The sequence below is a fragment of the Syngnathus scovelli genome, chromosome 13 (assembly GCF_024217435.2).
Source record: "Syngnathus scovelli strain Florida chromosome 13, RoL_Ssco_1.2, whole genome shotgun sequence".
Classification (NCBI taxonomy): domain Eukaryota; kingdom Metazoa; phylum Chordata; class Actinopteri; order Syngnathiformes; family Syngnathidae; genus Syngnathus; species Syngnathus scovelli.
Genome location: NC_090859.1, coordinates 7,044,910 through 7,186,771, shown reverse-complemented (window position 1 = coordinate 7,186,771; position 141,862 = coordinate 7,044,910). Strand labels below are relative to the sequence as shown.

General features: G+C 41.5%; 7 protein-coding genes across 33 annotated transcripts; 4 read left to right on the top strand and 3 right to left on the bottom strand.

The window, feature by feature from the left end:
* The first annotated feature begins 9,717 nt into the window (after positions 1-9,717).
* On the top strand, positions 9,718-23,152 carry LOC125979676 (protein starmaker-like). Its single transcript, XM_049738142.2, has 16 exons — positions 9,718-11,575; positions 11,799-11,955; positions 12,247-12,436; positions 12,566-12,670; positions 13,377-13,481; positions 14,180-14,284; positions 15,179-15,283; positions 16,176-16,280; positions 16,985-17,089; positions 17,798-17,902; positions 18,705-18,809; positions 19,611-19,715; positions 20,517-20,621; positions 21,237-21,386; positions 21,459-21,545; positions 22,621-23,152. The coding sequence occupies exons 3-14, from the start codon at positions 12,320-12,322 to the stop codon at positions 21,360-21,362; spliced, it is 1,293 nt and encodes a 430-aa protein (XP_049594099.1). The 5' UTR covers positions 9,718-11,575; positions 11,799-11,955; positions 12,247-12,319; the 3' UTR covers positions 21,363-21,386; positions 21,459-21,545; positions 22,621-23,152.
* A 7,914-nt stretch (positions 23,153-31,066) lies between these two features.
* pip5k1ba (phosphatidylinositol-4-phosphate 5-kinase, type I, beta a) lies at positions 31,067-41,175 on the top strand. 5 transcript variants are annotated; one of them, XM_049738424.2, is made up of 17 exons: positions 31,068-31,199; positions 31,381-31,547; positions 31,626-31,683; positions 33,609-33,803; positions 34,326-34,456; positions 34,541-34,658; positions 35,115-35,267; positions 35,547-35,843; positions 36,553-36,734; positions 37,096-37,176; positions 37,262-37,310; positions 37,390-37,474; positions 37,570-37,703; positions 37,890-37,990; positions 38,195-38,291; positions 38,476-38,760; positions 40,506-41,175. In XM_049738424.2, exons 4-17 carry the CDS (start codon positions 33,732-33,734, stop codon positions 40,506-40,508), a joined length of 1,788 nt encoding a protein of 595 aa, XP_049594381.1. In that variant the 5' UTR covers positions 31,068-31,199; positions 31,381-31,547; positions 31,626-31,683; positions 33,609-33,731; the 3' UTR covers positions 40,509-41,175. The 5 variants fall into 5 exon arrangements, with proteins under 5 accessions (XP_049594386.1, XP_049594381.1, XP_049594383.1 ...); XM_049738425.2 differs by having other exon boundaries at positions 31,071-31,181; XM_049738428.2 differs by having other exon boundaries at positions 31,069-31,547; positions 37,570-37,701; positions 37,906-37,990.
* Positions 41,176-41,957: 782 nt separating this feature from the next.
* tjp2a (tight junction protein 2a (zona occludens 2)) lies at positions 41,958-71,805 on the top strand. Of its 11 annotated transcripts, none has more exons than XM_049738416.2 (26): positions 41,958-41,978; positions 49,364-49,493; positions 54,279-54,332; positions 59,184-59,308; positions 59,794-59,896; positions 60,576-61,350; positions 61,466-61,569; positions 62,478-62,631; positions 63,758-63,869; positions 64,080-64,210; positions 64,291-64,369; positions 64,458-64,608; positions 64,819-64,927; positions 65,116-65,335; positions 65,506-65,693; positions 65,785-65,880; positions 65,997-66,076; positions 66,151-66,361; positions 66,501-66,601; positions 67,875-68,099; positions 68,199-68,303; positions 69,031-69,246; positions 69,439-69,453; positions 69,649-69,726; positions 70,227-70,312; positions 70,412-71,805. In XM_049738416.2, exons 2-26 carry the CDS (start codon positions 49,488-49,490, stop codon positions 70,566-70,568), a joined length of 3,681 nt encoding a protein of 1,226 aa, XP_049594373.1. In that variant the 5' UTR covers positions 41,958-41,978; positions 49,364-49,487; the 3' UTR covers positions 70,569-71,805. The 11 variants fall into 11 exon arrangements, with proteins under 11 accessions (XP_049594373.1, XP_049594372.1, XP_049594374.1 ...); XM_049738415.2 differs by lacking the exon at positions 41,958-41,978 and adding an exon at positions 42,168-42,361; XM_049738408.2 differs by lacking the exon at positions 41,958-41,978 and adding an exon at positions 46,625-47,086.
* Positions 71,806-71,983: 178 nt separating this feature from the next.
* On the bottom strand, positions 71,984-86,176 carry apba1b (amyloid beta (A4) precursor protein-binding, family A, member 1b). Of its 4 annotated transcripts, XM_049738421.2 has the most exons (14): positions 85,958-86,176; positions 85,437-85,481; positions 77,333-79,153; positions 76,210-76,443; positions 76,071-76,110; positions 75,836-75,981; positions 75,080-75,112; positions 74,718-74,804; positions 74,432-74,632; positions 74,024-74,203; positions 73,609-73,821; positions 73,409-73,528; positions 72,589-72,729; positions 71,984-72,463 (listed from the first exon to the last, which is right to left on the bottom strand). In XM_049738421.2, exons 3-14 carry the CDS (start codon positions 79,091-79,093, stop codon positions 72,392-72,394), a joined length of 3,228 nt encoding a protein of 1,075 aa, XP_049594378.1. In that variant the 5' UTR covers positions 79,094-79,153; positions 85,437-85,481; positions 85,958-86,176; the 3' UTR covers positions 71,984-72,391. The 4 variants fall into 4 exon arrangements, with proteins under 4 accessions (XP_049594378.1, XP_049594377.1, XP_068508790.1 ...); XM_049738420.2 differs by lacking the exon at positions 85,437-85,481 and having other exon boundaries at positions 85,958-86,175; XM_068652689.1 differs by lacking the exons at positions 85,437-85,481; positions 85,958-86,176 and adding an exon at positions 85,855-85,926.
* Positions 86,177-90,728: 4,552 nt separating this feature from the next.
* Positions 90,729-102,214, top strand: LOC125979789 (MAM domain-containing protein 2). Its single transcript, XM_049738398.2, has 15 exons — positions 90,729-90,915; positions 91,045-91,155; positions 91,838-92,103; positions 92,888-92,972; positions 93,343-93,495; positions 94,844-95,121; positions 95,456-95,549; positions 95,850-95,996; positions 99,450-99,569; positions 99,653-99,792; positions 100,026-100,122; positions 100,238-100,393; positions 100,636-100,889; positions 101,176-101,260; positions 101,906-102,214. Exons 1-15 carry the CDS (start codon positions 90,873-90,875, stop codon positions 101,950-101,952), a joined length of 2,076 nt encoding a protein of 691 aa, XP_049594355.1. The 5' UTR covers positions 90,729-90,872; the 3' UTR covers positions 101,953-102,214.
* Positions 102,215-102,370: 156 nt separating this feature from the next.
* Positions 102,371-112,064, bottom strand: slc30a5 (solute carrier family 30 member 5). Of its 2 annotated transcripts, XM_049738397.1 has the most exons (16): positions 111,581-112,062; positions 111,344-111,466; positions 110,847-110,913; positions 110,630-110,715; positions 110,451-110,538; positions 110,133-110,220; positions 109,858-109,934; positions 109,602-109,772; positions 108,920-109,208; positions 105,440-105,648; positions 104,933-105,090; positions 104,698-104,827; positions 103,871-104,105; positions 103,578-103,804; positions 102,774-102,902; positions 102,371-102,631 (listed from the first exon to the last, which is right to left on the bottom strand). In XM_049738397.1, exons 1-16 carry the CDS (start codon positions 111,649-111,651, stop codon positions 102,461-102,463), a joined length of 2,319 nt encoding a protein of 772 aa, XP_049594354.1. In that variant the 5' UTR covers positions 111,652-112,062; the 3' UTR covers positions 102,371-102,460. The 2 variants fall into 2 exon arrangements, with proteins under 2 accessions (XP_049594354.1, XP_049594353.1); XM_049738396.2 differs by having other exon boundaries at positions 103,578-104,105; positions 111,581-112,064.
* A 1,769-nt stretch (positions 112,065-113,833) lies between these two features.
* LOC125979786 (lymphocyte antigen 75) lies at positions 113,834-138,135 on the bottom strand. 9 transcript variants are annotated; one of them, XM_049738380.2, is made up of 68 exons: positions 137,935-138,135; positions 136,198-136,415; positions 135,447-135,559; positions 135,189-135,310; positions 135,056-135,118; positions 134,825-134,980; positions 134,662-134,744; positions 134,050-134,164; positions 133,926-133,970; positions 133,017-133,237; positions 129,922-130,034; positions 129,615-129,736; positions 129,480-129,542; positions 129,251-129,406; positions 129,053-129,141; positions 128,463-128,583; positions 128,354-128,389; positions 128,108-128,275; positions 127,762-127,881; positions 127,573-127,683; positions 127,471-127,503; positions 126,910-127,130; positions 126,687-126,799; positions 126,395-126,516; positions 126,267-126,329; positions 125,985-126,140; positions 125,822-125,904; positions 125,242-125,356; positions 125,112-125,162; positions 124,873-125,040; positions 124,506-124,616; positions 124,327-124,437; positions 124,007-124,215; positions 123,822-123,934; positions 123,526-123,650; positions 123,391-123,453; positions 123,154-123,309; positions 122,958-123,046; positions 122,699-122,819; positions 122,578-122,613; positions 122,332-122,499; positions 121,906-122,025; positions 121,718-121,828; positions 121,616-121,648; positions 120,073-120,293; positions 119,885-119,997; positions 119,648-119,769; positions 119,515-119,577; positions 119,280-119,435; positions 119,077-119,165; positions 118,450-118,570; positions 118,341-118,376; positions 118,095-118,262; positions 117,751-117,870; positions 117,563-117,673; positions 117,459-117,491; positions 117,240-117,392; positions 116,781-116,924; positions 116,511-116,645; positions 116,284-116,444; positions 116,079-116,202; positions 115,944-115,998; positions 115,805-115,865; positions 115,607-115,740; positions 115,493-115,536; positions 115,243-115,416; positions 114,995-115,149; positions 113,834-114,926 (listed from the first exon to the last, which is right to left on the bottom strand). In XM_049738380.2, the coding sequence occupies exons 1-68, from the start codon at positions 137,993-137,995 to the stop codon at positions 114,843-114,845; spliced, it is 7,764 nt and encodes a 2,587-aa protein (XP_049594337.1). In that variant the 5' UTR covers positions 137,996-138,135; the 3' UTR covers positions 113,834-114,842. The 9 variants fall into 9 exon arrangements, with proteins under 9 accessions (XP_049594337.1, XP_049594335.2, XP_049594333.2 ...); XM_049738378.2 differs by lacking the exon at positions 137,935-138,135 and adding an exon at positions 137,596-137,718 and having other exon boundaries at positions 115,817-115,865; XM_049738376.2 differs by lacking the exon at positions 137,935-138,135 and adding an exon at positions 137,596-137,717.
* Positions 138,136-141,862: the final 3,727 nt, after the last annotated feature.

Genomic DNA, 141,862 nt, shown 5'->3' with positions numbered 1-141,862 from the left:
CGTGCTATCTTGATTTTGGCCTCCAGCCTTCTCTTCCATGGTGGGCACTGTTGTGGTCGCATATGGTCATTCTTCTTGTAGCCAAGCATTTCTAGGATCACTGCTGCTGAGGTGTATATCAGCTCATTGGTTTCAGTGATGGTAGCCGTAGGAATTGTTGTCAATGCTGCATTCACATCTTCTAGGAGACTTTCTGAGGGTACTTCACTTAGCCTCTGCAGTGTGTATCTAGGTTCCCGAGCATTCATTCTCACCGTGATCTTGTTCTTCAGGTCAGTTGCTGCCTCGTTCAGCTTGATTGTGCTTATTGGGGTTTCGTACCCAACCTCTGGGCTTTTACATGGATTTAACTCGTCTCTGACCTGGTGCTCTGGTTGGCCTTCGCTATGGCATTTGTGTTGTATCTCATCAATCTCGAGGTGTGATAGCAGGTGCCGTTTATGGATATTGGAACATTGAGCTACTAGTTGCTTGGCCGATAGTGTTGACTGTGGGTATTAAAGTTGCCATTGTTCCCGCATTCTCCGCATGTAACCCCTCTCGCTCGGGTTGCTGGAGTAGTAGCATTCCAACAGATCCTTATTCTCGCATCTCGCCCATTTGTGTCTTGTTCCAGTAGCCCATTTTTCATCAGGGTGCTCTGGTTCCCCAGCACCTGACGCAGACCTTGTTTGTCCGGGCGACGTCTGAGCCGGCATGTCTTTGGTTTCTTGTACTCTCATTATCTCTGAGGTAGGCGGTATCGTTAAGGGTCTTGCCTAAGGACCCACACTGACTGTTGGTATCATTGCTCATATCGTGCCCCTGCCGGGAATCGAACCCGGGTCTTCCGTTTGTAAGTCATGTCACTTACTGATTGAGCTAGTCAGCTATATATATATATATATATATATATACATACCGTATTTGCCGGTGTATAGGTCGACTCGGTGTATAAGTCGACCCCCTAAAATTCGACGGAAATTTACGATTTTATGATATATCCTTTGTATAAGTCGAGCTCAATTGTCAAAGTCAAAGTCAAAGTATAAGTCGAGCTCAATTGTTGCATTATATTAAACTTCAAAATTCAATATGCGAAATTTATTGACGAAATGTGTTCAAATTCCGGGAGGCCGTGCGCATGCGGCTGTTTATAAGCACCGCGGAGGAGATCGCGGACCCTCATTCGACTTCCAGCGGCCGGCGAGCTCGCGCACCCGCCCGGCACATCCGGGAGGCCGTGCGCACGCGCCAAGTGGCCGAAAATAGCCCCCGCCGAGCGGATCGGCTGTTTATAAGCACCGCGGAGGAGATTGCGGAGCCTCATTCAACTTCCAGCGGCCGGCGAGCTCGCGCACCCGCCCGGCACATGCGGGAGGCCATGCGCATTCGCCAAGTGGCCGAAAATAGCCCCCGCCGAGCGGATCGGCTGTTTATAAGCACCGCGGAGGAGATCGCGGAGCCTCATTCGACTTCCAGCGGGCCACGCACTCGCGCACGCCGCCCGGTTCAAATTTTCTAAGTGCAACGCACAATGAGATGCATGAGAAACGGCCTTGGTTACCATCACATTTGAAGCGATGAATACGAAGTTAAATTTTATGACTCGGTGTATAAGTCGAGGTAGATTTTTTTCGGTCGATTTTTGATCGAAAAAGGTCGACCAATACACCGGCAAATACGGTATATATATATATCTGCTATTATTACATTACATATTTTATCAGATTGTATTAGGTTGTATCAGATTATATTATATATTCAGTTATGTTTGAAAAAGTCTTATTGCCTCTGTAGTTTATAAAGTTCCACATGTCATATCTGATAACATCCATGTTTTGCATGTCAAAGGAATTATTTATCCGTGAAAATGAAGACTGCGAAGCAGAGAACCAAACTGACATCTCCTGGGAGATGACATACTAGGAGGTGTCGAACCTCGCTCTGTTTTTGACACGGCTTCACACCTTGGATCATCAATTTGATATACTTATGAGACATGACTAAAGGAAAGGTTCAGTACAAGTAAATTCATATTTATGCAAGCAAACCGTGTGTGGGTGTCTGCAACGCTGACATGCAAATTATATAGCAACCTTACTAAATTGAATAGTCTATTAGAATGTAAAAATGTGTTTTACATTGTACATTGTATCACTCAATACTAGCGGTATATATTTTCTTATGGCTGGTATTTATGCTGTTCAAAGGAAATGTAATATAAGAAAGCGGTTACCCTGCCCTCATCGTTTTCATGGGCTGAAAATTTAAAATGAGTGCAGATTTGGAAATAAATAAATAAAAATACATCAATTTGAACATTCGATATATTGTCTTTGTAGTGTCTTCAACTGAATAAGTCATTTCATTATATTCTGTTTTTATCTTTACGTTTTACTTCAACACCTTAACTTTATTGGAATTGCAGTTCACAAATGTATACTATCCAGTTTGATTAGTTTTACCTTGAACTTCTCATCTCTACCTTCCAGACGCACTGTCAGAATGAAATCCAGTTTGAATACTGTGCAGAAAATGAATACTTTGAGCCTGGCGGTTTGACCTTCATCTCTCGTCTTTAGTGCTGACAAACCTTTATATTTAAAACATTTTTTTGCACATGCACAAAGATTTTCACACAAGCACAATACAATGACACAGGCTCTCCACAATCGAATAGAAAATTTACCCCGCTGTGTTGATACTGTTTGAGTAAATGGCAATGGATAGATAACAACCTACCTCATCTGTGTGATTTATGGTAATGCTCTTAGCCCTAATGAGGTCCACAGCATATTTATCTCCACACACTGTTATATTTTCAGTGAAAGATGATGATTCTGCACATTCCAAGCACACCAGCAACAATCAAATATTAATTCACACAAATAAACTTGCATTTTCACCGGCATTGATGAAATGATGTATAAATCAGTAATTCTGCCATTTTGATCTTGCCCGATGGCATTTATTCAGATTGGTCAATCCAGAGTCTAACTGTGGACCGATACCAAATTCGAGATCGAGCACTTTTACTGCTTTTAAAACTGGAGGTATACTGACAAATTCTGTATGTTCAGTCTTGTTTGAGAGTGAGGTCAAGTGAAATTTCACAGCCATCCTATTGAGGAATTGATTTAATAAGTTGCAAAATTGATTGCTCATGCAAACAGATATGGAAGCTGATCTATTTACCTGGCACATGCAGGATTGCGTCTGCCAAATAGGTAATATCGCCGTGTAATGTATTTTGCGCATTCATAGAGAAATGTATGGTAAGAAAATACATTTAATATGCACAATATAATAGATCAAATCTGAGACAAAGTGCGATTGCTGATTTTGCTTTTCTAAATAGCTAGCCCGCCTGCACTTGGAGCTAGTCACAAGAAGGAGTCATAAAATATCATCCATGACAAAACTCATTTGAACTCCGCATTTATTTGCATCAGCGTCATTTCAATGCATTCGTAACTGGTCTCTTCGGGAGCACTTTTCACCTAGTGCTGAGACAAGTCTTAAAGTCCATATTACTCTAGATGGGCAGATACATCCAGTTTATATGAAACTGAGGTGAGGTCAACTCGGATTTATTTTATTTTTTGCTGGCTTCACCCATTTCTAGTCAGCAAGAGATTTCTTTTTGTGACTCAGTATTGCGTTTGATGAAACCCATGAGTGCAAAATCCATGCTTGAATATGGTAGTCTCTACCACCTTTACCTGTGATTTTTGTTTCCATTGATCATCCAAAATGTTTTTGTACATACTCAACAAATTAGACCAGGGGTGTCAAACTATTTTTTTTTGCGGGTCGCATTGTAGTCATAGCTTCTTTGGGAGGGCCATTATGACTGTCAACCCGAATAAATGGATGAGCACCTCATATTATGTACAGTAAAAGCTACAAAACAAACTGACAAATAACTCGTTTTCAAATTAGACGAGTAAAAACTGGTCAAATATTAAAAAAACATATATTATTAAAAGTGAAGACAATTTGCAATTCTAGTAATGACACACGAATTTGATGCACAATTTGTCTTTGCGGGCCACATAAAATGATGTGGCGGGACGTATCTAGCCCCCAGGCCTTGAGTTTGACACATGTGAATTAGACTGTAATAATTTGTAACTATCCAGATCTTTAACTAGCTACTCCATTTGTATTCACTAAATACTGTGCACTGTAACGGACCACTTGTCACCCTTGTTTCTGCTTTCAAGTGAATAAGAAAAAAAAGTAATTTTATTTTCATCCTGATACAGAGACAATGGAATGAATAATCCCGCAAACCTTCGATGCTCATATGGAAACAGAAATGGAGCAGACTCAGGGTTCATAGTCGACCAGGTAGAGAACAAAGCTGGCCAAGACCAAAAGGATGTGGGAACTTGGTTTATGAGGTGTTGCTGGAACCCGACAACAGGCTCATGAGCTCATTCATTAGCCCACCCAAACATTCCGACCTCTCTCAGCAACGAGCGCTACAGGAGCTCTGCGGTCAAAAGTGTTTCTGAGTTTAGTCATTTCTTCAAAAGGACGTAAAACTAATTTCAGAAAGAATTTCCCTTGGAAGACAAGTGAAGTCACAGCTGTATGATTTTCTGATTTCTTTTACAGGTACGTATATTTTCTCAATATTACTGTGTTTAAACATGACTGCTCGTTTTGGTTAAAATTATTGAAAACGGTCTTGTGTTCTAAGTTGCTAAATAAGAAGATCAATGAGTCTAAAGTCAATTTTATTGCAATTTTATTTAGGAAATGTTATGAATTACTGTCTCCATATTCTGTGTTTTTTTCTTCCAAACGCTCTCCCACTGATATTACTATTGTATCATGTTGAATTACAACGGGAGTTGATAACTTGATAACACCGAATCTGTGCATTTGGGACTTCAGTTGAAATACTCCAAATTATGCTTGCCTGTAATGTTGCAAATATCTCACATTAAGAAAGTGTCTCCTCTGCTTGGTATCTCTGACAGTCGGTTTGAACCTCCTTGACCCCAGCTTGTGGTTTATGGGCACTCATCCAAACAACGTTAGAGGTCGAGTGGGACACATTAGAGGAATGTTAGATATGCAGCCGGCATCTGATGGGATGTAATGACCCTTTGACAATGCTTGGCTTCGCCCATGAGATGTTACACATTTTCAAAGACCCAGGCTGTGTAATGAGGGAAACATGGAGCCTAAGACCTCACACTGCATTTATGGGTATATCTGTCACATTAATGAGCAACACAACCATTAGTGGTGATAGCTGAAGACGGCGTAGCATCTCTAGCCTCATGGCAAAAGTCAGTGTCAGGTTACATCAGTGTTCAATTTAACAGAGGAGAGTGTTTGAAAGCATTGCCACATGCCAATTATCTCAAGTCCTGCTGGTCAGCTCCCGGTAATTTAAATTTATTTTGTCACCAATCAGGAAGAGCACACTGCTGTAAGACCCCTGAAGTGTAGTGAGTGTAGTACTTACAGTGCTTTGGCAAGCACCATAACATCCAATTCAACCCTCTCTTACTTTTTGATGGTTCATCTGGCTCTTTGTGATTGTAGGTGCAACACTTTGGAAAGTTTCTTCATATCTTAATTGACAGTCTTCCTACTTACAAATTACATCAACTACCTACCAAGTGCTTCCCTTGTTCCTCCTGTCTTGCTGCTCTCTTCATGTGGCCTTCAACTGTGGAAACCTGTGGTATTTGATTATCAAATAGGCCACAACTGTCCATCACTCCCATTAGAGATTTTTATTACGGTAAAAGATTAGCGTGTGACATTTCCGAGAATTCGTATTGTAAATGTGCGTGTAATAGTTATTTTCAATTCAAATTCCCTTGAAAAACATTATGCTCGGTGCACGCAAGTTATACATTTCCAAACAGCAGCTAGAAATGTACCAAATAGAGCAGGGGTGTCAAACTCATTTTTTTCGTGGGCCGCATTGTAGTCATAGCTTCTATCAATCCAAATAAATGTATGAGCACTTCATATTATATACAGTAAAAGCTACAAAACAAACTGACAAATAACTCGTTTTCAAATCAGACGAGTAAAAACTGGTCAAATATTTAAAAAAAAAGATATTATTAAAAGTGAAGACAATTTGCAATTTTAGTAATGACACACAAATTTAATGCACGATTTGTCTTCGCGGGCCACATAAAATGATGTAGCGGGCCGTATCAGGCCCTCGGGGCCTTGCGTTTGACACCTGTGAAATAGAGTAAACATTATTTTACTAGCTCCACACAACTAATACTATGGATACTTTACTAATGGCATGCAGAGATATTGTGTAAGTTTTGCAACTCGGGTTGAATAATTTGATCGCAGCAATACATTTCCCCTGTGAAAATATCTTTACGTATTTCCACAGCAAGGCCGAGAGATGCTATGACATTTCGGAGAGATTTCATTACAGGAAGCTGTGTTAAATGATAAGTTTATTTTTCAGAGGGCAACACTGCTGTGCTGGCCCCAAGGACTGAATGGTTTATTTCTTTCATAGACCAGTGGGAGGGCGGTTATGTATAGATGACATATTTTGGCTTTCATTGCTGCATTTGAGGGGATTCACACAGAGTTTGGGAGCCTTGAAAGCGGCAAGGAATACCTTCAGCGCTCTTTAGGTTTTTTTATTTGCTGCTCTGGTAAAAATGGTTTCATCGATTATTCTATTGTCTGGATGGTCCCAATGGCCAGTTCTTCTCTTTCGCCCCTTCCGCCTGCATGTGCATGCTTTCTGAGGGAAATTAACCCGATGCGATGACTGATGTGCCAACGGGACGTCACCGATAGCCGCCAGCTACCTGGCCACCAAACCAACTGCCGAGACAAGAGAGCAGCAGGCTTCCTTCCCAGCAGATAAACATACCAACATGAATGATTTTTATTATTATTATCCCATCTTCCTTCTTTTGACAAATATTCAGCAATCTTCCCCCAAGGGTTGCCAATAGAGGAGCCAAGGGCTGCAAATCTGTCTGTTTATATACATCACATCAAGAGCAAATATTAATGCTCAATTTCCTAGCAGTGGGCCATCCTATAATGCATTTATCTTCTGCAAATACCAATGTCACGCTAACTCTGGGGAAAGGCATCAGCTGAAATGTTATGAATAACTTGATCAAATTACACAGTCAAAGCAGGAGGGGAATAATAAGGCTGGTGCTGCAGTGCTTGGCAGCCACAAAGGGCCCCGCCAGGTTAAGGCACCCAGCCAGACACCATGCCTGGAACTAAATGAAGCCGTTAGGAAATGGTCCAGGTCATCAGTGGCATACGTGGTGCTCTTTCAGGGTCTGCTATCTCGAGTGAAACGAAAACGTAAATACATTGATGCAGTAATAGTGATTTTTATTTTGCCTGGTGTGAGTACATTCATGAATTATGTCAATCTTATTAAATGAATTTGATGGGTTTTATTCAAAAGTAAATGAGGAACTAATTTTCACCTTTGCTAACATTTATCAAAAATAAGAACTAATTTATATTTGTATTCGCAACTATGTTTTTAATGTCATCAACAAGGGCATGATCACCCAAAGCAAGTGTTTTTTTAGGAGGTTTGGTTGAGGAGGGGCATAATCTAGCTCTTTTTAAGAGACAGTTTAATAATTAACCACAGATGGCATCCACACGCACAGACATTTTTCTTAAATGAAAAACCAGTATCACTCAATGTGTTCGCAAAATAATTTCCTGAAACTTTCTCCTTCACACTAATTCAATTATAAATCCAATATCTTTTCTCCCTAAGCCAAATGTCAAACTGTGCTGGAGTTTTTGCTGACTTTGTGCAGAATCAGTTGGTTTTGGATGGCAAGATATAAACTGAGGCATGCTGCGATGCACCGGTCCAACTGTGTTTCTGCATGCAGGTTGATAAAGATATTAGTTTATCGCGTTCATCTGTCCTGAATCAAGGTCAGCAGCTTGGAAAAATAACACAAAGAGATAATTTATCATCATCATCTGTGTGTCTTTTTGCAGCCAACAACATCCAACACAGACTGAGACCATCACATTCCACAGGAAGTGTGTTTGCAATCACTCCCTTTTAATGGGTGCTGACAAATACAATATGTAATCAAATATAAAAAGATTCCAGCTGCTTTTAATACAGAATGGTCAATGATTTCAGTTGGCTAAGGTTAACTTAATTTCCTCAGTGGTAAGCAATTGAGAAGCAGAATTCATCACAACATACCATTATTCACAACAAATACGAGCAAGAAATCCACATACTATTCATTTGACATAGTGATAATGCGGTGTTTTGAAAATTGTTGACATGTGGTCTGCAATTGCCTGGTGACCCAGTTCAGGGTGTACCAGGCTTCTTGCCCAAAGTCATAGGCTGGGATAGGCTCTGTTGGGGAACTAATGGCACCTAATTTGCTTCAACAACTGTAATTGAACCCCTCAGCATCATGGGCATCATTATAGACTGTGGCCTGACGACCTTTACGTTCAGGCACCAATGTTCCCGTACTTTTAATTATACTGTATGTGTACATGTGTGAGGAGCCGAGAAGACAAATGACAGAGTCATATTAAGACTTCCTTCCCTTCCTCATTGTTTAAGACACCGTCACCCTGATTGTGTCTGCTCCTCATTGATATTCATGAGCTGTCGGCTGTGTGAGACGTTGCTTTATTGCTACTCTGCCATTCTGCCTGCAATGACTCGGTGATGAGTCTGTGTAGCCTGTAGTCAAGTTCAAAGAGTAATTTGCCTGAGTGTTATTTCAATAGCGGAAAATGGCTTCCCATTGCAGGTCCTTTCTCTCCCAATAAACCAGGCTGGCAAGTCATTCACTGGGCACATACATGCATATCTCACAGATTCATAATGAACTGGCTGTTAAATGTACATGGAGACCCCCACCCCCCCTCCCAATGGAAAATGAAGATCCGTGCTGTGTGACTTCAGCGCAAATGAGTCTTGATGGTTTTGTTGTTTCGTCAGTGAGGCCTGGCAGTGGACTTTTACATTAGTGACGTAGCACACATCGAAAATCATGAATACCAAATTTCTTATCATTAATGCCGATACCTTTTCAGAATGTTTGTAAATAATAGGTGCCATAGTAAAGCAATTGACTACTGCTGACCTGAACTGAAATGAAGACAAAATCTGAAGTCAATATCTACCTACCTAGCTACTACGTAGGTCTGTCCGTCCGTCCGTCCAACAACAAAGAACTTTATACTTCCATGTCATCTCTTTGTGTCTCCCTACTGATTGCATTTAATGTTCACACACAATCCGGCCAACAAACCCCCTGCTGTATTCATAATCTACGTCACAGTCTATCTGGCAGGGTTGAACTTGAACAGTTGAACCTCTCGGGCACCCACTCTCCTGAATGTCTAATAGTGTCTGACAGTGTCCAAATGGGATCCAATTCACTTGGACGAAGGTCATTTCCATCATTTAGTGCTTCTAATTGGATGAATAATGAATGAATTACTGGCCTGGTGGGAAGACGTGTTGATTGAGACAGGACGCTTTGTAGTTGGTTGAGAAGCAAGCAGGTGCTGTGTTTACCACACATGCTCACTCAGGAGCCTTTCTCCAGCTGTAACATTTTCCTGACATCCTCCAGAGTGAAGGTAATTTCATTACCCAGCATCCAAACTCTACATGCTTGACTGGTGGAGGGGGCAAAAGAAATCAATAGGTGCCATTACCACGGCTGAGGTGCCAGCGCGCGAGTGTGTGTGTGTGTGTGTGTGTGTGTGTGTGTGTGTGTGTGTGTGTGTGTGTGTGTGTGTACTTGTTTTTATTAGTATGGGGGGTCCGAAGACAGGGAGCCCACCAACAAAGTGGGGCCCTGTGTCGTTGTGGGGTCCAAAATCATGGACCCCACTCGGGAAACCACTCTAAAACAGCTTGAAATGCTCTAACAACATGCCTCACGAATTTTTTTCACTTACCCCTCATGGTCGCAATGTTGAGAATTGTGTGTGTGAAGTGTGTGTGCTCAGTAGCGGCCCCCCGACCATGGCAAGTGGTATTGCAAGTATACACACTACCGGAAGTGTGTGTGATTCAACCAATCAGGGCACCTCGTGATCCGAGTGTTGATTAAGAAAATAAAATGCTATTTCCTGTAGATTTAAACCAGGTAATTATTATTTTAGTAACCATAGCAGCTAAAATAATACTGTAAACATAAAATTCCTGCATTACAATTGCAATTTATCTACGTTATTTAATATTCATTACACTTGCTTTATAAAAATACGCTCATTCTATTAGGCTTATTTTAAAAACTGTCTCGTGCATTTTTCATGTTCTAAACATAAAAATAAAGGTATAAATAAATAGTAATTTATTCTTTACCATCAGTTTACATATTAGTTAAATCAGCATCTCGTGCATTTTTCATGTTCTAAACATAAAAATAAAGGTATAAATAAATAGTAATTTATTCTTTACCATCAGTTTACATATTAGTTAAATCAGCAGGTATTGCATGTGTTAGCTTCATGCGGCTAAAACCACCAGCTTAACGTCACTTCGCCACGTGTGACGCCGCCAGACTGAGACTGCTCCGCGACGAAGACACGCTGCTCATAACGAAACACAACATACACGGTGAGTAAATCAACTGCATGTAAATACTAAGTACAAGAAACTGATGTAGAAATGCTTTTTGTCCAGACCCCGAGGGGTTTATATGCAATGATTATGGCTTCGGATTCGGTATATTGTCACTCGGATGGCGTAACGTTTTCCCCTCAGACAGTCCGGCTTTTTAACTTGTTATTCATCTTAGCTTGCAGTGGTTTTAAAAACAATGGTGTAAAAGAGAACGACAGAATGTATAATTGCTCCGTGCTATATTCAGGATGATTTCGATGTGCTAATGTTTCATAATTGCTAAGCCCAGAACCGGACTCTGGCCGTAATTGCCGAAACCACTTCAAAACTCGTCAAACACGTGTGTGCTCAGTGTTATGATATATCTGCATGTCTTCTGTATTTCTCGGTGGTTTTCTATCATGTAAGAATGCTTTCTTTAAATAACACAAGCATTCTGACGCAAATAAAACTATCCGGAAACTAGCTTATTGGCTAATTAGCTACCGCTAATCAGGATGCTACGTTCACTTTTCAAACACAAACATAATAAAAACGAGTTGGTAGCTCCTGAAAAGTATAACGAGTTATACTGGTAAAACTATTGAAATAACTTTTCTTTGGATGCAGCACCTGGTTGGAACTGTGACTAGTTAAAAGTAACAAAGCTCAGCTTCAAACCGACAAACATTTTCATTAATATATCAGTATTTTCTGAAAAATATTCTTTCTTTAATCACTCTTGTTCTGTTAGTTCTCAGGCCAGGCTTATTCCTTCAGTCTTTATACAGTGGATGATTACAAATCTTTTAAAATTAATATAGAGTGCTTGTTAAAGTTCTCTCTGCCATGTTTTGAATTATTTTTTAGAGCCAGAAATGTCCAAAAGGAAAGCAAGAAAAAAGCCTGCTGATGAAACAGCCTTTTACATTTAATCCTCAAAGGACAAACCTGGACTAGTGGAAAGATTTATTGATGATCAAAAAGGTAATAAACTCATTTTTAGACCATTTATCCATTAAGTATATATTTATTTATTTTATAAAACAACACAAAAAACAATCAAATTCAGATTGGTTGTTGTATTTCTGTTTCTAAGCGAGAACTTAGTATTAAAATTGTAAGATAACACCACAATTATTTGGTTAAAGGTGTATCTTAAAGAAATATTTTCTCATAACCAATGGTTTTATATAAAATGTCCTTGCAGGAAGAGGCGTGTTTGCTACCCAGCACTTTGAACAAGGAGAGTTCATCTTAGAATACAGGGGTCAACTTCTGTCAGCAGAAAAATGCCAAACAAGCAAGTACTCTGAAAAGGAGAGTACATTTCTCTTTGACTTTGAATGACAGAATCATTACTGGTGGTATGTATATCCAAATATTTTCTATACAATAATTATGAACTCTAGAAAGAGACTGGAATAAAATACCCTAAATTAGTGAGTCACTCAGAAGCAATATTTCAATAACACATCAGGATTGTGGCATTAACAATTTTTTTTATTTAGTGCTATGACGTTCAAAAAGACATTGTTTCCCTCTCAACTTTTCTTTTGAAATGTTGCAAGTTTTTATTTCTGTAAGCCAACTTTTATTTTACTAAAAAAACTAGTTATATGATACAAAATGTTTGATTTCTGTTTTTTCTTTCCTAGTATTGATGCATCAACAGAGGATGGCTCTCTTGGAAGATTAGTGAATGACAACCACAAGTCTCCAAACTGCACCATGAAAAAAATAGTAAATGACGAGCCCCATTTGTGCCTTTTTGCCATCAAAAACATAGAAATGGGAACTGAAATCGATTACAACTATGGTGATTCTAAATGGCCATGGCGTGAAAAAGTAAGTCAGTAAGATCAAGTATGCAAGTTGGAATATTAATTTGTTATTAAAAAAAGGAAGATTTTTGTCTCTTTTATTTGAATTACTCTCAGTATGATGTTGGTAAGTTATTTGTGGTTTTGATTCCAGGTGACAGGCTCTCAGGCTCCTGTTGACGGTGCGCTGCCTGAACCAGACAGAACTTGGCAGGACTCTGGCCCTGATGATAACATCAAACAAGATGCCAGCCAACAGGTAACATTCAGTTAGACTTTGTTGTAAGAAATAAACTTTGTAGACCTTTTCTTGTTCTCTTAGTTTACAGCTTTTAGTTGGAAAGCTGTTCTTTAGTCAGAAGGTACCTTAAACAGCATTCAGCCAACCATTGGATCACACGGTTTTAGTGGTTCTCCTCATAGAGCCCAAACGAACCAGCGGCACACACACCTATAGAAGGATTGTTGAAACATGCGCCCATGGGTGTCCAACCAAGCCAATCATTCGCACACACATAACAGATTTCTGATGGCTACTTGTGGGGCCCTCCGTATGGATCTAAAGTTGTCTTGGTTATTCCAACCAAGCCAATCATTCACACACACACAATAACAGATTTCTGATGGCTACTTGTGGGGCCCTCCGTATGGATCGAAAGTTGTCTCATGTTTTTAGATCATATTTTGGTTATGGACATTATGGAGGCTGATTATATTACAGCTATAGTTCCACACATCCTCAACAGCAAAACGGCTAAAGTGTCATGCTGAAGGATGCTCCACTACATCCATAAAGATGCTGTTATAGGACCTGATTAGACATCAGGGCTGACTGGAACACTTTAGTTAGAAAAGCTTGTTTGGTTTTGGGGACTAACTTCACATGATTTAACTATACAGGTCTTGAGTCTGTCATTTGTGGTGTCTGTATGATGTTGGTAAGTTATTTGTGGTTTTAATTCCAGGTGACAGGCTCTCAGGCTCCTGTTGACGGTGCGCTGCCTGAACCAGCCAGAACTTGGCAGGACTCTGACCCTGATGATAACATCAAACAAGATGCCAGCCAACAGGTAACATTCAGTTAGACTTTGTTGTAAGAAATAAACTTTGTAGACCTTTTCTTGTTCTCTTAGTTTACAGCTTTTAGTTGGAAAGCTGTTCTTTAGTCAGAAGGTACCTTAAACAGCATTCAGCCAACCTTTGGATCACACGGTTTTAGTGGTTCTCCTCATAGAGCCCAAACGAACCAGCGGCACACACACCTATAGAAGGATTGTTGAAACATGCGCCCATGGGTGTCCAACCAAGCCAATCATTCGCACACACATAACAGATTTCTGATGGCTACTTGTGGGGCCCTCCGTATGGATCTAAAGTTGTCTTGGTTATTCCAACCAAGCCAATCATTCACACACACACAATAACAGATTTCTGATGGCTACTTGTGGGGCCCTCCGTATGGATCAAAGGTTGCCTCATGTTTTTAGATCATATTTTGGTTATGGACATTATGGAGGCTGATTATATTACAGCTATAGTTCCACACATCCTCAACGGCTAAAGTGTCATGCTGAAGGATGCTCCACTACATCCATAAAGATGCTGTTATAGGACCTGATTAGACATCAGGTCTGACTGGAACACTTTAGTTAGAAAAGCTTGTTTGGTTTTGGGGACTAACTTCACATGATTTAACTATACAGGTCTTGAGTCTGTCATTTGTGGTGTCTGTATGATGTTGGTAAGTTATTTGTGGTTTTAATTCCAGGTGACAGGCTCTCAGGCTCCTGTTGACGGTGCTCTGCCTGAACCAGCCAGAACTTGGCAGGACTCTGACCCTGATGATAACATCAAACAAGATGCCAGCCAACAGGTAACATTCAGTTAGACTTTGTTGTAAGAAATCAACTTTGTAGACCTTTTCTTGTTCTCTTAGTTTACAGCTTTTAGTTGGAAAGCTGTTCTTTAGTCAGAAGGTACCTTAAACAGCATTCAGCCAACCATTGGATCACATGGTTTTAGTGATTCTCCTCATAGAGCCCAAATGAACCAGTGGCACACACACCTATAGAAGGATTGTTGAAACATGCGCCCATGGGTGTCCAACCAAGCCAATCATTCACACACACATAACAGATTTCTGATGGCTACTTGTGGGGCCCTCCGTATGGATCTAAAGTTGTCTTGGTTATTCCAACCAAGCCAATCATTCACACACACACAATAACAGATTTCTGATGGCTACTTGTGGGGCCCTCCGTATGGATCGAAAGTTGTCTTGGTTATTCCAACCAAGCCAATCATTCACACACACATAATAACAGATTTCTCATGGCTACTTGTGGGGCCCTCCGTATGGATCGAAAGTTGTCTTGGTTGTTCCAACCAAGCCAATCATTCACACACACATAATAACAGATTTCTGACAGCTACTTGTGGGGCCCTCCGTATTGACCGAAGGTTGTCTCATGTTTTTAGATCATATTTTGGTTATGGACATTATGGAGGCTGATTATATTACAGCTATAGTTCCACACATCCTCAACAGCAAAACGGCTAAAGTGTCATGCTGAAGGATGCTCCACTACATCCATAAAGATGCTGTTATAGGACCTGATTAGACATCAGGGCTGACTGGAACACTTTAGTTAGAAAAGCTTGTTTGGTTTTGGGGACTAACTTCACATGATTTAACTATACAGGTCTTGAGTCTGTCATTTGTGGTGTCTGTATGATGTTGGTAAGTTATTTGTGGTTTTAATTCCAGGTGACAGGCTCTCAGGCTCCTGTTGACGGTGCGCTGCCTGAACCAGCCAGAACTTGGCAGGACTCTGACCCTGATGATAACATCAAACAAGATGCCAGCCAACAGGTAACATTCAGTTAGACTTTGTTGTAAGAAATAAACTTTGTAGACCTTTTCTTGTTCTCTTAGTTTACAGCTTTTAGTTGGAAAGCTGTTCTTTAGTCAGAAGGTACCTTAAACAGCATTCAGCCAACCATTGGATCACACGGTTTTAGTGGTTCTCCTCATAGAGCCCAAACGAACCAGTGGCACACACACCTATAGAAGGATTGTTAAAACATGCGCCCATGGGTGTCCAACCAAGCCAATCATTCACACACACAACAGATTTCTGATGGCTACTTGTGGGGCCCTCCGTATGGATCTAAAGTTGTCTTGGTTATTCCAACCAAGCCAATCATTCACACACACACAATAACAGATTTCTGATGGCTACTTGTGGGGCCCTCCGTATGGATCGAAAGTTGTCTTGGTTATTCCAACCAAGCCAATCATTCACACACACATAATAACAGATTTCTCATGGCTACTTGTGGGGCCCTCCGTATGGATCGAAAGTTGTCTTGGTTGTTCCAACCAAGCCAATCATTCACACACACATAATAACAGATTTCTGACAGCTACTTGTGGGGCCCTCCGTATTGACCGAAGGTTGTCTCATGTTTTTAGATCATATTTTGGTTATGGACATTATGGAGGCTGATTATATTACAGCTATAGTTCCACACATCCTCAACAGCAAAACGGCTAAAGTGTCATGCTGAAGGATGCTCCACTACATCCATAAAGATGCTGTTATAGGACCTGATTAGACATCAGGGCTGACTGGAACACTTTAGTTAGAAAAGCTTGTTTGGTTTTGGGGACTAACTTCACATGATTTAACTATACAGGTCTTGAGTCTGTCATTTGTGGTGTCTGTATGATGTTGGTAAGTTATTTGTGGTTTTAATTCCAGGTGACAGGCTCTCAGGCTCCTGTTGACGGTGCGCTGCCTGAACCAGCCAGAACTTGGCAGGACTCTGACCCTGATGATAACATCAAACAAGATGCCAGCCAACAGGTAACATTCAGTTAGACTTTGTTGTAAGAAATAAACTTTGTAGACCTTTTCTTGTTCTCTTAGTTTACAGCTTTTAGTTGGAAAGCTGTTCTTTAGTCAGAAGGTACCTTAAACAGCATTCAGCCAACCATTGGATCACACGGTTTTAGTGGTTCTCCTCATAGAGCCCAAACGAACCAGTGGCACACACACCTATAGAAGGATTGTTAAAACATGCGCCCATGGGTGTCCAACCAAGCCAATCATTCACACACACAACAGATTTCTGATGGCTACTTGTGGGGCCCTCCGTATGGATCTAAAGTTGTCTTGGTTATTCCAACCAAGCCAATCATTCACACACACACAATAACAGATTTCTGACGGCTACTTGTGGGGCCCTCCGTATGGATCGAAAGTTGTCTCATGTTTTTAGATCATATTTTGGTTATGGACATTATGGAGGCTGATTATAGTACAGCTATAGTTCCACACATCCTCAACAGCAAAACGGCTAAAGTGTCATGCTGAAGGATGCTCCACTACATCCATAAAGATGCTGTTATAGGACCTGATTAGACATCAGGTCTGACTGGAACACTTTAGTTAGAAAAGCTTGTTTGGTTTTGGGGACTAACTTCACATGATTTAACTATACAGGTCTTGAGTCTGTCATTTGTGGTGTCTGTATGATGTTGGTAAGTTATTTGTGGTTTTAATTCCAGGTGACAGGCTCTCAGGCTCCTGTTGACGGTGCGCTGCCTGAACCAGCCAGAACTTGGCAGGACTCTGACCCTGATGATAACATCAAACAAGATGCCAGCCAACAGGTAACATTCAGTTAGACTTTGTTGTAAGAAATAAACTTTGTAGACCTTTTCTTGTTCTCTTAGTTTACAGCTTTTAGTTGGAAAGCTGTTCTTTAGTCAGAAGGTACCTTAAACAGCATTCAGCCAACCATTGGATCACACGGTTTTAGTGGTTCTCCTCATAGAGCCCAAACGAACCAGTGGCACACACACCTATAGAAGGATTGTTGAAACATGCGCCCATGGGTGTCCAACCAAGCCAATCATTCACACACACACATAACAGATTTCTGATGGCTACTTGTGGGGCCCTCCGTATGGATCTAAAGTTGTCTTGGTTATTCCAACCAAGCCAATCATTCACACACACACAATAACAGATTTCTGATGGCTACTTGTGGGGCCCTCCGTATGGATCAAAGGTTGCCTCATGTTTTTAGATCATATTTTGGTTATGGACATTATGGAGGCTGATTATATTACAGCTATAGTTCCACACATCCTCAACAGCTAAACGGCTAAAGTGTCATGCTGAAGCATGCTCCACTACATCCATAAAGATGCTGTTATAGGACCTGATTAGACATCAGGTCTGACTGGAACACTTTAGTTAGAAAAGCTTGTTTGGTTTTGGGGACTAACTTCACATGATTTAACTATACAGGTCTTGAGTCTGTCATTTGTGGTGTCTGTATGATGTTGGTAAGTTATTTGTGGTTTTAATTCCAGGTGACAGGCTCTCAGGCTCCTGTTGACGGTGCTCTGCCTGAACCAGCCAGAACTTGGCAGGACTCTGACCCTGATGATAACATCAAACAAGATGCCAGCCAACAGGTAACATTCAGTTAGACTTTGTTGTAAGAAATAAACTTTGTAGACCTTTTCTTGTTCTCTTAGTTTACAGTTTTTAGTTGGAAAGCTGTTCTTTAGTCAGAAGGTACCTTAAACAGCATTCAGCCAACCATTGGATCACACGGTTTTAGTGGTTCTCCTCATAGAGCCCAAACGAACCAGTGGCACACACACCTATACATGGATATTTGAAACATGCGCCCATGGGTGTCCAACCAAGCCAATCATTCACACACACACATAACAGATTTCTGATGGCTACTTGTGGGGCCCTCCGTATGGATCGAAAGTTGTCTTGGTTATTCCAACCAAGCCAATCATTCACACGCACATAATAACAGATTTCTCATGGCTACTTGTGGGGCCCTCCGTATGGATCGAAAGTTGTCTTGGTTGTTCCAACCAAGCCAATCATTCACACACACATAATAACAGATTTCTGACGGCTACTTGTGGGGCCCTCCGTATTGACCGAAGGTTGTCTCATGTTTTTAGATCATATTTTGGTTATGGACATTATGGAGGCTGATTATATTACAGCTATAGTTCCACACATCCTCAACAGCAAAACGGCTAAAGTGTCATGCTGAAGGATGCTCCACTACATCCATAAAGATGCTGTTATAGGACCTGATTAGACATCAGGGCTGACTGGAACACTTTAGTTAGAAAAGCTTGTTTGGTTTTGGGGACTAACTTCACATGATTTAACTATACAGGTCTTGAGTCTGTCATTTGTGGTGTCTGTATGATGTTGGTAAGTTATTTGTGGTTTTAATTCCAGGTGACAGGCTCTCAGGCTCCTGTTGACGGTGCGCTGCCTGAACCAGCCAGAACTTGGCAGGACTCTGACCCTGATGATAACATCAAACAAGATGCCAGCCAACAGGTAACATTCAGTTAGACTTTGTTGTAAGAAATAAACTTTGTAGACCTTTTCTTGTTCTCTTAGTTTACAGCTTTTAGTTGGAAAGCTGTTCTTTAGTCAGAAGGTACCTTAAACAGCATTCAGCCAACCATTGGATCACACGGTTTTAGTGGTTCTCCTCATAGAGCCCAAACGAACCAGTGGCACACACACCTATACATGGATATTTGAAACATGCGCCCATGGGTGTCCAACCAAGCCAATCATTCACACACACATAACAGATTTCTGATGGCTACTTGTGGGGCCCTCCGTATGGATCGAAAGTTGTCTTGGTTATTCCAACCAAGCCAATCATTCACACACACATAATAACAGATTTCTCATGGCTACTTGTGGGGCCCTCCGTATGGATCGAAAGTTGTCTTGGTTATTCCAACCAAGCCAATCATTCACACACACATAATAACAGATTTCTGATAGCTACTTGTGGGGCCCTCCGTATTGATCGAAGGTTGTCTCATGTTTTTAGATCATATTTTGGTTATGGACATTATGGAGGCTGATTATATTACAGCTATAGTTCCACACATCCTCAACAGTTAAACGGCTAAAGTGTCATGCTCAAGGATGCTCCACTACATCCATAAAGATGCTGTTATAGGACCTGATTAGACATCCAGAACTGACTGTAACACTTTAGTTAGAAAAGCTTGTTTGGTTTCGGGGACTAACTTCACATGATTTAACTATACAGGTCTTGAGTCTGTTATTTGTGGTGTCTGTATGATGTTGGTAAGTTATTTGTGGTTTTAATTCCAGGTGACAGGCTCTCAGGCTCCCGTTGATGGTGCGCTGCCTGAACCAGCCAGAACTTGGCAGGACTCTGACCCTGATGATAACATCAAACAAGATGCCAGCCAACAGGTAACATTCAGTTAGACTTTGTTGTAAGAAATAAACTTTGTAGACCTTTTCTTGTTCTCTTAGTTTACAGCTTTTAGTTGGAAAGCTGTTCTTTAGTCAGAAGGTACCTTAAACAGCATTCAGCCAACCATTGGATCACACGGTTTTAGTGGTTCTCCTCATAGAGCCCAAACGAACCAGTGGCACACACACCTATAGATGGATATTTGAAACATGCGCCCATGGGTGTCCAACCAAGCCAATCATTCACACACACATAAAAGATTTCTGATGGCTACTTGTGGGGCCCTCCGCATGGATCGAAAGTTGTCTTGGTTATTCCAACCAAGCCAATCATTCACACACACATAATAACAGATTTCTGATGGCTACTTGTGGGGCCCTCCGTATGGATCTAAAGTTGTCTTGGTTATTCCAACCAAGCCAATCATTCACACACACATAATAACAGATTTCTGATAGCTACTTGTGGGGCCCTCCGTATGGATCGAAGGTTGTCTCATGTTTTTAGATCATATTTTGGTTATGGACATTATGGAGGCTGATTATATTACAGCTATAGTTCCACACATCCTCAACAGTTAAACGGCTAAAGTGTCATGCTCAAGGATGCTCCACTACATCCATAAAGATGCTGTTATAGGACCTGATTAGACATCCAGAACTGACTGGAACACTTTAGTTAGAAAAGCTTGTTTGGTTTTGGGGACTAACTTCACATGATTTAACTATACAGGTCTTGAGTCTGTCATTTGTGGTGTCTGTATGATGTTGGTAAGTTATTTGTGGTTTTAATTCCAGGTGACAGGCTCTCAGGCTCCTGTTGATGGTGCGCTGCCTGAATCAGCCAGAACTTGGCAGGACTCTGACCCTGATGATAACATCAAACAAGATGCCAGCCAACAGGTAACATTCAGTTAGACTTTGTTGTAAGAAATAAACTTTGTAGACCTTTTCTTGTTCTCTTAGTTTACAGCTTTTAGTTGGAAAGCTGTTCTTTAGTCAGAAGGTACCTTAAACAGCATTCAGCCAACCATTGGATCACACGGTTTTAGTGGTTCTCCTCATAGAGCCCAAACGAACCAGTGGCACACACACCTATAGATGGATTGTTGAAACATGCGCCCATGGGTGTCCAACCAAGCCAATCATTCACACACACATAACAGATTTGTGATGGCTACTTGTGGGGCCCTCCGTATGGATCTAAAATTGTCTTGGTTATTCCAACCAAGCCAATCATTCACACTCACATAATAACAGATTTCTGAAATATGGTTTCTTGTGGCTTCTTTGTTGTAAATTTTGGAGCCTTTTCCATGTTTTATATGTAAAATTTCCTGTGATATAAGGTTTTGGCATATTTCAGAGGATGTGTACAGCACCGGTCGTCTACCAGTTAAGATATTGGACAGAAATTTTAATTATTTTGAGCAAAGAAATTCTAGTCTTTATATTAATACAGCATATAAGAGTAGCTTGCAGAAACTAACAACACATTTCTTTTAATTCCCTCCATAGAGCTATCAATTATCAAAGGAGTTTCTCAAAGTGGACTACTCAGACAGTGATGATACTGACAATGATTCCCAAAAGGACTGCTCTGTACCTCTGCAAATCAATCTGCTCAAAACAAGAGTATATTAAATTTGACCAAGCATTCTTATACAGGTGCAGTTAATTTTTGTTTTAGAATATTGCTATACTGTGTTTTTTTTCTGTACTTAAAAATCATCATTTCAGATGGGCTGATCCCAGAAGTGATAGAAGTGACCTCTTGTACCTCCGCATCTCGTGGCCCAAGTAATGAAAAGTCTGCCAAAAAGGGAGGTGAGTTTAGAGTAATCCTTTTCAATATATAACTTTATCACAGTTGCTTTTAAATTGCCCAATTGTTACTACTGTATCAGTATCTAATTATCCTCACATATGCTGCTTACTAAGATTTAGATGACCCAAGCAAGATATATTAAACACCACTTGACTTTTTTTCTTAGACATGTAAGGTCTAAACTTTTGAATTTTGTCATAAAATGAAAATTGACCCATCCTTTCTCATGTGAGTTACAGGTCATTGCTAACCTTGATTATATGTGAGATGTTTGTTTACATCTATTTTTAAATAGAGGTAATGTATACATGACACATTTACCTCAAAAGAGAGAAAGAAAAATTGCTCTAGATTAACCTATTAGTGAATATGCAAATTCACACATTGTCACACCAAGGCAGATACCATTCTTATACAGCTTGCATTTAATTTTTTACACACTATATATTTCCAAATTTACTTTTATCATCTTTGTTTGTCCATGTGTAGCACGTTATCAAAGCAAATTCCCCATACATGTAAAACACTGTCTGAAAAAAGTTTTTCTCTGATTTTTATTTTTTATTTTCCCTGATTTTGCAACAACTTGTATCTGTTCTTAATGGTTTTGTCAGAGAAATGGTGCATCCCAATGTGCTGCCATGGTGGAGTTTGACTGCCTGTGCAACCTCTGTAGGGTCCAGGAATTGCTTCATCTACCAGCAGTGACATTCTGGTCAAATGCAAAACTGCTTAAAAGTAATCAAGAAAATGAGAGACCTCTTTCCCCCACCACCAAAACTGGGGGCATTCTAATGTTACCCTTTTGTGCATCTATTTTTAATTTTGTTAATATCAAAACAGCTGACACTGAAGACCACCTAGCAACTTAAATGACCCGATTAATATCTCAGATATTAACTGATTTACTTATGTCTATTGTAGGCTCATCACTGTTGACAAAGATAGTTGACGTTATAAAATATCTCATTTGAATTATATTGTCGGATAATTGTACATAAAGTGAATGTATTCTTTATGCAATTTTGTTCTAATTAAGTTGTAAACTAAAAAGTGCTCTTCCTATGCCCTTAGGTAACGGAAAAGTTGTGAAAAGAAGCTGGACCCCAGAGGAATGTGCTGCAGTAAATAAACATTCAAGGAAGTATATATTGACAAATCAGGTTCCTGGTAAGCTTGACTGCGAGAGATGCATTGCTGCAGAACCACAAGCACCGAGCTGTTAAGTACTTTGTCAAAAAGAGAATAACCACCATGAGGAGAAAATATGAGTGAAACAGCTTCCCTTAACAGAGATAGAAACACATGGCTGGTCCTGTTTCACCATTTGTTCACTATTTGTTTGTGATTTTTTTTATGCTCCACTTCTCCTGTTCGTAAATGTTAGATTAAATAAGTTCCTTTATTCATTGGCTACATTTGTAATGTGTCCATTTAAAATTTTGACTCGACAATTATTACTTGTAAATCCTGTGTACTTTATAGTTAGCTAAAATGCAGAATTTAAATATTTTAAAATGTACCAATATGACTGAACAAATTGAAGAATATTAAGACTGTGACCAAGGAAAATGGACCAGAATCTGAATAAAGACTTCAGAATGTATTTTAGAATGCACATTTCAATGTATATCTAGTATATTTAGCCAGATGAAAGTATTAATAACACTAACAAAATTTTTAGGTTTTCTCAAATGATTAAGTCCACACAAATGCATGTTTGGGTTAGATTAGGGTTGGGGTTGAACTTGATAGATCCTCTTTATAAAGGCAGACCTAACAAGTCTTAAATCTTAACAGCAAGCTCCATAACTGGCTAAAAAAATAATGTGTGTATAGGTAGACCTCTTAAGGTTGAAATATTAAAAGCGATCCCCATAACTGACTAAAAATCTCATGTGTGTAAAGGTGGACCCCGCAAAGCCGGAATGTTAGAAACAGGCCCCAGATATGACTGAAAAACTGACATGAAAAAAAAAGTTTCAAATTGTGTTTATTGAAAGTGATTTTTAGTAACAAGATTTTTTTTGGGAGTTGCCTGATTTTTTTCATAGTTCTTGGACCACTAGAAAGGGTGGACCCCAGAACTCGGTAAATTAAGTTGGGTCCTGCAGAGGGAGGTTAACAAGGATGTGTGTGTGTGTGTGTGTGTGCGCGTGTGTGTGTGTGTGTGTGTGTGTGTGTGTGTGTGTGTGTGTGTGTGTGTGTGTGTGCGCGTGTGCGCGTGTGCGCGTGTGCGCGTGCGTGCGTGCGTGCGTGCGTGCGTGCGTGCGTGCGTGCGTGCGTGCGTGCGTGCGTGCGTGCGTGCGTGCGTGCGTGCGTGCGTGTGTCTAATAGATGACATCAAGCTTAACCATATGACAGTGCATATGTTTGTATATGCTATAGCTCAAAACCTATCGACAAAACCTCATAAGTCCCAATTTGGTGAATTACTTTTTTTTTTATAATTAAAAATCTACACTTAATATTAGTCCATTCATGTTCATGTTACTTGAACAAATGATTGGCCAATTTTAAGTGTTATGTCTTGCTCTTTTTTCACGATGCAATGCCAATGAATGAACTTTTTTAGAGCGGCAAGGATTCCGTAGAACGCCAGTATTATGTAAACCCAGTATTAAGCAAATTATGTGGATAATGTAGCAAGCCAAGCTACAATAAAATGTCAAAAAGGGTTAGTGTTTCAAATTAGGATTAATGTTTCAAATTAGGTTTAGGGCTTGCAAGCAGGCTCAGGGTTTCATAGTAGGATTACAAAGTAGGGTTACGGTTTCAATCTAGGAATTTACAGTAGGGTCAGAATTTTTAACAGTGGTGATAATATTGGTCGTTATAACATTCCTAGTGTGTGACCTGACCTCATTATTTTCCTTATGTTTCGTCCCAGCACCCAAAAAAATCTTGATCATGGCTTTCTAATATAACCTTACCTTTCTCTGGGGAAACATTTTCTCAGTCTTTCCAAGACTTGCTTAAGCCAAGTTAAACCGGGCCAAACTTGGCCAAAAAATGATAATCAGTTCATACTTGCGTTGCGTGCATACTTGGGTTAATGCATGCGTGTGTGTGTGTGTGTGTGTGTGTGTGTGTGTGTGTGTGTGTGTGTGTGTGTGTGTGTGTGTGTGTGTGTGTGTGTGTGTGTGTGTGTGTGTGTGTGTGCGTGTGTGTGTGTGTGTGTGTGTGTGCGTGCGTGCGTGCGTGCGTGCGTGTGTGTGTGTGTGCGTGTGCGTGTGTGTGTGTGAGAGAGAGAGAGAGAGTGTGTTCGTGTGTGTGCGCGTGTATAAAACAAACCTCATTAACAGTTGACTAATGAAGATTTAAGAACCTACTGTTTGCCTTTTTTAGCAGCTGTCAGGGGTTGATTACATCTTCTCATCTAAGAGGAGTAATCTCTTAAGTGTAACGATAGTGTCTTACGTTTCACGCAAGTCTGATGAAAGATGAGGCCTGAGCAGGGCCCTGTGACCCAGCAGATTAATAGTGGGGTATACCCCTAGAGGAGGAGGAGGAGGAGGAGGAGGAGGAGGTGATGACGAGGGACGTTCCAGAGTCAGTCAGGTTCGAGGAGTGACACTCCCATCTGCTGAACAAACTGCTCCTATCTGCTTGCTAATTAAAATTAATTACCCCAAATTAACTGTGAGACTTTAGTTCTGTCACAGTCAACACACTCTGTGTAAAGACAGAAGGTGAGATCAGCAGATTACCGTTTCAACTGATGTGTTTTTTAAGACAACTCATACAAAGCCCTGCAGATGATAGACATCATATCTGCTCCCTCAGTTGTTAGCCATATAGCTCATCATGTCAAGCACGTTGTTGTTTTGTTTAACAGGCTTATGGGGCTCCCGCTAAGCCACTGACAATTTGTCTTTTAAATTTGTGACAGCAGCACTTTGCCTCTCTCATTTTAGACACAGTCGGCGTTCCTTCTCTCGGCGCTTGCAGCCATCATCATAGACGGCAAACATAAACATATGTACTCAATAAAAAAATGCTTTTTTTACAACCTTTAGGGGTGATAGCTATCAGACAGGCAAATCTCAAGTTTGAATAAATTATTTTCTCCTCAGCTTTTTAGGTGGATGCACACGTTCTACTTCTGGAATTGCAAATACTCTCTACTGATCCAATGACATCGCTGACTGGAAAGACACTTACCGTATTTTCCGCACTATAAGGCGCACCTAAAAACCTTTTCTCAAAAGCCGACAGTGCGTCTTATATATGGACCAATATGGATTCCTGGACGAGGACTAACTTATTAAAGTAGGCTTTATGTGTTTATTTTGTGTGTTGTGTGATATTAAAGTTTGAGCAACATTGAGTTATTGATATATTGTTATTGTTTTCACTATTTCAAGTGTTACTATATTGTGATTGGAGTAACGTTTGAGCAAGGTTGAGTTATTTATTCTACGCGCTTTATAATCCGGTGCACTTTATATATGGACAAAGTTTTAAAATGGGCCATTTATTGAAGGTGCGCCTTATAATCCGGTGCGCCTTATAGTGCGGGAAATACGGTACTTGTATATACTGTATTGTGTTTATTGGATTTTCTGTGTGTAACTAACTGAGTCTAACTTATCTTTTCATTCACTTGTCGTAACTTGAGTGTCTGTGTTTGCAGGTCATTCGGAATGATTTCTCTCATTCTGCAGAGTTTCAATTCTTTACCCTGAACCCTTTTCAACTTAAGACATTTGCTTGTTTGTAGAAGTTATGCTTCAACAGGTTTTCCAGACCAGTGTTTTTTGGCTTCCTTTAGACTTTGCAGAGTCTACTATATTTACATCCATCTCAATGACCATTCAGTCACACACTGATGGCACAGGCTACCATGCAAGATGCCAACTGCACCATCAGGAGCACGTAGCGGCTCATTGAGCTCAAGGACGCTCAACATGATCACTAGGGAAGTGCAAGATCTAACTGGTAACCCTCCAATTCAAAAAGGCCATTCTACCTCCTGAGACATCAGTGTTACAAAATTCTTTCTTTACTGTCGATAATTATCATGGTTCATCTACGGCTTACAGTATATCAGGAATATACAGGCACGTCCTTGAACACTGCCATCTTGTTTCCCCGCCAATCAAATGGCTCCTTTCATTATCACTTACTGCCGCTGATCATCCTTGACATGGAGTAAGAAGAAACTTATTTACCTGCAGCAGATCAAGCCTTCAAACTACCTTTAAGAAATACAAGAATAAATGCAAAACTCCAAAGAATGTGGGCGGTTGTTATATTTTCCGCCTCAAGGTGGTGCAACAGCTGAGAAAAAAAATCACTAATCAAAAAGGTTTAATATATATTATCATGCAGTTTCATGGGATTTTGTTATTTGCGTGATTGTGAGATTTTGTGGGTCCTTATGTCCAAGGTGCAACCTACTGTCATGTCACTCAACCATAATAACCAGGCAAGAGTAAATCACCGCCAAATTAATGCTTCAAAACTTAATGAAGACAACCTAATTCCCTCCTGAGATCTTCACTTGAGTCGGAAACAAATTTTATGATGCGTTTCGCTTTTTATGGAGGCAATTCGGCTGCATTATGTGACCTTATTTTTCCCCCTGCAATTTATTTGATTGATGATTTATTCTGATTGAAAGTAATAAAAACATAATAATTGATTACTGAATTGATATATTATTTTATGTCAAGTGTGGTGTGAATCAGATGGAGAATCTCTGTCTCTTTCTAAGCCTCTCTCAGAGCCGTTGACTGCCCAAGTGTATGACAGACCGTAACGTGTTATTTCCACATGGTTAAAAACTGTGTCCGGAACAATGAGATAAATTATAAAGAAGCGCAGTGAAAATGTCATTCTCTACCTCTCCGGTAATGTTAATCCTTTTTGAACGAGGCTTAAGAGAACAAATGAAATTGGATCTATTCATGATAATGGAGTATGCATAAGCAAATTTCAAGTGTCTGCAATTTGATTTTCATGCTGCAATCGATGGAAACCTAAGAATGTCGAGGAGGAAAGAAAATCCGTTCTGCAATATGCACCAGATGAATTGCTTATGAAAATATTTCTGCAATTTATACATATATTTACATGAAACACAAGCAACAAACATGTTTTGAAAATTGTGTTAATTTTCATTTGTCCTACTAGCAGGGAAAATTTGAATAATGCTGATTAAGACTTGCATTGAAAATGGGAAGCTGTTCCAAATACAAAAGGTTAGCATGACAGATGATTTTCTACAGCCTGAAAGTAAAAGTGTGCTGCTCCTCCATTAGGGGCCAGTCTTAATTGTTACCTTGGAGACAGCAAGTAAGCGCATGAGTTAAGGCCCTGACATCCACGTTCTCTTCATTACTACAGATCTTGGCTCAAATACAAAGTGTTAGTAGTTTTTTACCCATAACGTCAATCCATAGCCCAACCATTGACAGTAATGCTGTTCATCAAATGATATATCAAAATATTGTACTAAGAAAATATATGCAGTTATTGTGCTGCCATTACAATACTTTGCAGAGACTTACTGGCTCCATTCGTGGCAAAAGACGGAACTTTCAGGGACCAAATGAAGTACGGCAAATGAGAGACAATGTATTAGATGGCCAGGCATATGTAACTTACGTCCAGAATCAGGAAGAAAATGGTAATGTACTGTAGGTGAGGGCAATATGCCATCTTTTTATAATGCTTCTCCATCTTCTATCTTGAACACATCTTTTAATATTTAATGAGAAAAAATAGGAGGAAGAAAACCAAAAACATGATCATTATACTTGTCAGAATGACATAAAAGAATTTTCTAGGTTAGTCAAAAAAAATATTACGTTTATGAAGAAATTTTATCTCTTTCAAATGTTGCGTTGTTCCAAATTTGGTTAAGCTCTTTGTGTCATTCTTTGGACATGAAGATTTGAATTGGTCTTAATTCAAATGGCTGTTGTAATGTCATATTTCATGAATCTCTGGTTCTCATCCTTGACAGAATTCATCCATTTTTCCATCACTGTGGATATTGCAGCAAAATCTCAGTTCTTTATTGGCTCCATTGTGAGCTCTTGGTTTGCTCTTCTCGTAAATTGTCTCTTAATTTTCAGGAAATCAGGCATAGCATTCCAAGTCTGACCTTTGGCTGACAGTCAATAAAATTAATCGGCGACTTTTATTGGGGGTGGGGGAGAAAAAAAATTAAAGCATAATTTCCATTTCTGTCGTATCCAATCCTTTTCTTTGCTTCTATCTCTGACTTTGGGTGAGAGACTGACTTTACACTGGTCTTAGCATCAGTCATTCAGAGCTATTGGAAATGGGGGATTGACTGAATCTATCTCTATGTGAACTACTACATACTGCTGTTCACCACCTTTCAACACCTTTTGTAAATCTTTAGGTGAAATTGTGTCACTACTAAACTTGTGATTGGTTTGCTGTCAATAGTTCAAAAATGCACACACACCCAAATCTGAGCTACAAGGTATCAACTTGACGTAATTACTAAAGTTAATTTACAACCGTCAACTGCAACATACGCTTATAATACATAATATGTCAATACAACCAAACTTGTGCCTCCAATTTGCCATTTTTATTGAATTATTATTATACAGCCTGTAGTTGTTTATGATTGTAATTCCACTTTATGACTTTAGAGGTCAGTAGATCCTAATGAATCTTCTCTGACATCAGTTCGAAGGCAAAACAGCACCTTGAGGCACCTTCAGATGGCACACGAAAAGGCAAACCCATGTGTTAATATCAACATTCTACATTTGTATTGATAGCTCCATGTTTCACAATTGATTTTTAAGTATCAGTTTGCTAAGAACAACAAATTGTAACTTAACATTATCTATAGATGTATAATACCGGTGCATATATTTCAGTAATGTCATTAGTGCGCCTGTCATAGCCACATTTCAGTCTCAGTGACCCAAGTGACCCAAATAATTAAAATGGAAATCACGGAGGACCACATTATGTACAGATGAAATCACTCTAGTATGGTCACTGTATGATGCATCAAGGTTCTGCCTTTACAACTATAATATATTCCTATTTTTAAATAGACTGGCAATGTTGCAAAATTCAACCAAATGAATAATAACGTTTTTTTAATAAGAATATTTTGTTTGATTTAATTATATCAAAATATTCTGCAACAGTATCAACAGGCTAATAATAAACACACTGTCAATTCGATACCCTTTGTCAATGTCAAATGGTTCATCTTTCAGCTGGATCTCACTAGATTGTGCATGCACATATAACGGGGTAACTCTGAACTAGTTGATAAATTACAGATAACAATCAGTCTCAAACATCTTCCATTTACAAAATCTCTCACCGTGTCACTCATCCTGTTTGCCATTCTTCCATGTACAAATGAAGAACTTAGTCGAGATTCCCTGTTCTTCATCACTAAGATAAAAAACACGCATCCATGCACCTTGCTTAAGGAGAGGTTTTTTTTGGGGTTTTTTTCAGAATGATACCCAGTGAATGTTTTCTCCTCTAAGTTATGACATTCTTGAGGCACAAGTGGATGCTGCAGCAATGCAGTAATCCCTGCGTTAGATGAGACCTCTTCATGGTCACTTGACTCGGCTGTTGTGTCGCTCTGACCTTTTTTGACACCAAGGTTATTTATAGCACCTGAAATGCATGACTCACTATCATGGAATATAATCATTCTTGACAGCAATTTATATTTTCCCATTGTTTGATGAAGTTTTCTAGCCATGGTTTTGCTAGGTGGCGCTATAATTCAAGTAAAGACCACCTCCAGCATGTATATAGCGATCTCTTTGGCTGTTCAATCATTACCAATCTGAGCCTTAGTGCTAAATCAAATTAAATCGCTATAGTGGTGAATAAATTGTCTCTACAGCTAATCAGTGATAATTGACGCTCCATGACTGCTCCACAAATGCATATCATTAATCTGTCAATCATCCCCATTTTTCACCTCAGTGATTGTCACGGAAAATGTTCAACCCTTACCTGACCCTGAGGGACATCATGCTTCCAGTCCATGCAACAACTGGGTCTTAAAAAAATACATCAATCACACTACAGTATTCATATCCGGTATACAAACATACTAAAAGTGGGCATCCCAATAAGTGGCAAAAATCATCACGAAAACCCCTAAAATCCCTACAGATTCTTTGAGGGGGTGAATTTTAGTGCTACCATAAATTTTACAAACCGATGTCTTATATAAGAGCCAGTTTTTACTTTACCCTGGTAAACTTTTACTGTGCCTTATTGTTCACGGGAAAGGTTCTCAAAATAGAACAAATGGAGTTTGTACTTGTGCTGTAAGAGCCCCCTCTTGAGGTCAGAAATGGATTTGAAATTTGACCAACTGTTGGTCTTTATTTTAGGCCCTTTGGACCTCTATTATAGTTAGTGCTTTCCAGAAGATTTCTTACTATATATATTCTGTAACAATTTGAGAACCTTTGTTCATATCATTGGTTATGTAAGAAAGTGAGCACCATCATTGGTTATCCGTGCTCGACATCCTAACAAAACTGTCGCTCACGCCCAGGTCAAAGTAAATTGGCCTCTTGCCCAAACTCCGCTGGGATAGGCTGCAGCTCACTCGTGACCCTAATGAGGAAAAAGCCCTGCAGAAAATTCAAGTAAGGATAAAACAGTGGGTGAGTGTCTTTGCAATGTTGCCTTACACCAAGTTTCCATGTCCGAATCTATGTCAACTTGGACTTGTGTGTGGGTTGGTGTTACAGATTCCTCCCACATTCCAAAAAACATGTTTGTTAAGATCATTATTGACTAATTGCCTGTACGTTGGAAGGTGAGTGTGAATGATTGTCTGACTAGTATTAGCCAGGTGATCCAGCGAGGTATCCTGTGTACTGCACTCCACGTTCTTCATGACACCGACAAGGCTAAAGAAATGCATGGACAATAAAACAGGAGCTTGAGGAAAGGATTTGAAATCTTTGGCCTTTCACTGACACCTAGTCGGGGCCCAAGAAGTACAACAGGTAGGTGGAGAAAGACAAAGCGAGAGAAAGGAAGGAAGTGATGAGGAAGTTATTGCTGTATTTGGCTTCTCACCACAGGCAGAGCTGGTTTGGTTTGACCTAATCTGATTCCCTTCATTAAAGAATGCCTCTTGAGGTAAGAAAGCTTTCAGCAAATCTTTTGCCTATTCTCAACAGAGTGAGGAAACACTTTTACTTAAGATTGTTGTTGAAATTCATGTTAGAAATGTTAATCATTGGCTGTCAGCCATCAGGAAGATACTTTGACTTTAGTGTAGCAAGAGGAAATAAACGCCACTGCCCTTCACCAACATCATAAGGAGCAGATTATCCGCATTACAGTACTTGTCAAACAAAACTGTGTGGGTGACAAAAAAATACTGTACATACATTTTACTCAGCATTCACTGCACATTACAAACATATTACCTGCACTTGTGTTTTCCCATGAAAATTTTATTGAAAATTATAAAAGTAGTAAAAAGTAGCCAACATAATTTTTGAAAATGACAGAAAGTTATTGTGAGAACAGGTTGAATTTGAAATGATATCCTCCAAACATGTTTATAAACAGTGATCAACTTGTGACAAACAAATTGGATATGATTAACATATATAACAGGCCTATTGTGTTATGTGTGCAATCAGCCACAACAAGAAGTCCATTTTTGTCACATACCTACACATTCCTTTCACTAATCAGATCACACTCAAGCCCCCTTACCCCCTTACTTTGTCATTTTAGTTCATACCATTATGTCACTCAGTGTGTGTTTGCTAAGAGGAAAGCTAAAATGAATTGTCACAGGGTGTTCAAACTATTCATTGCAATCTGCTTCTAATCTGTACAAACAATACTAACCCTGTAACTGGTCCGCCCATGTGAAAAAGGCCTCCTAATGATCCTTATGAAACAGTTTTGGGTTTTTTTAATCCTGAAAATAAAAGTCCCCATTACTTTTTGGTCACTCCAGATTCTTGCTGTTTTGAAAACAGGTATTTGAGTCATTGTGGTTTTATATTAACCTTTTTTTTCATGTTGTTTCTCCTGTGATCATGCACTTCTTGTCATTTACGTACTTATAGTTTCATGAACTTTATCTGGTGTCAGCAGGCATGCCCACCTGTATCAGCCAATTATTATTTTTTTTAAACTGTTTTTGTTCACTTCTCATTAACATCTCGTTGTGCGTTATGTAGCGTGTGATTGCTTGCATTTCTTTTCTGACTCTGGTTGCCGTGACGTTCTGTTCATGAGAAATATAGATTTTGAGGTTTCCTGTGTTGCTGCTCATTTATCATCATCTTGGTTTATTTGCCACAACCATTTCCTCTTCACCTCTTGATCTTCAAATACATTAGTTCGAACAATACTTTCTCAAATATTTATTTATTATTATGTTACATTTAACAACTGTTAACACATTTTTAGAGGAAATGACTACCATTTACAATATTATATATATTATTTAGACTTACGTATTTGGGTATAAAATGCTTTAAGTAAACTTTTGTGATTTTGTACTAAATATTAAGTAAAGATCATTGCTTGTGCATTCAATAACATACTAAATTGGATTTTAGCTTAAACAGCACAAATGTACACCATTTAATATATTTATTTTTAAGGGCACTTTATGGTCCAAAATGGAACAACACATATTCACCCAGACAAAATCCAAGGTAGTAATTATCCTTTATTAGGGCATATAATCTGAATCTTTCTTAGTTGTTGCCATATTTTGTTCTTGCATCTGAGGAAATGGACGAATATTTTCTAAACATTATGTTTCCTCTGTTATATAAAACGTGGGGATTGGGTAAGCAACATTTTTTTGCCAATCCTTCTTAAGTGGGATCAAGGGTTTTTGTGGCGGATTCGTCAGCTAAACACACGCGCAAACACTGAAGGACCTTCAGAGTGCAGAAAGCTGTTCTCCAGACCGAAACCTCAGCACAATTTTGTAAGCTATGTAGGGTTAAGAAAAAAAAAAAAAAAAACGTTTTACTGGGCATAAAGAGAAAATATTCTAAACTATGTGACTCTTTGTCTCCCTACAGGAGTGTTTTACCTGGGGAAAATGCAGTTCTGGTAATTTCTATTCAAGGCGTGATTGACATTAAAGGGGAACTTGGTGTACCTTGTCCATACTTCCTCCTTGTCAAGTTCTGTCTCGTTGAAAGATGTCAACCAGCAGCACAATCAGTTCAGGGAAAGGAAGCCATGCCTCCAAAGTGCCAAAAGATCACAAAAAGGTAAGTTCATGATTGTGACATTTATTGTGGACTGTAGAATGTGTTCGCTAAACTCAGTTTGTATCTTGTGTAGCCCGGTCTAAAATGGTTTTAGTGGTTGGGATATTTACAGGGACCTAAAAATAAATAAATAAACAATTTATTAACCTAAAATGCACCTTACAGTAAACCAATCAATATTTGATCTTGTTACGGTATATCAATAGGGAAGTTTGTTCAAAATCAACACAATCAAATAGACTGGCTTCAGATTCCAGTCCTTCCATTCCATTAATCTGTTTATTGGAAAAATGGAGCGTCCCGTTTTTGCCAGTAACACTTGAATCGTCAAATTGTATTTACAAAAGAAAAGAAATTTTAATGAATCTGACATAATGCTTCCAAAAATATGTTAAAAACACAAAAGTTATTTTGACATTGTGACTCACCTTCCGCCGGCAATGAATAAAAAGAAATTTAAATTCAAACTAATTACCTTATGCCATCTTAGCATTGTTTTGTTTTGGGGTTTTTTTCTCCCAGCCCACACCAGCTGCCCTGAAAGGAGCCATCCAACTGGCCATTGGTTATGCTGTAGGAAACCTTAGCTCCAAACCTGACAGAGATGTTCTCATGCAAGATTTCTCCGTAGTTGAGAGTGTCTTCTTGCCAAGGTACTTCAATTTCAACTCATAGCAATAAATCCATTGAAAATAAAATTGTATTTATTCATAATTCAATTTTGTTTTATTCTCCAGTGAGGGCAGCAACATGACTCCTGCTCATCACTTTCCTGACTTCCGTCTAAAAACATATGCACCGCTGGCATTTCGCTACTTTCGGGAACTCTTTGGCATCAAACCAGACGACTATCTGGTACGTTTTGGGATGCAATTGGATTAATTTCATTACCCTGATCCAGGGGTGAGCATACAAAATGTTGCAAAGAGTATATTCTGTGGTCTTTTGTAATTTTTAGGAGTGTTGTAATTTATTGCCCCTAAATAGGGTCTTGATCAGGCTTTCTGACTCAAGTTAAAAAAAATCAATGTTCAATGTTCTCAATCTTTACTGCAGATTTGCCTAGTCACTTAGGTCCATACCTCAGATTCAAATTTGCAAAACAGGAAATGCATTTCTCAACAACAATTTGTGCTGAGTGTTCTCAATATACGTACTGTAAGGTACTGTGGAGTAATGTTGATGATGTAAACTGCTGCTTAAGTTTTGATGACATTTTTTTGCGCGTAAGTGACACATGATTTATGAAAGTAGTTTTGTGATGTAATGTTGGTTGGATAAAGCTACTTGTTGCATCATTGTGATTTTCAGTACTCCATCTGTAATGAGCCTCTTATTGAGCTGTCCAACCCTGGTGCCAGCAGTTCATGGTTCTATCTTACCAGTGATGATGAGTTCATAATCAAGACTGTGCAACCAAAGGAGGCGGAGTTTCTGCAGAAACTGCTACCTGGCTACTACATGGTAAATGGATGGATGGATGGATGGATGGATGGATGGATGGATGGATGGATGGATGGATGGATGGATGGATGGATGGATGGATGGATGGATGGATGGATGGATGGATGGATGGATGGATGGATGGATGGATGGATGGATGGATGGATGGATGGATGGAGAGACATTTATCCATATAGTGTATTCATAGTTGGATACTCTAATATTGTATATTATTATTAAGCTGAACACATCCATCCTGTCTTTAATTACATCTCCAAAACGTTTGCTTCACTTCTGTAGAACCTGAACCAAAACCCGAGAACTTTGCTTCCCAAGTTCTATGGCCTTTACTGCATCCAGTGTGGTGGCGTAACAGTCCGTGTGGTGGTGATGAATAATGTGCTGCCTCGTGCCATGAAGATGCACTACAAGTATGACCTGAAGGGCTCCTCATACAAACGTCGTGCTTCACGCAAAGAACGCTTAAAGTCTTCACCTACATTCAAAGACTTGGATTTCCAAGAGATGCACGAAGGTTTGTGCTTCGATGCAGAGACCCACAACGCCCTGATGAAAACCCTGCAGAGAGACTGCCGGGTAAGTTACGCTAAAATTTGTATTCATTCATTTAACCTAAAGTTATTGTGCATTAACATGGCATTTCTCAACAGTTACTCAAATTAAGCTGAAGCGTTAATTAGTATACGGTAAAATTGGATCTCATTAAATGATGAAATTAGTTGTAATTCAGATGTTGCTTAGAGGATTAAGACCTGGTAGAACCAAGCATATTAGTTATATGAGCAGGCTGGACTGTGCTGCAGAAACTGGCTCACCTGACCTCATTGTTAGGTAACACTTCTCAGCTCAAGGAAGTCTTTGTTTTCAAGTACAGGAATTGTTTGTGACATTATGATCTGCCTGAATTGTTTGAGGCTTGTTGTACAAAACTGTACTTTGGTATCTTGTTGCATAGTAAGTCCCCTTAATTTGGACCTGAGAGGAACATTCTAAAAGTCTGCCAGTCATGTATTGTTCACAGACTCACGTAATTCCGGAAGGACTGTAAACTGTTTTCTTGTCCTCATTTTGGTGACAGGAGTCTATCTCAGCTGACTAAAAATATTCACAAAAATAGCACGGGGTGATCATGCCAACTCCACGTAGAAAGGCCAGAGTCGAGTTTTAAAACCTGAAATTCAGAAATGTGAGACACATGGACTAACCACAAACTGCCCTTCTCGTCAATTTCTGATGAAAATAAAATAAAATATAGAATTCAACTGCTATTTGCTCTTCTTTTTAGGTTCTAGAAAGCTTCAAAATCATGGACTACAGTCTCCTGCTTGGAATTCACGTTTTAAACCGCAAGGTGTCGAGCAGAGAGAGCAGACGTGACAGCAGGAAGCAGAGAGTTCTCTACTCCACTGCTCTTGAATCCATCCAGGGTACTGTGAAAGATCCAGAACCAGTGGCAGATGATGACACGTGAGGAAACCTTTTATAATTCTGGTTCCCCCCAAAAAAAAAAGAAATATGGAGGAACCTCAATTTAAGGGACCAAAATTAAATTTAAAAAATTAAAACAATTTAAAATATACATGCGTACATTTACTCACAATAATGTTCTACTATACTGGGCATTTTTTGTCACCGGAAAAAATACAATATTGAGTAGTTTTAGTTTACAAAAAAGTACTCTGGTGTCAAGGACAATTGACTCTAATGGACCCGCCCTTCCCCTAATTAGTCCATTAAATCGAGGTTCTACTGAATCTAACCTAAGATACCTCTCTTGTTTGCTGCATTTAAATTATGTGGATTAATTATGCAAATATGTTCATTTTAGATTCGGTGGAATTCCGGCTAAACATAGAGATGAACACCTGCTCATCTTTTTAGGAATTATTGACATCCTTCAGTCCTACAGGTTCACCTCTCAGAAACACACTATCAATACTGTGTTTGCTATTTTCTATGTGGATAGTGTAATACAAATCAATTTTTATTGTCAGGTTCATTAAGAAGGTGGAACATTCCTGGAAATCTCTTTTACATGATGGGGTTTGTGTCATCACATTACTACCTTGGAGATTGGTAGGGGGGTGACAGGGAGGGACTGACAGTTTTCTTTACTTTTCAGGACACTGTGTCGGTTCACAGGCCCAATTTCTATGCAAACCGATTTCTGAAATTCATGAGCTCAGTTGTGTTCAAACGCATCCATCGTGAGTTATTTTTGCTATCATGATTGTCTTACTCAGCCATCGTACGGTAAAGAATTTGCTTTTCTTAAACACGCTTGCACTGTTTTGTTCAACAGCTTTGAGACGAATGTCTTCCAAAAGGAAGAAGAATTCGTTTTATGCAGTGAAGTCAGCCTCACAGGAGTTGCTTTCTTCTCAAAAGGAGGAATTGGAGACGAAGAAAGCACAAAGCATGGAGAACCTAGATGGTAAATAAAAAAATAACCTAGATGGTAAATAAATTTAAAAAAACATATTTTATGTCCCTACTTCTCACCAAAAAAATGTGGAACACCAACAACACTCTCTCCGTTGTATCCTTATTGACTTTTTTTTCTACGAACAAGTTAAACGAACAGCATGACTAAAATAACTCAACTTGTATTGATGGATATGTTGGCTCTCTCCATCAGTTTGCAGTTCATCCAATCAACCAGATGATCTACAAAAATCTGCTGTTACGTTCAAGTCTGCTGAAGAAGAGCACCTTAATAACAGGTATACATGGCGCCCTTTGTCGTCGATAAACTACTAAAAAAAAGACATTGCTCTTATTTGATTAAGAGAAAAAAGATGATAATCTAAAAATAACATATATAGACCTTGTCAATATCTTCGAATATAGTCCGGTTCGACCTTAATTTCAATAACGATCACAGCGTGACCAAAATATTTTTTGAACAATGTTCATTTATACTGCAGTGAGCACAGACGTGCCTCCAGTTCAACGCTTGCATTGGATGATCCTCTGCCGCCCCTCTGCAGAAGCCAGTCAGACTCTGAACTGGATGCCTACTTGGTATGAAATACAGAACCTGCATGCTTGACTTTTTCACTTTTTCTCAAAAGGATGATCAGCTTAGTTTGAATTTTTAAGCAGTAAAAAAAGTTGATACTTTTGTCTATAATGAATTTAATTACTTCATTATCTTTCATGCATTTTGTTCTTGCTGTCGACTGAACATGACATCACGTGTACTTAGGGCTCAGGTAATGACCAATTACAGCTCAGCTTGCAAACATCACATGAGCCCCCCTATTTCTGCACCGGAAAGACAAATAACGATGAGGCAGAAATTGACAAAGAGCCAAATGATGATGTTAAGAAAGCTGAACAGAAGCAAGTTGAGCGCACCACTGAGGGAGAACCAAAGGACTTGGGAGTCACTGCCTTTCAGAGAGAGGACACAGAGCAGGAAAAAGAGACAGTTGAAGATCCTCAGAGTAAAATGCAAGCAAATTGTGAGACACACACAGAGAACATACAGGTACTATATTGTGCATGGGTGCGTGGCATTGTATGTGTGTGTTACTGTTTAATTTAAAATAATTAAAATCAACATTATTGTTTATTACAAGCTTCAGCCAATTTGCAAACCTGGGACTTTAACTTTTATAAAATGAAAGAATTTACAGTTGGTTATTTTACAATCACTTGATAAACAACAATTTAGCAACTCAATATAAAAAAATATTATTTTAATAATATATAATGATTTATTGTAATGGGCTATAGATGCTGAGTGGCTTGGTTTGGTATTGGTTAACCAACAGTAGCTTACCATCTTATTTTACGAGCATGTTTTTATTTCAGGCGCCAGACGATAGAGAGCGCTATATCGCAATGTTAATCCCTGACTTTCTTCCAAGCATAAAATCTTTCTTGGGAATTTCCCTTTTCCTGGGTGCTTTTGCACTTTCTTAAATCTTGGCAGTTTAACTGATGAGCTTGGAACCTCTGCTTCCACTCAGTAATGTGTCAGATCAACTCCAAGTTCCCTGAGTTGAGTTTTTCTCCTCTACTTCTCTTACATAACTACTAAATCCTCATTCAGGCTTATATGGAGCTGTTTGTCAGGCCGCTTCCCAAGCAATGTGGAAAGCCTGGAGACATTGGGGTAATCTTCTCTCAAACGCTGTTGATGTAAAATAGTGACATTCAAAGCAAATTAATTAACTACGTTAAGAACTGCTTAACACACTGCTGTGGGAAGCCTTTTGATTCATTGATAACAAAATGAATATAGACTCATCAAATAAAATGTAATGGTAACTTGAGTTTTGCAGATGCGTATGTGTACATAAAATAAATTAGGGTCAAGGTATACAGCTCAGGTGTCAAACTCAAGGCCCGGGGGCCAGATACGGCCCGCCACATCATTTTATGTGGCCCGCGAAGACAAATTGTGCATCAAATTCATGTGTCATTACTAGAATTGCAAATTGTCTTCACTTTTAATATCTTTTTTTTTTTTATATTTGACCAGTTTTTACTCATCTGATTTGAAAACGAGTTATTTGTCAGTTTGTTTTGTAGCTTTTACTGTATATAATATGAGGTGCTCATCCATTTACTTGGGTTGACAGTCATAATGGCCCTCCGAAAGAAGCTATGACAACAATGCGGCCTGCAAAAAAAATTTGTTTGACACCCTAGTATTGAAGGACAGGTCAGGTAAATCTATTGTCAAAGATTTTATATTTACATCCATCTTTGTATTATCCCCGTTTCAGATCTCAGTTTCCTTCTTTTTATTCACAAATATAAACTCAGTTTGTCAGACTCACTGAATAAGATCAGAAGGGTGCAGACAAAATTGCAGAGATACACATCAAATTGGTTGCACGCTCTCATTTTAGCTTCCCCCACGGACCATTACACTTTTACTGAAAACACATGGTGTACATACAAGCACGGACACAGGTGATTGGAACTGTTGGATAGAGAACGGCAGAAGAGAAATTTAGGTTCGGGTGAGGTACCAAAGCTTTAGAGTAAACTGTGACTTGTGTGCCCTCTTTTTATTTTTTATTTGTGTCTTGTATGGCATAGAAATATTTTCTGTTTAACTTCTATGCTTTCAACAATTTCACACAAAAACATCAGCATTGGCCTGCTTAGTTGTCTGTAATTGTATTAAATGTATTAAATACGTAATATATTTAGAACCCAGAATGAGTTTTCTAACTAAAAATGAATGTTGGTTTTGTTTTTGGATGTTGTATTTTATAGTGAGGAGAAAAAGATGGTGGTTGCTCGCCAGGAAAAGCGGATGGAACGTAGAAGAGGATGACCTTGTGCAATGTCAATACATTGAGACCTCACAATAGTAGATGTATGGATGATGTGAACTGCCGGTATTTACAGTACATGCTCAATATCTTTCATTTCCTTTAAGTCCAATGAGAAGTGGCATTCTATATGACTTTCACACCAAATCACGCTAGCAAATACGGTAGAGCTTGGTTTTGTTACAATACATCACACATGCTGCTAATTGTACAATTGTTTTTATTTTGTATGTAATTGTTCAAATTCTCTCAGTGGCTGGATCCCTGGGCAAATATTTTCACAAGTCATTCACATGCGCACCTAATTTATTTTCCAACATGCTTGCTATTACATTGTATCTAAACTGAAATGTTGACATATTGAAATCATATTGATATCTCTTGCTTTCATTTCATCCTTTTTTTCATGTGCCTAAAAATGTTTAAAAATCAAAGTGATTTGAACTTGTAATAGAAATAGTTGTGGCTGTAAAATATGGACAATTTTAGGATCATTCCTTTGGAGCTCTGTGGAGACAGATATAAAAGAAAATATTCCATCAATTCCATGGCCACTACACTGTTAAAAAAGAAAGTTAACATAGACATCAAATAAAATTTGTGAAATATGAGTCTTATAGTGGTTTATTTTTTATTTTTTATTTTATTGGATCACAGGAATCTAGTTTTCCTTATTTCTATCAAACCCACATTTTACAATTCCATAAACAATACCAACCATCTGTAGAGGGGAGCAGTGTAAATTTGATTTTGGCTTCATTTAATAATGTGCTTATTTTGGAGTTTTCTGCAACTCTACAAGGCTGAATAAATAATTTGCATGTAATAAGGGGAAAGGTTCTATCTCAATGTGACACTGCGAACAATTGTACAACCACAATGACGTGCACAATGACGTGTTCATTCCAACACAAGGGGGCGCACCAATATTATAGTGATAGTGGATTCTTGTTTCAGTGTGAGTCATCATGGACAAGTATCAACCTAATGTAAACAAATGACTAAGCTCATAAAGAAAAACATTGAATTGCATATGGGCAGATGCCCCCCACCCTCTTTTCAGTAGTAGTAGTAGTCGTAGTAGTAGTAGTCGTAGTAGTAGTTATTTTTTGTGATTTTCATTGTTTGTGAAGCAAATATCTAAAGATTTGAAAGCCCATGAAAAGAATGTTCCCTAAATATTTAGAAGAACAATGATCGTGTGTTCATTTCCCTTTCGAACAATTGCCATAGCTGCGTAAAGACATGAATAGAACATAGTTTCCTGATACCTCATTTATGATGAATTGTGGTTGAAACCAGAAGGAAGTTCCACACTGACAACAAAGGCTAAGCTTTATTTAAAAGAAATCAGTTGTTTTCATGGACCACATGCGTTCACAACAGAACTCAGACCTTTCCAAGATATCGTCAGGTAGGTGAGGCAAATCCGGACTCAAATGCTTTGTAAGATCAGTAAAACCAAAAAATATATATTAGTTTGGTGTATTTACGCTAACTCAAACTGATTCATTGCATGATTATGTCAACGTTTCACCAGGATGAATAACTCGTTCGATGACGTCACCAGCGCAACCGAAACCTCTGCAAACATACACCTGCCCGTCGTTCCTAAGCCACGCCCACATACCTGCGAGAAACAGGAAATAGCGCATATTTGGACTTGGTGAATTTAAGCAACGTAACAAACGTCTCGTTATTGCTCAGATCTTCAGATTTCTCGGTTAGAATCTCTTGTATATTTGGATTAATCCCCTCTGGTGACGTCGAGGAAAGAAAAGTAACAAGTTTTACCAGGTATGTACCTTACTGTGCCTCGCGCTCAATGTCGACAGTGTATGTGCGGGTCTTTGCTAACATTTTAAAACCTTGAACCGCTCCTCGCTACTCACACATGTCGCGCTTCGATTAGTTTTAGTATTAAAAGTTTATTTGGATGGTAATTCTCGAGCTTTGCGCATTAATCAGTGGTTTAAAAAAAAATCTCTTTGTAGGTCAGATAAGTTCTTATCACGCAATAGTCACTCGGTTGAATGTGTAACAACTGTCATGACATTGTTAAAATTGTCATCCTTATATGGAGATTTTTTTTTTATTATTATATCCGCTATAATGATTACAGTCTTTAGCCAATTACTGTCACAACTGATAAACAGAAACAATGATACAAAGACACATTATTTGTTCATCAAATGTATTCATTATTACACATTTTCCAATCCCCACATAAGCTAAGATGGGGGCTGAATTAAAGTATAAACTTTAATGCAGTGGCAATGATGACAAAATGACAAAGACACCATCATAACTCTGAGCTCTCCATAATTTATATGTGCCAAGACTAGCGGGAATACATATCAGATGCAAGCTGAATAAAATTCCAGTTGACCACTAGTAGAGCTGCCAACCAACAGAAAGTCTTCTCTAACACCACAAGTCGTCTTTATTTTAAAATAATCAAAACTCTGCTGCATACTCCATACTTTCTCCCCCACCTGTATTATACAACGATAGGCCTGTTGCTTAGTCAGTCTAGCCCTGCATGACAATTACACTTTCATTGGCATGACTGAGAGGCAGCACATTTTTGTCTTTGGAGTCTGAATGCTACAACATTTTCCTTTCGAAATTTTTAAACCAATAAATTTCAACTTTGACAGCATCCGTTCCCTTTAAATTGTTACAGTATTTTTACCACCATTTTTTTGAAGCTCTTTTGTCAGTATTCCCCTATACTATGCATGTTTTACTTATGTTTGGCACATGCCCGCATTGACTACGCCTCCCTCAAGTTCTAAACACAACACACATGAGAGATTTGTGAGTGGTGTTTGTCACTCCATCTGGCTCGCACATGCATTGCATATGGGCATTGCATAATGGCCTTGGCCCTTAGTAATAGCCTGTTGGGACAGAGAAACAAAATGCTTATGTAAAAGCATTAAGTTGACTAAAAACTGTAGCTGCATTGTTGCTGTGAAAGAATGGCAATGCACTATGACACATGACTCTGTGAAGACAAAAATAATGCAAACTAGAGCTGTGACGATTAATTGACAACTAATTGATAAGAATAATCAATTCTAACATTTCACCAGTATTTCTGTAGTCGTCCATGTAAGCAGACATAGTATCTTTGTGTTGACTCAAAATAAAATATTTGCTTTTACTTTGAAAAAAAATGTAGATTCATTAACTGAATCTTAGTTAATTTATGTTGGTACGCTGTCAATTTGAAATAATGTCCTGTTTTTGAATAAAGGGATATCAGGGATCATGTAAATTGATTGACTTAATGTCTTCACAACATCGTTGATGTTCAGCAAATTAATCATTTATTAAAATGGTTAAGTTGCAGTCCTAAAACAAACAAAAATAAAGTGCATCAAATTATATTCCATTTTAGTTTTCTGGTCTGCATGCTTTACATTTACACATTATACATTTTTACATGATTTTCTCATTGAAATAGCTTAATTTTCTTAATTCCTGTTCAAATACATGAGGAAAAAGCAGGATAGGTAAGCAACTACGTGAATTACCACAGGCATGCGCTTAAACAAGAGATAGTCCTGTTAATATATTTGGGAAATATTTAGTGGTGCTGTTGAGTCAGATAAGCGACTCAAAATGCACAATGGAGTTAAAGTACATTACCGCTGCCATTGGTCTAATGCGTAAAAGCGGCATGGCAGTCGTCATGAAATTTAAATATAGGCTAATCTTCTATTTTAGGTTCCTACTTTCACATCCGACTCAGCAGTCATGAACTTAAGCACACATCACAGGTCTAGTGGGCCGATTGTATGAGATGCTGTCCACTTGCTCCAATGATGAGCCTCAAGCTACAGTTTATCGTAAACCGGCTGGAGTCCACATGCAAATACAGCGAAAACGCACTGGCACTTTGCAAATTTATTTGACATGTATTTAAAATCTTACATATGTATTTGATTAAGGCTATTGACAAGTATGTTTTTTCATTCAGCTCAAAAATTATTCTGCAGTGTTGTGTTTACTGCTGCCTCCGAAGCCACAATCTCCTAATAACTACAAAATATTGTTTTGCCCAGAGGCAACACACCATCCTGCTGTTAGTTCGCTTCAGTTGCTTCAGTCCTTGGGCTTATTTGCAGCTGGTTTACTGCCGAGACTATGCTAAATATTGACATTACACTTTGTCTTGGTTATTAAATTGAGTACACGGCATTTATAATCCTTCTCCTGGCCTTTCCCGTACCGTGGTGAGGTTTTATGAAAGGGTCATTATATACTCTAAATTGTAGCATGATTTTACAAATGTCAGCAAAAATTCCATGTGTTTAACAATTATAAGATATAAAAAGTAATGAAATTTGACAAACTAACGTGAGAATGTTATGGATTATTGACATCACGTGTTCTTCCACGTGGTATTTGTAATTCATCCCCTCCCTGTACCCATCCTGGCAAATATTGCACTATATCTCTTTTTCCCCCCCCTGTCTCCTTTTGTGCTGTTGTTACCCAATCGTTTTTAAAAATAGCCGCTTGTTATTTCCCTGCCCCCCTGCTGTGCTTGTAGTATGGGTATGTGCAAGGATTTCTGAAAGCTGCACTGCTGTCCTGACATCCAAGCTCCTAGAACATAAATCCTGCCCATAGTTTGGCTAACAGCAGCTAGGATATTATTTGTTTCCATCAATCTCCCCCCCCCCCCCCAGCTGCTGACCCAGGGACAAGTGATAGATTTGTTCTCTATGATTGGCATTGATTGTACCCATTGAAGGACTGTCGTGCAAGATGTAGGGCTGTGCCATACACCACAGTCCAAGATTGATAGATATTTTTTATCGATTCAAAGATAAAATGTTGTGGCTGACAAGTACATACACGTGTTTCTGTGTGCGTTTGCAAAACAATAAGTCAAGCTACAACATGTCTGAGAATAAAGCAGCAGCATGTCAGCTTGAGGCAGAAGGTTGAAACTTCCTAAATTTGCTTGGAGGATCTGCATTTTTCAGGTTATTACTAACTATGTCTCTTTTGCTCTTCTGTTTCAATTTTACAGTTATCATGGCCACAGTGATTACGATTGTTGGTTATTAAGAGAAATGTAAAATTAAAAAATCATCGCTAGATCCGGCAAAAGCTATTATACACATTCTATTTGAAATGAAAAAACTTTGACATTTGAATGTTTAACAAATATTTTTATTGCATGCAACTGTGTCAAATTTATTAAATAACTAAGACAACAATATTTAAACATCAATGTAAACGTCTGAAGGCTTGTGAATGAATAATTTGATTTAATCAATTACAAAACTGTATTTGGCCCACTGATTTAGGTCTGTCCTTGTTAATTAAAAACACCAAAAATGACTGGTTCTATAAATTTTGAGACTGTATATTTTACTGCTTGATCTTCTTGACTACTTGATGTAGTCAGTTTTCTGAGGTTAGGGCGGTTGGAATTCAGGCTCTAGCCTTCTTATATGGAGTTTACATGTTCTCATGTTTGTTTCATTGAATACTCTAAATTGACCTTTGGTGTAAATGTGAGTATGAATAGTTGTGTGTCCATATCTGGCCCCATCTGAGTGGAAGCCTGCCCAAATGACAGATGGAATTGGTAAATAACTGAATGGAAAATATATGGTTTGATGGATCACATAATATTGCATGCATAATCAAATGTTGCTCCATGGTAAAAAAAGATGAATATGCTCTGAAAATCCTGACGACGCTTCCAACTGCAATTTGCATGCTGATATCATTCTTTGCTTATTTAAATTTGTTATCATGATTCCAATCAGTCAAAGATTATGTTTTGTCCCGAGTTAACCCACTGTACAGGGTCAGCCACGACTAAAGTGTGGTTTTGAGTGTGAGGTAGTATGGTTCTGTCTGGGTATAAATGGTGAGAAGACTTAGCCTGGTTGAGGGATTAGAGGAGAAGGGGGCGGGGAGCATGCATGATCTGTCAAGGGCTTAATTCCACAGTTATCCCTACGGCAGCAGCCGCTGTGATGGCAGAAGCTGTGTTTTCATTAGTCTAATATTCAGAGAAGCTCCACAATTATGTAACAGTGACGTGCTGTCATCCTCTCTCGGCCGGCCCACCGCCTGGCAGAAACGTGGCCGTTTGTTTTCCTTTGATCCTTCATCACTGGGAGAAGCCAAAAGGACATCTGTCAGACTGTGTGGTCGGGGACGGTGCTTATAGTAGTCACGCCACAGCAACATTGCTTTTTGGTGCCTTGTTGGCATGGAAAGACTTTCCGCGATGAAGCGGCAAGGCAGTTTAGCATCTTTGCAATACAGAAGATGAGAAAGCACGTGGAGATGATTCTGGTCTTCGCTAGCAAATGGGACACTGCTAATGGATGATGCGATCTATGTGATGTTTTCTGCGTTGGAGGAGTTTTAGAAGATGAAGTTTAAGAAGTTCATTACCATCATGCAGGCGGCAATGGGGATCGTTCCCCTTAACAAACGAGAGCTTCTTCCACCAGGCAGGAAACTATGGAGACCCCCTGGGTGAGTTTGAAGGACTTTGTGTGTCTTTTGACATGCAAGTGTGTAGTGCTGTAGAATAGCTATCTTTTACAAATGTTCTAACCTGTGATACAGAGGCTAGTTATTAGCGACTTAAGACACATCATTGCTCATACAACCATTAAGAAGCTTGAGCTTTCTTTCTGTACATCGAGTCACTGGCAATGTACAAGAAAATGTTATCTCACCTCAACCCAGAGCACGATGCAAGAGTGACACATATTGTCAGTCATAAACTCAATGGCACAACATTGCAGGTGACTGGAATCCAAAAGAAATCAAAGTCTGCTTACTTTTCAATGTTAGTATTAGCTGCCGGATTGATATTGGTAAATCAGTGTCAGATGACAGATTAATGGTAATAAACCTAACAACTATTTGTATAATGGGCAAAAATATAGAATTCAAAAAGCTTGTCAACTCCTTGAGATTCTGTCATTCATGTTTATATCTCCTAGCTTTATCTCCACCTGTTTTTATGCTCCTGTAATGGCACAATGAATACATGATGGTATCATTCACGATATTCAGGAGCATCCTGGATGAAGATACCACCCTACAAATTGAGTTATTATTATTATTTATTTTCTTGTGGTGTCGTTAAACTGTTAATTCTTCCAGGGGTAGACTTTCCTCATAGTTTGACAAGTCTGTGTTTGGAAGGCCAGCAGGTTCTATCATGCATTCTGCTCTCCTCACCCACAAAACAATGCCACCCTATCAGTCTTAAATCATGTTAGTTGCATACAAAATCAGTTCAGCCCAGATTCAGCTCAACTGGGAGCAGTTTTGGACCCGTTTTCATTGGACACACAGATCACTGGTGCTGCTATAGTATATACAGTGATCCCTCATTACTTCGCGTTTAATTTATCGCTGCTTCACTACATCACAGATTTTTTTTCTAAATTAAAAAAACACTTAAAAGTCAAAATAAAACTTCTAAATTGAGGAAATGTGTCCAACCTTTAGGACAATGTAACACAATGAATGTTCTAACCTGTGATACAGAGGCTCGTTATTAGCGACTTAAGACACATCATTGCTCATACAACCATTAAGAAGCTTGAGCTTTCTTGTTCGTCTACATTCCTTTAGAAGTCCGTTTTCGCGTTAGCACGATCGTGAATTAACATCTTTCCGCTAACTCGTTAACCTGCCCAGTACTTCTTGTTAGTGACTGTACTTCGCAGATTTCACTTATCGCGGGTGGTTTTTGGAACCAATTATCCACGATAAACAAGGGATTACTGTACTGCAGTCATTCAGTGATTGTCACTAAATATTAAGTGTTTTTCAATTTAATCAATATATGGTTGACTAAAATGGTCATGTTTTGTTACAAATAACAATATTATTTAAGTTGTAAATACCTGCAAACAAAAACTGAAACGTTTAGCTCTTGTCATATTTGATGTGAAACTTGGTTGTTTTCAATTTACGGCAAAAATATTGCCTCCACTGTTTCTTTTGGAGAAGAGTGTATGTCTGCCTGAAGCTTGCTTACTGAAGTTGTGGATATTTTTTAAACATAGAATGTAAACAGAAACCCCTATCATTGGCAGACTTCCATATCAGTGTGCCGAAATGGTCCGTTGGATGGAGTGAGAGTTTAGTCGGCACTTGACCCAGATAGGGATGATTACACGGAAAAATTAAAAACTACTTCCGTCCATTCTGTGAGAAAGAGGGACAATTGGTCGGGCCTGGCAAGTGACAACCTTCTTTTCTGCTGTTGGAGACCTCTCATTTTAGCGAATGCGATTGTGAGCATTTTTTCTTAGCTCTACAAACCTTTTTAGCTTAGTCCCAAGGGTCACTTTCGGGTCCTTTGGCTAATGCAACATCCTGTTTATAGTACTCGACTCCTCCCTTTAAAATGAAAGTCCAATGTTCATGGTTGCGCCGGCCTGTCATTTAGGAAATGTAAAATACTGGACATTTTCAAACTGGTTTAAAACTGGAAAATATATTTTCCAAAGCATTTCAAAAATAAAATAATAATAATAATTATTATTATTATTTTGAACATTTTAGTTTTTGTGTGATAAATACAGATCCAGTGTAGTATTTTTAAGTTGTCCAATGAGTACTATGTTCATTTTGTTTTCAATTGTCAATTATTTTACTAGTACTTCCGCCTTCATCAGAGTCGGTAATTCAACCTAAATATAATTTGTTTGTGATAAAAGAACCAGTAAAATAATTGTCCTATGAATTTTCTTGAATTCACTTTTTTTTTTTTTTTTCCACTCACAGGGACCAGCCTGGTTCTGACCAGACTTCTGCTGCTCTTTTTAAGTCCAACCGCAAGTTCTGTTGGTCGCGAGAAGCCCATTACCTGTATCTTCGTCGCCTCTCCTCACGCAGCTTCTCAGCTATTATGATGGTACGTTAAGTGAAACATGGCAAAATGTTGGTGCTGTAATTCAAACAGATGCTTGTCTGATCTCACGGATGCGCCCTTGACTGCACCCTTGAACGATATTCAAATCTTGGCTTAAGACATTCATACATACATACATACATAGGTGGAATTTGTCATTTGAAAGTGGAGGTTGCACTCAAATATATGGTCCTAGACTAGTGTATATTGAGGTATTCCCTGCACAGCAGTTGCATTATTTGGAACAAAACTCAGGTCACTCAGTCCTGCACGGGTGTCGCTGATGGTGTAGGGGTGCCCTTGCTTGTCTTGTTTGCCGATAGCGTGAGTTCGATTCCCACATATGACGATGTGAATGTTTGTGTGTGAGTGAATGTGTGTGTGGAAAAAAAGTTTAAAAAAAAGTGTCCTGTACTATTTTTTTTTCCCGCATGGCACTTTTTTCCTCCTCTACAAATGATGTGAAGAAACTATTTTTAGAATCCCATCAAATGTCATGGATTTTTTTTTTTACTTGGTCCAAAAATATAACAAAAAACAAAAGCCTCCTCTTTTGGCAGACAGCTTGAAACTACAGTTTGTGTGATACCATATTTCCCAGACTTCCCCCTCTTTATTTGAACCCAAATACTCTTATGTGACCCCTCCTGCATGCAGGATGATAATTAACTAGAGACACATACCTCCGCTTGCGCAGTTCATTGTTTTAACTGTCTAACAAGGGTAATTATTGAGGCCAGAGAAGCTTAACTACATTAGAGTGTACCAATTTGAATGCCTTTGTGTGCTGAATTGTTAAACTATGTTGTGGTATTGAGAGGAAAAGCTTTGGTTTGTGCTGTTTTGTGTGCTTAGCCTTGTGTTGGAAATAATACTGAAATACAATGAAACATACTTATCATGTAACAAATAGATAATTGTCGTGCAGCAGCACACAATGATCTCTATTTTGTCCCCAGACAGATACGCCATTGACTCATACATATAGTATCTTTGCATTTTTCCTATAGCTCTGAACTTAGTCCATTATGTGCTGTTATTCAATGGCTCTTTGTTATTGTTTGGGTCTGCCTGACCTGGAAAGAGAGTTTGAATGACCTTAACCAAACATTCTTGTGTTGATTGTTGTCTTGATGTGGAACTGGGTTGTTCTTAGTCTTATATTTTTGTGACATAGGGTTAGAGAACCAAATCCAAATGGTCTCAAATGTTGTGGAGGCTTTTACATGAATGATTATCAAATTGTGATCACTTAACAATACAAAAATTTTATTTTGTATGTATTGGTAAAAGTAGGGAGAAGACTGGTTCCTGCCCTTGGTGCCCATTGTATGTATGCGCGTTACTTGCTGTATTTAATTCTTGTTTGTGTCACTTGTCTGGAAAGCTCTCACAGCAGGTTACCTTTAAATCTAAGCGAATCTTGGACTAATCCATCACGGTGTTTTTTTTTAGTCGTCACGAACCTACATACTTTTTCATTGGTTGCACGGTTTTGTTCATTTATGACAATCATCGTAGTCTATGTGGGGTTTTAGAAGGGCCTTAATATAAAAGCTTGCATTTTGTTTGTTGACACACTGGACCGTTTATTTTTTTATTTTATTGGGCTCCCCCCAAGCTCGCTGCCACTTGGTCTCATCTGTCCCGAGCCAAGCGTACTCGGTGCTACTTTTCGCATGACTGTTAACTTTTTTCTTTCTTTTAGTTATTTTAGTCACAGAATGTAACTGGGGGTGAGCTTTTTCTGTTTTCAAGACTGAAATCCGTTCGTCTTAGAACGCGTAGAATTTTGCGTGATCCTGCTGATTGGGAAATCTTGAGCCATTGCTAAGTGCGTGATGCCTGTGAACGGAGGCGGGCTGCTCTCCTTGGGCAGATATGCTACTCAATATTTCAATGTAAGTGTTGCGTCTGTCTGAAGTGTTCGTTTTAAATCATTGACGGATATTTATGTTGATGTACTAGTAATGCATTACTGTAAGGTAATATTACGGTAGGTGATCGGAAAGAAACGCAAAGTCATACTGGGCGTTGTTGCACCTGCTGTGCGCATTAATGTACTTTTGAATGTGTGTGTATATCTACAGTGCAATACTGTGAGTATTTTTAAGCACCGCTGATTTGCTGCTAATTCTAACATTTAGGTTGTGTTCAACCACCGATCTCTGCATAAGCGTACGTCATGTGATCGTTTGTCAAATACAATGCATTTGGATGGATTAGTCCTTCCATTCGTTGTTCATCACAAATTAAACGTGACATTACATTGACAAACGCAATATGTAGTTGTTTTAACTTAAGTCACGACTAACCGCTTTACTTGCCCTACGCGGTCTTGCCAGCAAGGGGCAGCCTCGGACAATATTTGTTACACGTTTTTTGTCTGTATGCATTTTTGCGAGTTTTGCATTTTGATCAAGATATATTGTTTTCTTAAGGTAAATAATTGACGTGATACACGAATGTGTCTCACAAGCCTCGAGAAAGCAATACATTTGGTTGGAAAATAGCCTCCTAATTTAATAGACAAAGCGCCTCATTAATTCATACTTCTTATTTTGATCGAATACATTTAAAGTGAATCGGCTATAAATTGAAATTGCTACGTTGTCAAATAGTTATCTGTCATTCAGATGTATGTTACTATGGTGCGCATCATGTTTTTGTCTACTTGGCTATTTCACTTTATGCAGTCCAGAGATTAAGATCATATACTTAACACAATGTTTGAAATAAAGGCTGTCCAAATGTTACGTGCAGAATAAGCTCCTCTATAATATTGTTTTGTACTTGAAATGGTGACCCTGTACTTGGACTCTACCTTCTACTGCCCCCTCATTGGATTGTTATATAATGGCCTAAACCCGGGAAACTACTGCTTATCCTGCAAGCCAGCCTTCTAGCAGTGAACACAATCACAACACATCATGGAAGTGTGTGTGTGATTGAACCCTTTGCCAAACGCTTTTGACTGGCCTGCTGCATTTTCACTTAGACTGCAGCTTGTAGTTTCTTGTTGCTGCTTCTGATTGAATTCCATTTAAATTATTTTGTAGTGCAAAGTTGGGTAACACGTAAAGGTGTGGGATTTGGGAGTATACTGATTTTTTAATTCAGTTTGACAGTGCAGGCGGGCCATAAATAATACATTATAAGACCGAAGCTGCGGGCCGTATGAAATCTGACCGGGGACCGGATTTGGCCCGCGGGACGGAATTTGGACACGCCTGGGTTCAGGCAAAGTTCTGTAATGTCAATGAACATATTGCTTTACAGCCTTTTCTTTTTTAACCCTACCACATCTCTTGCTTACAACTCCAGTTGACATTCTATCAATTGTGCTAGTTTGTTTATGCCGATACATTCTAATGCGCAGGTGTCAAACTCAAGGCCCGGGGGCCAGATACGGCCCGCCACATCATTTTATGTGGCCCGCGAAGACAAATTGTGCATCAAATTCATGTGTCATTACTAGAATTGCAAATTGTCTTCACTTTTAATGATATCTTTTTTTAAAAATATTTGACCAGTTTTTACTCGTCTGATTTGAAAATGAGTTATTTGTCAGTTTGTTTTGTAGCTTTTACTGTATATAATATGAGGTGCTCATACATTTCTTTGGGTTGACAGTCATAAAGGCCCTCCGAAAGAAGCTATGACTACAATGCGGCCCGCGAAAAAAATGAATTTGACACCCCTGCTAATAGTTTGGCTGCTTTGTAGCATAAAATCAAACTAAACAAATGCTGGTTAGTTGTCAGGATGCTGGTGCAGACTTGGATGGTTAATCACCGCCCACCATACAAGCGTTGGTTGGTCTGTATGTTTACACTGCCTACCAACACTGGGATTTGTGCTGAATGTAGGCCAGCAGAATCCCGCTTACGTCAACGGCAGTCAGGCAGATACAGGGAGAGAGCAGCTGGTGGTTGTGCAGCTGTGGCCAAGGAGGAGTCCGTGGCGCACATCAGTTTGCCAGAGCACCGCTGGCGGTGATCAGGGAAAGACACCGATAGGAAGAGAAGAGTGCCAGGAATGAAGACTGTCCTCAGCCTGCACAGGAAATGGGCCCACGCGGTCAAAACCATACGTATCCTGCAGGGACTCGTGAGTGTTTTGACTAAAATGGCTAACTTTTGTATCAGGTGTTGCTCAATGCCAGTCTTTTGGTTGTGGATACAAATGAATTCAGGCAATGTTGAGTACTACGGAAGAGTCGAAAGTTAATTATAAAATGATGTCACGTTTTAAATCAATTTTAACATAGTCAAACGTAACTTGGAAGTAGTTTGAAAAAACTCAAACCCTACGGCCCTGCGGCTTTTTCTTAATCATGCGCAAAATGTGCACAATAATAACAATTATATGGGCTTGGGAATGCTAGCAATCAACGTTTTTAATAATGGCAAAGCGATGCTATGATTGTATCATTGTCAACATATCAGATGTTCAGCTTATCAAAAAGCGATTTTCTTGGCTTATTTGAATACTCACATTTAACAGATAACTATTTATTCTAATGTTAGTTATTGAGTACTTGCATCAGACAGTTTCGCGGACTGAAAAATGAACTAAACCAAAATGCTAAGCCTCGTCTTGAGTCGCATCACAATTTGAAAGTCTACCCTGGTGCGGCTCTGCAGATAACTGTCAGTTTTAAGAGCTCCTGCTTGTATAACAATGGTACAGACTAATGAAGTGCCTTTGTCATTACATCACGTATTTCATTATTAAACAGTCAAGTCGAATGAAGTCACTGACGTAATCTTGCCTTTCTCTTTCTAGAACCCTGTTATGGAGGAAACGGTTTGGGAACAGTATACAGTGACCCTGCAAAGGGTAAGTCCATCTCATCTCATTCTATTTTATTTACATCTAGACACGGACTGCTGCTGCCTGTTGGGATTTACTAAGAGCATCAAATTAAAAACTGACAGGCTGCAGTTAGCCAACAAACAGCCTACAGATGTAACAGACATATCACGCTACAGTTATTCATTAGGCACAGACCCATTTTCTATACTGCTTGTGCTCATTAGGGTCACGCCTGTACCGGAACCTATCCCAACGGAGTTTGGGCAAGTGGCTTGCTACATCTTGGTCTGTTCTCCAGTCAGTTGCAGGCCACATATAGACAAACAACTGATTTAAGCAGGGGTAGGCAATTCATTTAACCAAGGCGCCACGTGGCAAACTATAGCCTCGATCACATTCCAGAATAATTTAATGTCTTTATATAGAACAAAATAACAGTTTTGTCACTGCCATTGTGATGCTATAAGTTCACAAGGCAAAGTAATATTTGTCTGAAAATTGTTCCTAAACAAATGTGGTCAAAGACAGTGACATTTGTGAACCAAAGTTCCAATATATAAATATCGTATTAACGTTATCAGTTTTTAATGAACATTCATAAAAAAATGTTCTACATTGTGTGGATTCATATTTATTTAATTTCATTAAAGTGTGATGACATTGCGAGCAACGCTAATGTGTCTTTGTTTTAAGACACATTTGCACTTGCACTTGGTCGCTTATACTACCCACACGCATGCAGATACATATAAACAAATAACTCTCTTTATTACCTATGGCTACAGTGGGAGTGACAAGCACCAGCACTTTGTCCAAATTTTGCAGCAGATGGATATGAACTACTGGTCATCGAATACTGTACCCAAGTCTGATTTAGTATTCAATTAACCTTTCGCTCGAGAAAATCCACACAAGAAGATGTGCAAACTCCACAAAGGAAAATCAGAATCTTAAATAGTTAAATGTGTGTATCTTTTTTTCTAGAAATATAACACTCGGTAAAGAAAATGAACAGTGACTCTAAATGTGTTTAATGTGTTTGGTTAGAAAAAAAAAAAAACAGGACAATAAGAATAAGTGGGGTGGATTTTTTTTTTCTTTTTTCAGTTCTATCACTGAAGATGAGTCAAAAGGCAAACTAAGACACCAGCTGTTTCAACATCTGTGTCAAAATCATAATGCATAGATAAACATAATATAAACACCAAGGTGTTAGTGACTTTTTGACTTTTGAATAGTTGATACACTTCAGGCTCCAACACAAATACTGTAATTAAAATCCTTTGGTATTGCTCAAAGTCCAAATGTTTTTTCTATATTGGCTTTGAAGTGGTAAAGTTAATTCATGGTGTAAGTAGTTGTGCTGTTTAAATGACAAATTATAGACACTGCAAATATACTATTTTTAGATCAGCACTGAACGTCTGAGTCATGACCGTGTCCCTGGGGATTTTTGTGTAAATGTTCAACAGACCCATTTTTTCTCGTCATATCTCCTATTGGGATTTTTTATATTATTATTATTAAAGACAATCTTAGTGCTGTGTGATGTTGAAAATATTTTGCATCCCAAGTTAGATCCAATGATATCTCAATAACGATATAAGGTAATGGAAAAGAAATGATTGGGCTTGTTTCCTTCAATTTCTGCCTCGAAGCTTGGCAGGGATCATTTTTCCACATGAATTGATATTACTGCAGTCGCATGCACCACTGCATGTCGACATAAGTTGATTCAATGGCAAAGAATGTGCAAGTTTGTCGTAAATTTACACTTGCCTTGAGACCCTATAATGTACAGTGATCCCTCGCTACTTCGCGTTTCGTTTATCGCGGCTTCACTACATCGCTGATTTTTTTTTTCCAAAATAAAAAAACATTTAAAAGTCAAAATAAAACTTCTAAATTGAGGAAACGTGTGTTTAACCTTTAGGACAATGTAGTATTGCTCCAAATGTTCGTTTACATTCCTTTAGAAGTCCGTTTTCGCGTGTTAGCACGATCGCGAATTAGCATCTTTCCACTAACTCGTTAGCCTGCCCAGTACTTCTTGTTGGTGACCGTACTTAGCGGATTTCACTTATCGCGGGTGGTTTTTGGAACCAATTATCCGCGATAAACGAGGGATTACTGTATACTACAATTACATCTATGATCCCCATCGTTTCGTAGTTAGTTTAGCTAATTTCATTTTGCCTACCAGTGCTAAATAGAAGGTATTGTGCTGCCCCCACAAATGGTCAAGGATAGGAAAAGCCCTCCCTGTGCTTTCAGTCAGTTTATTGAACAAGTAGTAAGAAAGCAAATGTTTTAGATGTTTTTATTTTTTTCCCCCACAAACTGCCAAAGGCTGTTACACTCCACACAGTCACCCAACATGCAGACTGAGGAACACGCCAACCAACATTTTGCTCTCATTCCCCAACATTGACGTCATTCACAAGGCCAGGCCCTCTATTTAAAGCCTTACAGTACACTAAATGTTACAGGTGAAACGTGAAGATAGTGACCCTAAAATAGAAAAACAATACCTGCACCTCAAATTGTATTAATTAATATTGCAAAGTCATTTTATTATTACTCATTTGATGGAATAATCTTAAGAATAACAATTCTAAAAAAATATTTGATAACTGCAGCCCTATTTTTTATTTTTTTGATTATGTGCTGCATTTAATTTAAGCAACCATTGATTTTAAGGTACTCCATGAATAAAATTTTTGTGAATTTGTGTTGCATTAAAGCTACCGCTTTATTCCACAATTCAAAATAACTGTGCAGTAATCCCTCGTTTTTCACTAGGGTTACGTTCCGAAAAGAACCTGTGATAGGTGATATCCGTGGAGTAGAAACCTTTACCATTATTATACAGGTATAACATTGAAACCAAAGGACTAAACTTGTTTTGAGGCCCAAGCATTTGTTTAACAAAGACAAGTAAATGCTTTTTTGCAGATAACTACAGTAAAATAATAATTTTAATCATCAGTAAGTACTATGTAGTGCACCTCTGCAGCCTGACTCCGCTCTGTAGTCATCTGAAGCCAATGCACTGTGAAAAAGATCTGTGAAGCAGTGAGGCCATGAAAGGTGAACCGTGATATAGCAAGGGATGACTGTACATAATAAAAAGTTCATGGTAGATGTTTTTATATCACATTCCAAATATTTGTTGTAAGAGTAGTGTGAGCACTGTATTTGATGTTTGACTCAGACATTTCTCCAGCAAGCAATTAACATTCCACAAGGTCAGTGTGTCAATTTTTTTTCTGTACTGGGAGAGCAGAGAGTTGATCTTGGTTAATCCTCATGATGAGCCCATTGTCTTGTGCTATGGTCCATTTTAACCAGAAAAGCAGATTTAGTGGGTTGAAAAAAAGTCCTCTATTACAGGCATTTGACCTCCAGATCTAAAACCATTCACATCCATCTGTCCATGCAGCTCCCCTACACCTTCTTTTATTCTCTTCTCCCATGTGTTAGAATAAGTCTCTTTGGGAAATCATCCAAGTCTACTTGCTGTGAGTCCTATTAAACAATAGCAAGCTTAAATGGTAAAAAAGTTCTTCTGCGTTCTCTGGCAAGCTTTATTTTCATGTCACGTGAATATCATATGTATGTATCTTAATGTTGACATCTAAGTGGTCATTACAACATAATATCCAAAACATTTATAAAACAATTTTGAGTTTAGCTTCAATATATTCATTGCCAGCAGTAAGATTGGCAATTGGGATTGCTAGGCATTTAGCAGAGATGGCAGCTCCCACCTCTTGCCACCCTGTAAGACCGCTCATGGTGAATATACCAATACGTCATGTTCGACTGGACACAGATTATAGCACACCCACAGAAAGCACACTTGTGTGCCTTTAAAATGTATTTCACGATTCTAAATCCGACTTCGTGCATCACGACAAATGTATCTAATGTTTAAATGTGCTGTACTTTATCAGCAAATAGAAGCGTGTTCACTTCCGCACTCCCACTGTCAGCATTGGCCATCTGCTCAAGATAGAGGGGATTGAATGAATAGTGTTTTTTATGTACAGATGGAAGGGATAAAGCGAAAGGGTTTGTCAAATCTCTGAACTAATCTCATCAGTGCAATCTGGAACAGTGGCAGGTAGACTGAAAGCCGCAACACGGCAAAAGGACTTTACTGGGTCGGTTTGTTTACACCTTTTGGACATGTTTCACCTTTCTTTAAGCACTTGGTAACGTCATGAGTCTTCAGATTAGCACGGCTTTTAATCACAAATGCACGAAACACAATTAGAATGAACACGAGAGCTCTGAAGTGCATATGTGGCTGTAGTGCTTGTGAATGTAATTACCGTATTTTTCAGACTATAAATCGTGTTTTTTTTTCATAGTTTGGGTGGGAGGGCGACTTATACTCAGGAGCGACTTATATGTGAAATTATTCACAAATGTTCAAAATTCAAAAATCCGCGATGTAGTTATTTGTGTCACGTTAGTATACCGCATCGTTTAGCCTGTTTGTACTCGTTCACGTCTGTTCTTGGTGTTGGATTTTGTCGAATAAATTTTCCCCAAAATGCGACTTATACTCCGGTGTGACTTATACGTATATGGTTTTTTTTTTCACTTTATTGTGCATTTTATGGCTAATGCGACGTATATTCCGGAGCGACTTTTAGTCCAAAAAATACGACACATGGACAAAAATCACTTTTAACATCTATCACAATCAAATACGGCTACAATAATACAGCAGGAGCTGATACACACCACAAGGATTATTCAACATTGTTTTTTTCTCTCACTCTGACTCCCTCACACATGCAGGAATGCAAATAAAATAGATCTGACTTCAGCCAGATTATCAGGTTTGATTTTCTTGTGTCTCAGGATCCAAAGATGGGCTTCGGCATCGCTGTATCAGGAGGCCGAGACAATCCAAATGAGGAGAGTGGTGAGACATCCATAGTGGTGTCTGACGTCCTGCAGGGAGGACCAGCTGACGGCTTGTTGTTGTGTGTATTGCTATTTCATTCCTTAAAGCGTGCGTTATACTACATTATCCAAACGTTGTAGTTGTAGAGTCATCAGTTACCCAACAGCTCATTTATTCAATCACCTACGTATAGCTGTCCAAAATATTTGCATTACAAAGGGTAGTAGTACTTTTATCAACAGCTGCCTGCTCTCTGGATTCTTACCGTGGTATGTGTCATCAATCAAGGGCATTATCGATTGTCACAAAAACAATCTATAAGCGTGTCCCACTTCCTCACTCAGAGACACAAATCTAATGGTTCACAGCAGGAACAGGCACAGACATGCCGGATCCTCCATTTTGATCACGTTGATGAGTAATTTGTTTGAACAGCAGATGGTATTACTCAACTTGGCTTCTCTATCATCCTTTTGTTGTTTGTTATTGAAATTGACGAACCATTTTGCACTAAAATAATATACTTCATGAGTTTCACTCATGTTTCATCTCTATTATGTTTAGTGAGAATGACCGAGTGATGCAGGTGAATGCTATTCCCATGGATGGGGTCATTCATTCCTTCGCCGTACAAACCCTCAGAAAGTGTGGAAAAGTTGCGAAAATCGTAAGTGAAGCAGTTTTTTTTTTTTTTTTTTTTTGGTATATTTTTGCCTCAATTCTCTGCCTTGAATTTTATCTTAAAGGAACCATGCAATCAAAATACCTTTTCCCACACTGTTATATGCATAACATTTGATCTGGGACTTGATATTTGTGTAGTTTGTTAATTGTATTGTATGTAATTGTATCAAAGGAAAAAGTAACAGCAATTCAGAGCAAAGCTTATTTGAACATTCCTGAGAAATTTACCTGTCAGGCGTTTTGAACCAATTTACAATAGCTTCAACAGTTCTCAAAGAAAAGGTCAACAACAAAGGCTCCATTTAATATCTGCTGTATACACAAACTAGAACAGAGGTTCTGAACCAGGCCATCTCATTGTCACATACCCTCATTTTCCGATTGTTTCAGAATCGCAGCTCATCTTCGTAAAAGTTAAGAATAAAGAAAACTCATGTATAATAGTATATTGTATTCTCCCGTACTGAAAAGAATAACTGCGATGTTGAAAAAGAAATATCAAGCAATGTGTTACCGTTTCTCAGTTACCAGAAAACCGTTTCATTTCCCATTCTGGACATAAACTCCCCTTCCTGATTTATATACCTTGTGTCTGTGACATTTCCAAACAGAATTGTTAGTTGATCAAGGAAAAATTGTCGTACTTTTGTGTGAACTTACAGATCGTTAAGAGACCAAGAAAGGTTCCTGTAAATCTCCTGAATCGTCCTGCATCACCTGATGATAGAGTTTTCAACAATGATTACGCTGAAGATTACAACTACGACCAGGACGGCCGCAGTGTGTATAGTAACAGGCAGGACCACAGCCTGGAGAGGGAGCAAGGTGGCTATATGGATTCTGGCTACCAAACCCGTGAGCGTGATTATGACAGGAACTATGACCGACGAGAACGGGGCAGGAGCACAGACAGAGACCGGAGTCCCGACCAGCAATACAGGAGAGACGGTAGCAGAGGTCGCACCTTGGACAGAGAACGTAGCCCCGACCGCCATCATAGGAGCGATCATACACTCAACCGTGACTATAGCCCGGACAGAAGGTACCGGAGCGAGCGCACTTTAGACCGAGACCACAGTCCTGATCGGCGCTACCGGAGTGAGCGAGCTCTCGACCGTGACTATAGCCCAGATCGACGGTATCGTAGCGACCGTGCACTAGACCGCACAAACAGCCCTGACCAGCATTACAGACGGGACAGTCATAGCCCAGGACGCAACCACGGACGTAACCACAGCTTCGAGCGAGGACGAGAACGAAATCCTAGTGACTCGAGGAAATATGATGAGCCTATTAAGAAAGGGGGTAGCAGGGATCGGTTGGAGCGTTCACCGTCACCTGCCGCCATGCCCATCCCTATGCCACGTCCTGCTCGTGAACTGGAGCCACTGGAGAAACCTCTGAATGTTCTGCTGCTGAAGAATCGGCCTAACGAAGGTGAGACTCAAAGATACCTCTTTATTGCCTTTTTGTAATGTATGTTCTATGCAGGGCTTGACGTGTATTTTTTTAATTGTATTTCACAGCCATGCTTGTTATTTTTGTATTCCAGAGTATGGCCTTCGACTGGGCAGTCAGCTCTTTATCAAAGAGATGACCAGCACAGGGCTTGCCAGCAGAGATGGAAACCTTCAAGAGGGGGACATAATTCTCAAGGTGCGAAAGCATTTCTTCCATTTCAAGCCACAGACTCTTTGCATCTTCATCTTCTTATCCTTTCGACTTTTCCCCTCAGGTGTCGCCACAGCTCACCATCTGTTTCCATCTCACCGTATCCTATGAATCCTCTTCTCCTACCCCAACTAACTTCATGTCCTCTTTCACTCCAGCCATAAAACTCCTCTTTGGTCTTCCTTTTGACCTCCTGCCTGGTGGTTCCATCCTCAGCCTCCTTCTACCAATATATTCACTATCCCTCAACTGAACATGTCCGAACCATCTCAGTCTGGCCTCTTTGGCTTTATCTGCGAAACACCTAACATGCGCTGTCCCTCTGATGCACTCGTTCCTGATCTTATCCAACCGTGTCACTCCCAAAGAGAACCTCAGCATCTTCATCTCTGCCACCTCCAGCTCCGTCTTTTCCCCAGTGCCACTGTCTCTAAAACCATACTGCATCGCTGGTCTCACCATTGACCTACACACCTTTCTCTTCATTTTTGCTGATACTCTTTTATCACACATCACCCCAGCCACTTTTCTCCACCCGTTCCACCCTGCTTGGGTGCGCTTCTTCACCTCTTTTCCATACTCTCCGTTATTCTGGACTGTTGACCCTAAGTACATAAATTCCTCTACCTTCTGGATCTCTACTCCCTGTAGCCTCACCATTCCACTTGAATCCCTCTCATTGACGCAGATGTATTCTTTCTTCTTTTGGCTTACCTTCATTCCTCTCCTCTCCACCTCTCTAAATTTCCTTCCGCCTGCTCCTTACTTTCACTGCAGATAATTATTATCATCATTGCCTTTTATACATAGGACATCCAAGGACACTACAAATGAGAGGGGGGAAAAAGTAACTGGTGTCGTAATAAGTGTGTGATTCTCATTTCCAATGTCAGATCAACGGAACAGCGACTGAAAACCTGTCTCTCAGCGACGCAGGGAGGCTGATCGAGAAGTCTCGTGGGAAGCTGCAGCTGGTGGTCCAGAGAGACAGGCAGCAAGTGCTGATCCGAGTCCCCCCGATGGTCGACAGCGACTCAGAGCTTGATGGTGAGAGATACTTGAAACTGAAAAGCAGCAGGTCCTATCCAGTGTAGAACAAACGTGGCTGTCGTCGCCATGTAATACCCAACCCCCTCAACATATCAACTACATGACAATCAAATGTGGAATGTTGCATCTGTGCATTCGTGTAATGGTGTTTTTCCCCACTATTGAATAAAAATTTTACTTCACATCAGTTTACTGTATAGTATTATTTACCTTCTCAGTTTTCACAAAGCAAAACCTCTCACACTATGAGCTAACAAAAGGAGCCAAACAATTCTCATTATATCCTCACCTTTGTGAGAAATCTCTCTTATACCTTGTTGAAACGTCACGTGACCTGGAATTGTGCTGTGATTGGTTCAATCCAACCTAGATAAGTGGTGTGAATGGATGTTTTTGCTCACCAAACATCTGCGGGGAGGGTGGAATAGCCAGAGGACCTGTGACCCACTTTGTCTGTTTTTGGGACTGTGTGACTATGTGTTTGTGTGTGTATGTGAAGGTTCTCACCCGCCTTTGGCAGGGTGAATTAATCCACCATCATAATCCTGCTGTTGGATATGACAGAATTTCATCATGTGAGGGTTCACACCATGTGGTTCCTTGCTTGGAAAATCAATAGGGCCTTTTTGTGTGTGTGTGTGTGTGTGTGTGTGTGTGTGTGTGTGTGTGTGTGTGTGTGTGTGTGTGTGTGTGTGTGTGTGTGTGTGTGTGTGTGTGTGTGTGTGTGTGTGTGTGTGTGTGTGTGTGTGTGTGTGTGTGTGTGTGTGTGTGTGTAGTGATTTTTAGATCCTAAAATCAAATCATTGTAAGTACATCCACTAATGGAGTAGCGGTGCACCTCTGTGCTAACCTCTGAAATACAATCAGATCTCTTTTTATATTTGCAATAACATTTATGTCATAATTAAACACCTTTACAATATTTGTAATTTGAGAACTTAAACTCAATCTTCAACCAGTATGCAGTATTTGGTTTTTGTCTTGCATGCCTGACTTACATTGTTTTAAATAAAACGTTTTTGTTTTCTCTGTTTTCTGTCATAAGATGTTATTTTTTGGCTGAAGTCTCTCAACATCTCATTCACACGAGAGTTGTCAAGTTGTGTATGTCTGTATGTTGCAGATATTTCTGAGATCGAGTCATATCGCTCTTACTCGCCACAAGATGAAAGACGAGGCCATCATTCGGATCTGTCTTCGCACTCATCCAATGAGCGGCTTCGAGAGAAACCAAGGTTCGGTATCTCACTGTCAGAAAAGTCTTACTCTCCTTTGGTAATTCGAGTCAAATACAACACAAAGGTTTTTGTGGGACAATAATAATTCTAGAGACCATATTCCTAAAACGACTATGTGACAGTATGACTTTGCTGTGTTGATAAACGTGGGCTTTCTATCATCTGTAAACCAGTATGGCCAATAATTTGAATTTCTTTTGTTACTAGAGAGGATCCACCTAATAGGCTGGCCAAAATGGGTGCTATGCCAACCCCATTCAAAGGTCTTGAGCGAGCTGTGGAAGACACCCCACCGCCGCCTCCTGAGAGAGAGGAGTCTCGTCCACAAACCCCACCAAGTAAACTTTTATTTTTAACTTCCCAATATTCAAAATACAAAGTTTCACACATAATTTATGTGTATTGTTGTGATTCAAAGAAATTGCAGTTGGCCCAAAGCTTCACGCTCCTCCCAAAGTTCCACTGAAGCCAAGCATCGAAGACCAGGAAGTATACGGGTCAGTATCAGATATTCTTGATATTTAGGTCACATTTCAACTCTTTCATAAGTTCTATTTTAGATAATTTCTTGTTTCCATTTTCCAGGCCAAACACATTGATGGTCCGTTTTCAGAAAGGAGAAAGTGTTGGTATGAGACTTGCAGGAGGGAATGATGTCGGTATCTTTATTGCGGGAGTTCAAGAAGATAGTGCAGCTGAACAAGAAGGTCTTCGTACTGGGGATCAGCTTGTGAAGGTGACATTTGCTTTTTTAAGATCACTCAATAGACTATCAATATCAGAAAAAGAATCAAGCATAACATCATTAATATGTTAAAATGACATCACAATTTATTGCTGAATCAGTAAAAAGCAGCGTTAGAATTAAGCTCATCACAAGTAAATTGCATCATAAGTCAGTGTGTTAACAGCTATTCTTGTGATGATCACGTCATTGATGTTACAGGTGAATAACGTAGACTTTAGGGGTATGGTCCGTGAGGATGCAGTGCTTTATCTCCTGGAGATTCCCAAAGGAGAGGATGTGACCATTCTTGCACAGAGCAAACCAGAAGGTATTGCCTACCTGAATGTCAAATATCTCTACTCTAAGGTCTTGGCAGATAATCATTGAGGAGAGGTTTTTCAAAAATGTGCAAAAATGCTATTTATTTAATGGCAGTTTAGGGTTTTAAATCTTTGCCATCTATGCCTTAAATCAAAATAACATCATTCTCTTCATTTCATTTTTTTTCTTCTTCAGTATATAAAGACATTTTAGCATCTGGCAGAGGTGACTCCTTTTTCATTAGGACCCACTTTGAGTATGAGAAAGAGGCCCCTCAGAGTCTCCCTTTCACCAGAGGCGAAATCTTCAAAGTTACTGACACACTCTACGATGGCAAGCTGGGAAACTGGCTGGCGGTCCGTACAAACAAAGAAAACCAGTTGCTGGAGAAGGGCATCATTCCCAATAAAAGCAGGTTTGTGTAGTCTTGTGGAAGGTAGCAAACGTTATCATTCATTCTCTTTGGAGCAGCTGGCCTTTAATAAGGTTGAAGCACCATTTGTTCACGTGTCAGCTGGAAACATGAAACATTTGTCCACCCCCAAAACATGGAGGCGACTAAAGCGCTTTTGTTTTACATCCTAGAGCTGAGCAAATGGCTAACGTCCAGAATGCTGCACGAGCTGCATCAGGTAACGACAGAGGAGACTTCTGGAGGCTTCGAGGACAAAGAGCAGCTAAGAAAAAAGATCTTCGCAAGAGTCGGGAGGATCTGAGTGCAGCGCCAGTCACTACACGATTTCCAGCCTATGAAAGAGTTGTCCTGCGTGAAGGTGCCCGAACACTGGCCTCACTTTGAGCTAGAGGAATGTTGTTGCTTCCTGCTTGGGATTTGTTGACCAATGGCTACTTATTGTTTTTCAGCTGGCTTCAGGAGACCTGTGGTCATATTTGGGCCCATCTCTGACGCTGTGAATGAAAAACTAGCGAACGACATGCCTAATGAGTTCATCGTTGCTAGTAAGTGTTTACATTTTATGTGCTGGGACAGACCCTGTGCATCTCAGTTAGAGAAACTAGTACATTAAGACACACCCCATTCTCCTTTGTGAATTCTGTGATATTTCCTGTTAAAGAAACCGAGCCAAAGGATGCAGGAAGCGAGAAATCATCTGGAGTTGTGCGACTTAACACAATTCGCCAAATTATTGAACAGGTATGGTTTTTGAGAAAATGCTGCTTTAGAATGTTGATTCACCTTGCACTAACATTGAAACCTTTGCCCCTAAGAACTGTCACGCGCTGCTGGATGTGACTCCCAAAGCTGTCGACACCTTGAATTACACCCAGTGGTATCCCATCGTCATTTTCCTGAATCCAGACAGCAAGCAAGGAGTCAAGACCATGAGGAACCGCCTCTTGCCTGGATCCACCCGCAGTGCACGCAAACTTTATGAGCAGGCCATTAAGCTGAGAAAGACATACTCGCACCTTTTCACTGGTATGTTGTGTTACTTTTCTACTTATTCTAGTAATTTGGATGAACTCAAGCACACCTAATTATTACAGCTGTAATCAGAAAAAATCATGTCATGTCTAAATAATGCCCACAAGAACAAACAAATTCTTATCCCATTCAGACACAATCGACCTCAACTCGGCCAACGATGCATGGTATGGCAGCGTGAAAGATTCAATTCGGGAGCAGCAGGACAGAGCTGTATGGGTGTGCGAGGGCAAGGTGAGTCTGACAGCTTTTTTCCAAACCTATAGTGTATTTCATTTAATGTTGCATTGTCTGGTGAATCTACATTTAGAAATGGGGGTCACTTGAGGAACTGGAATGGTCTGGCTAAACATTGCATTCGAAATTAAGTAATCTTCACAGTTGTATCATTTTGATAAACTGATACTGGGGTGTATTGAAAATCCATCCATCCATTTTCTGCACCGCCTGTCCCCACGGGGATCGCAGGCATGCTGGAGCCTATCCCAGCAGTCATCGAGCAGTAGGCGGGGGACACCCTGAACCGGTTGCCAGCCAATCGCAGGGCACACAGAGACGGAAAACCCATCCGCACTCTCACTCGCACCTACGGGCAATTTGGAATGCCTACCAATCATGTTTTTGGGATGTGGGAGGAAACCGGAGGGCCCGGACTAAGGCAGAACATGCTAACTCCACACGGGGAGGGCCAGAGGTGGAATTGAACTGTGCTAACCAGCGCTCCGCCATATGTGACAATTAATTCAAATTAATGAATTTGGAGGGAATTGGGGGATTAGATCACCAAATGATTCTGGAGCGTGGCACCGCTGCTGCTCACTGCCTCCCCTCTCCCCCAGGGGATGGATCAAAATCACACAGGGATGGGTTAAATGCAGAGGACAAATTTCACCGCACCCAGATGTGTGTGTGTGTGACGATCATTGGGACTTGACTTTACCTTTAATAATTAAAAAAAAATAACATTATCACAAGTTAATCAACATTCCCATTTTTTTCTGTATTGTATAGTATTTACATCTATCTACACATCGCTCTCGCTCTCTATCTCTCTCTATCTCTCTAGACAGACAGACAGATAATACTCACTGAGCATGAGAAGGAGACAAACAAATCGTCACTTGCGGAAGCACCTGAGAAATACACCCACACATTGCACAACTCCCTACCAAAAATGTACATTATTTAGATTTGCTATAGAGTCCTGCCACTAATAGCAAAAATCTATGCGCAATAGACACCCAGTCAAAACAATTTAGAATTTTCCGTAGATGCCACAAGATGGTAGCAAAGCACTACTTTTGTCAAAGTTGTTCCTTGGCACCAAGATGTCCTAAAAACTTGTCTCTAGATAAAGCTCCTCAAATTAGTTTCTTGGCAGCAAGATAGTAATTGTATTGCATAACAATAGCAAATAGCTTCCAAAATAAATGCCCTAAAATGGTGAATTTGAAAATGTCAAACCACAAATGCAGAGGCTTTACTGTGTATCACTTCCTGTTCTCAGTTGGATGGTTCAGAGGAGGATCTAGATCTCCATGATGACCGAATGTCCTACTTGTCAGCGATGAGCGCAGACTACCTAAGCATGGACAGCCGTCTGACCAGCGATTACGACGACACAGCTGATGAAGGCGGGGCTTACACCGACAATGAGCTGGACGAGCCAATGGATGAACCTCAGCCTGTGTCAGCCATCAGTCGGTCGTCAGAACCTGTGCTGCCTGACGAGGTGAGATGAGTACAATCCCAACAGCCACCCAGTACTGATTTACAGTGCAACCCTGTCAACCCTCCTGTATCGCGTGTGTGGTTGCGTGTCTGTGTGTAGAAGCCCCACCCTGAACCCCGGAATCGTATGAAAAGATCAGGCAGCAGAGAAAGGCCAAATAGAGAGCCCAGTCCTCCCCCTGCTTTTGTCCCTGAACCTCCGAAGGTGAGAACAGAATGCCTTTCACATGCTGAAATGAGTCTTTCTCATCCTTAATGTCCTGACCCAATCAAAATAAAGCAATTCAGAAACACCAGACAGAATTATTTTTACACTTGAACTAAAACTACTTGAAGAAAAAGCAAGACGACAAAATTCACAATAAGCGTTTGATTCAATTCGAATAATTATCTCACCTCTAGACATTTTATTCTTCATTGAACCTAACATGCATGTTTTTGACATGAAGCAAGTAACAGTGATGAGACTTGCTAACCAATTCTTGGCAATTTATTTTAATTTTTTTTTATTAGTTACCGTATTTTCCGCACTATAAGGCGCACCTAAAAACCTTCAATTTTCTCAAAAGACGACAGTGCGCCTTATAATCAGGTGCGCCTTATATATGAACCAATATTGAGCCACTACAGCAGGCGTGTCCAAAGTCTGGCCCATGGGCCAAATGTATATATCTTATATATGGACAAAGTTTTAAAATGGACCATTCATTGAAGGTGCGCCTTATAATCCGGTGCGCCTTATATGCGGACAAAGTTTTAAAATGGGCCTTTCATTGAAGGTGCGCCTTATAATCCGGTGGGCCTTATAGTGCGGAAAATACGGTAGTTAATAATGTCAGGTTCATAATGATCACTTAAGTAAATGACCCTCTCAGTGACCTCATCAAAATGTGAAGGTTTTAGATAATCTCACTGGCTGTGTCCTGCCACAGGTGCGTGCTCAGACTCAAACTCGGACTGACTCATCACGCAGCTATGACTCACACTCCAGCAGCACAGTCAGCAGCGATGCAGTGGGTGGGAACAAGCCGCTGCCCCCTCCAGTGGCCCTGAAGCCCACCGTCGGCCGCCTCAGCCAGATGTCAGACGAGCAAACCCTGGAGAAGAAGGAGGAGGAGGACCCTGCCAACAAATCCTTCCTGGGCAAGGTTGTTATTACTCACCGTTTCAGTCATGTCTATTTTTAGACCTGATGAATATTCTGCAGATGTTACTGACTAGTCCAATTTGTGAAGCCCTTTGCTTTGTCTAACTGGGTTTGCTGCTTGATTTGCTTATGTTGATGCTTCTTTATTCCACTGTTTTCTCTCACTACTTTCTTGGCTTCTTATGTGACACAGCAAAGGGGGGATCAGGTAATTGAATGTCTGTGTTCACCCACAAATTCAAAATGGAGCATCTTTCACTTTCATGTTTTTGTTTTCCATTCCACTCTTCCTTGTTTAAAATCCGATGTTTCATTTAGCTGTGAGCTTTACAGTGATGTCTTACTTGATGTGATACAAATACTATAGACAAAAAAGCAATTTCAACATTTTGTTTCTCCATAGATTAAAGCCTTTGAGAAGATGGACCACCTAGCCAGAGCTCAGAGGATCCTCGAATTGCAGGAGGCAGAAAACGCTCGGGTATGTGTTGCTTCTGCACAACTCTTGGAATGAAACATTCATATACTGCAGGCACGACAACGAGGGACTCTTAACATGGCCCCCAAACTAACTATCCAAGGGAAGATACATCTCAGGGTCAATTTAAATCAACCTATTCAATTCATGTGATAACATTGACTTCAATGTTATATAACAACCAACAGGCTATTTCGTCTTTTATCATCCAACATTACTGTTCTGTGGTCGTGCAGATTGAGGGGAAAATATTGTCACTGTAGTCCTTTTACAAAAACGGTGCTTGAATGAGAAGCTATTTGGTGCATCAGCTGGGTTAAAAAGTATCATCATTCAATGGGAGGCTTGATAAATCCAGATCGTGCAGTGAAACAAAAAAATTAATCGGTGGGAAGACTCCTGCAACCTTGATGACTTCATACAGAAGAATTGATAGTTGTTATTTACTAGTTTTTTTCTTAGTCATTCTGACATATCTGGGCCTTGTTCCTCTCTTCCCGCAGTTGGAAATCGCCCAGAAGCACCCGGACATCTATGCAATCCCAGTCAAAGTGCCCAAACCCAATCTCAACCGTCCTCAGCCAATAGGGTGAGAGCGCCGCTCCGTTGTCAGAAAAAACGATCCTCCGTTTGCCCGATGAAGCCGAAGAGCTTCCTGACTCACTGTGCGTGTTTGCGCCTTCATCAGTTCCAGCTCCAACCCGGAGCCGCAGACTCCATCCAGGCAGCAGTACTCGGAGAGCAGAGCCCACGATGCCGACGAGGCCGAGTACCGCAGGCAATTGGCCGACCACACCAAGAAAGGGTACTATAACCCCCAGAAATACAAGGACACCGAGTTGTAGTCTAAAAAAGGAGCCGTTGAAATCATGATTCCACACTGCTTCTGCTGTCTGTGTGGCAAAACGCGCTGCAACTGGCCTGGTTAAAAAGCGACCTACACACCTCACCTCCAAAACCTCTCTGATTTTTCTGGCTTACACTTGCTGGGGTATGTCAAGTTCAGGCACATTTACATTAGTGTGTGTTGATCAGCCAGGTGAACCACATACATACACTCACACACACTTTTGACCTGTCCTTTATTATTCATCACTTCTCTCTGTGTATGTATATATTATTTTAGCGTTCCTTTCATATAATTACTTCAGGTAAGAGTGAAGCATCTGCTTTTGTAACTGTTTGAGCCTGGTGATACACAAACCACTGCCAGGACAAGAAATTGTTTCTTCATCTAGTTAGTCAATGGGTTTTCCCCATTTTTTTTAAGTATATTGTATGGAAATCCAAGTTAAGAAATTAGGTGTTTTGTCTCATGTCGTAAAATCAGAGCTATTGTTTGTCTTTTCAATGCTACCATGAATAGCAGCGCTCATCCACATACCTTGAGAATAAGGTCAGTCGTGCGATTTTTTTTTTTTTTTTTGTGTACCTCTACCCAACTTTAGATTGGAGAACACTGTGTACTGGCGAAAAATAGCACATGTTCAAGTGCCTTGTCTTGAAGAAATCTTATTGATCAATCGTACGTACAGTGTTTGCAGATAATGAATTGAACATCAAAAACTCAAAAAGGTCAGAACAGAGAAAATTTTAGTAGTTTCTGGCAACCTTTTGTTTTTCACATCTACTTCGGTTTTTGTGGAAGCAATGAAAAACTAATAAGAAATATATGGCGGAAGAGTCTCTTTATAGGTTCAAGGTCACAGAGGTAAAAGATGACAAAAACACTGAAATGTCTTTATTATTTTTCTTTGGGAAAAAAAATGCTATTTCTGGTGCCAGTGGAATTATAAGTACTGTATGCTGAAACGCAGATTTGATCATCCAGGTCAAAGTAACATTTGCATTGGATATCTGGGAACAGCATTTATATTCTGTCGTCTAGCTTCTTGCAACCACAGACAATTATATAGATTTTATAAAATATATATTCTCTTACGTCAAATCAATCAATGGCATGTGATGAAGACAATCATGACGGTTTGTTAGTTACTTTTCAATGTATGTTTTTTTCTTTTTTTAGTTTGTGCTGTCAACTCTGGGGGATTTCAAATAAATATTTTTTTTACGTTAAATATATTTCACCGTGTTTTGGTTTTGTTATTAGAGGAGTTTGGAATTTTTGTGTTTACTATTGAAGTAGTAATTGATACTCATGAATCTGATTTCATCTAAATCATTGAGTCGATCTGACTGAACTAAAATCTTAAAACAGTGAGTGCATCCACTTTTGTGTCAAATACAAAACCAGGCGGTGTTGGTGATTGCCTTCGGTTTATTTAGCAGAAATGAACATGCTTTGCTTCACTTGTTTAACATTTGGGTTGCCCTGACAATATTAAGGTCCAACATTATGTAGTGTACATTCAGATATTACAGCTATTCAACCAAAAATAACATTTACTCTTGTCTGCCTCCTATATATGCACAATAAGACCGTCGATTTATCTTTGGTCCGACATACTGTACCACATCACAGGAGCACGTGGCTCAAATGAAAAATAAATTAATAAATAAACTTGTTCCTCTGTTGATGTCTGTTGTTGTGCACTGTACAGATTAAGGCAATTAGCGTGATGTCAAACAGGTTGCTAAGAGGTGGAAGCTACTTAAAGGAGTGAAAGCTGGATGAACAGACAGAAAATGGGGCGTGATGAAGGTGTGTTCAGATGTAGACAGGTTGCTCCTGTGCTGTAAGCAGGCGGTACATGGCTGCAGGCATCGTCTTCATGTGGATCTGGAACAGAGATGGCCAATGTTTTATCTCGTCTCAACATGTTCAACTCAGGAAGACAAATGAAAAGTATTCTCCGACTGGGATTTTTTTTTTTTTTTTATTGAACTAGTGAAAGACAAACATACCTCTCCCATGGCGTTTGAAAGGATCTGAACGATCCTCTCGTGAGGTGTCGCCACAACACTTTGACTGTTGATTTCAATAATGCGGTGGCCAACTCGCACGCCGCCCCGCTCTGCGATTCCACCCCTCATTAGACTGCAGATCTGCACATGAGCACGTGTGAAACAATGGGTATAGGAAAAATTGTTTGTACCGTATTTTCCGCACTATAAGGCGCACCTAAAAACCTCCAATTTTCTCAAAAGCCAACAGTGCGCCTCATAATCAGCTGCGCCTTATATATGGACCAATATTGAGCCACTACAGCAGGCGTGTCCAAAGTCCGGCCCGCGGGCCAAATGTATATATCTTATATATGGACAAAGTTTTGAAATGGACCATTCATTGAAGGTGCGCCCTATAATCCAGTGCGCCTTATATATGGACCAATATTGAGCCACTACAGCAGGCGTGTCCAAAGTCCGGCCCGCGGGCCAAATGTATATATCTTATATATGGACAAAGTTTTGAAATGGACCATTCATTGAAGGTGCGCCTTATAATCCGGTGCGCCTTATAGTGCGGAAAATACAGTAGTTAATAATGTCAGGTTCATAATGATCACTTAAGTAAATGACCCTCTCAGTGACCTCATCAAAATGTGAAGGTTTTAGATAATCTCACTGGCTGTGGACAAAGTTTTAAAATGGGCCATTCATTGGAAGTGCACCTTATAATCCGGTGCACTTTATAGTGCGGAAAATACGGTATACATTTGTTGTACCCAACATGACAGTTCCATAGAAAGACAATTGTTTGCGCTCAAGAGGCAAAAATACTCACTATGCCGTTCTGGACACTAAAGCCCAGTTGATATCTGAGGTCCGGCCTGCGGATGAGCACCATGGTAACGGGTGGACACCGGACAATGTTCATCTTGATCCTGCACTGAGACTTGAGCCCCTGAGGGAAGACTGAATTTGATTAGCCAATAGAAAAGGTGAGTTCTGTTGAGTCCGAAAAATCTAACGTGGCCACCTTACCTTGATGATGCTCTGGCAGGTGCTGAGTGGTAAACCCACTAGACTGGTACCGTTGATGGTCATGATCTGGTCGCCAATATTGAGACGACCAGATTTCTCTGCGGGGCCGGCGTGCATCATACTGGCAATGATGACGGTGGGGAGGATGGACCCCCAACCCGATTCCACTATCACCACACCCAGAATCTCCCCCTTCTGCTTCTCAATGTAAACCTTAGGTAAGGAAAGTTTGGCTTTTTGATCTTATGTTTTTCATGCAAATAATTACTGTAATTATTACATTACGTTAGAATAAACTTTGGTTTGAAGGACTGTTCGAACTTAGAAATTTGGGTCTCTAAATCTGAAGATATTTGAGGAACAGGAACAGTAACAAAGTCAAAAGCACTCTACCGCCACCTGCTGGTTCACTTACATCTCTACAGTTCTCAGACTTGGAGAAGTGTATGAGGTCATCGTTGTACATATCCTGAGTGTTGAGTAGGTCGCTGTACTCTCTCTGACTCAGATCCTCGGGGTCGATGCCGTTGGCCCTGAGAAACTCCTGATAGGCCACACTGAAGGACTGTCCAATTGACTGAGCAATAAGTTGGGCCTGTTGAAGAGATGAAGACATTTTCATCAGCAAAGTTCTCTACATGGGATTTGAATTAGGTGATTTGTGTTTGGCAATGTCATGCACCACTCAACTACATAAACTGACAAGTAACATGATGGATATAATCTTCACTTTTAAAGATCAGCTTGAAAATACAAATCATCCTATCTATAGCCAACAGAACCCATCTGATGATGAGATTAAATAGCCAAAACGGTGACTCACATCTTCGGACTCAAAGACATGACAGATCATCCTGTAGAGCCGTCTGTCATCATTGGACATGGTGGTTTGTTCCGCGGTGTGCTCCAAGTTTTCCTGCGCGCTGCGGGACCGGACCATCTTCCCACGGGCCATCAGGACTACCATGTTGCCAATGTCGGCAATGTAGGAGATGGTCCTCAGCGGCAAATCCATTAAAGACTCCTGGTAGCCCAAAAAAAGGTTGATGTTCAGAGAAACTTATTAAGTTGCAAATTAATTTTAATGTGAATGTCCAATGCATCTCTACCTGAGTATCTGCATTGAGGACTTTGATTCTTTGCGTGGACATAAAAAGATCCACCTCAGCAGTACATGGAGTGTCACTGTCAGGACTCTACAGAAGCATCAACATAGACAAAAACAGAATAAAGAAAACAAATATTGAAATAATTATATTACACAGATAATCTCTGTCTCTCTGTCTCTGTCTCTGTCTCTCTCTCTCTCTCTCTGTCTCTCTACTATGTCAATGTCTATCCGTCTGTCTGTCCGTCCCTACGTACGCCATGCGACTTCTAACTGGTGGTTTAACTTGCGGTTGGTAACCTTTGATAATACTAATCTCCATTCAAATCAAATTTTTATAAAAAAACAGATGAGACAACTTACTTTTTTCCTGTTTTTTGCCTGCTTCTGAGCTGCCTGCAGAAATATAGAAATATATAATTAATTGTAAAGTTTCTTTTTTATTTATTTATTTTTTTAACCACACACCTTTGTGGTCTCACACTGACCTGTTTTCCCTGAAAAGCACTTTATCCCTCATAGTCTTACTCCAGCAGTAAATGTTATCAGTTGGAAGGAGTTCTTTTTTTTTTTTTCTTTTTTTTTTTTTTTTTTTTTTTTACGAGACTGCTGGAGTGTGCCCGCAAACACTACATGACAAATGATTGCTACCTCATCAGTTACACTTTCTGTTTCTAACCGGTGTTTGTTTTTAGATTAGAGGCATAAATGAGGTAATTGAGAACTGATTCTTCTTCCACATATTTAAATAGTAGGCTACTATTTCTTTCTTTCATTTCCTTTTAAATGTCTTGTAATATTTTGTTTTTGGTGTGTGTTGTTGTTTGTAAATCCCTTCAAAACATTTTTGCGAGGCACATGGACAGTATATAAAGTGTGCAATATAAATGAAGCTGCCTTGCCTTAAATCACAAATTTTTTACAGGCACGTCCACGTTATTTAAGAACTCACTAGAGTGTCACACAAATAAGTCAAATTTTTTTTCTGTCTTTACAGCTTGTAGCCCAACTTTGCAGTAACTTAATGTCTAATTTATCATTTCGGTGCAATATTTGAATTTCATGCCAGCCTCAATGTCCCAAAAAAAAAATCTACATTATAAAACTCATTGTCCTTACCCGCACTCTGTTCATGGCTTCTTGTGCCTGTTGCATGCGGGCGCTCTTTGTGGGTGTCCTCTCCGACAGCAGGTGCGTGCAGCCCAGGTATGTTGCGGCAAAGATGATGCCGTCAATAAGGTCATCGGGGTCACATGGTCCCGGGACTATGCAGACGAAATACGCTCATTAGACACAAAAATGCACACGTACTGGATGTCTCAACACAATGATCATCCAATCAGTGTGTACTCACCATCCACAAATGTGGGAAATTGAGGAAGAGATCTGCGAAACTAAACAAAAAAAAAAAAAAGCACAACAATCTTCCATAAACAACTGAAATATTTCACATATAAGGGCTTTCTTATGTTTGAACGATTTCATGACGTCACCTCTTGGACAGGTGGCTGCTGAGATGGGTGCTGTTGATTCTGTTGGTAATGCTGCTGTTGCTGCGGCTGCACATATGGATGCGGTTGCACCGCAGCATCCATCTGATGTGAAGGGTGGCCTTGGCCCTCACGATATTGTTGAGAATGGCCTGCTCTGGAGGACTCGACATTCAATGGACTGCCAGACTCCTGATCTGACATAGAGGCATGCTGGGATGGAGATCTGGACACTGACTGGGAGAGGGATGACGTTGAATAATGTGAAAGGAAAGGTAAAAATTGAATTTTGAAGTCAGAATAAATAGTCACATCAATGAATCAAAGACCATGTTACATTGTTTTTGCAGAGAGGTGTTCTTTCAGAGCTGGCAAACATGCAGTAGTTGACAGAGGTGACCACAAAGTCCAAACTATGCCACAGTTTAGCTTTAGCCACAGGTGCTTCTGACCTACTTAGCCTAGCTCCTGGGAACTAACTAATTTACCTGTTGGTTGATTAGAACCACCTATGGCTAAAGCTAAACTGTCGTGGGGTTTCTACTTCCTGGACCTGAAGTTGACGCCTCTGTTATATCTGAAGTGATTTACAGTGATCCCTCGCTACTTCGCGTTTCGTTTATTGCGGCTTCACTACATCACGGATTTTTTTTTCCAAATTAAAAAAAAACATTTAAAAGTCAAAATAAAACTTCTAAATTGAGGAAACGTGTCTAACCTTTAGGACAATGTAGTATTGCTCTAAATGTTCGTTTACATTCCTTTAGAAGTCCGTTTTCACGTTAGCACGATCACGAATTAGCATCTTTCCGCTAACTCGTTAGCCTGCCCAGTACTTCTTGTTGGTGACCGTACTTTGCGGATTTCACTTATCGCGGGTGGTTTTTGGAACCAATTATCCGCGATAAACGAGGGATTACTGTACTGTATTTGTCCTTATATCTCACCTACTTTCTAAACAATTTAAATTCAGATTCACCAGAAATTTGGCCTCAGATCACTATTCAAAAGGTAGATACACAGAAACAGACAGTCACACTCACACTCTTCAATGAAATATAGTGCATATGTAGAGGCAAATCGCTCATCAAAACAAAATAATGTGAAAAATGGAGTTTGTACTTACACGGCCTGCCATCATCTGTAGTGGGTCAACTTCCTCTGTCGGGCTAATCTCCTGTCTCATTACCCAAATGGGTTCCACAGGCTGGTCAGGTGTGTAAGGGGAGCGGATCGTCTTGGTCTTAACCTCTTCAATGGCCTCCCTAATGTCTTTTATTACCAGGCTGATGGCATCTCCTGGAACCTTTGTACCTTCTTCACCTGAGAGACCAACATCATCTCTTGAGCTGCTTAGCGCAGATGACAGGTGTTTTGTCTGTGTATCTGCTTGCCGAATAGTTTTCTGAATGGGGCTTTGAGTAGCGCTGCCCCCCTCTCCATCAGACTGACCGTCGTAGTGGTGCAGCCGGCAGCCGACAGAGCTGTCCACTTGAGAGGGGTGGGAACTTCGCTCTTTGCCTCGCCTTGGTGCGTGATGGGAGCCCTTGGAAGGGGAGGCTTTTTGGACATTCTCCTGTCTATGGTTGGTAAATGGCTCACAGTGGGGCTCATACGGCTCTGACTTCTGATGAGACTGCATGCGAGGTTCTTTGAGTGCTTCAGAATAGGAAGTCTTAAAGGGTTCTGGAAAGCATTTGGGATGGGATTTTGTCTCTGAATTATCAACCGGTTCCACGTAAGACTTTTGGTGGGACTCGGTATAAAAGTCTGCATAGGTTTTGGGGTAGTATTCCAAGGGTGATTCAGAGCACTCATCGTCGTCTTCAGGCAGCATGTCATTGTCGGGCAGAGGACTCATACTGGCTTCCTCACTGAAGTGGTCCAGTTGTGGGAAAAGCGGTGCTTCGGGAGATGATGGTGGAGTTGGGGACTGGAGCGGCGGCGGGCTGTGAAGAGGTCCGTCGTTACTAAGTGAGGCAGCACTTTCTGTGTCTGAGCAGAGATCAGTGATTTCACTCCCCTGAGCTTCAACATCTAGAACATGAGCATCCATCTCTTCCTCCTGATTTTCCACCGTTTTGTCTACACATACCGCTCTTCCTTCTTGAACCGCCTGTAGGTTGTCGTAGGCGCAGCTAGAGGGATCCGTGCTTGAGTGCTGATCTGATCCATTCTCCAAAGGTCCTGGCTTATCGTTGTCCTTCACTTCTTCATTACAGTCAACACCACTTTCTTGGAGGTCTTGTTTGAGGTCAGGACGTACTGGTCCTGGTGAGAGGTGGGTTGGGGTGACCACAGCAACAGGAGTCAGGTGAGGAGATCCTCTGTCCTGTAATTCTTCCTTAGAAAAACCATCTGCCATGTTTTTCTGAAGTGTCATTTCTGTATGACCTTCTCTGTGGTCTGAAACGGTTAACGATTCCTGCATCTCCTTCATTAATGGTCTCTGTCTTTGACCTTTGAGTCTCGGATTTGGGTCACCACGACGGCGGTAACGGGTGACAGCGGGCCGAAGCTGGTGGACAGGACGCGGTTCGGTATTTTGACATTCATAGGAGGGAACAGCCTCTGGGGTAGAGCCAGAAAAATTAGCCTGACTTTGCCCTTGACCTTGTAGTGATGGTGGACGCCGGCGATGCCGTTGTGGACCACCACGACCTGCAGGTGGGTGGTGATGATGAGGAGGTTGAAGATGGTGATGATGATGGTCATTTGGATTCAACTCTCCATCTGGACTGAGCATTTGACATGGCCTCCAGGGTCGACGTATTGGAGGTTCCCCAGGCTCTGAAACATTATTCTGCCTGGTCCTCTGAGAAACTGAAGCTCCAGGGCGTTCCTCATCCACCTCTCCACTTCCCTCCTCCGGATATTTCTGGCTCATTTTACTGCGGTGATTTGACTCCAATTTTTAAAACATAGTCCTTTCACTTACACAGAAACCCTTCAGAAACAGAGACAGAAGACAATACGAACAAATTATCAGACAAAAAGAATGGAAAAGCGTCTGTTTGTAAGAGTTTGAAAAAGTGTATCCGATTTGAACGTACACTTTTTTCAAGAGTGTTGTGTTAAATTGTTACATTTTTAACGCTCATGTCAAGGCAACGTACTCGGAAGAGAACATCCAGAGACAAAGACATTTTGGTGCCAATGCTGTTCACGCAACACTGAAAAGGGGATAGAATGACTTGCGTTCCACCAATATTCTTTACCTTTTTAAGGAGGTAACGGGGTAATCCTTCATCATAGCTACCTCCACTAATATTTGTAGGAAATTTTGTCACGACTCGTCCCCGATCGTGTCCTAGTTTTGTTCGTGTGTCTGTCAAGTCAAGTCAAGTTTATTTGTATAGCCCTAAATCACAAACAGTCTCAAAGGGCTTCACATAGCCAAAATTGACAATTATTCTCAAAGCATCCCCTGATCATAAGCTCCCAAAAGGGCAAGGAAAAACTAAAAAAAAACCCTGCCAGGGGAAAATGAGAAACCTTGAGAAGGGACCACAGATGGAAGGATCCCCCTTTCAGGATCACCAGGTTGTAATGGATGCAGAGAGTGCACAAGTAATACATAATATGAAAATCAATGAAAAAAATGGATGTCGGAGGTGCCTTCGAATGTCCTGGCAGTGTATTCAAGGGGGTTGAGCCGCAGTTCCCCCATCTTGAATTGGTCCCCGAGAATCCAGCTAGCCGCTATCAGCTTTTGAGCCACCTAACCCCCTCCCCAGCCGGGGAGGAGGTGGGCAGAGAGAACAGAACAAACTCCGGCCAAATCGGCCATCACAAGTTAGTTAAAGGCCATCTCATAGAAATGTGTCTTTAAACGTGTCTTAAATGTTTCTACTGAGGTAGTAGTTCTAATATCCATTGGTAGGGCATTCCAAAGCTCTGGAGCCCGAATAGAGAATGCTCTAGACCCTGCAGACATTTTCTTGGCCCTCAGTATAACTAAAAGACTAGCGTTTTGCGAACGAAGGTTACGAGACGGAACATAAGGAACGACTAGGTCGACGAGATATGAAGGCGCTAAGCCATGCAGTGATTTATAGGTTAGTAGAAGAACCTTGAAGTCACATCTTAAATGGACCGGGAGCCAATGTAATTTGGCTAATATTGGGGTAATGTGATCAACTTTTCTTGACCGTGAGAGCAGCCTCGCAGCGGCATTTTGCACTAACTGTAGACTTTTGATACTGGACTTAGGAAGACCAGAGAATAATACATTACAGTAGTCCAGGCGCGACGTGACGAACGCATGTATAATAGTTTCCGCATCCCCGGTCGAGAGGATAGGACGAATCTTAGCAATATTACGAAGGTGAAAAAACGCAATCCTGGTTATATTCTTAATGTGTTTTTGAAAGGAGAGCGTTTGGTCAAATATTACCCCGAGATTAGTTACCGTATCACTCTGAGTTAAAGTTAAAGTCAAAGTCCCAATGATCATCGTCACACACACATCTGGGTGTGGTGAAATTTGTCCTCTGCATTTAACCCATCCCCATGTGATTTTAATCCATCCCCTGGGGGAGAGGGGAGCAGTGAGCAGCAGCGGTGCCGCGCTCGGGAATCATTTGGTGATCTAACCCCCCAATTCCAACCCTTAATGCTGAGTGCCAAGCAGGGAGGCAATGGGTCCCATTTTTATAGTCTTTGGTATGACCCGGCCGGGGTTTGAACCCACAACCTTCCAGTCTCAGGGCGGACACTCTACTACTAGGCCACTGAGCTGGCCTGAGTGATAGTACGGTTATCTATAGTTATAGTGGTTTCCTTAAATAAGTGTTGATAACGAGTAGGACCAATTATCAACATCTCAGTTTTATCCGGGTTAAGACGAAGGAAGTTGAGAGACATCCATTGCTTAATCTCCGCAAGGCACGCCTCGAGATTACAGCAGTCCTGTGGATCTGTCATCGATAACGGCATATATAATTGGGTGTCATCCGCGTAGCATTGAAAACTAATATTATATTTACGTATTATGTCCCCAAGCGGAATCATATAAATATTAAATAAAATCGGTCCGAGTACCGATCCTTGTGGGACACCACACGTAACATTATAAAGCTCAGAGGACGTATTACCATGGACCACTCGGTGCGTCCTGCCTGATAGATAGGAATTGAACCAGCTTAGTGCTGACCCTGAGATACCAACACAACTTTTAAGACGCCCTAATAAAATATCGAAGTCTACAGTGTCAAAGGCAGCACTAAGATCAAGTAGTAACAATACAGACGACGTATTTGAATCCATAGCCATGAGGAGATCATTAGTCACTTTAGCAAGTGCTGTCTCTGTAGAATGATTAGCTCTAAAACCAGACTGAAAAGAGTCATATCGATTATTAGCGACCATATAATCAATAAGCTGCTGCGCTACTACTTTTTCGAGAAGTTTTGCTATGAATGGGAGGTTTGAAACTGGCCTGTAATTACTGAGACAGTCCGGGTCAAGATTTGCTCGCTTAAGTAGTGGTTTAATAATAGCGGTTTTAAAGGCTATTGGCACTATCCCGGAGGAAACAGACAGATTGATTATATTTAAGACGGACGGTCCTAAAATTGGAAATAATTCTTTAAGTAGTTTGGCTCGAAGCGGGTCGAGTAAACATGTTGTTTGTTTAGCCGTACTAACCAATTTTGTAAGCATTTCAAGGGACACGCTTTTAAAATTTGAGAGGGTTATTGCATGATCCCCAGCGCTAGTAACCGGCAGAGCGATTGGCATGGTATTGTTGATCTCGTCCCTAATGGACTCAATCTTTTGAGCAAAAAATTTCATAAACTCGTCAGCTGAGTGGAAGGAGCTCTGTGTACTCGCCCCTCCCCTCCTGTGTGCCCATGATCAGTGTGATTATTCCCACCTGCCTCTCGTTACCTGTCGTGTATATAAGTCCTGTCTGCCCCTCACTCCCGGTCGGATCGTCGATGTCGTCCCGTTTGCTGTCATTGTGGTTCCTGTCTGTTTCGAGTCTGTTTCTGTTTGCAATCCCTGTCGGTCACTCTCTCATGTTATTAGTTTGCCAGTTCTCGTCTGTTTCCCTCGATGCCTCGTTCCACTTCCCTTTTCCCTCAATAAACCCTGGTCCAAGCTGCACTTGGTCGCCCTGCTCCATGTTCCATCCGATCTGTGACAAATTTTAGTCTTCAGTGAAACCTACATGCATGTTTCTGTACTGTGAGAATCACTGACTAAAGCTGGTCTTGATTGATTGAGGACATAAGTTTGGAGATCCCTTGTGGTTATTCAAGTAAATTTAACCAAAGGTCAAAGAGGAGTCAGGGTGGGAAGACAAACAGGGATATTTTGCTGATGTTGGATAAGAAGTGACAGAGAGCAACGGATGGGTCAGTGATCTGGATAATAAGTGTCCTGGTGGTTACAAGGCCAATTGTGAGGCTGATTAAATATGATGAGGCTATCAGGGTATCCATCAGTTATTTCCTCTGCTAGCCTTTGCTGTGTGTTCTGAGATTACAATCTTACTGATTAAGGAAAACCAGAAAAGAACCAAATGTGCAGATTGAGAACTAGCATCATTTGTTATGAAGGCTTACCTTTATAATCGTTGTTTAAAATAATCTACCATGAAGTGTTTCATGATAGGCTGTCTGGAAGTACACTTTGTTGTTATTTATTGTATTAAGTAACTGTGAAATTGAGTGTGAGTTTAAAATAAGATATTTGCATGGGCCAGTCCAGAAGAGATGATATCATGAAACTCATCAGCGTAATGATGACGTGGTCACAAATGATTCCAGCGCAAATGTAATTGCCTTTTAGTAGGAAAAGATTTGTTGTCTGCTTTCTTTTTCTTTTTTTTTTCTTTTTTTATTGGTCGCAATTCACAAACAAGCCGCATTGGGCATATGTATGGCGTTGACCCCTTAAGGAACCTGCTATAAAATAATGTGTGTCTACAGCAAATGTTGCTTTATTTTTTTTGCACTGTCTATGCGCATTAATAAAGCAATAAAAAAAGTTGTATGTTCAATGTAATATATTTTATTAATTTTATTAATTTATTATACGTAAATGTTCCTTATATTGTCTTTGTAGTGTGTACATAGTGCACTAAAAATTTACTCCCACTCTGACCCCCGTCCTTCTTTCAAAAGGAGTAATTGCGTCTTACACGCCACCAATGCAGCTCCAGACATCCCGTGACTGATCCCACATGAGCTTTTGTTCTAAGCAGCTACTGCCAGTGAGTAACTCAGTATGCAACTAAAATTGCACTGGGTAATGATAGCTTAATATTGGGAGGAAAGGTTTAAATGATGTATTCACCTGATTAGAATTAACATGAAAACTGATCGCTGTCTGATGATATGATGCCCATCACCATAAGGTGGGGTCAGAAGTTGAGTAATCAAATACATAGAGAAAAGGGAGACGGTGAACCCAGGGCTGAGGTCAATAAGGTGCCCAAAGTTGGATTTGAAATCCAACCAGCTGCCAGGGTCGCCTGGGAGAATGCTGGATGATCTTCCCTGCACAGATTTTGTGGTAGACGCCACGCACCTTGGAGAGAGGCTCAGTAAGGAGTTCTTGCCCCAGCCGCAGATGGCCCAGCAGAGCAGCGGTAGATCTGCTGGGCCTTGAGCAGTGCTACACTTCCATCTGTCAGGGTGCAGTGAAAGCTGCAGGGTTGGGGATTTGCTAACCCATTAACTCACTAATCCACTCCTGATAAACACCCACTGTCAACAGCGCACGTGCTACTTGGGCATATACTCCCCTCAACAACAAGAAAAAACAGTTACAGGAATGTGAAATCTCTTCAGTAAAATTAGCTTTTGTCAAACAAAGACAATGTGAAGTGAATTTGTTGTAAGTGACACTGGAGAAAAGGCTGAAATTGAAACCCATCACCTGTTTAACTCCTTGTAATTGTATTTTCAAATGGTAGGAATAGTGGTGAACCTTTCCAGGAGTTGCCAGCCTACAGAAATTACCCCAAGAGCACAGCCACAAATCTATCCAGGTCACAAAAGCACAACGTCTAAATAATTGCAGACACCTCAATTAAGGTTAGCAAAAGGAACACTTTAGCGCAAGGGCGCCCAAACATTTTCAGCTCGCAAGCTACTTTTGAAATGACCAAGTCACAAAGATCTACCCACTAAAATTTTTTTTAATTACATATAGTATCTATCTATCTATCTATCTATCTATCTATCTATCTATCTATCTATCTATCTATCTATCTATCTATCTATCTATATATATATATATATATATATATATATATATATATATATATATATATATATATATATGGCTGACGTAATTTTCGGAAGTCCAAATGATCGCACATGGAACTAGGCTGACGTAATTTTCGGAAGTCCAAATGATCGCACATGGAACTATATATATATATATATATATATATATATATATATATATATATATATATATATATATATATATATATATATATATATATATATATATATCCATCCATCCATCCATTTTCTGAACCGCTTCGTCCCCACGGGGGTCGCGGGCGTGCTGGAGCCTATCCCAGCTGTCAACAGGCAGTAGGCGGGGGACACCCTGAACCGGTTGCCAGCCAATCGCAGGGCACACAGAGACAAACAACCATCCGCACTCGCACTCACACCTAGGGACAATTTGGAGTGCTCAATCGGCCTACCAAGCATGTTTTTGGGATGTGGGAGGAAACCGGAGTGCCCGGAGAAAACCCATGCGGGCCCGGGGAGAACATGCAAACTCCACACAGGGAGGGCCGGAGGTGGAATCGAACCCGCACCCTCCTAACTGTGAGGCGGACGTGCTACCCAGTTCGCCACCGAGCCGCCTATATATATATATATATATATATATATATATATATATATATATATATATATATATATATGTCATCGTGAAAAAAAAGTCCTTGGAGATAACATGAAAACAGTCGGTAAACCACACCGCAAGAGATTTGCATCTCAAACTTCAGAACTCCGGGACAAAATTCCAAACCTATGAGTGCACTGTGCCACCCATGTATGTGTACATGTGTATATGTGTATATGTGTATATGTGTACATGTGTATAGATAGATAGATAGATAGATAGATAGATAGATAGATAGATAGATAGATAGATAGATAGATAGATAGATAGATAGATAGATAGATATAAATGGTATATCCAGTAAAAAATAATTTGATTTGCTCTGTTATCACTCATGAGGATTTTTTTACCTTTTAATAATTGATGCATCATTTCTCCTCCTCCCTGTATTCTCTCTGTCATAGACATACACACACACACACAGTCATGTTTCTTGCACCGTGTTTGCATAATAACAACTACATATCTCCAAAATCCATGAAACACACGGAATGGATGTCCAACTGTCGAATGCTTCAATCCCTTCCGACTGCATTGAGGATTCTCTTACGTTAGCAGCGCTCAACTAAGCCATTTATCTGGCAGCACGATGGGAATGAAGGAGCAGCTGGGTATTAAAAAAAAAGAGAGACAGACAGCGTCTCCCAAACATAATATTGTGTAATGAAATGCACGCACTGTGTAAAATAGCATGACGTGATCTTTCCCGATGGATCAACCACCATTTATCTCGGTGAAATGTTATGTAATAGAGGAGCAATCTGTCACCTGTCTTGATGCGCCTCCAGACGCTTGCATCCGGGCAGGTGTCGTAAAAACAAGGCCTTATACAAACACGTAACACAAAACACACAGTCGGCCATCGTGTTACCTGCGTTTCAGTGGAGGAGAGGCCGGATGCATCGTTGCCACCTCCTCCCCCCGGTGCCAGCTCGCTCGGTCGGCTTGCTGCGGTTCGGTTCGCCCCTCCAGACGACGACAAGTTGTCGGGCTAAAGCAGAGAGCGAAGCCCCTCCTCCTGCGCTGTGACATCACAACGGATTAGGGATGCACAAAGCGCCCTTTACAAGCGCTGCGGATGCTGGCACGCTTTGTTGCAGCCAGAAGAGGCTGGGCAAGAGGCGGGCTTCGTTGTCATCATCATCATCCTCCTCAACATCATCCTCGTGTCGGTTTATTTAAATGAACCGTGATCACAAAAAAGACTCAAAAAAGTTTCATCATTATCATCATCATCATCAATGGTGGCTACAGTGTGATAATGATCTAGTACTGTGTCAGGTAAACACAGTCCTCAATTTCAACACTGGCTGACACGGGGGGCGCTATAACCTTTTCCGCTAAATTGGCCTTACTGCATGGGTGCCACAACTGCTATCTGTGGTAAAAGTATCTTTACTTGAAATTAAGTCCGACTCCGTGGTTATAGAAGCACTGGTACCTGTGTAAAAAGTCTCTTGTGAAAAAGTAAACTAATACTTAAAGGGAAGTAAAGTAAAAAAAAATGTCTTGACAAAATCTTCTATACCACGTGTCAAACTCAAGGCTATCGCTATCGACTGAAAATGACATCATGATATCAATGCCTAAGTGATTGTAACGTCTATTTTTTTGGCGAGCATTGAAGTTGCTGACCATTTGAAGGGTTGAAAAATTTGCTAAATATAGTGACCGAGGGCGGCTCGGCGGAGCACTGGGTAGCACGTCCGCCTCACAGTTAGGAGGGTGCGGGTTCGATTCCACCTCCGGCCCTCCCTGTGCGGAGTTTGCATGTTCTCCCCGAGCCCGCGTGGGTTTTCTCCGGGCACTCCGGTTTCCTCCCACATCCCAAAAACATGCTTGGTAGGCCGATTGATCACTCCAAATTGTCCCTAGGTGTGAGTGCGAGTGCGAATGGTTGTTTGTCTCTGTGTGCCCTGCAATTGGCTGGCAACCGGTTCAGGGTGTCCCCCGCCTACTGCCCGATGACAGCTGGGATAGGCTCCAGCACGCCCGCGACCCCCGTGGGGACTAAGCGGTTCAGAAAATGGATGGATGGATGGATAGTGACCGAGTTGAGTCTAAATTTAGCCTAACTGACTCCTCCCCTGCACCCATGTAATTAGTGGGAGCAGAGCATGTCAGCGAGGGACAACCAATAAATATTTCATTTATATTCCTTTCTATCAAATATGGCATATTCCTTTAGGTTGAAACATTGAGGGGTGTGGCTAATAATAATAATAATAATAATAATAATAATGCATTTATTGATACACAGCCTAGTTACGCTTATTTGCTGTTATGATTATTCCAACTTAAAACTACAGTCGCCCCATGCATATTTGCTGTTTGCCACTCGTAGATTTGCATGTTTCGAAGCATTATTAGAGGAATTACATTAGAGTGTATTTCAGGGGTCTTGCAAACTCCCACTGAGAAAATGCAAACTCCACACAATCGGGCCAGATTCAAGATTCAAGTTCGAGACTTCTCATCTGTAAGGCAGATGTTTTACAAACCACCATTGGGAAATATGGTGGGCGGTGTTCTCTCCTGACATGCTAATCCATATTTTATTGTCACCCCAGGATCTCATGGAGTAGATCAATAATGCCTGCACCACCTCTGTAATACAGAAAGTAGTCAGCTACAGCCTTCCTGTTACCGTGACAACAGCTGCAGAAGACAAGGACGGAGTGCAAAGAGTTGGCAGTATTTTAGTGCCAACACTGCATTTGTGCATGAACAAAATGCACACAAAACCATTCCTGTGACATAACTGTTGGTGTTAATTGTCTCATTGTTATTTTTATTTTTTGCTGTGACTTCATGGAATTTGAAGTACTGTTGGCTACTTCTAATGTTATGACTCTGCTAACAGTTTTGTGAGAATCCATTAATAATGACTTATACTTTACTCTTTCAGATTCGGCTATACTATACTGTACAATACACATAGAAGTGTCGTTAGTAATTTGTCATGCCGAATGAACCCATTAAGCACATCAATGTTTCATTGGCCCATTGCAGTTGTTTTTTTTCCCTATCTCTTCTCATGCAGAAAACCTATGGCCTCCATTTAAAGCAACAGCAAACATTTCAAACAGGCTGATTAGATAATGAGTATACAATCAGTATAGCTGTTTTTAACGTGATCAATCTAATGCATGTTAACGTGTAAGAAGACATTTCTTCCACAATGTTGGAGGAAGTCCAATTAACTAGGACTAGTTTATAGTTTAAATATGTCAAAACGAAATCTTTGTTGCCTTTAAAAAAAAAAATTCTAGACACGGAGTTTGTTTATACTAGCTAAGAGCTACTAATGACTAACTGGTGATGTCATCAAATCTGCAACAGCTGAAATAGAGACATTCTCACGAGTATCTTCTTGCTACGACTGTCAAATGTGGAAAAAAAAAACTGAATGTATTTTGTGCGAAGTAATCTTTTTTTGCCACTCGTGGAATTATTAGAAAAATACACACCTTTGGTTCTATATTCTTAATGTATGAGGAATAAACATTTATAATTATTTGATTAAAAATCACGTTTTCAAGGCTCATCTGTTTCCCAGATATGTTATATGTACATTAACAGAAGGCATCACCTTTGCAAACTTTATAGTTACTTTATAGAGTTCGTTCTTGCGTTAATTTATAAAGCAGATTCGTCATATCCGATACTTTGAATCTGCTGACATATTGCAGCATCAAGCCAAACTGCTGAACAAGGCATTGATGCATACACAGTACTTTATGTCTGTGTGTATAAACCATCAAATGCAATAAATCTATAATCACACTTCACGAGCATGATGAACACCAACTTGTAAATTATCACCGGAGTATGACAAATAGATATAGATTAAGTACTAAATGTGCAAAGAAAGATTCCCCCACAGAAGTTCCCTCAAAGAAGGTTTAGTGTATCATATTGATCAAATTATGTAACTTGATAAGCCTCATGTGTATGATTTTTCATTTGTTTAGAGAAATAGAGTTTAGCTGGGTGTTCCCAGAGAAAGGGTGGAGGCTCCTCAGGGAGTGGACCTCTACACTCTCTGCCGTAAATCTCCGTTTTTGAACATGCCATTGCTGTGTCATCATGCAAACATGAATCTCTTATGTGGTGAAAATGACACATCTTGACTGTTTGAACATTTCTTGGCATTGTGCTTTCAAGAAAAACATTGAATCAATAAAATGATGGATGTTTTGTTGGGGTTTCAACAAAGACAGAGCAGGTATTTTCAAATGCGCTCTTTTGACTAAAAGAAGAATGAAACTCTTCTGAAACACTCAATCCCAACATTTTTGCAATTATAATTGAAAGATGTGTGTGAGTCATTTGCCTTCAGCACAGGGATGAGTTGCATTTCCCCCCAAAAAAAGGACCCGTCAGACCTTTTCGACACGACTGGTGGATGAGTCACCTCTAAATCTATGAATTCAAATTAGGATAATGATAATTTAGTGAGCTTGGGAGTCAACCAGGAAACTACATGAGAAATAAGACCGAGTACATGATTAATGGCAAAAACTGATGCCAAATTTTGTCGTGTGTTTTTCCAGGGAAAAATTATGAATGGACATTAATATACTTTTTTTTTTTTTTTTTTTTTTTATTTTAAGCATTTTTTTGTTTAAAAATATCAATCGAAATACACTGTAAACATAGCTGTTTTCAAAACTAAAGTGGGTAAATCTGAGTACAGTGATAAATGCAATATTGTGGCTACCATTATTTATGAATAAGGACCGACTACTTTGGGGCTGGAGTGCAGACAAAGTGACAAGTTTTATAAATTGGATATAAATGTCAACAGATGATGTTGAGAGAGAAGCTTGTTGCATCTCGGGTAATCCCCTTTAGTCGAGGCCTATGGCAACATGAGATGATTTAGGTCAAGCCTACTAAGTCAACTCCAAGCATCATCAAATCGAAAGGATTCAGTCTGCTTAAACTAAATTTATTATCTAAATCCAAAATAAATTCTGTGACCATTCGCTCTCTATTGGAGCCCCAACCTTATGTTGAAGAAGAAAGCCTCTTAATCACATTGTTGATTAGAGATCCTCTGAAAAGGTTAAAAATGAGTTTTGGTTGTATGCAGTGCTGTGTGCTCTGCTATTGACAGGCAACTATTCCAGAATAAGGTCGTCCATGATTCCAAGCACTTTTGAAAATTAATGAAAGGATGTACTGCCAGCTGCGGAATAGACTTTTCCTTGAGGGGCAAGAAAAACCCTCACAAAATATCTAATGCAAGCTACAGAAGTCAAATTTGACCTTTTCTCCACTTCTGGGTTTGTTTAAAATTTGCTTCTAAACCACTTTCGCCCATATTTCATTTCTATTTTGAAAACTTCAATTGCAATTTTGGAAGCCCTATATAGGCTACATGTTCAATTCACATTAATAAATCTTATTGGCCTAATCTGCACTTTTTCCTTTCTTTTACCATCCTCACCATTTCACCATTCACACTTTCCTACCATCTTCAATTATTTGTTTCCACCCATTCACTCCTTATACCGTCTCTCTCTCTCTCTCTCTCTCTCTCTCTCTCTCTCTCTCTCGCTCTCTCTCTCTCTCTCTCTCTCTCTCTCTCTCTCTCTCTCCCCTCCTCTTTACTCGGCTCTGCTTTCCACACACACACACACACTTCCACATTCAGGACAGTCATCAGTGTGCTGCCAGTCTGTGAGCTGGAGAGACACTCAGACTGCAAAACTTAAAGGGAAACTTTTTTCTCCTTTGTTTTTTGTTTGTTTTTCATATCTTAGCAGAAATTTAGCCCAATGAAGATTGCAATGATTCCTTTCTATCTTTTGGCTCTTGCTGGTAAGTACTTTTCAGTGATGGTGCCAGTGCTGGTGCACGAAGATCTGTTTTTGTTGACTGCCAATTTCTGTGATTCATACTTGCCGTCGTTCACTCTGTTTTCTCACTTTGCTCCCCTCTCCTCCGAAGCCGCCATCCAAGCCCACAAGCAGTTGTTGCCGGGATCTTGCAACTTCGAGGCCGACACCTGCAGTTACATGTCAGATGGAGACTTTAGTAGCTGGATCCTGCACAAAGATGGTAATTGGGCTGTTTTATAAATACATCCTCATCTGCACTCCTATCACTTATAGAAGTTTGCACCAAATCAAAAAATGCTGCAAAGATGCTGATTGTTTTATTTGTCAATGAAAATGGCTCACAGTTGTAGAGCTGGTGAAGGGAAGCACATCTGGTCTCCATTGACTCATCTGGACTCTGTGCTAGAGCACATTTAGGCATTCTAACTGGGTCGAATCTGCAGTTTAAGAGAGCTGGGAACAATGACATTGTGACGTCTGTGTTTATTTTAAGCGATCAAAGCTTGCTGATGAATGAATAGATCATTTATTCTACAGAGACATCCTCCATCCATCCATCCATCCATCCAACATTGTTTGAATCGCTCATCCTCATGAGCGGGCATGATAGAGCCTACCCCAGCTAACTTCTGGTGACATAAGGGGTACACGCTAGTCACTAGCCAATCGCAGGCCACACATAGACCAATAATTTCAGTCATTTAAGAAGTGAATAGTAAACATCCAAGCCATCTGTCCATATGGGATCATTTTTTCAGGGTGACAGTAAAAAAATATGTCAATGGCGTAGATTTTACAACCTTGGCCAGAGTGTCGATCTTAAATTTCTATTTACGCGATGTGATTTATTCAGAAAAAACAACTTCACTCTTTTCATATGTCAACTTTCTCCTACATTGCAGGCCGTTTCATCGCCGTGGATGCTGCTTTGAACGATGAGCACGACTTACGTGCAGATAGCACGGGAGTCTTGTTGAGTCCAGTTTTGGAGCAGAGCGAATGGAGCTGCCTGAGGTTGGTCTACCAGATTAGCGGCGCAGGAAGCCTGCAAGTCTTGCAGCGCACAGAGGGACGGAGCTTTGACAGGCCAATGTGGAACAGCCAAATGCCGTCAGACAGCTGGGTCATTGCAAGCATGGACCTGTCCAACAGCACCGAGACTGCTCGGGTAAAATATATATTTTATATTATTATATGGTATATATTTATATTTTTTTACATGTATTTTATATTGATACTGCAAAAACAACGTAGGCAAAAAAAGTGCATGACCAAAGTCAACCACCACCCCCCCACCCCACCCACCCCAAAAAAAAATACAAGTCAACAATTCACATTCAGGCCTTAATGCAAAGAGTGTGGCAAAATAAACTAAACATTGTGTGGGAACAGTCGAGCACATGTTTACGTTATATGCAGAGGTGGCTCTGACTCTGACAAGGTCATGACCTTCACAAGGGTTAGCCACATCTGCACCATACACCCTAAGCACATAAACATATTTCAGGCCAGACCTGAGGGGGGAGAAATACGACAGGAGTCGAGTGGAATTATTTATTATTTTTATTTCCAAGAGTGTCGTGAATGAATGATAGTTAGCGTTGTTCAATGTGAGAGACAGATATTCAAACTTGTATTTTACAGACTTTTAAGAAATTACATTGCACCCTGACATAAGATAGAGGAGGGCAACCTAAACAATGGAGAGGGCCACAATATTTCGTCAGCACTACTGGGGGGGAAAAATTGGACCATACACAGCCAACTCCTATGCATGACAAAAATGCCATATTGACAAAATATGTCCATGTATTTTTTATTGTTCGTCACTGTGTGCCCTGCGATTGTCTGGCAGTATATAGTATGCATTTATGATATGTGACCTTTGAACCACCCCATATATCATCCCCTTATCCCACGTTTACTGTTACTTGACATGTGTTGTCTATTAGGTCGTCATCGAGGGGATACCTGGGCAGACAGCTGGGAGCAGCGTGGCCATTTTTGAAATCCACATAAGTCCCGGATACTGCCTGGGTCAGTGAAGTCACTCCTTCACTCACAAAACATGTATTCAGTACAACAATCAAACTATATCTGAGGTTTTATTTAAGTAATTCGCTGCACACATGACCTGACCAACACACTTTCTTTCCGACCTCAACCATAATCACCATGACAGGTGTCATGTGTTTCTCTCCATATGGTTTTGCTCAGCACTCAGCTGGTGTTTATTTACAATACTTTTGGGTGGATCACATGTGAAACTTTAATGTGGTCCTCTAGTCATCAGCGAAGTTGTAGAGAAATATCGGAAAAAGAGTTTGAATTTTTATAACAGATTCAGCCAAGACATACACAAACACAGAGTCACAAATTCTCTCTCCTCTCACTATTTTGCATGTAGATTGTGACTTCGAGGAGTCTCACCTTTGCGGGTACAATAACCAGTGGAACGCGAATGTGAACTGGTTTGTGGGTGCTGGTGTTGGTGGTGGTGGTGGAAGCCAGCTGCTTCAAAACAACCTGCCAGATGACCACACACACAACAACAAGACAGGTCAGTAAGAAATTAGGGCTTTAAACATAAAAATGTGTACTACTGCAGTTTATTCCAGAAGTATTTTGACAATAACTGTTTTAGTGCTTTTATGATTTGCTCTTTACATACCACTTATGTAACTGGTTTTGGAATAAACACTCTCACTGTCTTATTTATGGGACCATCTGAACTTTGGTCAGTGGTCCCAGTTTTTATTATTGAGTGGGACCAAAGTTCTTTAAATGGAAAACTTGATGGCGCACCAACAAGAAGTGTTGGCTGCATATTGGGAAAAATGTGCTCTCTCTTACTGTCTGGAGTAATTTTTCCAATGGCAATGTCAAAACTACCACACACACACACACACACACACACACACACACACACACACACACACACACACACACACACACACACGCACGCACGCACGCACACACACACACACACACACACGCACACACACACACACACACACACACACACACACACACACACACACACACACACACAAACAACAAAAGTCATTTGTTATAGAGTTGCTATACAATATGTAATGCAATTTAGCTCAATGGTATTTCTGTCTACTGGATCCACAGCAATGCACCCCTCTAACCCTGCCAGTGGTCATAGGGCAATGAGAGTAGAGTGTATCTTTTTATAAAAAAAAAAAACAAAACAAAGGTAAAACCGAGTGCAACATGAAAATCATTGTGAAACTGTTACATATTGATTTAATGAACTACATTTGTTGGGATTGTTTAAGAAATGATGTTAGAGTTTACCTTTCAGGGTTATTTAGCTCAAATTCTGCACAGTAAATGGAGTTTTCCAAGGCCTGGCAGCCCATTTAAAGCGTTTTAAAACATGAGTCACATGATTTGATTTTCTTTTTGGCCAACATCTGTTAGTTCTGAAGTAAATTCTGTCATCCGAAGATGTTGTATTAAGAGCAACAGGAAATGTACTCGAGTTTTTTTTTTTTAATCTGCAAATGAAACAAAGCATGGAACTGGTAATGGAAGAGGGGAAAAAAGCAGAATGAGTAAAGTTTTTTTTTTAAAGTAGTAATCTGTAGTGTCAAAGCTCTTCAGAAACATCAGCACACATGTAGAGGTCACCATTAATATACTATTCCACATGGAGCTCTGGTCTGTGTACACTAAATTTACTTCAAGCCTCTCCTGTTGTTGATACTGAATGTCACCTCCAATTTGGATCAGAGAACAAAACATAAAACAGATCCATGACGCAATAGTTAGCCGTTGCCTAATTTAAAAGGGGTTCTAATTCATAATCTATGTGGTTTGTTTTTCGGCTTTGGTACTTGACACATTTACTGAAAATAGCATGAAAAATTGGTTCCTAGGTCACTTTATGTATGTGGACTCCATCTACTCCAAAACCTTCAAAGAGGTGGCCAAACTGGTGTCGCCCATGACAATGGTGCCCATGTCTGGCTGCCTGACGTTTCACTATCAGCGCAGTGACGAGGGAGGGAACCTCTTCTCTGTTTACACCCGCGATCAACTGGGTCAGTACCAGGAGCTGTGGAGGGCTGAGTCAGAGACCTCAAGTGACTGGAGTGGGACATATGGTGAATGGACACCTGCGCAGGTTGACATGAAAGCTCCGTACCCTGTGCAGGTCAGGATAAACTTTTTTTTCCAGTCTCATTAACAGGTGACCAGGGTGAAGTTTGCCTTTCATCCAAAGTCAGGTATCAAACTCAAGGACCGAGGGCCAGATCTGGCCATCACACGATTTTATGAAGGCCCACAAAAGCAAATTTTGAGCATTGATGACATTTTTCTTGCTAAAATCCCCAAAATACAAATTTTCTTCACTTTTAAAAATGTTCTAATAAACCCTTAAAACTAAAAGAAAATACAATACTGAATTATAAAGATTTGGACGAGGTCTCTAAACCTGAAAAGAAAAAGCTTCTTAACTCTGCATGCATGCATGTTGTACCCTTCAGGTGGTTTTTGAGGTGGCCTTCAATAGCCCAAGAGGTGGCCATGTTGCCATTGATGACATTTCATTTTCACCAGAATTCTGCAGCTCAGACACAGGTGAACCACAAAATATTATTGCTACCTTTTAATGACTCAGAACAGTTGGCTTTAAATCAAATTCAATCTTTTAATGTATCTGATTTAAATGTTTACACATGGTTGTGTGGATTTTTTTCTTAATTTGTTGTATTTATATTACTTTTATGCAAGAATATTTTATCATTTTAACCATCCACATTCATCGACGACTAAAAAAGTAAGACTCCATCATCTATTGTACGGAGGGCTGCATGAACACAGCGTACTGCTGACTCTCTATCTACAAGCCATGCTTTTTTTTTTTTATTTACTTCACAGAGCCGATTTTTGACCCCTCCATTGCCAACTGTGACTTTGAGTCAGATATGTGCCAGTACACGCATGACCAGGGACTAGGATCTTTGTGGAGGAGAGTATCTGTAAAACCAAATATATTTAGGAACGGTGACCACACAACCGGAGCAGGTAAGATAAGTACATTCCAAATCTTATTTGTCCCAGCATTCCATTGTTTTGACATCTGATTTTTTTTTTTTTTTTTTTTTTGCGTTATGAAGCAGTTGCAGGAGAAGTCAATGGCTGCTTTTTGACTTCCACCATATTTTCCATTACTAACCTACAGTATGCAGATGGCTGTAGTGAACCAAATTAGTTACTATTTTTCTTAAAAAAGACTTTTAGGACTTAAATATCCATCCATCCATCCATCCATCCATCCATCCATCCATCCATCCATCCATCCATCCATCCATCCATCCATCCATCCATCCATCCATCCATCCATTTTCTGAATCGCTTAGTCCCCACGGGGGTCGCGGGCGTGCTGGAGCCTATCCCAGCCGTCATCGGGCAGTAGGCGGGGGACACCCTGAACTGGTTGGCAGCCAATCGCAGGGCACACAGAGACAGACAACCAATCGCACTCACACTCACACCTAGGGACAATTTGGAGTTTTCAATCGGCCTACCAAGCATGTTTTTGGAATGTGGGAGGAAACCGGAGTGCCCGGGGAAAACCCACGCGGGCCCGGGGAGAGCATGCAAACTCCGCACAGGGAGGGCTGGAGGTGGAATCGAACCCGCACCCTCCTAACTGTGAGGCGGACGTGCTACCCAGTGCTCCACCGAGCCACCCCAGACTTAAATATAAAAGAATAAAATGAAAAACAATAAATGTGACAGTAAAATTATGCCATGTCATAGTGAACTGCAGTGCATTTTTCTGATGCCATATGTTGGGATTATTTCTAAATATATATTTCAGTGAATGGAATGAATCACCGAAAGGGAATTTCAGAGTTAGGGCAAAATCCAAGTATGGAGAGTGAACTAAGGTGGAACGTATTTACTGTAGTCTTAGTCCAATTCGGGATTGTTCTACCTTTGCAGAGGTCTGCGCTAAAATAATATGGCCAAATCGAAAACATTACATAACTTGAGCTCAGTATTTTTTTCACATTGTCTGCCTATCTGTCTATCCATTGTATGTAAGTACCGTAATTTCCGGACTATAAGTCGCGGTTTTTTTCATAGTTTGGGTGGGGGGGCGACTTATACTCAGGAGCGACTTATATATGTTTTTTTTCACAAATTTTTACTTGATCATTAAGACATCACTTACAAGTATAGTTGACCACTTCCCATGTTATTTTTAGTATAGTTGATCACTTCACATGCTTTTATTTCTTTATCTTGAACATATTCAAAACATAAAAAATAGAGAAAACGTCAAATAAAGCAATTAACACTTTAAAGCACCATATCCAAGTCCACTGTCTGCTGTATGTACACTTGCTCCATTTTTGCTCCTCTTATATTTATTATTATTATTTATTATTATTTGTTTATTTATCATTTATTCAATACTCTTATTTATTCATTGTTAGTGCCTTCTTGGTTTTTTTTTGTGATGCTTGTATGCATATGTGTACTATCTCACCGAGGGATAGTGGAAATGTAATTTCAATCTCTTTGTGTGTCTTAGTATATAAAAAAATATATCGACGATAAAGCAGACTTTGACTTTGATAAAACAACCAAAAAAAATTATATTTTCAGACGAAACTGGATGAGGGCGCTCTAAATTTTACCGTTGGCCGTGACTCATCAACTGGGTGGGCTTAAGAAAAATGGCACCAAAAAGAAACTCATATTTTGCAGGTTACAAACTTCAAGTTGTAAAATATGCAGCTGAAAACAGTAATCGAGCAGCAGAAAGAAAGTTTGGAGAACCGTGATGTACCAATGGATTACTATTTCAAGTGACGTCAGTAGCGCGGCGCGCCGGTTGTTTACATACAAACGTGCCCACACAAGGACTACCATCATTAGCGGTGACCATTTCTAAGTGACACGGAGGACAACGAGTTTGAAGGAATTAAGGATTTGGAGTGACATAGAAGGTTTGAAAAACTATTATGGCTTTTACGCACGCCCGGTCTCTACTGAGTCGGGGGCCGACGCTCGGCCGAGTGGCTGTCCGCGAACGGTGCGTGGGGCTCGGACATGGCCATTACGCACGCCCGGTCTGTCTGGAAGTCCACGCCGCCACACGCTTGGAAGTTTGTTTTGTTTAATAAAGAGCCGTTTACCAAACCTACGTCTATCCTTGTACTTTGTTAACGCTACAATATAGTTATATAGTAGATCTGTGGAATAAAGACGAGGCTGACGTCAGGGCGCACGCGCGGCGATGTTGACAAAGGACGAGGAATTTGATCGATGGATTTAATGGAATTAAAGTGCACGGATGGTTTGATAATATTATTGGCTTGTATTATAGTTATTTAAAATATAGTTTATCTATCGTTATATGAGCCTGTGGAATATTTTGAAGCGCAAGCGCCCTCAGCCGTGCGCACCCATTGTTGACAAAGAACGATCGATGGATTTAATGAATTGGAGTGACACTGATGGTTTTATAAACATGTTATTCATGTAATAGTTGTCCTTAATCACTCTATATGTTACGTCAGGCCCGTTCTCAGCTCTTTGTTTGTGTTTGTCATGTTAGCATACCTATCGTTTAGCCTGTTGTTGCTATTTAATGAATTGGAGTGACACCGATGGTTTTATAAACATGTTATTCATGTAATAGTTGTCCTTAATCACTCTATATGTTACGTCAGGCCCGTTCTCAGCTCTTTGTTTGAGTTTGTCACGTTAGCATACCTATCGTTTAGCCTGTTGTTGCTATTTAATGAATTGGAGTGACACTGATGGTTTTATAAACATGTTATTCATGTAATAGTTGTCCTTAATCACTCTATATGTTACGTCAGGCCCGTTCTCAGCTCTTTGTTTGTGTTTGTCACGTTAGCATACCTATCGTTTAGCCTGTTGTTGCTATCGTTTAGCCTGTTGTTGCTCGTTCATGACTGTTTTTGGTGTGGGATTTTGTCGAATAAATTGCCCCCAAAATGCGACTTATACTCCGGAGCGACTTATATATGTTTTTTTTCACTTTTTGGGGCATTTTATGGCTGGTGCGACTTATACTCCGAAGCGACTTATAGTCCGGAAAATACGGTACATATTAGCATTTATCACATCTTCTGCATTGAATCATCAAATATATTTTAGATTTGGCAACAATATAAAGTCTTTACTGTCAGCATATCTACTAGATTTCCAAGTGTAAAAATCTGAATAATAATTTAGGTAGTCGGCCATGTTTTGTTTACTTTCGATTGAAACATTGTGACCTTAGAAGATGAGACTGAGATGTCTTTCTTTCCAGTGGCATAGGTTGATATGCAGTTAAGGACAACAAACATGCAATTCAACAATAAATCAAACGTGCAATATTTGCAGAAAACACGATAATGTTCTCATTCTTAAAATCAGGTGATCGCACTTTGAAACTAAAATGCAATTGTGTTCCCACAAAACAACAAAATACTGTCTCTTTTCTTTCAGGGACTTTCTTGTTGGCTCACTCTCAGCTGAGCACACAGTCCAGCTACATGAGTCGCTTAGTCAGCCCGACACTGGCTGCAAACATGAAGTACTGCCTACGATTTTACTTCTCTTTGAGGGGTGAGTGACATTAAGTTGACTTTTTGGCATCTCGAATAATGCATAGTATATTCAAGTGACTCACCGTCTAAGAAAAACTGCAGGGTTCAACCAGACGGACCAAGCGCTTGCCGTATATCTGCAACAGGGCAGCAGCCAGGAGAAGATCTGGACTCAAGGGGAGAAGTCCAGAGGGATCTGGATAGCAGCAGACGTGACCTTCCAGACATCACAGCCTGCCAAGGTCAGGAGAGGAAGTGAAAATGTTGTTTCGTGAAGTAGTGCGGAAAAAAAAAAAAGAGTCAGAACCAACAATAATATAGATGACTGTATAGAAAATATGTTTTTAAAAAAAGTCGTCTCCACAGTTGGATTTGTTTCCGGTGATTCTGCCAAGTCTGTCCTTTGTCACTGGTTTTCTTCATTAAAAGGCAGTGATGCAAGGACGAAGGCTAAAAAATCACCTTTGCTGTTCAGGTTGTTTTTGTCAGCACCTGCAGGAGTCTGTGGGACTGTGGCTCCGTGGCTCTTGATGACATCACCATGAGTCTAGGAGACTGTGAGTTGGCGACAGGTAATATTGAGTCCAGAGATTTTTTTTAAGCAAATCAATATGTTCCCGTTATGTAACTCAGAAATTAAAAAAAATAAAAAATAAAAATTTGATTTTTTGTGTCTTTTTGCTGTAGGAATGTCCTCATCCCTTCCAGGATGCTGTGACTTTACAGCAGGCCTTTGTGGTTACACTCAAGACAAGGAGAGTGATGCTGCTGACTGGGAGTGGAGGAGGGGACCCACCCCAACCTCGTACACTGGACCCAGAGGCGATCACACAAGTGGACTTGGTGAGAAACTATCTTCTCATCTGTTCATTGTATTTTGCCTGAAAAATACAGGATATATCAAGGGGTCCTCAAAACCTTTTTTTTTGGCATACCCCCCAAAAAGTGTCTGTTCGTATGTTTTTTTTTGGGGGGGGGACTGGTGGCAATGGTGAAAATAAATCCCGGGAAAATCTGAAAACACTCAAAAGTCAATTATGTAAACTTTACAGACAGTACAAGCAATGATGATATTTGGTTGACAGGATACTACCTGTACATGGAAGCATCTCCCATGCTGCCCGGCGAGACAGTTCGCCTGCTGTCCCGCCCGCTGAGGGCCTCGAGGGGACCTCAGTGTCTGTGCTTCTACTACCACATGTACGGCTCGAGCACAGGCGAGCTCAGTGTCCGCCTCCAAAAAGACGGAGGAGATATTTTGCTCTGGCAACGAAGCAGCGAGCAGAGCATTGCCTGGTTGAGGGCCACAGTGGAGTACCAGAGTGACAGGCAACATCAGGCAAGGCGAAAAAAATGCAGCTTGATTTAATATTAAAGCCTTATTTATTTATGTATTTATTTATTTATATTTGTTTTGTTTGTTTTTTATTTGATTTTCACACACCATCCAATATTAAAACTCCACAATCCGCGTGCTTAAAATTTAGAACAGAAGTCATTTGGATTAAACGTAAAATGTCAACATCAATCGTCAAAAAACAATGTCTCAATTCACCTACAACGGCCTGGCTGACAGACTCTACATAGAACATATTAATAGCTTTTCTTTTTCTCAACGGTCCCAGATTGTGTTTGAGGCAACCAGAGGTTCATCCGTCAGGAGTGATATCGCCATTGATGATATTGTACTGGAGGGTGGGCCTTGTCCAGGTAAACATATTTTTTATATATTTTTAAATGACGCAAAAAATGTCAGAGTCTTCATGGGAAGTATTACAGAGACGTTGTTGTCTTCAGAATTTTTTAGTGGATGGGGCATTACTACAATTTATTTCAAAATGCTTTAAAGGATTCTTTTGCAAGAATTTGTAAAATCATACAATTTAGATAGTTGCAGAAAAAACAATTGGATATTTTTCTCATGTTGTACTTTGTAACAGTTCCAGGTAAAATAATAATAATAATCTTTTTTAACTATTCAACCTTATCACATTTTTTCAAGTTAATTTTTATGTTCTTGGTATTGAGTTGGTCTCGATACTACTATCTACAGGTAATGCAACAATAAAACTTGAAGGTTAAGAAATAAACTTCTTCAAAGTAGATACAATTGGAAAAAGGTCTTGCAGGAATGGAGATGAATAACTAAATAGGGCAATCAAATGCTGAATGGGACATAGAAATTGGACACAGCAGCTAGTGTGTAGTGCAACATAAATATATTTTAAGCAAATATTTTTGGGCTGCATAGTGTATTTGCTGAAACTGATGTAAGATTTTTTTTTGTATCTAAAAAGAATACAGGAAGTAACATCTGGTGCAGCATCCTTATGTTTTATTTTGTCCTCTTTGCAGCAACTGAGACTAATGCCCCTGTAGCGACATCCAATGAGATTGAGTAGAGGAAAACAGCACTGTCAGGCCGAATGCATGTTTTTTTTTTTTGGGGGGGGGGGCTCATTTCCAGATTTTAGGGGACTCTAAAGGCTTTTTAACTGCCCACTCAAAACACTCTGTCACATTCATGTAGGTCTCTTTTCATAGAGCATCATTGTATTTTACACTCTTAGACTGTAACAACAGAGTGCTGTATTTTTCTTCACTTATATATGCATTAGATTAATGCCCATTGTTCAAATAAAACGAAGAAGTGTATGATTTGGATGAGTTTGTCTTTTGTTTTTTAAACAACTATTTATGAGCAAATACTTTGTCCCAAAGACTATGCAGTCAATAGAACCATACACATTTAAGAATAAGGCTGAAAGTTGTCAAAAAAAAAACCTGAAAGGCTCAGGTACAGATAAAAACAAATAAAAATGACTATATTCTGATTTATTCAAAACACACACTGTACATTTTCATTGAAAAAACATTGGAATGAATATAATTTTAATTGTTAGATGGACATTACATGATACAAGTCCCATCGTTCAGATGTTTCATGGATTCCATTTGTTGTGTCATAGCTAAAATATCCTGAAATCCGGTGCTGAGCCCAGACATGTGCTGGAAATATGCGTCCTTCTCCACCTGCACTGACAGATTATTCACTCCTGCATCTTTCAAAATGGCTGTCACCTGCAAGACAGAACACAATCAGACCAATTACAGCAATCTGTCATTGTAATTCCTAACTTCATAATTACTCTCCAATCAACAAATAGTTGGGTTGTTGGGACACATAAAAATCAACAAAAAAAAAGTTGCATTTGGCATTGACCTGCTGTATAATGCGCTGCTCCACCACATCGGACATTATCTGGAGGTGGATGGTCCCTGCAATCATGTTGGCTGAATGTCTCCAGAAATGAGGGTCTCTGTATGACAAGACCCCTTCAATCTTCTCAATCTGGAAACAGAACCAAGAAAGTAAAGAGGATCAGCTGGCGGAAGCACACAACTTCATCTGTCCGTGACTTCAGACATAGTAGACAATACTCAACGTTGTCTAAAGCTGTAGCCGCAACACTGTCAAGAGATTCTTCCCCAAAAGGCTGAGACATTGATTCATAATATTACTACTATAGAGAGAACCCATGCTATATCGTAGTTAACAGTTCATACTCTTTTTATACGGCAGATATTCAAATTCCTTTTTTACATACATGTATAACAGTTTGCAAATTTAGTTGCCATTTAACATTATAGGTTAGTATTAACACACTTGGTTATAAGATTTGGCTGAATATAGTGGTGCTCAAAAATAGGATGTTTAATTTTCTTTAATTCTGTAACAGTTTTATGGTGAATTTCAAATGGGAGTAAAAGAGGTTGAAACATGCACACTAGGCCTCCTGTTTGAAGAATTGCGCAAAAGAATGAGCGAGAACCGAAGCTAATAAATACTTTAAAGTGTGTTTTAATTGGTTTAGGTGTTTGAATAAATTTAAACACCTAAAAAAGGAAGTAAAAAAATAAATAAATAAATAAATAACGTTTTTAGGTGGTCCTCTTTACTTGGTAGGTGGTTGTGGAAAATCACATTAGACAAGGTTTCACTAGATTCCCGTGATGGTCTTCTCACCTTGTGCAGAGCATTGTTCAGTTCCTTCTCATGCTCTGGGGGAATTCTCAGCAGAAGTACCTCGCAAGAATCCTTAAGCAGAGGGATGACACTGAGGAAGATGAGTGTAGCGATGAAGAGAGAGCAAATGGGATCGGCGATCAACCAGCCAAACTGGCGAATGAGGATGGTGGAAATGATTACGCCAACGCTGCCCAACGTATCAGCTAGGACGTGAAGGAAAACACCTGTGAAACAAGACAGAGGGTTTACATCTGGCCTTCCAAAATATGAAGACGGCCGAGCAAGCACACCTCTCATGTTGGCATTCATGCCTCCGCCACCTGAGCTGTGGGAATGCCCGTGTCCTCCGTGTCCGTGGCCGCCATGAGAGTGGCCATGACCTCCGTGGCTGTGGTCACCATGGGAGTGGCCGTGGTGTGAATGGCCGTGATCATGCCCCGAGCAACTTTTGCCACCGTGGGAATGAGCATGGCTGAAAGCGCAAATTCCTACCAGGTTGACCAATAAGCCGCCAACAGACACCGGCTATAGGAGACACCAAGTAGAGGGAAGATAAGCTGATCATTATACCAATATCGTTACGCACCAACAACAATGCTGTTCCTAAATCGTTAAATTATTTTGCAGTCATTGATAAAAAAACAAACATTTAGACTGAATGTTGATTGGCTGTTGAATTGAATGAGAATAAACATAGGAACACCTCAAATTGAGCTGTCTCCAAGAAGAGATGACTAAATTCACATTCATTTGGCAAATGAAGGTGATGTTACAAAAACGATGTCCATAAAAGGCCAAGCTATTAGCCTCTAGGATGGCATGCCCATTTCTCTGTAACACTAACATTTTGTTTGACATTTGCAGACTCCGCGTCTAGGCAGGCCTGATGTTCTTGACATGGTTTATGTTTACACAGTGGAGAAACTGGACAACTCCCCTGCACACTCACACATTTGTACAAAAGCATTCTGGCAGCTATTAATGGCCGGAAAAAAAACCTACTTGAAAGTGAAGATGCTTTGGTGCAGATTTGTGCGTACATTGTTAATAAGACATGGATATACAAATATATGAGGAAAAAGCTTTTACAGGAAATAGAAAAAAGAACTTCACCCACAGTCAGCATGTCCGTATCTATGTTGGGTGGGTCTACTAAACGGGTGACTGACTCCACGAAGACAAAGAAAGCGATGACCATCAGGAACAATCCATTGATGAACCCAGAAAGAATTTCAACACGGGCATACCTGGGAAGAGCACCAGATATTTATTGTAATCACACAACCGAGTTTATAAGTTTATCGTTACAATATCTCCTGGTGAAGCGTCTTCACATTCCTCCTCAATTTTACCCATAGGAGAAGATCCTGGTGGCTTTCCATCGGGTCATCAGGGCGGCAAACAACCCGAGGACTAAAGCTGAGCAGTCAAACAACATGTGGAAGCCATCCGAGATCAGCCCCAGGCTGTTAGTCCAAACACCATAAAAGAGCTCAACAAAGGTGAAAGCCTGGAACACATAAACGGCGTTTGACAGCAGAGGCTGTGAGGTGAAATTAACATGGACTAACGGTGAAAACAGTGACAGTTGATCTTGAGCCTTTAAATGAAACACCAGATTTTCTTAACAAAACTACAATTTCCCATTTTAAATCGACATTATCCTTTTGCGTGTTAAAATAAATAAATAAATAAATAAATAAGACAATAAAATAATTAAACTTTTCAGTTTTGTTCCAATTCTGGGAAGCTTAATTTAAAATGTTTTATGAAAAGTTTGTTAATTTGTATTTTATTATAACGCAGTAGACCAAAAATATCTAAAGGCCCATGAAGCAATACCAGTGCATTGCACATACCAGATTAAGACACAGGAAGTAGAAGATCTGTCTGGAGTCGTACTCCTCCAAGATTTGCTTCAAGGAATCTTTAATGAAGCGCGGCAGGGACTGCGAAGTGTGTTGCAAGGCATCACCCATAAAGTTGTACAAAGGAGTCCCTTCAGGTGAGTAACCCACCAGGGTGCCCTTTTGACCTTTCTTTGATGGTGATGAGAGGATACTTGATGCTGGAGAGAAGAGAGCAACTGTTAACAAAAAGGAATGCTTTATGCCATCCGCAAACGTAAAATTTACATTCTAGCACTTTCTTACTTTTTTACATTAAACCAAAGGGGTTTACTATTAGGGTTTTCCTGCACGTAACTTCTGCAGTCCGAACAGAAAGCAGTGAACGTCTCCTGCTCACTCTCCCGAAATCTCCAATAAGACCACAAAAAGTCCCCACATTCATCACTTTTTTTGATTTTCAAGAAGTCACTCATGAGGTTGGAAAAGTTGCTAAATATAGCAACAAAGTCGCTTTGTTGGAAACACTGAGTAGGCCCGCTTCTTCTCATGTCCTAACTCCACCACCGGTTGTCATGGTAGCAAAAGCCATACTTGGCATGTGAATCAGATAAAGAGGTTCCACAAAACAGTGCGATTTGAACAAGAGGAACAAGTGGAAAGTCATTGTGTTGTTATACTTTGTACTGTATTTACAAGAAAGTCATTTTATCAAGAAGGAATTCCTAAATTCTGGGACAAAAAAAAAACCCATCTCCTTTAAAAACAATGACTCCATTAAAAAAATGTAATTCAAATTTCAAGGAAAACTTGGACTAAAACTTTTAGATTTTGTTTTTAGTAAATTAAAATAGGCATTTAAATTACTGAATTATGCTTTTTTATATAGATAAATAATACCCAATCGTTGATTTGTTTCACTTATTTTCAAAATAAATTAGAGTTTACCGTAATTGCCGGACTATAAGCCGCGACTTTTTTCCAAAATTTTGGACCCTGCGGCTTATAGTCAGGTGCGGCTTATATAAGATTTTTTTCGTGATTTTTTTTTTTTTTTTTTTTTTTTTCAAAGTCAAAGTCAGCTTTATTGTCAATTTCTCCACATGCCAAAGACACACAAAGAAACCGAAATTTCGTTCCCCCCTATCCCACGGTGACAAGACATGGCTCACAACAGACAAACAAGTAAACAAGTAAACAAGTATAACAAAAGCGTGCTGAATAAATAATGAATAAATAACACAACGATAAATAAATAAATAAGAGGAGCAGAAAAAAAAGGAGCAAGTGCGCGTACAGCAGACATTCCCGAAAATAGCGCAACAGTGCCACACGCTACGCTTTGTGATGACTTGATCACTTTTACTCTTAACACTACAGTAAAAGCTACAAAACAAACTGACAAATAACTCGTTTTCAAATCAGACGAGTAAAAACTGGTCAAATATTTTTAAAAAAAGCTATTATTAAAAGTGAAGACAATTTGCAATTCTAGTAATGACACACGAATTTGATGCACAATTTGTCTTCGCGGGCCACATAGAATGATGTGGTGGGCCGTATCTGGCCCCCGGGCCTTGAGTTTGACACCTGTGCTCTAAACCCTTTCTCTTACTCTGCCATATCACTCAGAGATTACACAAAGCAGTGGCGCTGTTTGGACAATCTGCATTGTAATTGTACTAAGTTCATCTTGTTTTTCCTTTTTTTAATCACTTCACTGGTTTCTTTTAAATCAAACAAGTTGTTTGATAACAACTTGTTTGATATAAAAGAAACCAGTGAAGTAATCTGCATTGTATTAACACCCAATCAATCAGCATTTAAATTCAATTCTTCTGACATTTTGCTCACCAAAAACAGGTTGTAATGAATGTGAACTTTTAATGGATTTTATTCAGAAGGTTATTTTGAACCTTAAACGGCGGCGCGGCGTACTTATGGATTTTTACGGCCTCCGGCCTCCAGGAGGCGCTCTAGCAAGAAGCAAGAGCGAGACAGGCGAAGAAGAGACAATGCGCCGAAGAAGACGTGCTAGTTTTTGTTTACATTTCGCGCATCACGCGATCAAGACGGACATTACTGAAAGGAAGCCTTTATAAACAAACCGTCATCATGGGGGACAAAAGAAATGCATATGATGCCGCTTTTAAGCCAAAGGCAGTCGATGTTGATGACATTATCTTGTGTCTACTCTGGAGCGTACTTATGGATTTTTACGGCCTCCGGTCTCCAGGGGGCGCTCTAGCCGGAAGCAAGAGCGAGACAGGCGAAGAAGAGATAATGCGCCGAAGAAGACGTGCTAGTTTTTGTTTACATTTCGCGCATCACGCGATCAAGACGGACATTACTGAAAGGAAGCCTTTATACACAAACCGTCATCATGGGGGACAAAATAAATGCATATGATGCAGCTTTTAAGCCAAAGGCAGTCGATGTTGATGACATTATCTTGTGTCTACTCTGGAGCGTACTTATGGATTTTTACGGCCTCCGCTCTCCAGGGGGCGCTCTAGCAGGAAGCAAGAGCGAGACAGACGAAGAAGAGATAATGCGCCGAAGAAGACGTGATCGTCTCGCGCATCACGCACTCACCCACATTCACACAAAGACAGGAAGCTTTTATACACAAACCGTCATTATGGGGGATAAAATAAATGAATATGATGCCGCTTTTAAGCTATACGTGTCGCTCGCTAGTTTAATATAATGTAGCGCTTCGTGCATGAATAAGATTAGCATGAACAGAACCTCTTCACACTCGAAGAAATGCATAAAACCGACGACGAAAGAGAGACTGAGAAAGTGTGAGGCGAAGGATATCTAACGCTATTCCAATCGGACACTAAGGAGGAAGACTTGGTTTCAGTGCACAGGAGGAAGATGAAGACGGCTCTTTTTGTACTTTTACTGGTATGTTTTTTTTAACCAGCCCTGTTCGTGCTGTGCTACCGTTTTGCTGCTGTGTAACCGCCGCCATTACCGCCGCGTCTCAGTGACTTTGCTGTGTTAATTCCGTGTTGTTGTGGTATTACTGCCGCGTCACAGGCAGTGTTTGGAAAGAAATGTTAAGGTATGTTATTAAAGCTTTAAAAAAAACTTTCTGTGTCCAGTCTTTCTTTGCTAATAACTCGCGTGCACACTTCCGCGTTGCTGCGGTACTACTGCTGCGTCACAGGCAATGTTTAGAAAGACATGTTCAAGTATGTTATTAAAACGTTAAAAAGGCTTTCTATGTACTGTCTTGCTTTGTAAAAAACTCGTGTGCAAGTGCGGCTTATAGTCCGGTGCGGCTTATGTAAGAAAAAAAAAGAAATATCCCTGAATTTTAGCTGGTGCGGCTTATAATCCGGTGCGGCTTATAGTCCGGCAATTACGGTACTTTTTTCCCCACCAAAGGCACTGCTCAGTCACATTGGCAGTGTTGTAAAAATAAATAGATGTTTTATTCCCAATTCTATTTTTATTAATTTAAACGTGTATGATACTTACACATAATGAAGAAAATGGCACTGACGAGCACCCCTCCAGAGAGCACGTGCTCCGTGCTGCCCTGCTGTGGTGGTTTACTCATAGAGCGCAACTGGTCGGTCAGCGGGTGAGTCCAGAAGTTGGCGAGCAGCAGGGCGCTGGAGAAGAGAGCGATGGCGCCATATCGGGCGCACCGCTGCACTTCCATCTTTGCATTGCAGATGGCCTCCACATAAAACTCAAGGATCATCACAGAGAAGATGATCATGGCAAAAGGCAGGATAAGAGCAGACCATGACTCAACCTTACTCTGCAGGGAAACAGTGCAAAAGCCTCTTTGTAGAAAAACTTCCCATCTTTGACATTTAACAACCTTCAAATAATATCATGTGTGGAGGAAATCAGTCAAAAATATTTGGTACTTTTGGAGTCTGTACTTTCTTAGTCTTACTGTACTGTACTTTTACTTTCACCAAAGTCACTTTTCACTTATCTGAATGGTTTTGTAGGTTCATTTTGCAAGTAAAAGCCTTGGGGGAGATGAGTGCATTATTTCACTTGATATGATGAAATATACCAAGAGCATAGTCACTGCTGTGAATTGTTCTCTGTGCCCAATTTAAATTGATCTACGTGAGAGTGTCTCGGGGCTAAAACAAAACAAAAAAAAAGTGTATGCATCTACTTATTATATTGCACTTACTTCTGTGGTGGCTGACAACACTATGACCCAGGGCAGCAGTACCACAGCTGACACCAGGTTGTCCAAGGCATAAAGGCGCTTTGCTCCACCTACTTCCACTGAAAGTTTCCTGGAGGCTGTGTGAAAGCCAACCTTCAAGCCCAGGGAGACCACTAGCAGCACAACACCACCCTGATAAAGACAAGAACAGGATAATGTGGTGGTTAATTTGCAATATGGAAGCATTATTTTGTAACTGAAGGCCTACTATGCTTACTTTGTGATCAGCAACCCCCAAAAACGCAATGGTGGTGTACAAAAAGTGAGTTAACGCACTGTCATGATGTCCCTCAGCTAATTAGTGCAAGAAAAGTTAAGGCTCACAATCAGGAAACAGAGATGCTGCCGTGGCTCCACGACACCAAGTTGGACCTCTGACGTTACACGGAAGAAGAAGAAGAAGAAGAAGAAGAAGAAGAAGAAGAAGAAGAAGAAGGAAACAGAGAAATGTGACATTAAAAAAAACGACCATATTATAATTATTAAGGATACGATGCTCCGCCATTTTTGCCATAAGATCATCATTGTCGAAGAGGAGTAGGCAGATCACTGCGATGATGAAGAGAGCAGCGCCTCTGGTCTGGAAGACAGATGGGTAGAAATTTAGTCATCAGTATGTTAGCAGTTTAGGATAAAAGTAGCATCACTTTGCTGATTTCCAACAGAGCAGGATGGATAATGTGCTCCTTTTCTGTGCTATATGCTACAGAACTCAAAAGAAAAAGCCTAAAGTTTGACTTCGGGTCAAATTGTACAAAGATGACACAACAACAATTACTGCTGCTCATTTTGTAAATGACGACCGTTTACCTTTGATGGCCCGCCTCCTGAATTGGTGAAGAAGACACCAAGGAGAGCAATCACCACCACATCACTGTGCTCGAAGAGCAGTAATGTTCTGTCAAAGACACAAAAAACACTCACAATGATTATTGCATTTAAACCATCAAATTGTATGGTCTTATACAGAGGGTGACAAGTGTATTTACCTCAGGGGTCCACAGAGAGTGAGCCCAAAAAAGCCCAGTAGGGATATAATACAGCTGAAAACACTGTGCTTTACTAGCTTTATCCACTAAAAAGAAGTAAAAGAAAATGGGGTCATTACAATACCATGACCATTTGAGGACACACACTGTTTTCCCCCTCACTTAATATGATGGATTGGCACACCAATGAAAAAGAAGAAAAATCAATATACTGTACCTGTCTTTTGGAGATGACTTTTCCAGAGGATAAAGGCTTTTGAAAGACAAGTAAAATAACAGCAGACCTGAGAATAATGAAATAATGTCATATTCATTTTTATTGACAAGATTGAAGACATTTCTACTGTCATATAGTGACTCCATCACACATGTACAGATTTAATTGATTTGTTCCAATCATGAGGTTTCTGTTGTAATATGTTTTTTGTCTAGTTGCTTTCGAATAGGCTATTGTGGCGTTTAAATTGAAAATCACTGGGTGCATATCTTGGCCACTCTTGAAATTGACCAAATTTATAAGACTTTGTAATTGTAAATATTGAACAGATTCTTAACAGATGTTTTCTAATTTGAATTGTAATTTAGTTTTGTTGTTGTTTAATTCAGCCTAATTGTTGAAATGTCTTAACTGACCTTTGAAGTGATTGAGAAAGAAAGCAAATAGCATTTTAAATGAATAAAGCATCACTTACTAATACATTTAGGAATACTCACCCTAGCTTTAATGTGAAGATGAACTGAACAATGTGAACAACCTTTAGAATGTCATATGATTCGAATATTCCCAAGGCCTTCAAAATCTTTGAGATGATCAGCAAAACTATGTACCTGGTTAACCTGCAGATGAAAAGAGCATGCAAACTAATATAAGCACGTACGGGAGTACTTAAAATGGTTGCACAACGAAACTTGAAGGAAAATAACATTTGTTACCAGAAAGACATATTTTACCTGGAATTGGGAACTTCAACCATCCCAAGTTGTCCTCCGGAAAGGACGTTGTTGCTGTATTTCTCGTCCATTTCAGCCAACAGGCTTTTGATTTACTTCGTATTCTTATAGCATTACTGCTATCTATGAAGTGAATTTAAATGGTCGCTCATTTAGCAATGAAGTACAGCGACAGTATTTATAAAACAATTATAACTGCCGTTTATAAACATTCTCATTGGCAAACTAAACAGAAAAGGCAGCTTTCTGCCTAGGGTAGTTATGAGCTAGCTACCCAGCTCGTATAACAATGAACCCGGTTCTTTTCGCCCTTCGACGTCGTAACACGTCTCTGAAAAGTGTATACTTAAACTGTAGCAGTTTAAAGGGAGACTGATGGCGTTTGTTCCAAAATGAACAGCAAAGAAATCCTTCCAAATTGTCCTAAAGCCATTTCCGGACACGATAACAACCCTACGTCATGAAAAGCTTCGAGAGAGTCATTGCTGCGCTGTCGGTGAACTCGATCATTTTAACTCGTGGAATGAGCTGTTGCGTCTTTTCGACGCAAAACATGGGAACAAAAATCATTCATCCAAATTACCGAAATTAAAAACGTTGCGTCAACATTTGGATGTATTTTTTAGTTATGTAAAGAAAAATGACACGCTTGTCTCTATTTTAACAGCAAATAAAATATAATACGGCAATCCCTCGTTTATCGCGGATAATTGGTTCAAAAAACCACCCGCGATAAGTGAAATCCGCGAAGTACGGTCACCAACAAGAAGTACTGGGGAGGCTAACGAGTGCGGAAAGATGCTTATTTGCGATCTCGCTAACTTCTAAACTTCTAAAGGAATGTAAACGGACATTTGGAGCAATACTACATTGTCCTAAAGGTTAGACACATGTTTCCTCAATTTAGAAGTTTTATTTTGACTTTTAAATGTTTTTTTTTAATTTTGGGGGAAAAAAATCTGCGATGGAGTGAAGCCTCGATAAATGAAACGCGAAGTAGCGAGGGATCACTGTATATGGAATAGTAATCGGTTTTCTAGTAGGCATTTCGTGACATTTTTTTTTCCTCGTGGTATATTTGTGTGTGTGGCTAACGCTAACATCGATTTAAAAATTTTCGGGTCGAGAATTTTTTGAATTTAGAATAGTAATTATCCAAACGTCAACTGGAAGAAGATCTATCTCCCCTGTAAAACTAATGAGAACAAGCAGTGTGAAAATAGACAAAGAAATACAATATGTTAAACCACCAATTCAAGCATTTTATTCAGGAGAAAGAAATTGAAAGGATTTATATGGTCAAATTTTTACAGAGAATACAATCATTTTATGAACATTTTGAAAGGAAAACAACTTTAACCCTGCATTGAACAATCGTGAAGCTTCTCCAATTTTCACGTTTTGTCTTGTCTTAATGTTCTGGTTCATCGGGTGTTCACATTACGTCTACACATTACGCCCCCGTGGCGGCAGCCACACAGCATTTACGGACTTTGGAATTCGGTCCCCACAAAAGGCGCAATTTATTAAAGATTTGCTTGCGAGCCAAATTAACCAATCAAAACAGCCACATCTGGCTCGCGAGTCATACATTTCCGACACCTGATGTAGACCAAAAGAATAATTGTCCTAATTTGGGCTAATGTTAAATATTTTGAAAAGTGCTATAAAAGGCCAAATTAATCGGCAGAACGATAATTGGTTGGGCCCTAGTCTCAACTGGTATAATGATGAAGTCCCCCACTGCAATTGGTCAAATGGCCCTGTTTTTCATAAATCCAGGATGGCAACCCTACAACAAGAAGTGCTCTACACTACTTGTTTGAGCCCTCAATGTCTCAAACTTTCTGTAAAACAATACTGTGTGTGTTTGTCAGTGACAAAAGGAACCAATTTCATGATTTTTTTTTCCTTTTCCAAAAGGCCATGGGAATAAGAGTGTTTCCAAGTGATTAGTTATAAATAGGTGCTTGTTGAGTATTTGTTTTGTCAAAGAGCCTCTGATGTCCAGCTGATGTCAAGAGTGTTTCAAAATGATCTTTCTTTCAATACATATTTGTTCTGATTTGCCAAACAATCCCAGACAGGGGTGCACGAGTGTTCAGAAAATTTTATTCCACCAAATCCAACGAGATTTTATTTTAAATAAAATAAACCTTTGGTTTTTAAATTTAGCAAAATTGTGTGGTGGGGATGAACTGAATAATTTTGTTGGCACTCTATCAGTCAAAAAAATTAGAAAAGAAACCCGAATCGTAATCAGTCGCTTTTATTTCGAAATTTAAAAAAAACAACAACGATGAAAACCCACATTTTTTGGACAGCGGTGATCGAGTAAAATACTGCAATCATTAATCAAAAATGCAATAACTGGATTATAAATTTACATGATATACGGTGAATTGTAGATGTAGTAACATACCGAAGAAACAACAGTGAAAACCAACATTTTTCTGGCAGCAGTGATCAAGTAATATAATGCAATCAGTAATCAAAAATGCAATAACTGGATATACAGTTACATGATATACAGTGAATTGTAGCTGCAGTAACATACCGAAGACAATGATGGATAGAAAATACGGGATTATTCTTCCAGGTAAAAACTCTCATTACTACAGTGTTTAATTGCAGACAACATTGGCAGTAACAAAGCTCTTTTTTGATTCATTATTTGTAATCATACAATCTATAGAAGCTTTCTTTGACCGTAATAAAACAAAAAGCTGTCGAGTCTGGGCTCCCTTTTTAAAGGGTTATTAGGACTAGACAGCACAACATGATTAAAAAAAAAAAAACAAGAAAACAAGGAATACTGACTTTGGACTTTCATTCAAGCTTCAAAACTATTCTCGTCTCTCACATTCTTACAATTGTGCTCATTGAAAGCACTGGAATCAATGTGTTTTGCTCTTTGAGTGAGTGACTTTGTTTACGAAAAGGCAGTCAAAGTTGTCAAGCGCGCAAAAAACAATAGAAGGACAAACAGGCCCCGAGTAGAGTCGAGTATTAGTGAACATAGAATGCTTGGTCACATTTCATCTGGACACATCTAGTTGGCTAATAACGGCTAAGCTAAATGCTACACACTTTGGCAGACGTGTTCTGATTACAATTTTGGGAGAGCATTAAATCTTCTTCTTCGATGACTTGCTTGGGGGGCGCCATTGTCAAATTTCTCCATGGGCATCGATTGGTCTTGAGCCATTGGGAACTGACACAGCGAGTCTGTCACCAAGGTGGACTCTACCCGTGGCTTCAATTAGGTAATTGGAAAGCGCACTGTGGGCATCTTGCACATGAAGCTGTTGACTTGGGTGCAAGACATTAGCTTCCATTTTCCAGTCTGAAAGAAAACAATCAGTTTCAGTGGACCGCATGGGTATTCTTCCAAATGCTCTTTTGGGCACCCACCTGCCGTAACAGAGCCACGCAGTGCTTGCCGAGGGCAACTCGCTGGTTGGGTTCCCCTGCGGCCCATGGGGTGAAGGTCACCTTGTGGCGGTCCGACCACACGAACATGCCGGGAAGCGCCAGGTCGTTCAGTCCGGTCCACATGTCGCTGGTTTCTGCAGAGGATGGATGGGAACAGAGCTCTCATCCAGTTCTCAGGTATTGCAGTTATTCTACGGAGACTGTTAATTAACGTTTGGGATGCGCACCAAAGTTGGAGGCATTTTTCACCCACGCCTGCTCGACCTTGGTGCGGATAGACACCAGTTCGGCACCAAAACCACGGCAGACTTGTTGACCATCAGCCCAGTCCCTTTCGTCGTCAAAAGGTTTGTAGCAGAATCCCGCAAACTCCTCCCAGTCAGGTGCCGAGCATCTGGGCTCTGCAGGTGAGACCCCGTGTGGGTTTTAGTGGTCATGACAGTTGGGGTGACATAAAGAAATGGTTTTTGAACTCACCCCCATCGGCAAACGTATAAGACACACCCAGTGGGTCGTCCAAACTGCAGATAGGAAAGCGGTAATTAGCTGGTGGCTCTTCATGGGACTTTTCTGTCAAAGTTGGCTACTCACTGTCTGGAGATGATCCCGTTCCCAGTGGAGCCCGTGTAGACTTGCTGTTTGGGAGCTCGCATCACAATACAATCTCCTCCAATGTTATTCTGAATGACGCCAGCGTGAATGGCGGCGGCGCAAATGTGCGAGCTCTGCATTTACACAAAGTTGCAGTCACATACAAGAACTCGACCGGTGGGTGAGGCACTCATGTACCTCAGAGTAGACCAATGTTCCAAAGACAACGTGTTTGGCACAGCCTGGTGGACAGTAGAACCTGCGGAAGGCACGCCCACGTTGTGAAATTGACGACAGGCAGTCATCGTCATGAAACATTGTGTCGCGTGTCACTCACGTCATCGAATCGGTCAAGTGGAGGCTGTTGAACCGTCTGGCACAGGTCATCGCATCTGTCGGACACAAGACGAGATCATCGCATGTTTTGGCCTTGTTGTTTTCGGCAACCAAAGCGGTGGATTGTGTTGCTCACCGTCATGTGCGCATCCCAAGATGTCTAAGCGGAGGCCAAATTCTGGACGATTCTCCAGCGGCAGAATGCGGACGTACTGAGCGAACGCGGGCGTCTCAAGCAGATGAGTCCCACCACCGATGAACTAGAAATAGAATGTTTCCTTGTTTGTCGTGACAAGATTGGAGGATGAGGTCGCGGTCGACCTGATTAGCCCCGTGCTCACCTTCCCGTTTGGGTGTTTGGTCCACTTCCTCCTATCAACGCTCACCTTCATCTCAAGTTGGATGTCCCAGGAGCGGGTATTGTGGCTATCACACCCCTGGGTCACGATCGCCGTCACCTTTCTCTTGTGACCGAGGTTCACCTGGATCCAGCTGCCGACGGCTGGAGGGGACAAGACATTAGAACGCTCAGGAGACCACAGTGCCAAGCTGTCAATTATCTGCCTACGATCTTTTGACGGCTTCCAGCAGGACTCCCCGTTGAGGCGGGCTTTTTCTGGGGTGGTGTCTTCCATCGAGGAGGAGGCTTTGAAGAAAGAGTCTGCGAGGCTCCCGTCCGCAATGCCCAGACTGTCAAGACATACTGAGGACAGCCCAAAGTTATTTTCATTTGGAAGGGATGCTTAAAGGCCAAATAAAATACAAATCTGCCCATCTATCCTCTTGTGGGACTCCTTGCATTATTGCAGAGCAGAAGATCACGAGATGCAAAGCCCACCTTTGTGTTCACAGCTATAGACCATCTCCAGATATTTGGAGGTGGCAGGGCAGGAATCGTCCTCCAAAAGCTCAATGTGGCATTTTTGGTGGCCGTTGCACATTTTCCTGTAGCGAGGGAGGATGCCTTCCACTGCGCAGTACTCTGCAAGTTACAACACACCGGTGAGTCTGAGTGGGCCTCATGAGCACCTGAATGAGTTCACCAAGACAAAGTCGAACCAAACTAGGTCGCTTCTGCCCGATGAACGTTTCTGAGTACAGACTCATTCTGGGATTTGAGCGGTTTGTAAGCATTGGTTCATTTTCATTACGTTCCATAGCGTGCTAAAGTTCTTTGGAGATTTTCAGGATTGGAGATTTTCAGGAGGAGACCGAAACACGCTGAATGAGCTTTCAGAGGTTGGCAGACAAATGACTTAATTGGAAGCATCAAAATGGTGGATTCTCAGGTCTTTACCGTCGTCGTATGAGTCGCTGTCCTCCGAGCAAACGTCGTCACTCCGGCGACCGTAAAAGGCGGACTGGATGCTGATGCGGCTTTGATTCTGGCCCTCACCCTCACACACGAGGTCAGCGGAACGGTTATTGCAGACAAGGATCTCCTTAAAGCCTGCAAAAACATCGTCATGTCATTTTTCTCCCACATCGTTGGAAGCCACGGTGCAAGGAGACTTACTGTCATGAGGCTTCGAAGGTTTTGGAGTTTTTCCTGCAAGACAAAAAAGCCAAAGACACGAGTCAGCACGTTGTGAGAATCCGCTGAGCATTGCCACATCATACCTCTTTTCTTGCAGATGTAGCCTCTTTTCTTGCGGCAATCGTCAAACTTCCAGCGGCCATTTCTTGTGAGTAAGGAAAGACAGGATGCACCAGAGAGGTCACCGGGGTCATCTGGAAGGAGACGACAGATGCTCAGTTCCATTCCTCCGCAACATTTCAGACAAACATTGATTGGGTGTTTGACCCACCTCCGTCCATGAGGACGTAACCAAACGGGGATCCGTCAGTCCATTCGCTGCCGTCTTTCGTGATGTTGTTGTTGACGCCCAACCACAGAGAGGGAGCGCTCGGCAGAAAAGTGTACAAACCTTTGAAGGTAAATGGTAAAATGTGCAACAAGAGTTTGAAACGTTCTCGTTGGTGCTCGGCTCGCTGACGGCTTCTTCTAGGGTGAGCAAAGATAGACCAACTGCTCAACATGCAATCCCGAAGCATCGTAGATTCAAGTGTATTAAAGGTTGACCTCCTGGTAACGTCAGGAGCTCTGCCCATCTTGGGGGAATTCAACAGCCCTGACGGATGGACAGCTTACTTTGTATAAATGCCTGTTCATGTGAGTCGGTGATACTGAGCAGGTCGCCTCCGCGGAGGAGGCAGTCGTCTCGCGCCTTCTGCCACGTCTTGGTGGGCCTGCGTTGGATCAGGTAGCAGAAGTCGTCGGAGGATCGGTCCAGCCACCAACCGCACTTTCCACTCCAGCCTGCAAGCAAGAGTCAAGTCACCTGAGGGCAAACCGGCAAGAAGAGACCGCATGTCGACTGCCGGGTGGGGCGCCCACCTGCCGGCGGAGGAAGAACAAACTCTTGGACCATGGCTGCAAGAAAGGAAGAGGGATGGTTATGAGAGAGCATATAAAAGTGCAAAGTGATTGGTCGTCTTTTTCTGACCTTTTTTACAGATGAATGGCTGACTTTCGGTGCAGGGCCAATCCTCAAGTTGACCAGTCGGCGACAAGGAAGAGCAACCACCACGCCCTTTCGGCCCGTTTGGCACCCACACAATGTTGCCCTGCCAACGACACGCCAGATGTGACTTTGGTGCGTTTGGGCTTGCTTCCCACCGCATTTCCTCCAAAATGATGAGTCCTTTTTTCCTCCCACTGATCGATATTTTTCTCAACCCTTTCCAACAGTATGACTTGAATTCATTTCACAATTTTCTTCCAGTTAACTCACAACTTATACTCGAACTTTTCCAGTCATTTTATTCTCAGAAATGTCTAACCTTAACCTCTGAAATTCTGCACTTGGATTTTTCACTTCATTCACTTTCATTCTTATCATTTCATAACAGTCCTTGTTAATGCTTCAGCTGATTAACACCTTCAATGTTGATCTCTTTTTGAAACATGGTGACCATTCTTGCCAAAGTCTGTTTTTTGTTCCTCCTTATTCGGTAAAGCGTTGTTCTGTTAAAATTGGACTTTTGTCCTCACTTGGAACTTTTACCTTCTAATATGAAATCTTCATTCTGGGCAAATAACTTTTGTAGACCTCTCTAAACGTTTTGCTTACTGTAGGTGTTGCGTCGCTCCACTCAAAGTTGTCCTTGTTCTTCTTGAGTCCCACCCAAGATTGCAAGCCTCTTACAGAGGGCGCGTGAGCTTGAGGAAATCAAACAAGCAAGAAAATTTAGCACAAGAAGAGCATCCAAACGTGTCAGACGTTGTGAAGTGCGAGGACGATTGCTGGCATCGGCAGTTTTTCTTGACGCTCACCAGCCAAGAATTTCCCCTCGTCCCATGAGAGGACGCTGGCCAAGTGACCGTTCCATTTTCCGCAGAACCTCTCGGCTCCCTCCCAAGTTTGCTTCATCCGCTCAAAGTGATAGCAAGAGTCCTTGTACAGGAAGTTGCCAGTGTCGCAGGAGGAAGCTGAAGCCGCCAAGAAATATGGATTACAAAACCGCAAGGAGACGATGTAGGTGTGTAAAGAAGCTTTGCTGCCACTCACTCTCCACTCGATTGTAGCCGAATCCATAGTCCTTGTAGGAACACAGCCGTCCTTCCGGGCAGGCTGCAGAGGGACAAGGTGATTACAATTTTCTCCTTTGAGCGTCAACATCACAACGGATGTGCATACTTACCGTTGGGTGGACGTTTGCACATGTACGCCAATGAGGATCTGCACGAGCCATGTCTCCACTTGCCAGGTTGACTGTCTACCTGGACACCTTGGTTGACGTACGCACAGGATTCAATGGTGGAGCTATCAAGAGAAGTCATGAAAAACAAGAAACACATTCGACAAATGGGCCAAACCGTTTTTTGGCAATTATCTCGCCGTGTGACAATAAAAGGACGCAAAGAGGTGACCTTCTTACCTTCCGTCTTGACGGAAGTCCCTGTTGGCGTAGGTCGGCGTCAAACCGGTGTCGGACCAAGTCAGCATCTTTTCCCCCGCTTCAGAAAACTGACACCAGGCCTCGTCGCAGTTCTGCAAAGTCCAAACCGGTTGTCAATAGCGTAGCAGTAGCGAACCAACAGCCGCCTGCTTGCGCTTCCGTCTCACCAGATTCGAGAGTCCGATCCAGAACGGCTTGTCGCCCATTTTCTCCTTCACAAACTTTTCCTCGTCCTCCGAAGTGATGGAGACCAGGTCACCGCCCTCCCAGACGCATTTGTAACGAGCCCCCAGCCAACCATTGGTTGTCTCCATCTTCTTGTAGCAATTTGAGCTGTGAGGACTCCATCCGTTGACTGTGTCACATGTTGGCTCGTGATCGGATAATTCTGATGAAACAGCAAAATTGCCTGGGTCATATTATTATGTTTGGTGAAAAACAGATATTCAGCTAAACAGGCAAGACTGCAGTCGGACAAATTCCGTTTTTCCCTAATTGAATAACTTGCATGACTAACTATCCACGATTGACAAGGCTTTAGAGGAGCTTGGGTATTTAGGGCTATTAGGCTGAAAGAATATAGTCACAAGGGATTAAAAAAAAGGCTATTTTCTTTTCACGAGATAATCATCAACCAGTGTGGCTTGTGGCCAGACATGTTTGTTTTTTACTCAAGTGCTGCCCATAAGATGGCGGTACTGTTGAAAAAATCCCACGTTCAACTTTCACTTGGTGTCTTATCATCATTGTCAGCTTGTTAAAGAGTTTAAAAAAAGACAGTTGTCTCTCACATAACACACAGGGAAAAAGTTGACAAAAAGGTTTATGTCAATTTGGGTAAAAGAGCAAGTTTGGAGTAAGAATCAGACCAAACTGTTTTGCGCAGAAAACCCCGTTTTTATGCAAAACAACCCCCAAAATGCAGTTTCCTGGGTTGGCCCATTTTTTAACCCAGCAGCGGAGCCACCCTACCATGATACAAACCAGTCATCCTTCCAAAGTTCTAATTAGAGTACAACAATTGCAAAGTTGGTTATTGTAGGCACCTCCTCCAGAACTGAACAACATCCATGCTACACACGAAAGAGGACCAGTGCCTGGCGCCTGGCCGGCGGGGTCATTATGGTGACGGAAGCCCACCATAGAGGCTGTTGAACACAGAAATCCCGATGCACTATCTCCGCTCAAAAGAGCTGACGGCCACTAAATCAGCTGACGTTTTTTGACCACATGAGAAGATATCAATTTGAGCAGGTTGACATGTCACATTTTGGGCAGCTGCGCTAAATGCAGGCAGGCAGGGTTTTTCCCCAAGAAGGTCTTTCTAAAATGCAGTGGCGGTTCTAGACGTTTTTACCAAGGTCTCAGAAGGTTCACTTTGGGGGTCAGAGGTTATAACAACCTCCACACACAGACATTTTAAATTTTTTCACATTTTATGCATTCCCTGAATGTCAAGTTTTATGCATGGTGCATGAATCACATATTTTGTGCAATTTCCAACTCGGGCTGCCAGAAGTGATTATTTAGCTAATGGACTAGTCACTATTAAACCGCAGCATAGCTCAACAGCGAGCAGATGATCTTGCATAACCCTCATTAGCTTACAGCTTGGATTCTTTATGCTATGAAAGTAAAGTAAAAATAAAGGCAAGCATCGTCATGCCATTTTCGTTTTGGATAGTTTGAAGTCACCGTTCAGAGACTTACCATCAAGAGGCTGCTGAGGCTTTGCCGGGATTCCTGGGAGACAAAAGCCAAAATCACGAGTCAGCACGTTGTGAGAATCCACTGAGCGTCGCCGCGTCTTACCTCTTTTCTTGCAGATGTAGCCCCTTTTCTTCCTGCAATCGTCAAACTTCCAGCGGCCGTTGCTTGTGAGTAAGGAAAGACAGGATGCGCCAGAGAGGTCACCGGGGTCATCTGGAAGGAGACGACAGATGCTCAGCTCCGTTCCTCCGCAACATCAGAGACAAACATTGGTTAGGTTTTTGACCCACCTCCGTCCATGACCACGTAACGAAACGGGGATCCGTCAGTCCATTCGCTGCCGTCTTTCGTGATGTTGTTGTTGGCGCCCAACCACAGAGAGGGAGAGCTCGGCAGAAAAGTGTACAGACCTTTGGAGGTGAATGGTAAAATGTGCAACAAGAGTTTGAAACATTCTCGTTGGCGCTCTGCTCGCAGGGGGGAGCAAAGATAGACCAACTGCTCATTGGTGGCCACGCTGTACCGATGAAGAGGCACGTGATTTGAAATAAATGTTAAATGCGTAAATGTTAAAGGTGGTCAGCGGAAACAAATTGAAATAAATGTTAAATGCGTAAATGTTAAAGGTGGTCAGCGGAAACAAACACAGGTGGAGCCCCGCCCGTGTTGGGGGATTTGAACACCTCTGATTGCGACCGGACAAACAGACAGCCTACTTTGTATGAAGGCCTGTTCGCGCGAGTCGGCGATGCTGAGCAGGTCGCCTCCGCGGCGGAGGCAGTCGTCTCGCGCCTTCTGCCACGTCTTGGTGGGTCTGCGTTGGATAAGGTAGCAGAAGTCGTCGGAGGATCGGTCCGGCCACCAGCCGCACTTTGCACTCCAGCCTGCAAGCGAGACTCCCGTCACTCAAGGGCAAACCGGTGACAAGAGACCACGTGTCGACTGCTGGGTGGGACGCCCACCTGCCGGCGGAGGAAGAACAAACTCTTGGACCTTGGCTGCAAGGAAAAGAGAGGAGTCATTAGCACTGTTAGATAGAGGGAGCACATGGAAGTGCAAGGTGAGTGCTCTTCATTTTCGGACCTTTTTTACAAATGAATGGCCGAATATTGGTGCAGGGCCAGTCCTCAACTTGTCCAGTTGGCGACAGTGCACAGCAATCACCACGTCCTGTCGGCCCGTTTGGCACCCACGCAATGTTGCCCTGCGGACGACACGCCGAACATGACTTTGCCGCATTTGGTGTAACTTGCGTGTTTGGTGGAACCTTTGCCGTCCGATATGACACCTTCATTCAGGGCAAATGACAACGTTTGTAGACTGCTCTAAATGTTTCATTTACTGTAGGTGTTGCGTCGCTCCACTCAAAGTTGTTCTTGTTCTTCTTGAGTCCCACCCAAGATTGCAATCCTCCTACATCTGGCGCATGAGCTTGAAGATAACAGAGAAGCGAGGAAATTTAGCATAAGAAGGGCATTCAAATTTTGTGAAGTGCTAGATGACGATTGCTGGTATCGTCAGTTGGTCTTGGCGCTCACCGGCCAAGAATTGGCTATCAACCAGTGATTGGACGCTGGCCAGGTGACCGTTCCATTCTCTGCAGAACTTCTCGGCTGCCTCCCAAGTTCGCTTCATCCCTTCAAAGTGATAGCAAGAGTCCCTGTACAGGAAGTCGCCAGTGCCGCAGTAGGAAGCTGAAGCCACCAAAAAACATGGATTACAAATCCACAACAAGATGTTGCAGGTGTGGAAAAAACAGCCTCGCTGCCACTCACTCTCCACTCGATTGTAGCCGAATGCGTAGTCTTTGTAGGAACACAGCCGTCCGTCCGGGCAGGCTGCAGGGGGACGACGTGATTGCAAGTTTTTCTCCTTTGAGCGTCAAAATCACAACGGACGGGCAGACTTACCGTCGAGCGGCCGCTCGCACATGTACGCCAATGAGGATCCGCACGAGCCATGTCTCCACTTTCCAGGCTGACTCTCTACGTGCACACCTTGGTTGACGTACGCGCAGGATTCATGGTCGGAGCTGCTGAGAAAAGTCGGGAAAAAGGAGACACACATGCGACAAACGTGCCAATTTGGAGGCTTTTCCTCCTTTCTCATCAATACGTATGCTCTCTCAAAATTCGCAGATGGGATCCATAATCTCGCTGTGTGTTCCGCCTGACAACAAAAGGACGCAAAGAGGTGACCTTCTTACCTTCTATCTTGACGCGAGTCCCAGTTGGCGTAGGTCGGCGTCACGCCGGTGTCGGACAAAGACAGTCTTTTTTCTCCTGCTTCAAAAAACTGACACCAGGCCACGTCGCAGTTCTGCCGAAACCAATCGCAGGTGACGGTTAGGTACCAGTGGAAAGTCAACGTATTCTACCGCTTTCGTCTCACCAGATTGGAACGTCCGATCCAGAACGGCTTGTCGCCCATTTGCTCCTTCACAAAGCTTTCCTCGTATGTCGAGGTGATGGAGACCAGGTCGCCGCCCTCCCAGACGCAGTCGTAACGAGCCCCCAGCCAACCGTTGGTGGTCTCCATCTTCTTGTAGCAGTTGGAGCCAAAGCGTCGCCACCCTTTGGTCCTTTCACATGTCTGAACGACTGAGGAGACATTTGGGGATTACGCACTCAGTTTCAGGCAAATGCGTCATCTGCATCGACACTCACATGAGACAAAAAATTGTGGCGAATTGGCCGGGCATCTCATCTTACCTCTTCTCTTGCAGACGTAGCCGCGCTTCTTCTCGCAATCGACAACCTCTATGCCGCCCTTGCCACTGAGTAAGGAATTGCATCGTCGGCCGGGGGGGTCACCAGGGTTACCTGGAGGGAGACCACAGATGCTCAGCGCTCCTTTGTTCCTCCATACATCGGCCAGGTTTTAGACCCACTTGCGCCCAAAAGGACGGAACTCGGTGAGGATTCGTCAGACTGCTTGCTGCCGACTTCAACAATGATGTCGCTGGCGTCCAACCACAAAGAGGAACCGCTTGGCAGAAGCCCTTTGGGTCAAAGGTAAATACAGAACAGAAGGTTGACGCATCTTACAGAGAGAGGCAAGTGCAAAATGCTTAACTAAAACAAAGTGCGGGTGACGTCTGGGTTGGGTCCTAGTTGGTGGGGGTCACGAGCTTATTTTTGGTCTTTTCTTTGGAATGACAGAAACTCGGCAAAATGTCTCTCGATTTAACTTGCATGGATTATTTCATCAAGCACTTCAGCCGCACCAAAAAGCGCAGCAGACTGTGGACGGCCTACCTCGTATGAAGGTGTGTTCGTTCGAGTCGGTGATGGCGAGCAGGTTGCCTCTGAGGCGGGCGCACTCGTCTCGCGCCTCCTTCCAGGTCTTGGTGGGCTTGGAGTTGATCAGGTAGCACAAGTCGTTGGCGGGGTTCTCCTGCCACCAGCCGCACTTTGCACTCTTGCCTGCGAGCGAGACTCGAGTCACTTGAGGGCAAACAAGATTCTGCATGTGGGCTGCAGGCTGGGACGCCCACCTGATGCTGATGCCGACGCTGGAAGAAGCGGCAGAGAAGCTCTGGCCTTGCCTGCAAGGATGCGAGAGGGGTCAAATATGAAAGAGCAATGAGAAGACAAAGGGCAAATGGGAGGTTGTGACTTTCTGACCTTTTTGACAGATGGATGGACGAAGGTCAGTACAGCCCTCAAGCTGAATTCCTCCATTCTCATTCAATTTTGCGCAGTCATCTGAATTTTGAGTGAGGTTCTTTGTGACGTTTTCCTGCAGAGGATACAGCGTGTTTGGTGTTGCAATTGATCAGATGGCTTCCCGCGAAATTTCCTTCAAAGGCACCTCACTGGTTCAAATCTGTTTTTCTTCTCACCATTCTCATCATTTCCGGAACCAATAGAAATTGTTGCGGTATTCTAACCTGAGTTTCAGATTGAAGCTTTCCAAACCCTAAACTGTTAATTTTTATTCTGAAAAACGTTTTCCTGTAAAATGCATGGTGAAATCTTATTGTTTTTTTTTCTCTTATATATCACAATTCTAAGCCATCAAACTAAAGGACTTCTTGTAACAAATTCAAATCTATTTAACAGGAGGACCATTCTTGTCAGATTTCTCCTCTCTATTGAATCAACTGTGGTCTACTAAAACGACACTTGTTAATGTTTTGCTTTCCAACATGACAGCTTCATAAGTGACCATTTTTTAGACCTGCGTTGCAAACGTGTCACTTACTGTACATGATCCGTCGAGCCACTCAAATTTGGCTGAGCTTTTCTTGAGTCCCAGCCAAGGTTGAAATCCTTCTCGCACGTGAGCTTAAGGAAAGCAGAACGAGCACTTGTGACGATGTCGTGAAACATGGCGGGACGATTAGTCAGTTTGTCTTGACGCTCACCAGCCAAAAATCGTCTGTCGACCGGTGAGTGGACGCTGGCCAAGAAACCTCTCTTTTCCTTGCAGAAATCTTCAGCCGCTTGCCAAGTTTTAGGCGTCACCTCAAAGTGATAACAAGAGTCCTTGTACAGGAACTCGTTAGAGTCACAGTAGGAAGCTGAAAGCCAAAATAAACTCATTAGAAAACCACAACGAGACGGAGTAGGTGTAAAACGAAAAAGCAACTCATTAGGAAACGACAACGAGAGGCTGCGGGTGTCAGAAGAAGCGTCGCTCCACTCACTCTCCACTCGACTGTAAGTGTAACCCAAGTCTTTGTAGGAACACGGCCATCCATCTGGGCAGTCTGCAGAAAGACGACATGGTTGCACTTTTCTCCTTTCAAACATCACGTCAAACGTGCAGACTTACCGTCGGGCGACCGCTCGCACATGTACGCCAATGAGGATCTGCACGAGCCACGTCTCCACTTGCTAGGCTGACTGTCTCCGTGCACGCCTTGGTTGACGTACACGCAGGATTCATCGTCGGAGCTGTTGAGAAAAGTCGGAAAAAGCGAGACACATCCGACAAACGTGCCAATTTGGAGGTTTTGCCCTTTTTTTCTGATGAAAACACCCCCAAAAGCATTTTTTAGAAAGCTATTTGAAAATATCACCGTGCATCCCACCTGACCCAGGATGCAAAGAGGTGATCTTCTTACCTCTGGTCTTGACGCGGGTCCCAGTTGGCGTAGGTCGGCGTCACACTGGTGTAGGACCAAGTCACACTCTTTTCGCCCGCTTTAAAAAACTGACACCAGGTCTCGTTGCAGTTCTGCAGAGTCCAGACTCATTGTCAATGGTGTACCAATAGTGAGCCAACAGCCACTTGCTCGCGGTTCCATCTCAACTACCAGTCGTCAGCCAACAGCAGCCTGCACTTACCAGATTGGAGAGTCCGATCCAGAACGGTTTGTTGCCCATTTGCTCCATCACAAACATTTCCTCGTCTTCAGAGGTGATGGAGACAAGGTCGCCGCCCTCCCAGAGGCAGTTGTGACGAGCCCCCAGCCAACCGTTAGGGGTCTCCATCTTCTTGTAACAGTTTGAGCCGTGAGGACTCCATCCGTTGACTGTGTCACATGTTGGCTCATGATGGGTTAAAGCTGATGAAACATCAAAGTTCCCATGGTCATTTTTCAACCTTTGATGAAAACCAGATTTCTGCATTCCCTTCACGTCACATTTTTCTGCATCGCGCATAAATATATTTATATAATACATATCTAAGTGAAATTTTCAACTCGGGCTGCTCCAGATTATTATTTAGCGAATAGAATAGTCACCCATGGTATAGTCACTATACTGCGAGCTGATCTTGCATAACCCTCATTCGCTTACAGCCTGAATTCTTTACGCTATGAAAGTAAAGTAAAAATAAAGACAAGCATCGTCATGTTATTATTTTTGTTTTGCATCGTTTGAAGTCACCGTTCAGAGACTTACCATGAAGAGGCTGCTGAGGCTTTGCCGGGATTCCTGGAAGACAAAAGCCAAAGACACGAGTCAGCACGTTGCGAGAATCCACTGAGCGTCGCCACGTCTTACCTCTTTTCTTGCAGATGTAGCCTCTTTTCTTGCGGCAATCGTCAAACTTCCAGCGGCCGTTTCTTGTGAGTAAGGAAAGACAGGATGCACCAGAGAGGTCACCGGGGTCATCTGGAAGGAGACGACAGATGCTCAGCTCCATTCCTCTGCAACATCGCAGGCAAACATCGGTTGGGTTTCGGGACACACCTCTGTCCATGAACATGTAACCGAACGGGGATCTGTCAGTCCATTCGCTGCCGTCTTTCGTGATGTCGTTGTTGACGCCCAACCACAGAGCGGGAGCGCTCGACAGAGAAGTGTACAGACCTTTGGAGGTAAATGGTAAAATATGCAACAAGAGGTTGAAACATTCTCGTTGGCGCTCGCTGATGGCTCGCTGACTGCTCATTGGTGGAACGGAGTATCGTTTATTCAAGTATATTAGCGGTTGTCCGAGGAAACCAAATGCATGCATGTGAGGTCTGGAGCTCTGCCCATGTTGGGGGAATTCAACAGCCCTGACGGCAACCTGACGGGCGGACGGACAGCCTACCTTGTATGACTGTCTGTTCATTTGAGTCGGCGATGCTGAGCAGGTCGCCTCCTCGGAGGAGGCAGTCGTCTCGCGCCTTCTGCCACGTCTTGGTGGGCTTGTGCTGGATCAGGTAGCAGAGGTCGTCGGAGGATCGGTCCAGCCACCAACCGCACTTTGCACTCCAGCCTGCAAGCGAGAGTCAAGTCACCTGAGGGCAAACTGCTAACAAGAGACCACATGTCGACTGCCGGGTGGGGCGCCCACCTGCCGGCGGAGGAACAACAAACTCTTGGACCATGGCTGCAAGAAAGGAAGAGGGATGGTTATGAGAGAGCATATAAAAGTGCAAAATGATTGGTCATCATTTTCTGACCTTTTCTACAGATGAATGGCTGACTTTTGGTGCAGGGCCAATCCTCAAGTTGACCAGTCGGCGACAAGGCAGAGCAGCCACCACGCCCTTTCGGCCCGTTTGGCACCCACACAATGTTGCCCTGCCGACGACACGCCAGGTGTGACTTTGGTGCGTTTGGGCTCGCTTTCCACCGCATTTCCTCCAAAATGATGAGTCCTTTTTTCCTCCCACTGATCGATATTTTCTCAACCCTTTCTTACAGTATGACTTGAATTCATTTGACAATTTTCTTCCAGTTAACTCACAACTTGAGTTTCATACTCGAACTTTTCCAGTCATTTTATTCTCAGAAATGTCTAACCTTGAGCTCTGAAATTCTGCACTTTGATTTTTCACTTCATTCACTTTCATTTTCATCATTTCATAACTTTGTCCTTGTTAATGCTTCAGCTGATTAACACCTTCAATGTTTTATCTCTTTTTGTAACATGGTGGCCATTCTTGCCAAAGTCTAACTTTCATTGTTCTGTAGAATTTGGCTTCCGATATGACACCTTCATTCTAAGCAAATGACAACTTTTGTAGACTGCTCCTAACTTTTCCCTCACCGTAGGTGTTGCGTCGCTCCACTCAAAGTAGTCCTTGTTCTTCTTGAGTCCCACCCAGGATTGCACTCCTCCTGCATATGGCGCGTGAGCTTGAGGATATCAAAGGAAGTGCCATTTAGCACAAGAAGAGCATCGTGTCAGACATTGTGAAGCGCTAGGGGACGATAGCTGGCATCGGCAGTTTGTCTTGAAGCTCACCAGCCAAGAATTGGCCCTCAACCAGTGAGTGGACGCTGGCCAGGTGACCGTTCCATTCTCTGCAGAACACCTCGGCAGCCTCCCAAGTTCGCTTCATCCCCTCAAAGTGAAAGCAAGAGTCCCTGCACAGGAAGTCGCCAGTGTCGCAGGAGGAAGCTAAAGCCGCCAAGAAACATAGATTACAGAAGCACAACGGCAGGTGTGGAAAAGAAGCGTCACTGCCACTCACTCTCCGCTCGACTGTAGCTGAATCCGTAGTCTTTGTAGGAACACAGCCGTCCTAACGGGCAGGCTGCAGGGGGACGACGTGATTGCATTTTTTTTCTCCTTTCAGCGTCAACATCAATAGAACGTGCAGACTTACCGTCGAGCGGCCGCTCGCACATGTACGCCAATGAGGATCCGCACGAGCCATGTCTCCATTTTCCAGGCTGACTATCTACGTGCACACCTTGGCGGACGTACGTGCAAGATTCATCGTTGGAGCTGTCGGCAAAAAGCGTGAGAAACGAGACACACATCCGACAGACGGGCTACGTTTTTTTTCTCCATTTTCTGATCAAAAGTATAAAAAGGTGCTTCATGGCATGCTCACACAATTTAAAAAAGGGGTTCCAAAATCTCCCCGTGCATCTTGCCCGACACAGGACCCAAAGAGGTGACCTTCCTACCTTCCGTCTTGACTCGAGGTCCAGTTAGCGTAGGTCGGCGTCATAGCAGTGTCGGACCAAGTCAGCCTCTTTTCTCCCGCTTTAAAAAACTGACACCAGACCTCGTTGCAGTCCTGCCAAAAACAATACTGGTTGTCACTCAAGTACCAGTAGGAAGCCCACTTGCGCTTCCGTCTCACCAGATTGGAGAGCCCGATCCAGAACGGCTTGTCGCCCATTTGCTCCGTCACAAACTTCTCCTCATCCTCCGAGGTGATGGAGACCAGGTCGCCCCCCTCCCAGACGCAGTCGTAACGAGCCCCCAGCCAACCGTTGGAGGTCTCCATCTTCCTGTAGCAGCTGGAGCCGAAGCCGTGCCACCCATTGGTCATTTCACATGTTTGAATGCCTGAGGGAACATTTTGGGATTACTCTGACGTAATAACGCAACGGTTTTTGTCTTCTTTGCTAGAATAAGTCATTCAGTTTCAGCCAATTGCGTCACCTGCATCACCACTCACATCAGAGCACAAACTTTACAATTGCCACTCTGGTCCTCTCGGCTGATAACGCAAGTTGGGGAGAATCGACCGAGCATCTCGTCTTACCTCTTCTCCTACAGACGTAGCCTCTCTTCTTCTCACAATCGACAACTTCCATGCCGCTCTTGCCATGAAGTAAGGAGTTGCAGCGTCGGCCGGGGGGTCACCAGGGTTACCTTGAAAGAGACCACAGATGCTCAGCGCTCCTTCGTTCCTTCATACATCGGCCAGGTTTTAGACCCACTTACGCCCAGAAGGACGGAACTCGGTGAGGATTCGTCAGACTGCTTGCTGCCGACTTCAACATTGGTGTCGCTGGCGTCCAACCACAAATAGGAACCGCTTCCCGGAACCCCTTTGGGTCAAAGGTAAATAGAGAACACAAGGTTGAAGCATCTTACAGATGCGAGTCCAAAACGCTTAACTAAAATGAAGTGATGGTGATGTCTGGGTTGGGTCCTTGTTGGCGGGGGTCACAAGCTTATTTTTGGTCTATCCTTTGGAATGACAGAAACTCGGCAAAATGTTGACGTGAGTCGGTGGTCTCTCGATGGATTCTTTCATTAAGTACTTCAGCTGCGCCAAAAAGCGAAGCAGACCGAGGACGACCTACCGTGTATGAAGTTGTGGTCCTGTAAATCGGTGATGGCGAGCAGGTTGCCTCTGCGGCGGGCGCACTCGTCTCGCGCCTCCTTCCAGGTCATGTTGGCCGTGTCGTGGATCAGGTAGCAGAAGTCGTTGGCGGGGTTCTCCCGCCACAAGCCGCACTTTGCACTCTTGCCTGCAAATGAGACTCGAGTCACTCGAGGGCAAACAAGATTCTGCGTGCGGGCTGCAGGTTAGGACGCCCACCTGATGCTGACGCCGGAAGAGGCGGAAGAGAAGCTCTGGCCTTGCCTGCAAGGATGTGAGAGGGGTCAAATATGAGAGAGCAATGAGAAGACAAAGGGCAAATGAGAGGTTGTGACTTTCTGACCTTTTTGACAGATGGATGGACGAGTGACACTAGTACAACTATCGATCTGAACTTGTCCAGCACCATCCAATTTTGTGCAGGCACCTGAATAATTATGAGGATGCCACGGGACATCAACCTGCGGACGACAGTGGACATGACTCGAGCGTTTTTGGTGTTGCAGTTGCTCGGATGGCTTCCCACCACATTCCTTCAAAGTCACTTCATTGATTCAAATCGCTCAACTTCATGTTCACAAGCTCTATCTCACAATAAGAATTGTTGCGATGTTACAACCCCCTTCCAACTTTCTGATTGGAACTAAAAAATGTTTCCCCGTAAAATGAATGGTGCACTTTAATTCTACAAATCATGTCATATTTTTTTCCTTGTAAATTACAATGGTCATTTTTTCACTTGTAACATGACTCAATACAAGTCAAAGTCAAATCTATTTGACAGGAAGACCATTCTTGTCCGATTTTTCCAGTTTCAACCAGCTTTGTTCTGCTGAAATGACACTTTTCAACTTTATCCTTCGAACGTAACAGCTTCATTAGGGCAAAGTGACAACTTTTTAGACATCCATTGTCACTTACTGTAGATGATCCGTCGCGCCACTCAAATTTGCCATTGTTCTTCTTGAGTCCCAGCCAAGAATACCATGCTATTCGCCGGTGAGCTTGAGGAAAGCAGAACAAGCACTTGTGGTGAAAAATTGCAGGACGATTGCCGGCATGGTCAATTTGTCTTGGTGCTCACCAGCCAAAAACTGTCCGTCAACCTGTGAGTGCACGCTGGCCAAGAGACCTCCCGCTTTCTTGCAGAAATCTTCAGCCGCTTGCCAAGTTCCATTCCTCCCTCAAAATGGTAACAGGAGTCCTTGTACAGGAACTCGCCAGAGTCGCAGTAGGAAGCTGAAAGCCAAAAGAAACTAATTAGAAAACCACCACGACGCAGTTTGGGTGTAGAAAGAAGCGTCGCTGCCACTCAACTCTCAACTTGACTGTAGGTGTGACCGAAGTCTTTGTAGGAACATGGCCATCCCTCCGGGCAGTCTGCAAAAAGATGGCACGGTTGCGCTTTTCTCCTTTCAGCGTCATCATCGCAACGGACGTGTGGACTTACCGTCAGGCAACCGCTTGCACATGTACGCCAATGAGGATCCGCACGAGCCATGTCTCCACTTTCCAGGCTGACTCTCTACGTGCACACCTTGGTTGACGTACGTGCAGGTTTCATCGTTGGAGCTGTTGGGAAAAGTCGCGAGTCACACATCTGACGAACAAGCCAATTTGGAGTTTATTTTCCTCTTTCCCGATAAAAAGAAAACAAAAGCTTTTTTATACCTCATCACATCTTTACACATGTTTGGAAAGGGGTTCCAAAATCTCCCCGTGCATCTCGCTTGACACAGGACGCAAAGAGGTGTTCTCCTACCTTCCGCCTTGGCTTGAGGTCCAGCTAGCGTAGGTCGGGCTTACACCGGTGTCGGACCAAGTCAGCCCCTTTTCTCCCGCTTCAAAAAACTGACACCAGTCCTTGTCGCAGACCTGCCAAAAACAATACTGGTTGTCACTCGAGCACCAGTAGGAAGCCCACTTGCGCTTTCGCCTCACCAGATTGGAGAGTCCGATCCAGAACGGCTTGTCGCCCATTTGCTCCTTCACAAACTTCTCCTCATCCTCTGAAGTGATGGAGACAAGGTCGCCGCCCTCCCAGAGGCAGTCGTGACGAGCCCCCAGCCAACCGTTGGAGGTCTCCATCTTCTTGTAACAGTTTGAGCCGTGAGGACTCCATCCGTTGTCTGTGTCACATGTTGCCTCATGATCGGTCGATCCTGATGAAACAGCAAGTTGCCTTGTCATTTTTCAACCTTTGGTGAAAACCAGAAATCCAGCAAACAGGCATGAAGTGCATTGCCACCTTTATCAGATCACCAAATGATTCCCGAGCGCGGCACCGCTACTGCTCACTGCTCCCCTCTCCCCCAGGGGATGGATCAAAATCACACGAGGATGGGTTAAATGCCGAGGACAAGTTTCACCACACCCAGATGTGTGTGAGACGACGATCATTGGGACTTTTGGGACTTTAACTTTATATCACTTTTTGACAGATTAAGTCACCTGTATAGCGGACAATCCCCAACTGACAAGACTTAGGTGGGCATTTTAGGGCTATTAGTCTGAAAGAATACTGTCCCAAGAGATAAACAAGGCAATTTCTTTCATCAGTAGTCACAACAGGACCGCTGAAGAATTTTCAAGTGGCGATATCAAAATGTATTTTAATATTGATTGAGGTTTAAGGCAAAAACGTGCATGTATTGTGTTGTGTGTTGTTTTTAACCGTAACGCTTTCCCCGGTAACGAGTTACTTTATTCAGTAATACAATTAATCACTCGACCTCGTTGGCGGGGTTCTCCCGCCACCAGCCGCAATTTGCACTCTTGCCTGCAAGCGAGACTCGAGTCCCTTAAGGGCAAGCAAAATTCTGCATGTGGGCTGCAGGCTGGGACACCCACCTGATGCTGACGCCGAAAGAAGCAGAAGAGAAGCTCTGGCCTTGCCTGCAAGGAGGTGAGAGCGGTCAAATATGAGAGAGCAATGAGAAGACAAAGGGCAAATGAGAGGTTGTGACTTTCTGACCTTTTTGACAGATGGATGGACGAAAGTCAATACAATTGTCGATCTCAATTTCTCCATCATTATTCAATTTTGTGCAGTCACTTGAATATTTAGGAAGATACCACGGGACATCAACCTGCGGACGACAGTGGACATGACTCGAGCGTGTTTGGTGTTGCAGTTGCTCGGATGGCTTCCCACCACATTCCTTCAAAGTCACCTCATTGATTCAAATCTCTCAAATTAATGTTCACAAGCTCTATCTCACAATAAGAATTGTTGCCATGTTCCAACCCCTTTCCAACTTTCTGATTGGAACTTTTCAATAAAAAATGTCTCCCCGTAAAATGAATGGTGCACTTTGTTTCTACAATTCATGTCATTTTTTCCCTTGTAAATTACAATGGTCATCCCTCATAAATCTAAGACATTTTTTCACTTGTAACATGACTCAATACAAGTCAAAGTCAAATCTATTTGACAGGACGACCATTCTTGTCAGATTTTTCCTTCTATTTCAATCAACTCTATTCTACTAAAATGACACTTTTTAACTCTTGCCTTCTAACATGACAGCTTCATTGGGGCAAAGTGACAACTTTTTAGACCTCCCTTGCACACATTGTCACTTACTGTAGATGATCCGTCGCGCCACTCAAATTTGCCATTGTTCTTCTTGAGTCCCAGCCAAGAATACGATCCTATTCGCCGGTGAGCTTGAGGAAAGCAGAACAAACACTTGTGGTGAAAAATTGCGGGACGATTGCTGGGATGGTCAGTTTGTTTAAGCGCTCACCACTCAAGAATAGGCCGTCAACCTTTGAGTGGACGCTGGCCAAGAGACCTCCCTCTTCCTTGCACAAATCTTCAGCCTCTTGCCAGTTTTCAAATCTCCCCTCGAAATGATAACAAGAGTCGTTGTACAGGAACTCGCCAGAGTCGCAGTAGGAAGCTGAAAGCCAAAAGAAACTAATTAGGAAACCACGAGATGGCGCTGGTGTCAAAAGGAGCGTCGCTGCCACTCAACTCTCAACTCGACTGTAAGTGTAACCCAAGTCTTTGTAGGAACACGGCCATCCGTCCGGGCAGTCTGCAGAAAGACGGCGTGGTTGCACTTTGCTCCTTTCAGCGCTAACATCGCAACGGACGTGTGGATTTACCGTCGGGCGACCGCTCGCACATGTACGCCAATGAGGATCCGCACGAGCCATGTCTCCACTTTCCAGGCTGACTCCCTTCGTGCACACCTTGGTTGACGTACGCGCAGGATTCATTGTCGGAGCTGTTGGGAAAAGGCATGAAAACTGAGACACACATCAGACAAACGGGCCAATTTGGTGTTTTTTTTTTTCCTCGTTCACGTCCTCGGATAACGTGCATCCCATCTGACACAGGATGCAAAGATGTGATCTTCTTACCTTCCGCCTTGGTTTGAGGTCCAGTTAGCGTAGGTCGGGGTCACACCGGTGTCGGACCAGGTCAGTCTCTTTTGTCCCTCTTCGAATAACTTACAATGGTCCTTGTCGCAGACCTGCCGAAACCAATCCCGTTGTCAATGGCGTACCAAAAGCTCGCCAACAGTATGCTTCATCGAAAGGATTTGATATTAAATATCCCTTGAAGATTGGGGTCAAACGCTTTGTACTTGAAAAAACAAAACTCGTATGTACTTGAAAAAAGGGAAACTTAAATCTGAAAATAAACGAGCTGATCTTAATACTAGAAAAACAAAACAACGTAGTAAAACACAACACTTGTGTGAAAGTGTTTTGGAGTTCGCCTTGGTAATATTTTGGAATAAAGTATTTATTTTCAGGTTTCACCGCAATTCATTTTCATGATTTGAGATCTTTTTTCCAGTTGCATGTATTCAGATTCACATTATTTTCAGGTTCAACTCTTGTTTTTTCAGATTGGGATCTTTTTTATTCAGGTTCAAATCTTTTTCAGTTGTAATCCCAAATCTGGCGTGGGGCGAGGTGCTCGCTGAGCGGGGCGTGGAATCACAAAGGACAGCTTAAGTGGAAGGCTTAATTGGAACCACTGCCCAGACAGAGAGAGCGCTCTCAGGGAACGTAAGAACTAAAACAAATGGATTTTAAGGGCAAAGTTCAAAACGTTTGACCCCAGTCTACCTCCATACAACAGCCGCTTGCGTTTCCGTCTCACCAGATTGGAGAGTCCGATCCAGAACGGCTTGTCGCCCATTTGCTCCTTCACAAACTTTTCCTCCTCCTCGGAGGTGATGGAGACCAGGTCGCCGCCCTCCCAGAGGCAGTCGTGACGAGCTCCCCGCCAACCGTTAGTTGTGTCTATCTTCTTGTAGCATTTGGAGCCGTGAGAATTCCATCCGTGGTCTGTGTCACATGGCGTATGACGGGTTACACCTGATGAACCATCAAAGTTGCCATGGTCATTTTTCAACTCTTGGTAAAAACCAGAAATTCAGCAAACAAGCAAGAATGCACGCCACCTAACTGTGTCACCTGCATGACTGACAATCCACCATTGACAAGACTTACAAAGGACTTGGGAATTTAGGGCTATTAGCCTGAAATAATAGCGTCACAAAAATATCAACAAGGCACATTTTTTCAGAGGATGACCAGTTTCAATATGCTGAATAATTTCAAGAACTGAACGGAGGAGATTCAGTCCAATTCTGTCGTTCTGCCGCTCGGAGAAATAAGTTTTTCTTTTTTTTTTTAACTCAAGTTCTGCCCACACGATGACGCTACCGGTCTAAAAAACTCCACATCAAACTTTTTTTTTTTTCATCGACTGCCAAAAGATACATTTGCAATAAAGGAAGACGTGTTGACAAGTCACGCCTCTTGTTGTAACAAAGCGACAGAACAATGTCCTTCAGCTCTTCCCGCCCCCCCCCCCCCCCTCCACACAACACACACGTTTCAAAGTATTTCCCCCCTTTTTTTGTTTTATTGGAATGAGACAAACTCAATGTGTGGTTGCGAATATTAAAGCCAATAGTGGTCTCCCTATGTGACGCGTGTCAAAGTCAAAGTCTCCTTTATTGTCAATTCCTTCGCATGCCAAGACACACACAGAGATCGAAATTACGTTTCCCACTATCCCACGGTGACAAGACAGAGTTCACAACGCACATCAAGTAAACAACACAAGAAAAATAAAACAAGAAGGCAACACCAATGAACAAATAAATTTTGTTTGGAGGGATGGACAAATAAAAGTGCAAGGTTAAAATCAAAGTGGATCATATGATATTCTTTTCTGTAATTGTTTCAGTTGGATCAATATTGCACGTCCTATTAGATATAAAGGTGGTAAAGAGAGATTTGATCACTTGTACTTATCCTTACAATGTTGTACGACTTTAATGTAGAACGGACATCTTCATTACTATTAAGTACAAAATTGACTATTTGCTTATTTTCACGACAGTGCATGTGAGGAGAAAAAGAGGGCGTCTGCCTTTCAAGGAAAGTGATACTCTGTATACACTGGATACGATACAATGTCCCATTGTGTCTCGCAATCAATCAGCTTGTTAAAAATGTACAACATAAAAAGACAGTTTGCACTCACATGACTCAAGAAAAAACATTGACCCACAAGGTTTACGTGCATCAGAAAAATAGTTAAGTGACGTCAAGAACATCCACTCTAACAACTCAATTTGGGTCAAAGATTGGACCGAATTTAGGTTACAAACCAGACCGAACTGTTTCGCGCAGAACGATCCATTTTTATACAAAACTCCAAAAATGCCAAAACATCCCATAGTAAATTCACCCAGCTTCCTGAGTCGGTCCAGTTTTTAACCCAGCAGCGGATCCGCACTGCAATCCGAACCAAATGCCTCCTTCCAAAGTTATAGTAAGAGTACAACATTCGCAAGTTGGACATTTTCTTCAAAGTACTCACCGGCTGCGCAGCTGTACATGATCCATACGACGCAAACCAGGTGGGCCAGCGGGGCCATCATGGTGACGGAAGGCCACCAGAGAGGCTATTGAACGCAGATATCACGATGAGGTGCACACACTAGCTCCGCTCAAAACAGGTAACGGCCGCCGAACGGGCGCTTCCTCCGGTGCTGCTGCTGCTGCTGCTCCTGCTGCTCGGCCCCCACCCACGTGACTCACGCGCCTTCGGAAGAGCGCGTTACCGCGGAGACGCTCTTCACGTGTGCACGTCTTTGGCTGCGGTAACGCGATATTATTTTGGCCACCTTCGCCCAAACCTTTGACACCGCTTTTATTCGGGATGAGGAACAGGGGAAGCAAGCAAAAAAGAGGGACAACCTCTGTGCATGGTCACTTAAACCTACGTCTCAAGCTGAAGCCAAGTAATGCGTAAAAGTAATTTTTACTCGACATCGGTCAAAGTGGATTCAGCTCATGACAACGTTGGCTGACAGAAAGAGCACACACTTTGGGTCACTAAATCAGCTGACAATTTCTGATCAATTGTGTCCGAGCAGCAATGAGCAGGGTGACATGTCACATTTTGGGCTAGGGAGCCTAATGCAGGCAAGCAGGTCTATTCCACAGAATGAATGTCTTCTTAAAAGGCACTGGCGGTCCTAGACAGTTTTACCAAGGGGATTGTCTCCCTTTTTGTTGCATATAGTCAACAGGGTTGCAAGAAACGTGTTGAGAAGAAAAGTGTCACGCCCGTGCCACAGCACGCTCGGCCTGCACTTCGCTCGGCCACACCTTTTTCGTTACCGTAATGTCTGTCACCTGTTTCCTCTTGTTACCCTGTGTATTTAAGCCCTGCCCGTGTGTTTCTCCCTGTCGGTGTCTACTGATGTGTCCGTTCCTGTTCGTGCCCAGTGTTCCTGTTCTTGTCATCTGGTTTTCCCTCGGTCTGTCTGAAGGCTCACGGTCAGAATTTTAACCTTGTCCAAGGGGACTTCATGTCGGTCAGTCTGTTTTGCTGGCCGTGAGTCTTCCTCCCGTCTGTGTCGTCGGTTCCCCACCTGCCTCCCTTCCAACTCCTTTTCCCTGCAATAAATCCTGGTTCAAGCTGCATTTGGTCACCCTGGCTCAACTCATTCCTGACAAAAAGACGTCAATTAACTGCAAAAGATTCGAGAGGAATCAAAGGTGAAGCTACCAGGAACCCGTTATCCTCTAGTGTTGTCATAGTTCAGAACTACAACCTACCTGGAGTGTCAAGGTGTTCTGTGCTCAAAGACATGGCCAAGGTAAGAAAAGATAAAACCCGACCACCACTAAACAAGAGGCACGAATTGAAACGTCAAAACAGGGCCAAGACATATCTTAAGATGAACTGATGAGATGAGAGTGACTCTTGACGGACCAGATGGATGGGCCTGCGGCTGGATCAGTGTCGGGCACAGAGCTCCGTTTTGACTCAGACGCCAGCAAGGTGGAGTCCTGGCATGGGCTAGTTGGACCTTTTCAGGTTGAAGATGGACACAAACTCAACTCCCAAACCTACTGCCAGTTTTTAGAGGATACTTTCTTCAAGCAGTGGTACAGGGAAAAGTCAGCATCTTTCAAGAAGACCATGATTTTTATGCAGGACAATGCTCCAGCACATGCATCAAAGTACTCCACTGCATGGCAAGTCAATGCAGGCCTTAGAGATGAAAGAATGATGACATGGCCCCCTTCCTCACCTGACCTAAACCCTATTGAGAACTTGTGGGGCTTTTTCAAATGGGAGATTGACAGTGGAGGAAGACAGTACACCTCTCTGAACAGTGTCTGGGAGGCTGTGGTTGCCGTAGCATGGAAAGTCGATTGTCAGCAGCTCAAGAAACTGAAAGACTCCATGAATGGAAGGCTTGTGGCTGTTATTGAAAAGAAAGAAATTGGTCACTGATTTTCTTTTTTTTATTGAAATGTTAGAAATGTTTATATATAATTTTTGAGTCGGTTGATTATTATTCTCACTTAAACAGATGAAAATAAACAAGTGATGTGGGAACATTTTCGTTTTTCATAAGACTTAGTTGCCCAATAATTGTGCACACACAGATTTTCTCCTTAGAAGCCAAAACCTGTTTTACTTCATGAAACAATCAGGTTGACTGCGGTCACTGTGGTTGTTCAATCATGAAATTAATCCTGAAAAATACAACTTCCTAATAATTGTTCACACGGTGTAGGTGCTCTCGTGAATAAGTGAGTGTATGTCATCACTGACAGAGACAATTGTGGAATCACAGAGAGTTGATGACAATTCTGGATAGCTAGGAGACCGTGGCGGCCCTGTGGCGGCGCGGCACCTTTGAATGGCCTTGAGTGAAACCAAGAGGATCACTGTGCTGGATACATTTGTTACCAGCAGCATCTTGTCGAAAATATGTCTGTAACAAATTCAGGCTCCAAGATAAGAGAGGTGGTAGAGAAAAGAAACCGAAACCTAACACACGCACACACAAACGAAGCCGAACTCTCTCACACACGCATGCACACGCACACATGCTGCAGTCAAGCTACACTTGGTTGAGGGAAGCATTAATACCAACATGGTGAAGCAGGGTAGCATATGTGACTTGCTCCCACATGACCCAAATGACATGAAGGTTGGGAGACTTGAGACTCGTGAGCACACGAGTTTGCAGAACCCCTGCCCGTGCACATACTGACGTACAGTATGACTTTCAACCAAATACTTTTGGCATTTTTATTTTCCTCAAGCCATCCGTCTATCCCATCTCTAGCAAAGTGTGTGAGGCCCAATGAAATCCCCAAAGTCTTGAACATCAAACAGTACTCCTCTTGTGTTTGTGTTTGTGTGTGTGTGTGTGTGTGTGTGTGTGTGTGTGTGGCGGGGGTGGGGGGGTGGGGGGACTGTGAGTTAGGTTTCGTTTTCTCTGCTACCTCTCTTATCTTGGAGGCCGAATTGTTCCAGACATATTTCCGACAAGATGATACTGGTAACAAATGTTTCCAGCACAGTGATGCTCAGGTCCTCTTTGTGTCACTCAAGGCCATTCAATAGTGCCACGCCGCGGCGGGGCCGCCACGGTCTCCTTGCAGTCCTGAATCTCCATCAATTAGAATTTCACGCTCTTTGATTCCACCTGCCACAATTGGCTTTGTCAGTGATACCATACACTCACTCATTCACGAGAGCACCTAAATGATCGTCCGGGTCACTTTTATATGGCACATGCATGATGGCATTATGCAGTGGCAACAAGCAAATACCCAAATACTTTGCCACCAGGCACAAAACCAATAAAGAGCATCAAGTATCAATTTGGAAACAAAAGTTTCCTTAATATGTAGCTGTGTGTCTGTGAGTTAGGTTTCGTTTTCTTTTCTCTGCCTCCTCCCTTGTTTCCAGCACAGTAATGCTAAGGTCATCTTGGTTTCTTTCAAGGTCATTCAATGGCCACTGTGGAGCCAGCACCATCTCTTTGCTGTCCTGAATCTTCATCAATTTGAATTTTACTCTATGTGATTCCACCAGCCACGATGTTCTTTGTCATTGATGACATACACTCACTCATTCATGAGAGCACCTAAATGATCGTCTGGTGCACTTTTACGTGGCACATGCATGATGACAATATGCAGTGGCAACAAGCAAATACTTTGCCACCAGGCACAAACTGGTTGAGAAAAAGCACAAAGTGTCCATTTGGGAAGAGAGGTTTCCTTAACGTGTGTGTGTGTGTGTGTGTGTGTGTGTGTGTGTGTGTGTGTGTGTGTGTGTGCGTGTGTGTGTGTGCGTGTGTGTGTGTGTGTGTGTGTGTGTGTGTGTGTGTGTGTGTGTGCGCGTGTGTGTGTTTGTGTGCATGTGTGTGTGTGTGTGTGTGTTCCTGTGCTCAAATATTTGTGTTACTCTCCTTGACGGATGCTTTGAT

Coding starts and splice junctions, on each gene's coding strand:
- LOC125979786 (XM_049738376.2), bottom strand. CDS start 137,668: ATGTTCTTGACGTCACTTAACTATTTTTCTGATGCACGTAAACCTTGT. Junction 135,311..135,446: donor ACCTCAAACCAAGGCGGAAG/GTAAGAAGATCA, acceptor TTTTCCCAACAG/CTCCGACAATGAATCCTGCG. Junction 126,141..126,266: donor CACTTACAGTCGAGTGGAGA/GTGAGTGGAGCG, acceptor TTTGGCTTTCAG/CTTCCTACTGTGACTCTAAC.
- pip5k1ba (XM_049738424.2), top strand. CDS start 33,732: ATGTCAACCAGCAGCACAATCAGTTCAGGGAAAGGAAGCCATGCCTCC. Junction 35,844..36,552: donor CCCTGCAGAGAGACTGCCGG/GTAAGTTACGCT, acceptor TCTTCTTTTTAG/GTTCTAGAAAGCTTCAAAAT. Junction 37,704..37,889: donor GCATGGAGAACCTAGATGGT/AAATAAAAAAAT, acceptor TGATGGATATGT/TGGCTCTCTCCATCAGTTTG.
- LOC125979789 (XM_049738398.2), top strand. CDS start 90,873: ATGAAGATTGCAATGATTCCTTTCTATCTTTTGGCTCTTGCTG. Junction 100,123..100,237: donor AGACTGTGAGTTGGCGACAG/GTAATATTGAGT, acceptor TTTTTGCTGTAG/GAATGTCCTCATCCCTTCCA. Junction 100,890..101,175: donor AGAGTGACAGGCAACATCAG/GCAAGGCGAAAA, acceptor CAACGGTCCCAG/ATTGTGTTTGAGGCAACCAG.
- apba1b (XM_049738421.2), bottom strand. CDS start 79,093: ATGAGCCAGAAATATCCGGAGGAGGGAAGTGGAGAGGTGGATGAGGAA. Junction 76,111..76,209: donor AGCAGCCACCTGTCCAAGAG/GTGACGTCATGA, acceptor TTTTTTGTTTAG/TTTCGCAGATCTCTTCCTCA. Junction 75,113..75,835: donor AAGCCATGAACAGAGTGCGG/GTAAGGACAATG, acceptor ATATTTCTGCAG/GCAGCTCAGAAGCAGGCAAA.
- slc30a5 (XM_049738396.2), bottom strand. CDS start 111,651: ATGGACGAGAAATACAGCAACAACGTCCTTTCCGGAGGACAACTTGGG. Junction 111,467..111,580: donor GTTGAAGTTCCCAATTCCAG/GTAAAATATGTC, acceptor TTTCATCTGCAG/GTTAACCAGGTACATAGTTT. Junction 110,914..111,343: donor ATCTTCACATTAAAGCTAGG/GTGAGTATTCCT, acceptor CATTATTCTCAG/GTCTGCTGTTATTTTACTTG.
- tjp2a (XM_049738408.2), top strand. CDS start 46,980: ATGAAGTTTAAGAAGTTCATTACCATCATGCAGGCGGCAATGGGGATC. Junction 66,077..66,150: donor TTCGCCAAATTATTGAACAG/GTATGGTTTTTG, acceptor TTTGCCCCTAAG/AACTGTCACGCGCTGCTGGA. Junction 68,304..69,030: donor TTGTCCCTGAACCTCCGAAG/GTGAGAACAGAA, acceptor GTCCTGCCACAG/GTGCGTGCTCAGACTCAAAC.
- LOC125979676 (XM_049738142.2), top strand. CDS start 12,320: ATGAAAAAAATAGTAAATGACGAGCCCCATTTGTGCCTTTTTGCCATC. Junction 16,281..16,984: donor AACAAGATGCCAGCCAACAG/GTAACATTCAGT, acceptor TTTTAATTCCAG/GTGACAGGCTCTCAGGCTCC. Junction 17,903..18,704: donor AACAAGATGCCAGCCAACAG/GTAACATTCAGT, acceptor TTTTAATTCCAG/GTGACAGGCTCTCAGGCTCC.